General features: G+C 36.3%; 1 protein-coding gene across 6 annotated transcripts; it reads left to right on the top strand.

The window, feature by feature from the left end:
* The first annotated feature begins 33,006 nt into the window (after window positions 1–33,006).
* SENP6 (SUMO specific peptidase 6) lies at window positions 33,007–104,914 on the top strand. Of its 6 annotated transcripts, XM_030235442.2 has the most exons (24): window positions 33,007–33,265; window positions 51,507–51,600; window positions 57,946–58,009; window positions 58,465–58,607; window positions 64,069–64,170; window positions 69,429–69,449; window positions 74,458–74,528; window positions 75,779–75,918; window positions 78,270–78,672; window positions 79,653–79,885; window positions 82,360–82,530; window positions 83,415–83,457; window positions 84,902–85,081; window positions 86,967–87,193; window positions 87,789–87,895; window positions 87,978–88,094; window positions 88,873–88,995; window positions 89,234–89,326; window positions 92,326–92,759; window positions 95,819–95,922; window positions 98,024–98,112; window positions 100,281–100,349; window positions 100,532–100,682; window positions 102,916–104,914. In XM_030235442.2, exons 1-24 carry the CDS (start codon window positions 33,217–33,219, stop codon window positions 103,114–103,116), a joined length of 3,429 nt encoding a protein of 1,142 aa, XP_030091302.2. In that variant the 5' UTR covers window positions 33,007–33,216; the 3' UTR covers window positions 103,117–104,914. The 6 variants fall into 6 exon arrangements, with proteins under 6 accessions (XP_030091302.2, XP_030091303.2, XP_030091305.2 ...); XM_030235443.2 differs by lacking the exon at window positions 69,429–69,449; XM_050972896.1 differs by lacking the exon at window positions 51,507–51,600 and having other exon boundaries at window positions 33,126–33,265.
* Window positions 104,915–105,866: the final 952 nt, after the last annotated feature.

The raw sequence follows: 105,866 nt of genomic DNA, 5'->3' as shown, positions 1-105,866 counted from the left end.
GCAGTAACATTGGACAGCTTTCAGCCCACATACTGTCATATCAAGACTCAAAGATGTTGCAGATCTCAGATTCTAGAGCAAGGTTCTACCATCTCATGGCAGAACAGCCACTGAAAATGTCTCTGGCAAGGAAAATTCCCTACCTCAACAACTCTGTTCTCATCTGAGCAGTACTTCAGAATTAAATGCAGAAAGAGCCTCCTTTGGAAGGATTTTCTCTAGTGATCATCTGAGGTATTGATCTATCGATCTTCATCTTCTAGATGAAGAGGCAGGGAAGAAAGAAGACAGGGAAAAAAGTTAAATGATGCAAAAAAATTCTCATGTGGATATTTATACATGAGGACACACCCACCTTGCAGAGCAAAAAAATATTCAAGCAGGTCATACTAACACCCTGCAGTGATGCTGGGTCTCTGTGCAAGGAGTAGGATGGGGAGTGAAAAGGTATCACACTGTGGCAATTTCAACATGCAGGAACATGATTGGCCACAAGGATTTGGGATACCAGAGGGTGAGTAAAAGCCCTTACGGGAAGCAGCTGCGGGATGAGCTGTAGCCTGGTGCTCTAACCCTGTCTCTGGAATGACTTCTGCTTGATCTGTGTCATTATCTAAACAAGCAAGGAACAATGAAAAAATGCTTTCATTCCCAAGTTGCTCATAAAGAGAAAATGAAGTAAATATTAGGTATTATGTCAAGTAACTGATATTAAGACATTGATGACACATTTATGAAAGCCCAAAACACTTCCATCATATCGAATATATTTTGTTTTGGAGACCAAGTAATAATCACTAATTTCCATTTGCATTTCAATATTTGACTTGGACAGAATAGTTAGAATGTAATAAAAATGTGGGAACATTTCTGTTTTTCAAAAACAGTTATTTGGAAGATTATTTTAGAGACAAATAATATATTGGCATAAAGTTTGCTGGTATAAGCTTCCACTTTGAACTGAATTGAGATACAGATACACACATTCTAAAATGAATCTCTAACTTAGTTCCCTCATAAAACTGAGGTGCTCTAAGAAGATGAGTAACTTTTTGACTATTCTGGCTTTAAATTCTTGCTCAAAGTGCAGTACTAACAGCACTTTATTCATTCAAGTATAATAAATCAGGAAAACAAAACAATTAACTTGGCTTATAGGTCTCAGAAAAAACCAAGCGATTCTCAACATTTCTCTCCCATTAGTTCCTGGCACATTCACTGAGTGGAAAACAATACAACTTCTTAGGAGGCATTCTCTGCTGCCAGCCCTTGTGGGTGAGTTTCAATAGTGACCTGCTGGTGTGAGTCTGCTTATTCTTGTACACTTGCAAACTCACTCCCCAGCTGTGCACCACGGATTTAATCCTCTAACACCAGGGGAATTTCAGAAAAAAAATGTAGGTAAAATAGTATAGATTAGGTTTTGCAAGTGAGTCAGAGAATATATAAAGATTGTATGGGAAAGGGTGTAATTAATCAGAAATACTGGAAGTGTAAAGTTTTTAACTTTGTACAGTATGAAAATGGTGCTCATCTAAGTTTTTCCCCTCCTGAATGATGGAAAAGATAATTATGAATAGACAGGTTGTGGAGGTGAGAAATAAAAGGAAAAACAAAACCATGAAAGAGACTTTTTAGTTTGACATCCTATGTTAGGTCCTAATGTCAATAAAGAGCATCATCCAAAGTCTTAGTGACATCCTCAACTAACTCTAAAGAGCAACTTTGTTATAATTTCTGATAATTATGTTCTCTCTTAGTCAAGCAACCAAGATAATGGAGTCCAAAGTAAATAATTCTAAGAAAATATGTAATGGAAGCCAAATATTTCAGTATTATTTCAATCAAATCACCAAAGGCCAGAGCAATGCAAAAAAAGGGAATAAAATGTGGCACTAGAGAGAAGAGTAGCAACATGACTTGTTGCCATTTTCAAAGATAATGCTAATCAAAAATATAGATGAGGGCCTGTCACTGTTCACACAATCATATTTCTTTGTACTTGCATTGCTAGAAAATGAAAGAAAAATTTTTATGATATGAGCTGTTCTAGAGAAATTCCAGGCTTGAGGCAGAAATTACTGGCAGAAAACCCATGGTTTTTATAGAGAAGATCAAAGCAGATGTCTTCTTCTGACCTTACTGGTTTCTCTTGACCTTAAAATGTATGCCTGCAAAATATTCTTCTGGAACACATACAATAGTATTACTATGTATTTTTTTTCTCAGCCATCCATCACTTTGATGTACAAATATATCTCATTCTCTTAGTCACGGAGGCATTCAGAGACACAGCCCAGTACCTTTGTCCTTTTAAAATATTTTACATCAGCCTTAACTGACCAATATACTGGGAAAAAATCAATGTGAATAGACTTAGAGGTTCTTAACTGTATGTCCTGAAGAGCTCTAGTATGTGTATAATTCTGTGAGTTCTTATTAATCTGCTTCTTAAAATGCATTGAAGTAGTCAATATTTTAGTTTCTAACAAATCATTTTTTCATTTGCTTGAGAGGTAGTGCACCACAGTTTTGTGATAACCTGCTTTCATACTTATTGCTCACTTCCATAGATCTCTGTTATTTTAGACTATGCTACTGCTTTTAGCTTTGTTTTGGCTTTACAGTATAACTCGTGCTTCCTTACAGTCTTTTGGAAAGGAGGGTGTTGAAGCATGTTTTGATTAATAAGATCTTGCTACACCCCTTCAAATCTGTATTTTGGGAGGGATAGGTATTGATTGTTTTAGTTTTCCAGATATTATTGTCACCTTATAAAAGCCAACACTGCCTTTTAGATGTTAGGTCTGATATATTTTCATCTCAGCACCTGCTTTTTTATAACTAAAGAAAGAAACATATTTCTGCATTTAGTTCATAGATTCATTTTAGTTGTCTATTTTATAATCCTGCCAAAAAGATCCCCACCACAGTCACAAACCTCCAGGAACACTTGGAATGTTATAGTATTTTCTGTAATAGTTCTGCATGCTTTATCAGTGAAATAAAACCAGGGTGTCTTTCATTTCAATTCTTCATATGCTGTCTCAATCTATATATTGTCTTCAAGAAACATTTTTTGCTTTTTTTAAAGTTGTAATCTTAATGAAAGAAATATATTAAAAGACACGTGCATTTCAATTACTTTACTTTATTTTTCCATTGTACAAAAAAAATACTGGCATCCCATAAGGTGTCTTCAAATGAAGTGAGGTGCAGATCAAATAGGGGGCAGTTAGACACACAGCCACATCAAGAACATCAGATGGCCCATTGATGTTTAGGCACAACCCTGTCTCCAAAAAGGACAGAAAAAAACAGTGATAACTTTAGAAACACATTTGAACATTTCTGAATCCAAAGCCCCAGAATCTGGCTCTCACTCCAGTTGGGTCAAATTGAGACAGTAGGAAGCACCAATCTGTAGGAAAGTGTCAAACCAGACCTCTGGAAATGGAGTAAATCATCTTACTAGCTTCACTGCCACACCCCAGGAGTGGTATGCAACTTGCCCAAAAACTAAGATAAAAATGAGCTGAAAATGGACTTTTTGCTTTTAAGGCCAGAACAAACTATTTTCATAAGCTAATAGAGCCTCCTACACTGGAAAGACTGTGGAATTTTCTTCATGCAAAACAGCAAGTTGCAGTGAATAAAAGCACATCTTTGAGGAAAATTGCGTAAATCAAACACGGATAATTTGCCACAGCGATATATAAGTGCAAGAGTAAATTAAACCTCCTGTTACAAGCAATCCCAACCTTTGCAATCTATTTCCAGTTTGATGTTGGCTGATGAGCTCCTAGACCGTGATGATTAGTCAGTGGCCTTCAACCTCTCTCAATTCGTTCAATTCTAAATAAATTCCTGTGGTTATTAACAACTTTGAAGAGGAAATCTCTTTTCTAGCTCCCCCCCAATACAAATTAATAATTTTCAAGTGAAATGAAGAATTTTGAGGTGAAACACAGCAGTGTGTGTAAACTTACTTATACAGTAAACATGTAAAATAGGAGCAAAGAGTATTTTCTCCAAACAAAACAGATCATCTGAATTTATTATTAAAGCTGTGAGACCTAAGGGCCAGCTCCCCAAGTGGGGTGGCTCTGACCTTGACAGCAGCGCCAAGCACAGTTGGATGAGGAGCTCTGGTCTGCCATCCCCAAGAGCACAGTGCCACCTATCAGCGTCAGGGTTAACTCATCGTGGGACAGGACAGTGAGAGGGAGTTCTGCTCTCTCACCCAATTCTGCACCATCCCTTGCTTCCTTGCTTGTTTTTCTCTGTGCTTGGGGGCGTCTTCCATTGCACATTCCCAGATTGCAGCTGTGTTTCCTATAAAACACTGGCTTCTGTCATCCTCTCTGTGCCATGTACATGGTTCACTACATGCTCAGACTGGTTACATCCTACTGCAATTAAGACATTATAAGCCAACATTCATTTCTCTAGCACTTCTCCAGATTTTACTGACAGGAGCCTAAAGTTATTATGACCTTATCTGTGGATCTGTAGGGCTTGAACTGCTGTGGAGAAAGAAGCACCTAAAACATATATAAGCATCCCAACAGTTTAAAAATAGGTATTGGAGTCGTCTATCTAGGAACAGCTAGGCAGGAAGAAGTGGTCTTTCCCAGTTTTGTGTCCCTGGAAGCCCCAGGACAAGATGTCCCAGAGATAAACCATAGATGTTTTCCAGTTGTAAATAACAGTCCAGCTAACTTTTTCCCATTGAGATGTTTCCAGTCCCATAACCAAACTGTACACAAACACCTCTCAAAGACAGTCACAGCATTGGTACAAATAAATTGTGTGCAACTGAGCAGGAGAAGAGGGAAGGGATGAGGTGTTTAGATTCAGGCACAAATCTGTGCTTGAGGACTATTTCTGCAAGGGGTCAGAGGCAGAGTTTTGAGATTCAAGATTTTAATCTCCATGAAGTATCAAACACATTCCATTTTTAATGTAAAGAGGATATATGCAAAATAACCTTATTGGACATCATTTACATTTTCTGGTTTTACTTTCACAGATGTGAGGAAGAGGTATCTGCTTTCTTCTTTCCTTTATTTAAAATGTGGTGAACAGTAATGAAGAGGGCTCAGTTAAATTGGTGTTCCAGTAACTTGCTTATGAAAAGACATTGCTTGCCAGTGATAGACAAAAGTACTTTAAAAGGACTTGTTTTTAAGCAGTGCTGTTTAGAACAGCGCCCTAAGCACAGCATTTACTGGGAGTGTTAGGAGAGATTAATTCTGCTTTTGTATTGACTGTTGAAAGGGCAGGATAATATAGATAACAAAATATTAATAGTAACAAGTGCAGGTGGAAATAGGAAATCTGGGAGGAAAGAAGGTTCTGTTGCTTTAGAGGCTGTTTTGCCCATACTAGCATACAAACTTTCTGTATATTTTGGCACGAAAACTATAAAAATACTTTTGTTTTCGTTTGATTTTGGAAACAGCAGAAGGATTTCTATTTTTAAATCATATCTATTGGGAAACATCCTCTGTGAAAAAATCCTCAAATGCTACTCTTGTTATTACCAGCAAGTCATCAGTTGGGATTACAGAAAAGGTTTGAACTATAACATGTTTGGGCTGATAATAAAATCTGCCACCTTCATTCGGACTACAAAGCACTATGCTGCAGCACTCATCATTTGACATTTACTTAAACCACATGTTCATCATGCCAAAGAGCAAACTAACAAATCTAAAGCCCTTTCTTTTGGATGTAGAGTGTATGCAACTGCTTAGGAAATCTATCTGAACCAAAATCTGCAATGAATGTCTGATAATCTTAGTACAGACTGGTGTCCAATGCCTTTCTACTAACACAAGTTACTTAGATGAAAATCCCTCTAAGTTGGAAGAAACTACCTGAGACTCCTTAGTTCTCATAATTATAATTCAATTATTTAGAGAAACAGTGATAGGAAATGAGATGAGGAATCCACAGGCAACAGGGAAATGTTTCAGTGCCCAATGCAGAAATCAAGAGAAGGGATACAGAGGAAACTGAACCTACAAGTTCTACAATCAAGAACACTACAGGAGACTTCCTCATAAAGCATCTCTTCCTAAAAAAGGAAAGGGAAATAAAGCAAGTACCTTAAACTCTCCTCATTCTCTAAACTACTGCCTTTCAGAGTATGAAAAATCTCTGCAGAACAAGGTACTTACTGAGTCAAGGGTAAGCATCAATCACCACTGACAACCATGTAAGTTTCCTTCTTTCTCATTACCTGACAAATTTAAGCAGACCTATATTCAGTCAGTTCCTGAGGATCCCCACTTGTAGTAATCAAAAGCATAACAGCACAAAGACTGCTTAGCAGAGAAGCCATAGACAGTACTGCCCAAAGAAATTAGTAAAAAACCTATATCATACTATTCATTCTATTAGGTCACCTTTCTGTTTAAAATTTAACATATTACTACTTTCTACTTACAATGTCTTGGTTTGGCTTGTGGGGTTTTTGTTTGTTTGTTTTTGTTTTTAACATATGTCACAGAATCAGACAACAATTCAGATTCAGAAGAACCTCTGGGGGTCATCTCATCCAATTCTTCTGCTCAAACAAGGTGACCTAGAGCAGGCTGCCTAGCACCATGTCCAGATATCTTCTGAGTATCTCCAAGGATGGAGTGAGCACAGCAAATGAACAGTACCTCAGAGCAGATCTGTCTCCCCTAAATCAGCCATTAATTAGGTACCCAGTCTGAGCTGCTCAGTTTTGCTTCCTCTGTAATAAATCAACATCAGTCCTTGAGAGGAGATGATTGATCACTCATTTTAGGACAGTAAAAGAAATCTGATAAGAATCTAGTCTGCAGCACAATTCCACATCTTCTGTTTTTCTCAGAGAAATTATTTGGGTTTTTTCATTAATGTGTTTAATAGTATTTCTCATGTGTTATTTTATGTAATGCATCATTAAGAAGTAAATAAAGTTTAGGCTTCACAAGAAAGTGAAATAACCAGATAATTCTTTGTGGTTTTTTTCCCAGAAATTTCAGAAGTTTAACTTCAGAAGCCAGACTTTAACTTCCTAAGAAAAGTCCAAAGAATCTCTTGAACTACACATTTCAGTAATACTGAGAAAATTTACAATTCAATTCATATTCAGAGCTGATGCACTTTATGTTACTTCTTTTGTATTATCCCTAGAATCCATATTAAGTCTAAGATTTCCTTAAACAAAACCAGATCTCTTTTTGGCAAATATTACCCCTACATTCCTCCTTTACAGAATGTGGGAGGTCAAGATTTTTTAGTATTTTGTGCTTCCCTCCCACATATATAACTCTAAAAATTGAGGCTTGCTTTATTTTGTCATGTTTTTTCCCCCAATTCTTTCATATTAAGCAGATTTTCTTTCTCCCTAAGGTCTAAGTAAATCCTTCTAGAAACTCAAGAATACACTCAGGCATCTCAAACTACTCTTCTGTGCATCTGTCAGAAGGATGGCCTCCTGCTCATCCACTAAGTGCTTCTGCACTGCTTGTGTTTTATTAGTGCTGCAGCTATGATAGGTTGGGGTATAAAAAAATTTGCAGCCAATAACAAATCTCCAAGGCATAATAACTAAGGCACTTTTAGGGACAGTTTACCCTTCAGAAAACAACTAATAAAAAAAAAAAAAAAAAAGAAAGTCTCCAGACCATAGTGACATAGTTGGGAACTAAGCAAAATAGAACAACATGACTATTTTAAGCCAAAGCCAAAACAAATCAGTAAAATATTGCAAAACAAGTAAAATAATTCATTCTCAACAGAGAGTAACAGAAAGTACTGAAGCAAAACCTGAGCACCTGAAGAAAATATTAATTTTGCTGTAGCTGAAAGATATGGCTAGTTTGTCACATATTGCTGTAGTGCTCAATAAGACAAAAAAAAAGGCCCAAAATTGCTTACTAGTTAAAGAAGGAGCAAAATTTGATGCAGAAGGGCTCTGTATCACTGTTAATATTAGAAGGAATTGTAACTTCTCTAGTCTACAATAGGCTGACAAATAAGAGGGAAAAAAGCTCTTCAGATACAGACAAATAATCTAACCAGGAGAGGGAAGAAAACAGAAAAATGTCTTGATGCAAACAAGAAAAGAAAGCAGTGAAAAGGTGGGAAGGGCAGTTTAGTGCACCCCATATATTTTAGCAGGAGTGCAGAAGTTTCAGTGGTGATGGCAGTCTAAGAACCTAACTATACAGAAACAACTGTTTTGTGCAATCAGTTTGGCTTGCACTGCCAGCTGACACACACTGGGAAACCCAGGTCTTTTCAAATCCATGATTAACAAACACATTTTATAGGAGTGTGAGTTTCAGACCTTTACCTGCATTGAGGTTTACTTCTACCATTCATAACAAAAACAAGAGGTGTCACATAGAGCAAGAGGTGGCCACCAAGATAGAATCTGAACTGCAAACAAGGGGATTTGTTATTTTTTCATACCTACATACGAAGACACACAACAAAGCAATTTGCCTTCAAACATTGAAATAAACTTCAACATTCATGGACTATTGTAATGTCAGAAGAGAAGTATTTTGAGAAATAATGAAATAAATTAGTAAGGGATTTTAACTAGCTTCCTGTACTGATAATAGAAGCCAGTTAACCATTACATTTTAGGAAGTAGCTGCCTGTGAACACTGACTAGTATAAAGACCTTAGGTTTCCTCAGGCCTGAGGGAAAGACTAACTCAAGAAGCTGAAATGCATCTGAAGGCACCATGCATCTCTAACAGGCCAAAATACTGTACAAATATTTGGTTTTGGAAGCAAGCAACAGAAAGGGATGGGCAGTCCATCCCCATGTGCAGTAAAGGTGAAGGGCAGCCAGCGTGCTGGCTTTCCATCTGATTCCACACACAGAACCATTGGATATCCTGCCACTCACAGGATCAGCCTAATCACTGTGCTCAAGCCACAAAGGAAATATTCTCTACATTCCTTCAGGAAGTACATTCAAAATAGAGAAAAAATACAGAAAATTACCAGATTGCATCTGCTCATCAGCATGTTTGGGGGTAGATCTTAGTGGAGCAGCACAGAGTCAGAGTAGAGGTGGGTCCAGCAGCACATTACAGGCCTTTCACACCCTGGGAAGACCTAAAACTGATGGGACAAAGCAAACCTGGACAACACTGCACTTGAATGTAGTTGGCAATCTATGCAGCATTCCTGGGCAATCAGATTACTGATCTCAAATCATCAGGATGAGGCCAGGTGGAATTGAGATGGATGTAGAATGAGATTTACATGTGAGAAGTTTTATTAGGATGGTAGGAAAGGATGCAGCTCCTCACCAGCTCCTCACTACACATTTTTCCTCCTGAATATAAGGGAGTTGCCAGTAGTTGATTGTAATAAACTAGAAAGGCAAGTCAAAGGATAGCCAGAGTTTGAAGTTATGCAGAGACAGCCTTCACTGTGCTGGCAAGGACACAGGCAAGACTAGTCATCCCTAGGAAAGCACTGCATCCTAAAGAAAAAGGGATTCACTTCCCAGTAATGAGCAGTATCCTCTTACTTTGAAATCTCTCTCCATCAAAATATTTATTTACAGAGGCACTGTGGGAAGAAGTTCTTCCACTACTGTCTTCAGGTCATGGACAGAAGGTGGAAGGACTTTAGAGACTATTTGACTGTTTAGCCACTCTTTTTTTTGTTATCACTGATTACCTGTGCTTTTTTATTTAATCCCAGCTAGTGCATGTCCTTTTATTTTATCCTGGATTTTTTTCCTGGATACATTACAAGAATGTATGGAAAAATAGGTTACTCCACAAATACTGTGACCTGTACTTTTGAAAGGTTTCACAAATGACAAAATCTAGTAAAAAAAATGTGGTTCATAGAAACTCCAAACCCATTTATATAACTAAATATCAATATCTCTCTATTTTATGTAAATCTTCTGAGGTCCCACATCTCACTTCAGGTTACTCAATGAACAAATAAGTTCATTGAATAAGAAGGCAGCAGAATAAGTTTGACATATTTTTATTAATTCTTCAACATCTTTGTCTTCACAAATTAGAATTTTATAAATATTACAAAATTTCCTTGTAACAACAACATAAGAAAAGTATAGCAAACGATATTTATGAAGGACAACTTTAGAAACAAAGACAAATTTCTGTCTTCTCTACTGTTTGAATAAAATAAAAATAGATGAGATGAAGCACATGGAAGGAAAGAAGGAGCACTGAAATGTTGCCCAGAAAGATCGCTGATGAACAAACCTCCCAAATTCCTCATCTTCACCACAATCATGACATTAATTCCTGTGGAACGTAAACAGGTTTCTCTTCTGTTACCAGCTACCAACAAAATGAGGTCAGTCTTTGCCTGACCTTTGCAAAAATAGAATCACAAAGATACACATTCCCCTGGACTGCCCACAGCTTCTAAAGCTTCTGATTTTTTCTGTGGTACATCTCCTGTTGAAGCAGCAATGTGCTATTTGCTAAAAAAACAGCATGAGACTTCCTTGGTTAACTTGTGTTGCTTGTCTAGTTCCATCAATTTAACAAACTTCATATTGCAACTTTTCAGTGTATTGTAATATGAAAATGTTGCTTAAACTTTATCCCACAGCTCCGAGACTACTTTATGAGGCTCACAGTGGTTACACAAAAATACATAATTTTAATACTGTTCAGAAAAAGAAACCCTGCAATTATACTTCATACAATGAGTGCATCTGTGAGAAATCTGATTAGATACTCCTATCTAACATAATTTCATGGGATTGTTTGTGGCTTTGGGCTTCAACCAATGAACTTTACATTCAGTGGGAGGAAAACAACCATAATGAGCTCAAGATAACCATATATTATATGGTATGCAGAGAGATGTCAATAGAGCAGCTAAAACCTCCCTAATTTTTTTATTTGGTACCAAACACCTACCAGTTTTAAAAAGTTTTGCAAGCAAAGCTTGAGGAATTTCTACAGGAAGGAGGGCTAAGGAGGCTCTTTCCCCCACACTTTGATTGGAGCTGTAAGTGATAGCCCCCATCATTCTATTATGACACCCATAACACAGGTCATGCACATTACAGTCACCTTAGGATTGAGTTAACTCATATACTCTTGAGTTATCTACCCAGTCTCCCTGTGCTATTGAGAGAAACAAGCACTTCTAAAGCAGATCTCCTCTTCTGCTAAAACAGTTGGTGAGACCACTCCCTAGAAGTGTTTTGTTCTGTCCACTGATCATAAGATGCTGGGTTTCAATCAGGTGCCCATGACGTCTGAAAAGAGGTTCCATGACTCTCACCCTTCCCATCTCAACTTATTGTACTGGGATCCCAGGTATTTGTCTCCTCTCCAGGTATCTGCAGCTCCTTCAAAGATCCAAAGCTTTCATTCAAACAGCTATTTTAGACTGCTAATTTTCTGTTCTCAGTTTTTATTACATTAGGCAGCCTTACGTTTTCCATTTTTTCTTCAGCTTTTCCGTCTAGCCAGAAGATCATACTACAGACAGTGAAGACTACTGAGACCTACTGACTAGATCAACAGAGATATGGACTTAACTAAGCTGATAAATGTTTTTCTCCAAGTTTCAACCTATCTTTGCTATTTGAACTTGAGCGTGATGTAAACTATCTCTGTGGTCATGCTTATATCAGTTGAATGCAGTATAAACAAGTAATGGCATAGCACAAAATACCAAACCTTCTTGGAAGTATCCTCATTATCTCAGGAAAGTTTAATGACTCTGATTCAGGCCTTATTTATAAAAAATAATTATAAAGAATGCTACATCATACTCAGTGTATGCAAAAAAAAAAAAAAATCCCAAATAAACCAACCAACCCACACAGCAAGAAAGAAAGAAAGAGAGAAAAAGAGCGAGAGAAAGAAGAAAGAAGAAAGAAAGAAGAAAGAAAGAAAGAAAGAAAAAGAAAGAAGAAAGAAGAAAGAAAGAAAGAAAGAAAGAAAGAAAGAAAGAAAGAAAGAAAAAAAGAAAGAAAGACTACTTCAGACAGACCTAAGTCAGTAGCAGACAGACTTACCTATGAAGGCTAAATTAAATACACTTGTATATTTTATATATATATATGTCCCAGTACATTATATATTAAGCTTATTCTATTATACTATGCAGTGTAGAGGGAATGAGTGTGACTGGTGAAATAACAAACTACATTTATTATACCTTAATTTGAATAAAAATTTGTTACATTAATCCTGAAAATAATTACATATCTTTTTATATCTTCTGCTACCATGTTCTAAAGACAAATATTAGAAGCATACAGGATAGGAAGTTTTTTCCAGTAGTGAGCCACTTACAGGTTTCACTACTTAGGCATACACTAAAAAAGCTGCCTGCAAACTTTGACAGCCTCCTGGATCTAAAAGACACTGGTGCCACAAATTTAGGTTTTCCACCATGACCAGATCTGAAGACCCTTCACTCCCTGCTGGCACCATTACCAACAGGAAATTTAATGAGGTTAAGAAATAAGATTTTTTTAAATGAACTTTAACTAAAAACATGCCTAAACAAGATTCACAGATGAGTGAGATTTGAATTTTTATCTAAATTTATGAGAGAAATGAAAAAACTAATTTTGCTTTAATTTACAAAGGTGAATCAGCAAAAGCTCTACGCCTGTAGAGAAGTGGTCAGAACTGGGGCCATTACTAACAAGATGAGCCTTTGGGCTACAGGCACTGTCTGCAGAACTGAAGCACTGGAAAAGTAGCTTCTCTTGGGTATTTTCTCTCATTACAAAGCCATCACAGCAAAGAGCCAACTGAATAGGCTTTGTCAAAAAAAGTCCCAGCGGCTGCAGTACTCTTGGTAGAGATACACTGAGGCATCAAATTTTGCTTCTGAGACTGGATTTCAAGCACAGTAAAAGTTATGAATAATTGGTCCCAGTCTCATTCTAAACACTGGGAACATTTGCAAAATTCCTAACTGGAAATGAGTGTTGAACATCATCAGACTTTGGAGTTATTCATCTCCAGGGTTTTCAGTGAAACCCATCTGCAGCAGTAAATCAAGATTGAATACAAATGGTGACACTGCAGAAAAAACCTTAGATTGTATGACTGCACTGCATTCACAATGCCTTTATCATCTGTCCCCATTTTTAATATTATTAAATACCCCAGAGATCATTTTAAGTGTGTATGAACTGCTAGTCTGAGTTAATAAACCAGCAATTACTGGTATGCAAGAACAATATGCAAACGTATCTGAGTTCCTGGACTTACACTGATACCCTTTAAAGTTGTATGAGATGTTTTTATTACTATTTGCAACCAAATATACTTGTTGTGGTGCACCCATTTTCAATTTTCTAATGATTTTCAGGTAACTTCTATGGGTTATTAGGAGTCTGCTCTTTCTTATACATCCTCAATGACCACAGGATGACATCTAGTGGTACTAGAGGACTTCGGTCTTTGTTTTACTTTAAACTGCTAAATTTTAATTAAACACACATTACAGTTTCCAGTATAGGAACGTCCTTCACATATAGGAACCATAATTCAAAATATGAAAATAGTTCTTGAGAAAGAAAAAAAAAAAAAACAAAAACCAAAACCAATTCAATTCAATTCAAATCCCATTCAGTTTCATGCTCTCTGCCTTCTTGTAGAAATGCATAATCTTCTGCCATAAAATCTGTGAAACTGTGATAAAAAGACCTTCCCAAATCTCAGAAATGAAATTATTTTTCTAACTGCAATAAATTTACTAAATATCTCACTATCATGCACCTTACATATATGCATATATATATATACACATATATTTTATATATATATATGTAAAAAAGCATATATTTTTAAAAATCCTATTCAAACAACATAGCCTTTAACAACATCATAAATTATATCATTTTCTTTCATACTGTATTTGACATGACGTCAATATTTGAAAGGGTATTAATAAGTAAATTATACTTTTTCTACTGAATTAAGATCCAAAATTAATTTTCCATTTTAATTCTATACATACTATAATATAAAACTCAATTTAAAAAAAACCCACTTCCTTACCATCACCTTTGTCACGGTTTCCAAAAGTTTCTGGTCATTCTACTTTGTCACTAAAAGCAAAATCAAAGAGAAAAGATCAGATACACATCCTAAATGATGTTTTAAAGTCCATAAGAAGTAAAAAGTCCATTCATATCCAGAAAGATTTTAAAGGGCACACTGAAATTTGTAAACACAGCGTGCTGAATGTCTGCCATCTGGTCTGTATCTCTGGTTAGATTCTAGAAAATGTCTTAAAGAGGACTTTGATTCTGTTTAAGTGTGGGATGTACTGTCCACAACAACATTATGCATATTTTCCCCTTACATAATGTCCTAGACACAATGGATAAGGTCAGTACACACCAGATATACAAGTAGGAGTAATGGTAGCATGGAATAAATATTTGGCATAATAAATACATTGCTGTTTCTCTCATTAACTACTACCATAGGGCTCTTAAAAATACAAGAGGTATACATAACAATTATGGAAATGTAAAGAAGGCTGTTCTTAAGAAAAAAAAGTCAAAGGCAAGTTGACATCTTACTCTTTTAAAAATAAAGCATAAATTTCAACAACAAGGCTTTGTAATGCCTTTCACTTGCTCTTAGAACAATCACCACTCTGTACTTCATCCCACGTACATATGACCTGAAGACTGTGGCATTCTCTCATTTGTACCAAATCCAGACATCTGAGGATGTGTATTTATACATATGAAGATATATAATCCCATTTAAATAATATGCATTTGTATTTGTCATCAGAATTTAATGTCACATATTTTAATCAAATGTCATTTCTTTTGACAGTTTTTATTACTATATCTATATATTTTACACAAACACACACACACACACACATATATATATACACATATATATATAAATAATGTGAAATTACCAGCTAGATTCTATTTCCTATTCTTTCTCATAACTGAAACATCTGAGCTGACATTTTCTACTGGTGACCTCAGTTTCAGGCTCAGGTTGTTTTTATTTGGTTTGAGAAGTTTTATTTCAGAAAAAAAAACTAAGTCTTGCCATCCTCTTGTAAAGACTAATTGCCACTCTGCTAAAAATAAGGTTTTTTAAATCTTGTCTTACATAGAAGACCTGATACTTCTGAAGATGGGTTGCTCTTACAGTGTAAAGCCGCTATATGTTATCAAACTATAACCTTCTGAATTACCTCATTTTGCACATGCTTAAGAGGCAAGTGTTTAAAATTTTTCCTGCTTGTTAAGAGTTCTGCAGATAGAAGATTCTGTGTAGACCAAACTCCATGCTGAGGGAAGACAGAGTATTTTGGTGAAATTCTTCCCTGAAGTGCATTTAGATGTACTTTGATTCATCATCTCTTGTCTATTTTCTTTTCAGCAGTTGTCACTGGTAGTGATTCTGTTACATGTGGTTAGAGGTGGAATTCCATGGAATTATTACTGGTTTTCTCTGGTACACAACGTGATTTTTTGTTGTTTATTTTCTAGGTAAAAATTTGGGAGATTCTTCAATAGCTGGTTTGACTTAGACACCAGCATGTACTAAGTGTTCAAGATTTTGAGCACAGACTGATCTTGACAAATTTATAAGCTGAAGCACTATTCCTTTTTCAGTAATATGTAAGCTAGAGAAGCCTAATTGTAACATAAATAATTTTGGATGCTGTTACTTTGAATTCCATAACAAGGTTAAAAGAGAAAATAAAGATTTTTTTAATGTTTTATGGGGTTTTTTGTGTTTATTTTTTTTTTAAGAAAGAGGTTTATTTATGGAATTATATTTCTACTGGTTTAATTTATCTTTATAAATGAATTTTATTTTTAAAGGGCACTACATAGTGTTAACACACGATTACCAGAAACTGTGGTTTGTGAATTTGAAGTATTGAAAACAAGCTTTAATTAATCAAATATTTCTCACTTGCCTTTTTAAGTTATAAAAGTTATGAAAGTGGTATTAGCTAATAATTTGCAGTGGTCGACTGAACACTCTGTGGGTAGCGAGTAGAATGGAAAATCCATGACAATATATTGTTTAATTTCATTTCTTGCATTAAAAAGTTACAAATACAATCCCCCAGAACAAGCATTCATTTTGTGACAGAAATATTTAAATAAACCCGTTACCAGGCAATATTGATAAGGAAATCAAACTGCAGACAGCAATGTATTTTAAGAACTCCCAAGTGATGAGTCTGCTGCTCCTGCTGACTGCGGAGGGAAGTCACAGAGTTCAACAGCACTGATCTGCCCCCTTGTGGCACACTAGCAGAAATTGATAGATTAATAAAATCTGGAGTCCGCCCACCAAAAAAAATTAACTAAGCCTTCAGTGGGTGAAACTGGAATCAAAGTTATCTGGCTAGCTCAAAGGTTCTCCACGCTATGGTTGAAATATAGCATGACAAAATACAGACTGCTAAAAGTCACCAGCGTTATACCTCCTGATGCATTATACCACTTTGGCTACTTTTGTCCTAATACTGTGGTCCCTTGTGCCACAAAGTTTACTGATATGAGAGAGTATTTTACAAGATTTGTAAATTCTTCTGAAGAGTGAAGTGTTCATACATACCTTCATGGTTAATTTCACCTATTTTTAAGATAAAGACTGTCAAGACGGGAGGTTTTTTTCTTCTATATTAATGGCACAATCTGGACAAAGCTAGCTTCATAAAAAAGAAATATTTTCAGCTGGAATTCATCTGCCTAAAACTATAGTCCTAAAAGCATGATTTGAAAAGGTGACAAAGTAATTTTTAAGGAGCTTTGCTCTTTTATTATTGTGCATATGTAGTTTAGAAAGCCAAGACTGTCTAACTATTGACATATTTAGGAGCTGTTCCTCAGCTCACTAATCAGAACACTCCCTCAAAAACTTGAAGGGTCTTTCTTCAAGTTTCAACTTTACAAGGGAATGAAAAATCGAATTAACATAATCCTTTAATTTACTTTGTAAACATCTTGTGGAAGGACAGTCTTCTACTTTACTCTGAAGCACAGACAAGTGGACTATAATTTTTTATATTTGCCTACAATTTTGTATTCATATTCTTCAAATGCATAGGTCAGCACTGTAAAACATTGCCATAACAACACATTTTCATGAGCTGAAAAATTTTTATTCCAGAGATATCAAAAGAGAGAAGTCTTAACAAAAATTGATTAAAGGTTCTGCTTCCACAAGTAAAATGATATCTATATAAGGCAAGGTAAGAAAGAATTTGGTCTAAGTTCTCTGTTCTCAGGAGATAACAGTTAAGGGAAAATGTCATATAGCTGTTTCTGCAGTAAGTGATGAAGCTAATAAAAAAGGAGAATGATATTGTGGATGCCATGATTATAGATGCAGACTGCATGAGGTGTAGCTGTCACTTGAAATTCCCGAGGAGATTAACACATCATTTTAGTAAAAGCCAACTCAGCGGAGAATTTCAGTCTCACTGTACTCCAATGACTGTACATAATATCCTTTGCCCACTATAGAACATTTTGTAATCTTAATTAGTCTGATTGCAAGTTTAAAAATAGCTTGTTAGTTCCTTGTTACTCACACCAGTGTAGGATCAAATTTTGATTCTTCCTGTCTAGAAAATTGGACACTGTAGTATATAGTAGAGATAATTCATGCTGTGTATGTATATAAAATATTGTGAGATCCAACTTATGTCTTTGACCACCCTGGCTGGGAGTAGAGTCTTATTTCTATTCAACTAGTTCCCAGCCATCGTTCACATCATATCAAGTTTGTTAAGGTAAGAATGAAACCTTCCCGGGCCATGAGTGCCGATTTCCCAGGAAGTCTGAGAGTTCACGAGAACCTGCACCTGGGGAGGTTGCATCTACCAGCTCAAGCACCAGCACTACTCCGTTACATGTGAAAGAAGGCTATTCTGAAGAAGTCCAGACAGCCATCCGGACCTCTGGTCCGGCTTTTGTACACTTCTGCATCTGTATGGTCCCAGTTCTACATGTGAAGGGACACCAAAGAACCTTCTGTCATTTCTGCCTCAGGCAGAATAAACGGGATATAAGCCAGCTGCATGAAGCATTCGGGGTGAACCACTGAGGAGACGCTGGCACTCTGTCAGTCGGATCCAGGTTCACCCAGCGCCGACACCCGGCGTTGGCGCTGCCTTGGCTGTGGTGCTTTTCAAAATTCTATTTTCGTAACGATCTAATAAATCTTTGTTAAATTTTATTATACATTTGGCTGCCAATTTGATCATTTATAACAATTACTCTTTAGAGTTGTGGATTCAGTCAGCTCACATGGAAGAAAGAATGAATAGCTTTAAGAATTCACCAACTTCAAGGCATCATTCTGCCTTTTCTATTTTATTTACCTGCAATGATCTACCCTGTTACACAGATAGAATCCTAATCAGGTGAGCAGAAGACTGCAGCTGCTCTGAAAAAAACAGATGGAAATGTCCTGCAGTTCTGCCTACATGATTTCTTTGGATGGGCCTCCTCTGCCTATGTTCTGTGCTAATCAAGACACGGGTGAGTGCAGTAACAGCCATGCCAGGGCTAAGCAGGCTGCTCAGTGGCATGGTTATTTGGCCAAGCCAGGCCCTGGACTCAGGCACTCAGCTGGCTCAGAACCTTTGTGGACTGAGGTTGAATCAGCTTTCAGCACTGGCACAGAAAGACTCTGTCTAATCACAGCCTGACATTCAGGCATATTCTGAACATTAATCAGGGTCCAGAAGCCTTAGGGGACAACTTGTTGTTGCATTAAGAGTACAGAAATATGGCAGAAAATAAACCCCCTTGCTTTCCAGCTAGTCCTTGAAGATTAAAGGTGTTTGGGTTAATTTATTATTATAACCAAGATTTCTGGTGACAGATTGACTAGATTTACAAAATATAAGCGTATTGTGCTCTGTACCAGGGCTCAAGAGTATACTCCCACACAGTCAGAGGTGCAAATTTTAACAAAGAGGCATCACTGCTTTGGGCAAGACAGAGGAGCAAGCCCATCAATTTGTCTGCAAGATGATCCTATTTTCTGTCCCCTGACACGAGGATTTCAAATGCCAATTCACACTTTTGGCAGAAGTGGAGGTGAGACTGTAGTCAAATATCCTGTCACTGCCATTATACATGGGAAGGGAGGGGAAAACTATTTATATGTAAAATAGTTACAAAAAGAGATTACAAATGACAGTGGGTCTTGCCCAAGAGTGTATCTGTGACAAGTTAGTATCAGTGTCACTTCCATAGCAGTGATAAGGGTCATTAGGCCTCAGCCTGATTACCTGTCAACCCATCAGAATGCCATCATGCCCACGGTAATCCCTTCATATATCTCATGGCACATTTCATGGCAGTATGCCTCATTCCTACAGCTGCCCAGAAAAATCAGTGAGGAAAGGAATAAATATTTAAATTATTCTGGAGACAATTGCAGAGGACACAGAATTCTAACATTATCCACTATTTCCTTCTTTAAGAGTGGGGATTTATGTGTGATCCAGGAAGTCACATAGCCAGCCTGTATTTTCTGCTAAGTCTGTCAGGATACAATTCATCTATTTAAATAGGGACTCCTACACTATAGAAATCTACATCTGAACTAGACATCTAGATACCCTTTATAGTAAATGAAAAGAAACAGGAGATTTAAGGAAGCTATTCATCTCATTCTAAAGTAGATAGCTAAATATATCCTAAATGAGTCATACCTCAGAAATGCTTATTTCTCTCCATTAAACATAAAAGAATGACAGAGCTCCTGCTTAGATGTAGACTACAGCTCTGCATTCATCTAAAAACATGAAAGACAAATCCTGTCAGTGCTTATGTTTCTTTAAGTGAGGGTAACTGTATTTCTTAATTGTTAGGAGAATTTTAAGGCATTAGAAGCTATGAATCGTTCAAAGACTGATTTCTCAGGGACCAGCCATCTGCAAGAGACACTTATTTCTATAATGGAATTAATAGGAGAATTCTTCCTTCTAAGGACAAATATTTTGATATTACATATATGTGAGATATTTTGTTCTTAATAATACCTGGCTTCATCCACACATTTTACAAACATCAGTCAGTATTATCTGTATTATGCAGCTGTCTCCTAAAAACATTAAAACCAAGCACTAATTTTCTGACTTCATCTTTAATTGCCCAAATAAATGGTTCAGTTCTCCAAAACATTTACTAACTGGTCCTGATAAAGGACTTAAGAGCTTTATTTGGATCTCTTGGTCCTCTGTCATTGTTGTTATCTTTCCCCTTTCAATTTAAGATCCACTGACTCCTTGCTCCTGCTATTGAAAGAGTTCAATCACTTCTGTCTGAAACTTGAACGAATTACCTCTACCAACTTCTTTCAAGATTTGGTACTAGTGATCAATTTAAAATTAGGTAAGAGTTAAACTACTAAGAACTGCTGGTTCTTAGTAACAGTATTCTATATCAGTTTATCTCATGATGCCAGTTTAATTTATCTTACAGCACTGATACCTCATTGCTGATCTTTAGTATTTCAATCTAAGAGAAAACAACTAATTTAACAGTTACATCATTGTTACAAACAGAATAGTAATTATTGTACCAGCTGATCCAGTTAAGAAGTAGGCATGCCTCAGACAGTCACTGGTGGTAGATCTCTAGCAAATTAATCCTAACCTCTGCTGAAGAAAATCATCCACAAACCTTTACCTCTGAAATATAAGTTGCTAGTTTCTGACTTCATCTAAGGAGAAGTGGGGGTTATTGCTTAAACCAAAGAGATCTGTATCAGAAAGCCATTGCATGATGGCTTGCTAATGTCCTGCAGATGGTACACCCAAAGTGTAAAGGCATCATGAACATCATCAGGGCCTAAGACAGGCAAATGATGACAATAAAGTTAACTCTCTCTTTGCACTTACCTTTGGCAGTACATCTTACAAGTACACATAAATGATGGGTAATTTAAAATACTCTTCAGTACACTTTTTGTTTATAGGTTACTGTTTTATAAAAATTGAAAAACTGCATTTGTCATTTGCAATACCAGTTTCATATACATATCTCAACCTAAGTGTTGGAAGGCAAACATATTTATTTATAGCAATCTAAGTGCTGTGACCAATATACTTCCAAATAACCTACATGATGAATGATGGTAGGGAAATGTTGATGCTTATGAAGTTCATAACAAATAGCTTGAGCAAAATAAGAATGGTTTGACCAGCTGCCTAAAAAAAAGGAAAAGGCTTGTGAGTTTTCAACTGAAAATAATGCTTATGTTCACTAGATTTGCAAACTGCTCTCTTCAAGTAACATGGCAACCAGTAACACAGTGTCTATATTTAACCATAGCAGTAAACCCAGGTTTCATTAGACAGTTGCAAACACATTTTTGCAGTCAGCGAAACATCTTTCCATCTTTCCTCTCCCTTTACCACCAATGAGGAGCAGCCAGAGCACAGAAATGCCAAAGCCTTTCTTTGAGGCGTGGTTCCACTTTCCAGCATTTACAGGAGGGGAGGGAGGCAGTTCTGTGCCCACTCAGTGCCCCTCGAGCTGGCCAGCACTGAGGCACATTTGAGGTGATGTTGGGCAGCTGCCAGGAGTGGACATTACCTGGAGCTGCTCCAGAAAATCCCACCAGAAGGCTCTCCAAACAAGTGTTTTTTCTAAGATAATTCCTTGTCCTGTTTCAAAATTCACGTTCTCCAGGCAGTTGCTATGAGCCTGTAAGCAGTCACACACTTGTACACTTCAAACTTTCATGCTTTCTCCCCCATTACGTTTCGACTTATTTGTTTTCAACTGAGCTATTTCCTCCCTTTGCCTTACCAAACAGTGTCTAGATGAAAGCTGTTTATTCTGGCCATTCAGATCCCTAGGATCTCAGGCATTTTCTTTTTTGTTTGGGTGAAAAAAACAATCTTAACTTTCTCCCAATACTATCTTCAATGAAGATTTTACAATTAAATGTACCAGTTCCAACCAAATTTAATCCAGCAGAGCACAATAGGATTACTGCTTTGTAACATTCCTGTAGGAAAGAGGATATTATTTAAATAGTTTCTCATTACAATATCTATGGGGAACTGTTCAATATTTCAGACTGCTACCCACCTTTATTTGGACACATTGTCTCATTGCTGTCTATTTATTATTACAGGAAACCAGATACTTCGGGGATTTGCCAGTCATCTAATCTTTGAGTGTCAGATTTCTTCAGAGCTAACTGTGGGTAAGCGCTAGCAGTATCCATCCACTTCACTTCTTACAACCTTCAAAACATTAACCAGGTCTTTCTAGGTATTTTTTAATGGAAAGGTGTATTTTGCAGCCCAGCTGAGGAAATGGATGACATTTCTCTCTTTTGTGTTAGTAGTTTTTCTTCTTTGTATTATCCTTGTTTTAAAATCCTCTCCAAATGACCAGATTGCCATCTGGTTTGCCACAGTTTTATATCAGTGCCACACAGAACACTTCCAATTCCAAACATATAATTCGAGGCTGCAGAAAATTTACCAGGGATCTAAACTTTTCACCTTCATCCAGAACCAACAAAAATTTAACATAATTTGATTACCTTTGAGCAGCAGTGCCTGGACCCAGCATCCTGAGTAGAAATCAAAACTCATGAGCTGAGTGCTGAAGAACCTTATTCAATGCCTGTAAAAATATATTTCCATGTTCTCTGAGACAGTCTTGTATCAGAAATCTCACAGCTGAAGAATGTAGAGAGTGGAATCAATGTTAACTGTCTGTGCTAGTTCAAATACATACAAAAACAAAGTTGAGTTCTTCCAATGGCTTTTATACATAAATCAGGTGTTATTATCTGCATACTTCAATACTAGGGCAAATAAGGTATAATGTGTCTTTCTGCAGACAATATAAACTCCGAATAATCAAAGAACTGTTTTGTATCTGCTCAAAAGAGGTGGTCTGTGTTGTCTTATTTAATCCAGAACATATCTGTATAGTCAAGTGAATGTGAAATCACTGATTAGACATTGGTATCAGTGCAGTCTGGGGAGAGTCCTGGATCTAACCCATAAGACACAGTAGATACTCAGAATTATCTGAAAATCTCACTTCTTTTTGTTGGACAACATAGCATGAATTTATCTGACTTGAAGCAACAAATTAGGCAAGGAAGGAATCTCGACTGATAACTCTGGGCCTACTGTATAGTCAGTGGAGTAAGACAGGCAGAGGGCAGATCACACCTCAGGAAGACTGGATCATTGTTTGGACACACTCTTCCACCTCCCTAAGTTGTAGAGAAATTGTGAGGTGTACATATAACTTTGGCCCCATTTTTTAAGTGCTTACAGTCAAATGCAATGATTTTGGGCCCTAAAGTCTGCCCCTTTTGAATTCCCACATGCCTCTATGTAGCTGCCTACCCTGAAATATAATTACTGGTCAGTCTCCTTGTATTATTTTTTAAGAAATACCAACAATTTTCTTCCCATAATTATTTGCAGGCAAATAGATAAGTGGGAAACTAAAAACATGCCAAAAATTCACTTGCAGGCAGGATTTATGTTAATGATGTTGTAACAACATGTTGCAGCTTACACAATTTTTTTTCTAGTATTTATATATGTACAGTAGCTCTACAAGCCACAATGATATAACTTCCTTTGAAGATACAGAATTTGACAAAACCTTGTGCAGTTAACTCACCTATTAAATTGATGTTCTATTTATGGAATAATACAGCCCATTCTCTAGCAATATGTGGTCATGTAAAAAAAAGACCCTATCACACAGACACAGGAGGAGACAGAATAAGGTTGCTATGGGAACCTTAGCTCTAAATGGTCTGGCTTTTGTTGGCTTAAAATCTCAAACATTGTGTTGCATTAATTATGTTTTGGTTGAGCTTCTTTGCACTGAGTATGAAATTTGTTTTGCATGCTGTTTCAGTGTTACATGTGCATATGTGACATTCTAATAAACAGAATTACGTGTGTTAGCTAATATATAAGAGAAGAATTTATTACCAAACTGAGTCATGGCACTGAGAAAAAAATTCTCAAGAAATAAGGGCAAGATTTTCTTTTTACTCATCTAGCTAAATCTCAGATAACACTATCCTCCATTATTGAATATGGACCATGGATCCTAACAAACTAATATAGCAGAAGCAGCAGTGGGAGGGAACCACAACAAAAGGCAAGAATGAGGTGGCAGTTGTGGGACAAAAAGGATTGGAGAAGTCTCTTTGGAAGCATGGGAGGGATTTTGGTATGGAGAGATTAGATGGAAAGAAGCTGAAAACAGAAACTGAATGAAAGGAAAGAGCCAGAGGAAAGGATTTTCGGGGAGACTGAGGGAAGGAAGAACAAGCAATGACAGAAGTTGAAGGACTGCATTTAGTGCAGGAGCCACAGGGAGGAAAGTGAATAAAGAGGTTCTGAAAACAAGGTTGAGTCTGTCTCTTGGGGAGGAGAAAATGGTAGCTGACAGGTTGCTCTAAAATAAACTAATTAGGATAGTGATATAACTCAAAATACTCCAAATTATGAAAATATTGTTAATTAGCCCTACAAATGAGAATAGATAGCATATATATTGTTCCAAGGCATCTTGAAATCTTCTGCTGTACAAAACCAACAAAATTTCATGCATTCTACAAACTATAAACATTTTACAACACTGAATTTCTTCACACATTTCAAGTGTCATGATGATGATTTTCCTCTTGCAAAACAAGTTGTGGGTCATGAATAAGATTTAGTTTTCTTTTCTTCAAATTACATTATCTATTCTTAGCAAGGTTATATTTAACTTGCTGAATTTTCCCTAGAATGATTACAATCTATTAATCTTTATGGGTGGTACAGAATCTGGAATTTTTATGATGAAAACTGATACAGCACTTTAAGACTTTTCTGTGATGAAAACCAATACATTTAATTTCTATACTACCAGCCAACAAACAAGACAGACATTAATAATAGGTCAGCTCCACTTTAATGTTCTCATATGGTAACCATAATTTAAACAGTCTGTTAAAAGTTTCACATTGTTTTAGCAACCATAGACCCTAGGTCAAAATACATATATCTTCAAACTGATTGAAACTGTTTAGTTTTTCTATCTTTATTTTGTTGGAAAATAAAGAAAACAGTGCTTGTGATCTAGATTATTTACATACAAATTTACAGAGTTCCATGTATTAAAGTAAGCAAATTTAATCACAAGTTACAAGGTTTTCTCAAAAAAAAATGGAGAGTAATGTCTTCATAATATTAAAAGGAGCATTATCTTTCTTCTGAGCACTAAACAGTCTGAGTAATATGCTTACATATGTTCACAATATGCTTGCAAGCTGATGTGGACCTCAGGCTCCCAGAAAAGACAACTACTCAAGTGACTCTCAAGCATTTTTACATAAAATGGTCAATAACACCAAACACAGCATGAACCACTCCTGTAAAAGTCTGCAGGCCAGTCACATAACAGTTATGCTCGCAGTAGTTAGGCTCCCCTTAGCTTTTGATGAAACCAACAGCAGTACTACTGATATTTTAATGTGAAAGACTGTGTTACTATAGGGGGCTCCAACGATTTGTGACAGGACTCACAGTGGTAGCAGCCACTCCCTGGCCCCAGCTACCTCTTAGCTTCTTGGCCTCTGACTTTTAACAGCTACATCTCCTTGAAGAAGAACATGACCTAATGGTATCCATTAGGAATAACACACCAAGAGTAACCAGATTCATCTTGTTTTCATACAGGCAGCTAATGATGAGGATTATACACGCCTGGAATGAATCAAAGACAGACACTTAATGACTGACATCGTCATTTATCAAAGAGCATAAAGACTTGGCGAATCTTTAAAGTTAAAACAAATGCTTGTGATAGGCCACTTTACAAATTGGTACAGCTTGCTAACAAATACCATAGATCTCACAAGTCACTGTGAGTTAGAACATCCCCTCCCACTAAGATGTCCTTATACAGTATAACTTTGGGCACATAAAGGTAACTCTTAATTTCTTTAACCTCCTCTGTCTGAGGGCTCATACTGCTTAACATCAATCAAGCTTCTCTACAGACTGCATCAGGGCTACACTCTACACCACGAATACTTCTTGTATCTTATTTCATAGGGGCTAATTGAGTTTTAATTCTGGAGAAAACTTCATCTTGTCTGAGACTTCTAAGCACACCTTCTGGCATTTGACAATGCATGTATAAGAGCATTTCATATGGGCTGGTGCTGTTAGGATATAACTTCATTAAAAAAATGTAAATGACATCTTCAAAAATAGCTGTGGACATCCACATCCTTCTAACAGAGGGAAATAATGTCTCAGAAGGCCATTCTCATCTTGAGGTGAAACACTGAGAAGATCAAAGCACTCTGGACTTCTACACAGATGTGAATTTCTTCTTACAGATCTCTGGGACTTGTATTCCAGTCTCCTGAGAATCACTGAAAAGCTCTGATGTCATGCTACAGCTCTGTCTACCTTCTTTGGAGTAGCTGGCATGTAGGATCAATAGGGAAAGGAGAAAGTAGGTGATATTGACTCCAGTAAGATATTAACGGTTGTGTACGACTTCTTAAAACTGAACCAGGAAAAAAGCTGGAAAAATGCACTTTCAGTGTGCTTCCCTGACAGTCTGAGAGAAGCACTTGATCCTACCCAGGCTTATCCTACACAGGTTTATCCTAGCTGTAATTCTATTTTCACTGTCAGACCACAAGTACTGCAAGCACCTAACAAGGGGTTAAGGACAGGATTAGAATTAAAAGAAATTACTTAAACCAACAAGATGATATGCAGCAAAGAAATGTAGAAAATCAGACACTTTAGATAGAGAAATCAAATGAAGTAATACAAACTGAGATACAGCTGCTAGGGAACAACAGTACAAAAAAGGACAGAGGCTTTATGCTAGACTACAGATTGACCATGATCTATGGTTTTTTTGAAAAATATTTTAGGATATAGTGAAAGAATTGCAGTATGTCCAAAGTAGGAGACAGTCATTCCACTCTTATTCAGTTTTGGAGAGAGCTACATTAGTACCGCATTCTGATTTGAATGCCCCACCTTTAAATACAGACAAGTTAAAGAGACTCCAGTGAGATTGAAAATATTAAATAAAAGAAGACTGAAGGACCTGTAGAAAAGGATGAGATACACTACAGCAATCTCACAGTATAGAGAGGTTACTAAAAAGTGCACAGTGAATTGAATTCTAACTGAAGAAGAAGAAAGCTATTTCTAGAAAAGATTGTTTAGGTTAATATGGACATTCCCAACTCCCCCTGTTCTAGTTTACAATCTGTGGAGACTGAAGATCAATCTTAAACTAAGACTTTTAAGGGCATATACTAGTAACATTTTAAGTCATAAATCTAGGCAGAAGGACACATGAAATTATCCCTTTATCTCTTTCAAATCCTGTATTATGTGGATTCCATTACTTGCAGTATGGTTATTGTTATGTAAGCTTTAACTGGCTCCACTTCCCAGATGAGACAGAGCCAGCACAGAACTTAAGCAATACAGTGCACTGACAGGAGCACATCCATCTTCCCAGCCCAGACCTCTGAACTCCTGTATACATTAAGAAAGAGGTTTCAGAAGTTCTTCTGATTAGAAGGGGAATTTGCAAGGAACAAAATTGGTGTCTTCACCAACAGCATGAGCAGTAAGGGAGTAAGTCATGCAAATTGAACAGGGAGGATGCTGGGATTTTTTCACCTGTGCTTTGATTATGATTGCTACAACCCCATGGGTCATGTTCATAGGTACAGAAATGTCATCTTTTTCTTGGCTTTAGAATGTATTTTTGCATGTATGTGTACAGGTAAATATGTGCCCTTTTACGAGTTCTTGGAGTAGTTTATTTTTAGAAACATTATTCTGATATATACAGAAGTATTCCATACAAAACATGTATCAACTTTTCCTAAAAGATTGCCTTAATTGCTTTGAGGCACAAGTATTCTTAAAGCTCCAGACACATAGGCATCTAATGAAACAGACAGGCAGGGAAAAGGCAATCCTCCTCTAAGAGGTGTGAGCCTGCTGAAATATATCAATATATCAATTAGACATATTCTATTTATTACATGCATTTGTTTAAATAAGCCATCTCTACTAACAAAGTTCTTAAAGCAAATGGTCATTGACAAAGGCTCTCCAAGGATATCAGCTACAAAACAGTTTCTCTTTCTAATGGTGAAACCGTTTTAAAGGAAGGCCATCTGCAAGTTGTGCTAGCTGGCAATTAAGAATCTGTATTTCTCTCCACAAGTGATCATGAGAATGACTTCTGTATAACTTCATACAAAAGAGGTTTCAGTATTTATTAAACATGTTTAAACATACTTTGGAAGTTGATTTAAGAAATATTTCCCATTGATTTGAAAAGCAAGAGATTAAAGAGACAAGATCTGATCCCGTGCATAAATGTATGTCTTGTAGGCTGGATGTTTTTGGATGCCTGATATGCCTTAAGTAACAGTCTAAGCCTTGCTACGCTTTTATTATTTATGCTTAACTTTTATTGTAGAAAAATGTCTATTATTTTATTTTTCTCAATGCATACTCTTTGATTTTAACATTGGTGCTGTAGATACTTTTTGTTTGTTTGTTAGTAGATGAAAGACTACATGGTGGTTATGCCATGCTATTTAGGATGAAAAAAGAAACATTTCCTATTTATCCTTCTTTGAATCAGTTAGAACTCCTGCTCTTATCAGTAAAGATAAGAGTTACACCAAAAGACAAAGAAAAAATTTATGCTGTTGCCTAATCTCAAGTTGAAACCCAATCAATAAATATATTTCATCAGTGTGTTGGCAAAAACATATTTCCATTAGACCATCACCATAGAAATACCAGAAAGAAATAAAAGTTAATTCAGATTAACAACACTGTTGCTACAGGAAACTTAGAGAAAATATGATAAAGCAAGTTAGACATTTTGAATATACACTGGAAAGTATATTTTATGTATCTTAAATCTAATGTCTTTTTCCCAAGCCTTTCATATGCTCCCCTTTTAACGCTTAGAAAACTTTCAACATTTTAGTGTTTTGTTAGTTAAAGATAAATCTTTGCCTCAAAGATTTAATGTACGTTTACCTTATGTACATCACTAGGAATTAATTAAAAGATGAAAGATTATCCCCTATTTTCCAATAGAATATTTTATATTTGATTTATAACTGGCTATTTCTTCTATAGCATCATTTCATGCATATATTTGAATTCATTCTCCTTTATAACACTTTATTTTTCCTCATTGATCATAACTATTTTTCTATTTAGAGATGTAAATGATGTAATGGTTCTGGACTGTGCAACAAATTCTTTAAGTTTTTTTCCTCTACAAAAAATGACCTCCTAAATGTAGCCCAACCCTGCAAAATGAAATTTTTATTTCCAAAAGTAATATCTAATGTTATGTTGTAGATAACAATGTTGGCATATGACTCAATCACTCTTTTATACCTACAAAACTCACTTTGATGCTTAATTAGTCATTATGTTTTTACCCTACCACAGTTGCTTTATCTCACTGTCCAGTAAGAGAACTTGCAGATTTAAAGCAAAACTGTTTCTCTTTGAATAGTTCTAATGCAATTATGACCAAATGCAAAAGATACTTAAACGAATAATGGCCATCTTAAATTTCAAAATGTTTATAACAATAGCAGAAAATCTAAAAGGTATTTGTTTATTATGGTTACTTTCCAACAGCACCATGTTGAGTTTTGAGGTAAGCTGGTGAGATTCAAAAAACACGTCTCCTTCAAGGAAAGAATTACGAAAATGGTTTAGACAAAATCCCAATGATCTTAAGCAGTTCTTAGTTATTTACTACCTACTTGACAATCTATCTTTGATACCACAGTTAAAAAAGCTTTTCCACATCCTGATGTATCACTGTAAGTCCTAGCACACAGACGAATACTACTCTTCCCTGTGGAAACATTCCTGAAGAACTACCTGTAGTATGCCAGCTATCCTGGAATAGTATGAGACAATCCCTGAAATTAAAGCAATAACTTTAATATCAAGAACAAGATATTGCAATGCAAGAAATAAATCTGATTTTGTTTTGAAAATGCCAAGAAAAAAAAAACTAGGCAGCAGGTCATGAGGACAGCAAGAAGACAGTTATTTTTTTAAAACTGAGAACACAGACTGTGTTTCATTAACATGTTCAAGAAACAGTTCTAAGAACACGGTGAAAATTAACTTTACCCCAGAGCACTTACTTCCTGCAAGATTGGACTGTTAAATAGAAGTTTTAGTCTTTAGAGCAAGTTCATGGATTGTAAATTATAAAAAAATATTCAAGGTGCCTGTAAATTCCCTTAAATGTCTATATTCAATTTTTATACCAATACAGATAACTAAGTAATGTACATTACCACAACAGCAGCTGTAAAACTGCATCCCAATTCCATTTTATTCCTTAAGCAAGGAACTAGTGTTTTTAGGAAATAGCTACCCCCATTTCTTGGCTAACCTTACAAAAATACAGAGGAAAAAAACAGTAACTGGAAAGAATCAGAAATACAAAGAAAAAAAAAACTTTTCAGTGTCTGTAAAGTAATTTTCAGTACTGAATCATCTAAGCCACATTAATTAATAATAACTTTTTCATTGTGGGAAGAAAAGGAAAAAAATAGATTTCTAAGATGAGACAAAAATTCTTCATCACTCCTTAATGCAGTAATCAGCTTTCCACCCAACACAGAGCTGTGCCAACAGAGCTGAGCACAGGCAAGCGTTTGTAAATTGTGGATCTTACACTGGCCTGTGATTGTCAACTACCCACAGTGGGACTGATCAACTTCTAGAGGATGCTAAAGGCCAGGAAGCAATGACCTGATGCATGTCATCCCTGGGCTCTTATTCTGTGGACACAATTGAATTTTTCCTTCAGAGAGAAAGAAAACTCAGTAAATTCTGTAAGATTTCTCTCAGCGTGAAGGAGAACACTAACTCTGTCTTTCTCATTGTCCATTCTGTTACATGAAGAAAATCTTCTGGTTCCAAGCAAAGTTAAGAGGATCTGAAAAAATTTTTAAAGACTTGAGTGCTCTCAGTATGGCATTCCCTCACAAATACTTCTCAAATGAAAAAAGGAACCACTCTAAGACAGAGAATAGACTACTAAAAAAGTTACATTAATAAGAGTTTTGACTTCCTCTTGCATCCTTAAAGAGCTTCAAAATAAAGGAAAAAGAACAATTAGATGTAATTCTGGGCAAGTCTTTTCCATAAAAAAGTATATGTTAACTTATCATTCAGAAAGTCCAAAATAAACCAATCATTCAGAAACTCCAAAATAAACCATGCATCTAGATTAACATTGAGCTTATTCCCTTATCTTTTCTACTTTAAAAGGGTATTTTAATATATACTGCATCTTCGTTCACTAAAATTCTGAAGATGTATTTGATACCTCGGTCAATGAATCCACTACTGTGCATTGAACATTTATTCAAATAATTCATAACTCTAAACCCTTAGTTTTTTTTAAATTGTGTAGAATTGTATAGACCTGGAGCAGTCTAATCTCAACTGTTAAGAAGAACTTTTTTTTGTGGATAAATGCTGTAACCTCAGCAGTAAATCTTTTAACTAGACAATGCCACTCTGCGATACAAGATGGCATTTTTGAAAATTAGACTCTAAATTTTTTTTTTTCCATTATTAGGTTTCTATTGAACAGATGATTTTCTTGGTTTCTCTGTAATTAGCTGGGACCAACTTCTCCTAATTGTTTCCCATTAATCTCATTACTAATGAAACAAGGATAGTTTGTGATCTCTCTTTCAGGAAGCCTTTTTTTTTCTAAAGAGATTTTGAAGAGTGAGATAGATTTGCCAGCAGTGTTACAGCTTTTGGGATTCTTTCTAAGTACTTGCAAGCTCTGGTGCAAGTACTGCCATAGCACCTGGGGAGCAGTCTGACATCTGTTGTCTTCCAAACAGCTTCTTGCCTCTCGATTGCATAAAAACTGAGCACTCCCGAAAGTATTTTAAACACGCTAGGTGCGTTCAGGAACAAAATACCAAATTTAGAAGACTTAAAGGAAAACTACAATTTTCCTCTTTCTATCCTTTAATCTTCATAGGCACTAGGTACTCTAATTTACCTAAATTAGGATTTCAGTCTATGAACAAGTCTTCAGTTCAAGAATTTTTGGAAGCTCACTTTTCAGGGATTAGAAATGTTGGGAACCAGGGACCTTAGACATTAGAATTCCCCAAATCTGCAGTAAAGTTGGGGGGGGAGGGGAAGTCAATAGAATCCCAGATTGAAAAACCTGTCGAAGAAAGGATTATCTGGTTTTCCCTAGCTATAGACTGCCATAAACTATCTTTTAGTCTTTGAAGAATGCAATTTTTTTTTTTGTATTTCGGCTTCACGGGAAAGCTTTTTAAAATGTAAAATCATACATGCTAAAAGTCAAATGTACCTGAGGCCATGACTTGCAATTTCACTTTAGTTGGCGTGGCAACGCTGTACGTTTTGCGAAATTCAACTTTTGGATTTGAATATGAGCAGGCCACAGAAGATTTTAAGACTAAAAGGGATCTCTGAATCTTGCGAAAACAATTTCCCCGAGCTTGAGGGAGGTGACAGGCCGGCGGGCCCCAGCGCTCCGCCATGGACTCCGGCACTCCCCTAACTTCATTCATTTTACCCGAGCGGCCTCCTCGTCTCCCAAAAGCCGCTGCCTCCAGGCTGATGGAGGAGGGAGCGGGAGAGCCGCTGAGAGAGAGGTACGGCGGGGCGCAGCACTGCTGCGGCCATTTTATCGTCCCGGGGCCGGGAAAGCCGGCGGCTCCAGCGCCGTTCCCGGAGCAGAGCGGCGGCGGCGGCGCGTTCCGAGCCCTCGCCCTCCCGCGCTCTCGGGGGCGCGTGCGGCGGAGTCGCGGCCAGGCCCGCCTGCCCCGACGGGCGCCAACGGGCCCGGCTGCGGCCGCTCGCGAGTGCCGGCGGCGGGCGCGCTGAGGGAGGAGCGGGCGTGCTGCCGCCGCTTCCTCCTGCGCGGGGGCCGGAAGGCAGCGCGGCCCGGCAGCGGGAGAGGGCCGGACCTCGGCGGTAGTGCCGCTGTTGCGGGTCAGCCACCCAGCCTTCCGCAGTGGGGGCGGGCAGGCCGGGGGAAGGGCCGGGCCCCGCCGCCGCGCTGGGCGATGGAGTGAGGGAGCCCTGCGCGGCAGCGGGAAGATGGCCGGTGGCGGCGGCGGCGGCTGCAGAGACAGCTTGTTTCTGGAAGGTGCGTGCAGGGCTGCGAGGAGGGAAACGTGGCCCGCGACCCGCGTTTCCCTTCTGGCGACCAGTAAAGGGGCACGGCACAAACTGGGGAATGGGGGAGGCGGGCGTGTGAGTTCATATGGGGTGGGGGGTGGGGGTTATGGGTCCCCTCTGGGTGCGACGACAATGAGAGGTGGCTTCGAGGTGGGGGAAGGGTAGCTGCCGTTGCTTGAAAAGAGACCTGCTTTTGAGGGAGGGCTTAGCGAGGGCGATTTGGTTCGTTTTTCTTTTTTCCTTCTTTCTTTCTTTCTTTTACTGTTCCGAGACGTTGGGAGTGCGGTGTTTCTTTCCTTTGTCAGGGCAGCGCGGAGAGCAGTCCGGGCTTGGTGCAGCGGCGGGACTCCGCCGTGGCTCGGCGGGCACCGGGCTGGGGGCGGCGGGCAGGGTTAGCGCTGGGTGAGAGGGGAGGCCGGGGCTGCGTTGCCCTGCCCTCAGTCCGCTCCCAGGCCCCGGCCTAGCACGTATTCTTTGGCCCCACCATAAAATAAGTCTTCGCCTGCTCCTAAAAGGCTCCCTTAAAGGTTTGGGACTGAGTTTAATTTTGTAAGGGGGGTAATGCTTATAAATCTGATAGGAAGGGGAGGATGAACCTTATTACCTGCATTTGAAAGAAACCTTTTGCATTTGTAAAGACCTGAGTCCTTTTTTTTTTTTTTTTTTTTTTTTTTTTTGTCATACGGTTTTGGTATCTTGAGGGGTTTTTGTTTATCACTGTAAAGCTTTTCATTACAATGCAAAAAGCCTCCTGAAATTGGGGTATTTTTAAACTGTTGAGTCTTTACAGTTTCATCGATACATCAAAAAATTAACGGCTGTAGTCTTACAAAATTGCTATAAGCACATTCCTGATGGCATAGACCAGTAGTCTGGTAAATTCTGCCAAATTGCCACGATGATGACAAAGAAGAATTAATGAAATTAAGTACTCCTCATGAGCAGAGTTTTTCAAGTCAGGAATAAGTTTAGCATGGGAGATATGCAGTACCTGTATTTTACAGAACATAACCTCTTGGAGATTTTCTCTTGCTGCAGGATGCTGAATATTGGCTTTTTATTACAAGATATTCTGGAATAGATGTACTGTGTGAACAAAATACTGCTTGTTGTTTTGAGTAATTAATCTGGAATTTTGATGTTCAGAAACTCTGGTTAATAACAGCTTAAGGTATAAGGAAAAAAATGGGGTGTCTGCATTTCACCACCAAATCCATTATACCTTTAATGGATTTGGTGGTGAAATGCAGACACCCCATTTTTTTCCTGAAGTCTCCACCGACTATGGTGAGGTTTGTGCAGACAGCTAAAAGTGTCAAGGTGATGATTAGCCACTGTCTTCTATGTGCACCTTGAGTACTTGCTGGCTGCCAGGTGGCTAAGAGAATATGCATTTCATATGCAGTATTCACACTTCTTTTGCTTACAAATTCTCATTCCAACAGCAGGAGCAATACAATACTGGATTGCATCTCCATTTGAAGTTTCAGTGTTCCATGATGAGTGAACTGAGTTATCAGTTGATTTTGTGTTTCCCCGTTGTGTAGGGACATGCTCGTTTTAGGACTGAGGAGGTGATAGAAACCCTAAGAATTCAGCCACATGTGAAGAAAATCTAGTGTAGATGGTGGTGACAAAAAAATTTATGGGGGTGGCCCAAGTCCAAATGGGACAGTCACACTTGGGCAGATTTAGTAAGAGCTGGTAAAATCTGTACTGATTTGAAGCAAAGGGAAAAGGCTTTCAGATGTTATTTGATAGGTACTTATTAGAGATATTTATAGAAAAAGTGCAGGCATAGAAAATCTATAAATACGTATACGTACATGAAATTTTTGGCAATCTGCTGTCTGGAAAGGTAGCATATTAGATCAACCTAATGATGTTACCTAGAAGCACCCTAAGTTACCCTAAGGCTAGACAAGGAAGAAAGTGCCAGATTTGTGAAATAACTATAGTGGGGACAAAAAAAGGGAATTGAAGTGTGCAGAGTAGGAAATATGGCAACTTCTGTTGCTGGATAATGGTTATTAATATGTGAGCCTAGAGCTGTATCTGTAACTTGTCTGAGTGTATGTTTCATGGAGTCCTTTGAAGGCAAAAAATTGTTTGCTTAATGTTTTCAGAGGTGTTTTCTCAAAGACTGGCAAAGGGGAGGGGCAGGACTCCTCTGTCCACCCCTGCCTTAAATGTGCACAATAGAAGAAGTTTGGGCAAAATGGATGTCAGCTCTATCACTGGATCAGCTCTGACTAAGGGACACTGTGCTGGTTAAATGCGTACCTTCTTGTGTGTGTGTTTGTTTGTACATACGTGTACACAGACACTTCTGGTGCTGTCCTGCTCATGTTGACTATCAGTCAGACTTAAGATAAATGTACATTTAAGTAAAATAAATTACTTTTCAGTATGATAGTGGTTCAGATTTTTGATTTTGATTCCACTTGTCCGGTGAGATACTGCTTTTCTTTCATTTAGTGTAACAGATGTTACTGTGAAGAAATATGTCTGTTATTCTACTGCAAAAGGGCTTTCTCTTAACATTTTTATTATTCTATTCTCCAGTAAAAACAAAATGGTCTTTCTGGAAGGGTGTTCCTTGAATGATTGATTTGTTTCCTTTCTGGTAATACCATTCTTGAACGTAGTGATTCATAGTGATTCATGTTTTTTGTCCAGTTCTGTGTATCTAATGTGCATAATTTTTTACACTGTATTATATAATAGACAGTTTAATGGAAATGTGAAAAAGATCCCTAGGACTATCATGAACTCTTTTAAAAGCTGTGGTTGTTATCATTCTTAGGCAGAGATGATAGTTGATCACATGTATGTGGATATACATGGCCTGCATGATTACTTCACTTGAAGTGCCAGGACTGTTACAAGTGTGGAAAGTACTCTATTTTTGTGATTTCATCTAGATGCAAGTGAAATTAGTAAAACTGTTCCGAGTTTGCTTTTTTAAAGTGATGTTTCAAAGTTACAGGCCTAACATGCAGAAATTGCTCTAAATATTTCTCTTACATGGGAATTCTTCCCTGATGTGGAGGAGGAGAAGTTTAGTGATTAGAAATTTGTGTCTGCAGCAGTTCCTGTGTTTTTTCATTGATAGTCACATCTAAAATATAAAGAATGGAAGGCAAACTCATTTGGACTTAAGGTCGGAGGCATGTTAAACATGTGGGAATGGAGAGTACTGTTGATCATTACCTTGGAGAAAAATTGCAGCGACTCTTGTTTTCTGACTCCTTCACTATTACTGAATTGCAAGGAAATTGTAATTTCCCTTTTCCAGCATGACATATAAAGTTTACCTATGTTTATGCAGTAGCTAATAGATAAACTTCAGAACATTTTCCAGAATAAGGGAGAAATGTATTATTCTTTCCTATAATTTATTTCAGTCTCCTGGTGATTACAGTAGTGATGCTGAGAACGAGTATTGAATTTTCTTTTTGAGGATCTCCTTTCTAAGGAATGTTGCCAGTCCCTAGCATTAGAGCTGTTGAGATATTTTAGTGCAGTCGTGGCAGGAATTTGCTCAATTTTCATTCCTATTTCTTGGCTGCAGGTTTCGTAATAACAGTAAACAAAACTATGTGGTCTACCTGTTAGCAGCAGTAGTATAAACTTCACAGTTGACTGCCAGAGGACTCCAGAAGACTGCTTTATTCTTCTTTCAGTTCACATGTAAAGATTTGTCTTCACCAAAGCAAGAGTTGTAGACTTATGTATTTTCTTAAAGGTAGCTGAGATTCTGGGGTGGTGCAGAAACATGCAGCTTTTGTGTATTAGTGTAGACTTACAGACCTACCTTTTGAAGTGGTGGTAAACCCCTCCTCTCTTTTCTTGTTTCTGTTTTTAATCATACTGAAAAATCTCTGACTGGAATAATACAAATTAAGAAGGTAGAGTGTATACTACCTGAGTTTATATTCAGGTAGAACACTTGAAGCATTTCTACCTGCAAGACTCTTCTCTTTATTTTTTTCTTTACAGTGAAATTTAATAATTAATAGTTGTAATTGTCTCTAACAAGTCTCTGGTGCTTTGTTTGTGATCTAATGGAGATTGTGATTAGCCTGAAAATGTAGGGAAGAGTTGTTTCAAATATCATTGATCTTCTGTGTCTATATGAACTCCTGCTTTATGCTGTTGAATTTTTGTCTGGATTACATCTGTCCCATCAATGTCCAGACATTTCTGTTTTGTTTCTTCTGTTCTCCTTGAGAGTGGTTTTTTTAAATGAGAAGGTGTGAAGTTTGTGACTTAAATTGTTTGTTTATATATCCCAGTCCTTTGACCCATTCAGATTTTTTTCCAGTGCTGCACATATATCTTCTTAGACTTAAAGAATGTTCAGATGTCCTGTCTAGTGGTTTTGAGAATAGGAAACCTTCTGAATGGAATAACAGGTTATTTTCTATGAATGAAGCTCACTTGTTGAGAACTATTTCTCAACAAAGTCAAATTGAAAACATTTCTTACTGTCTTATTTTTTTATACATGCCAGACTAACTTGGGTGATAGGTGGCATGAAATATTAGGAAAGACAGGGTGCTTCTTAAAGTATGTAGAAAGATACTAAAAACAAACCTAATTTATCTATTACTGCTCTATAACATATGTTGCAGTATGCTTGAGAGCACGTTCTGAGGTAAAAGCCTGTGTCCCAGTCCTCTTCCACATCATCACCCTCTTAATTTTCAAACAGGATTCTAGGAGGAGCCCAGGCTTGTCCTGAGCTTTCTGAAGTGTAAAGGATCTGTGCACAATTTTCTGGTTTTCATTGTGGAGACATTTAGTATTTGCTAGTTTTTCCTAAGTAACTGCTACTCTATAAGTTTTCTCAAAGTGGGATATAGAAGCTTCTGGTGTAACTTGTCTTGTTTGGGATGCCTCATCCACTATTTTCTGGCTCCTGGATTTGGTAGTAAAGCACTACTGTTTCCTCAGAAAACTAGTGGGTTTTAGTGGCAAAAAAAAAAAAATTAAATAAGAATGTTCCTAAAAGAGATCCTTACACTCTTCTTTATGTAAGTATAAATAAAAAAGTAATAGTAGTAACAAAAGTATTAACAAGATTAATACGTGGTGGGATAGCAAACATCAAACCAACAGTTAGCAGATGTCATGCTTGCACAGATATGAGCCTATTTAGATATTTCAGTCTTTCCCTTCTTGTTTTAAACCAAAATAAATTATTTATTTTAATGGTTTCAACAGCAGCTTTGGCTCTTATTACTGTTGTTTCTGGAAGACTGTACATGGATTTTGGTGCAGTATCAGACTTCACCTAGTCTATAGTTTTAGCTTTGTCTCATAATTGAGGAGTATCAAAGTGTTTTGTTGTAGCAGATCCTATAATACGAGAATAGTCACTGAACTTGCCACTTTTAAATATTGCTTTGTAAGAATATCAAGGTTTTTTGAGTCATCTCATAATTTTGCCTCCTTCCTTCCCAGTAACAGGATCACCTGTTTCCAACCCCCTGCCATAGGAAGGGACACCTTCCACTTGACCAAACTGCTCAAGGCCCCATCTAACCTGGCCTTGAACACTTCCAGAGTTGGTGCATCCACAACCCCCTTGGGCAACCTCTGCAAGTGCCTTGCCACCCTCAGTGTCCTTGGCTAGTGCTTTCTTACAAGTAACAAACATGGTAGCATAGCTTGTATTTTTTCAAAACTTAAAACCCTCTTCTTTACAGAGGTGTAAAGGTAAATTTTTTTACTTCTTTACTTTACAGGTAAAAATACTTAAGTTCTGTGAAATCTGCTTGCTCCATTAAGCAGGGAAGTCAAAATTAGTGTGCCTGAAGCAAAGGTTTCAGTGTTGCCTGAGCGTGCTTCAGTTTGCTGCTCACTGGTGTTTGTTCCTTCAGTGGCCGAGCAGTCTGGGGTCAGGGCAGCGAGAGGACTTGGGGCACAGGACACCGTATACCTTCATGTGTGTGTGTTGCAAAGAAAGGAGTGGAAGAGTGTGCAGGATAGCTTAAGATTCTGCTGGAGGCTGAGAAATGGAACAAAAATGGAGCTGTTGTGGTGGAGGATATTGTAGAGATACCAGGAACAAATCTGGGTTTGGGGAAAAAGGAGAAATGTAATTCTCTTATCTTGGCAGTTCTAAAAGGCAGTTACATTGAGGGTGAGGGGAGCGCATATTTTCCTTTCTTTTGGCCCATGTTTTGACACTCACTTGGTTTCAGTTTGGAGGTTTTTTAAGGTAGTGATAGTTTTACATAGTACAGAGCATTAGACAGATTTCAGTCTTACTTTCTATGAAGAAAATTAAAGCAGTAGTAGAATATTTTTTTTATTATATAAAATTAAATTCATTGGCAGCTTTATCTTACACATTTAATTTTTAAAAGCATGTGTTCCTAACTTCTGTTTCTGTGTTCAGCAGCATAGGATGCCTAATATTTTCAGGTTAAGATGACCTTAAGCTGTAATTAAGTCAGAATTGGTGTCTGAATGTCGCGTTAGTGGGTGCAACTCCAATTTGGAAGCAGAGCTGCATGTACTCTCCACCACTCTGGAGACTTAACTACTTTCTTGCCAGAGAGATTGATCTTGCTCTATTCTGTCTTGCCAGGTTGGGACTTTGCCAAATTTCTGTTGAATTTGCTCATTGAAGGGTATCTGGTAGATGCAGGACAATGGCTTGGATGGTGGAGAGCATACAGCCTCTCTTTACTTGTGAAAAGAATAGGACGTTTCCTGTTCCATCTCTGCCTGGTGTTCTGTTAAGTCAGGCTAAGGTGTATTACGTAGCTTAAACTTGGTAATAGGTATTTTAGTGTGAGAGAAGCTTTATTCTGCCCAAGGAGACACAATTATTTTAAATAACAGGTTATCTTCTGTGAAGAACAAGGTTATGGTGAAGGCTGAAGACTGGAGGAAGTAAATTAACAGGCTGTGGTTATTTCTTCCCATGTTGGTCAGCAGGCCTTTAAAAAGTTTTTGTTGACAGACAAGGGATCTAAGCACTGCATGAGGCAAGGAAACATTTCTGCATGTATGTCCCAGTAATTCCTATGAAAGAAGAATTTGGAGTGAAAGACTTTGGGGTATCTTTGAGTTAATCTTGAGTGATTATAGATAAAGAGCAGTGATGATTCAAAACTCTGTGTTAAGCTCTCCTGACTTTTTGTTTGTTTTCAGACCATATGAGCTGGAGCAAAGTCTCCCTGCTCATATCTCTGTGAGATTTTGTTTATTTATTTTTATTAGAAGACTTACCACAACAATGTTTTAGGAATTAAAAATACCACAAATACTCTGCTGGTGTGGTTAAACATATTACTCTATGACATGATTAATAATATGTAATCTTAGAAATTTATGTCTGTAAGAAACAGCTGCAAAATATTTATTTTATGAGTATGTTTTTATTCAATGTCATACAGTTGTTTCATTTGTACTAAAATTCATTCTCCTGATGTATTTTTATTAATGTCATAGGATATAATGTTGTATTTGTTTGACATGTACAATTTTTATGGTTCATTTAGCAAAATATGAGTATCCTGCTGGTGACAGAATTTAATAGGGCAGTCTAACAGAAAGATTATTCAAGAGCCCATTAGATGAGAATTTGAACTATGCTGTAGATGTTAGGTTTCTTATTTACAATTGCCTTTGTAATTTCTGAGGCTTGCTTGTAGAAACATTTACTAGAGTTTGTTGTAATTTTATTTCTACCAAGCCTTACTGCTTAAGAAACAATTTAAGGATCCTTTACAATTGGGAGTAAACTTTGGGACTACGCTGACCCAGGTCATTGTGATTGCATATACCTGGCTCTGGGACAGTAAAACTTCAGTGGAGATTTTATAGCTCTGCCATAAGGCAAGTATGTTGTAGCTGAATCTTTTCTTGATAAACACCACAAAATCTTATTTGTCATTGATAAAGTAAAAAGTTCTTTGTCATGTAGCAAAGCCTGTGTTAGATGAAAAAGACGCTGCTCATTAGATGGAAGAAGGACTCTGAAGACTCTGTGCCCTGTGATAGAAAGAACTTATAGATTAAGGTAAGCAGGAGTTTCTTTGGATAGAAGTGGCTGAAACTCTGGCTGCAGGATGGTCACTTAACAAGTTTGTGTTTTGCTATAGCTGTCTTTGGAGTGCTGTTTCTTGAAAAGTAGTTTTATGACTAGGTTCAATTAGCAAGCTGGCATGTCTTATTTTATTAAAAATGAGTTGATCGCCCATCTTCATTTTTGTTGCTTTTATGAATAGTTACTGAGAAAATGTTTTTCATGGGATGTTAAAGTAATTTTTTAGCTTTTTAAAAAATAAAGCTTGCTAAGTGGATTTTAGTATACTGCGACATAGTTACCAGTTGTCAGTGCTCCTTAAACTCATTGATGTTAGGTCTGGAGAAGTTTGGTACTTCCATTATAATGGGATTTCCTTGATCTTAATGCAGTACTCTAGTTGCATTATTTCACACCTTGCTGCATTGATGATTGCTAATTGAAAGGGAGCTGAAGTAAATATTGTATCTAGTCTGAGCAGAAGCCTGTTGCCTATATTTGTGTTACATTTCTCTGATTTTTTTTTTTTAAGAGACATAATGTACATAGATTTTAACTGTATGTGGATTTGCAGTCATAGCAAGACCCTGTGTGTGGGGCCATACTGTATGGCCACTCAAGGAATTGTGCCTGCAGTTGACAACACAGCTAGGCCCACTTCTAGGTGCTGCTCAGAGGGACAGAGCTGCTGCCCCTCCCAGTGACAGTGAGCTCCAGTTGTGCTGCAGTCAACACTGACACTTCCCTGGCTTCATGGCAGGTTGGCTGGAGCAACTGAATTGGCAGAAAACTAATCTTTGGGGTGGGGAGAAGTGTTGGTGGAGCTAGTCTGTTCCTTTTCAACCATATTAGAAAGCCACCTCAGCTGACTGCTGCCTTGTATGGATATGAAAGCTTGCCAGGGTCTCTAAGAATTGGAGAAAACTCCAGGTATTTAGCCTTTACAGAAGGGCAAATGCAAATATTTTTCTTGCCACATAGTTTAACTAACTCGTTCATCATCCTTTCCCTACTCAATTATTTTCTGAAATGTGCTTTTTTCATGTGACCAAATATTGGAGGTTTTTTAATTGAGATTGTTGAGCATTTTCTTTGTATGCTTTCTTTGCTGTCTATTTCGTCTGAATTTTGAGCAATTGACATCATCAAAGAGGTGTCTTGCTCTTTTTTTTCTACTTTATTACATTTAGAGTTTCTTCTTATGGAAGAAACATTTCTTGGGGAAGTGTTCAAGGGCAGGCTGGACAGGGCTCTGAGCGACTTGGTCTAGTTGAATGTCTCCCCCCTGCTCATGGCAGCAGGGCTGGCAATAGATGATTTTTAAGGTCCCTTCCAATCAATACCATTCCGTGATTCTTCTGTCCTGCGTATGCAAGTTAAGTTCTTGCAGAGATTGTGGAACCTTTCTGGACTTCAAATTTCTGTATGTTTTTATAAAGGGGATAGTATCTATCTGACATAATCTATGAAAATTTACAGGATAAAACCAGAAGAATTAAATAGTACAATTTATTTTTTTTCCTCTTGGTATGTAAGATACAGTGCTTTATTTCAACCTGATGTTCCAATTTCTGCAGCAAACATGGAAACCTTCTCAAAGTGTCAGTTGCCTAATTTCCAGGTAGTTTGGCTAGGTTATTAATCTTACTCTGTATGTAACTGCCTTTCAGCACTTTCTAAAAATAGATTGCCATTTGTTTAGTGCTGCTGTATTCTCAGTTGTACAAGCTTAGGTTATATGTGAAGATGGATCGCATGGTGCATAACAAAGTGTGCAAATTACATGCATAATATACTATAAGGTTTCATGCTGTGTTTTGCTCATCTTCTAAAACTATTCCAGTGTTCAGAATTTGACATCATCTGTGATTAATGTAATATACTGATTTCTCACAGAAATTGTATTCTTGAGTTCTTGTTCAACTGCCATCTTCCTCGAAATGGCTTGTTGCTTTACGTAATTTTTTCATATTTTGAGAGTGAATTGGCAGTTCAGAAATTGTTCTTAGGCTAACCTCACCTTTTATCCTCTATTTTTATCTATGAAATAGGGATTAACCTCTCTTTGACTTAGTTTTGTTGTTTTTAAGGAAAGTTTTCTTCCTAATTTCTGAATTTTTGGTATATCTCCAAGTCTAGCAATAGAGGTTTTAGTTAAGTAAAGAATTTATAATGCTAGAGATTAAAAAATACTTTGTTTGTTTCTTCTTTTTTCCCCCTCTTTATTGTTGGGTCCTGCTTTTTATGTTACTCAAATTATTTTACTTGTGTGGAAGGTTTGAGTGGGAGTCAGACTTACTCCGATAGGGAAAAGAAGAAAAGTGACTGTCATACTCTTTTTTGGAAGTTTTTGTGATGAGGGTTCAGTTGCTTCAGGGGATAATTTGTACCTATGAATAGTCACTGGTTTTACTTGACGGCTGGCTGGATTCAGATGGGTTGGAACATCCTGTTCAAGCCAGACCCCATCAGAGCAGGTTACTCGGGGATTTGTCCAGTCTCTATTGCCTCTCAGGTCAGTGTGGTCCTCTTTTGAGCACTCACGTGGTAAAGAAAAGTTCTGTCTTTTGCAGACTAGCCTGTAGTTCACCAGGTCATCGTAGTTGCCCTTCTTGAAGGGCAATGATGTTTTTCCACTCTTTGGGTACAACTGGCTGAAGTGTTCCTTAACCACATCTTCCTTGACAATGGGTAATACTGCATTCTCACACATTCTGCTGATAGAGGTGAGGAACTGTGAAGTCGGAAGACAGAACTTAGCAGTGAAATCTGGGATGACAAAAAAATGGATCATACTCTTAATATTTTTTTTCATGTCTTTTGTCATTAGGCTTTTGTGTCATTGAGCACAAAATGCCCACATTTTTCTGTAGCATTGCTTTTGTTGCTGGTGTAGATAAAGAAGGCCTCTTGAAGTAGTTCAGCATTGTTTTCTGATGCTGTCATAAGGGTAACATCCTTGGGTGGGGTAAATACCTCTACACCTCTGTTGAGAGAATCAGTAGAAAAGGTGAAGCAGCATTAGTTGTCCATTGTGTGGTTATCACTGCTGTCTAACCAGATAAACTTTCAAAATCACAGAGAAAATGTTTAACATACTTCAAAGCTATATCCTTTCATTCTCCTCTGTTACTCCTTGTTAATACTTAAGAAATGTTAAACAGTTCAGCAAATACTCAAACTTAGGCAGTTCTGTGTTCTTCCGCCCTGTTATCAGTGCAGTAACCTGCAAAGTAAGCAGCCCAATGTGCTTACAAACAAGCCTTGAAAAAAACTCAGTCATTTACCAGAACATGCAGATGATTTCCATCTTTAAAGTACAGAACTTTCAAAAATGCTTTTGCTTTTCAGGGTCATGAACACTTTTGTCCAGGAATGAAAGCTCTGTATTTATCATTGTTTTCTGTGGACATCAAGTTCTTGGAAGGGTGTGGGTGTTTTTGTTAGCCAGCTAAGAGATTGAATTCCCTTCACGTGCAAAGGAATGTCTCTGCTTGATATCCATTACACCGGTATCATAGAACTTCATTATTAAACTCTCTGCTTCATGTAATATCTCAGCTACTGTGAGGTTATCATTACTGCCTGTTACTGGAGGTGCTTTTGACTGATTGGGGTTTTTTTGCCTCTGCAGCTAATTTAGGGAGTGGAAAGTTAAAGCACCTTTGAAGCACTAGATATTTAAATCTCTGCCTATAAATGTAGATTAGGCTACAATTCCTAGTAATTCCATGGAAATTTTCTTGGTATCCATAGTACTTATCATAGTTTCAGTTCCTGGATGGACCTTACCACTGCTGTGCTGTCACAGCTGCACTGTGTTAGTGTGGTTGAACTGGAGGAGGGACCTGATATGGTTAAAAAATAACTTTTCCCCTCCAGTGCTGCTCAAGGGGTTCTTGCCTGAATTAGTTTCCTTCCCCAGCTTTTCTGTCAGTGCTGACATGTGCAGGGTGCAGGACAGGAGCGAGAACTGGCAACTCTTAGGAAGAGTGAGGGGCCTGTAATACTCTTCATGTGGTGCTGCTTCAGACTGTGAAAATGCAACCTCACTGTGGTTACACAGTTGATATAGTAGAGCTGATGGTATCAAAGCTGGAAGATAAAAAGCTGTTTTGCATAGAAGCCTGTCTGGAAGAATAATGAAGCAATGGGGAAAGTAAACCAAAAAATATTTCTGTGTCAGAGTTTTATGAGTACTTGTATCCTCTTAACAATATATCTGATGACTCTAAATGAGCAACAGATTAGAAAGCTTAGAAGCATTCTTTTTCATTTATTTAAATATGAGTCTGGATGAAGGCAATGATTCTGAGTACATTTAAATTAATTTACATTTTCTGTGCGAGCACTGCAGTATGTGATAAGTTGGTTGCAGTTGTGATGGTGTAAGCATTTGTAAGATGAGGCTTGCAGTGTTTCTTTACCAGCAACTGGGGAAAAAGAATGTAAACTTCAGGTCTTCCTGAAAAAGCATCTGGGTCCTGAACCTAACCTTTGTTTGACCTAGATTGTGTGTTTAGAATAGTTCTTGTACACACAGAAATAGATGAGATTTCAGCAGATGAAACACTTACAAAGGTTTCTATGTGTGCAAAAGAAACCTTGAAGTCTCTGCTGTTGTGTTCTGAGGGGTGGTAGGGAGTTATTCTGGCAAACCAGTGATATATATGAAAAGGTTACTTTCCTAGAAAAGTTGATTTTTGTGTGGACAGTAGATGCATCTGGCTTCTTTGTTGAGTTGATCTGAGAGAATCATACAACTGTTAGGTGTGAAAGTGATCTTAAAGAGCATCTAGTGCCCTTTCTATGGACAGGGATAGCATTCACTAGATCAGGTTGCTCAGGGCCCCATCCAGCCTGGCCTTAAACACTTCCAGGGTGGGTATCCACAGTCTCTCTGGGCAACCTGTTCCAGTGTCTCACCACCCTCCCAGCAAAGTATGTCTTAGTAATACATCTAATCCAAACCTGCCCTCTTTCAGTTTAAAACCACTGCCCCTTGCCCCATCACTGTCTGTCCATATAAAAATCCCTCTCCCTCCTTTTTATAAGACACTTAAGGTACTGCAAGACTGCAGTAAGGTCCTTTTGAAGTCTTCTCCATGCTGAACAAACAGCTCTCTCAGCCTGTCTTTGTAGGAGAGGTGCTCTCACCCTCTGATCATCTTTGTGGTCTTCCTCTGACCCACTCCCAACAGATGCATGTGTTTCTTGCACTGAGGATCTCAGAGCAGGATGTGGTACTCCAGGTGGGGTCTCACAGGGCAGAGTTATCTCCCTCAACTTGCTGGCCACTCAGCTTTTTATGTAGCCCAGGATACAACTGGCCTTCTGGGCTATCAGTGAGCACTGTTGGCTCATAGCCATCTTTTCATCCATGAGAACACCCAAGTGTTCTTCAAAGGGCTTCTCTCAGTGATTTCTTCTCCCAGTCTGTACTCATGTCTGGGATTTCCCCAGCTCGGGTGTAGTGCCTTGCTCTTGGGCTTGTTGAATTTCAAGGGAAATCCCACCTCTCAAGTTTGTCCAGGTCCCCCCTGGATGGCATCAGGTCCTTCTTCTGTGTCAGCTGCACCGCTCAGCTTGGTGTCATCTATCAACTTGCTGAGGCTGCACTTGATCTCACCATGTCATTGATGAAGATGTGGAAGAGCACCAGTCCCAGGAGTCAGGAGAGACCTGAGGGATGCCACTCGTCACCAGCTGCCACCTGGACATTGGCTGTAGTTTGCTGGCTGCATCCATCCAGCCAATTCCTTACCCACTAAATAGTCCATCCATGTCTTTCCAATTAGGACATAAGGACATCATGTGGAACCATATTAAAGGCTTTACAGAAGTGTAGGTAGATGGCATCTGTCAGTCTTTCCTTGTCGACCATTGCTGTCATTCATTCCATCATAGAAGGCCACCAGATTGGTCAGGCATGATTTGCCCTTAGTTAAGCTGTGCTGACTGCCTTGGGTCACCTTCTTGTCTTGTATGTGCCTTAGCCTGTCTTCTAGGAGGATCTGCTCCATGGTTTTCCCAGGCACAGAGGTGAGGCTCTCTTAATACCCCGCAGCTCCCCACTGCTACCAAAATCTTGCCACACAAACCCAATCCAGCATCACATACAAAACAATAAAGCAATATAGATGTTTTTCTAGTGAGTTGTAGTATAGATTGGTACAGAATGATTTGCCTTAGAGGCACAAGGTACGAGACATGAGGAAAACACATCTTCCAAGGTGATGTCTTTTGCTGGACACTAACACTTTGCTAAATACTGTGTTTGTCACTTCTCATTTAGTGCTTAGGCAGAATTTTAACAGATTTTTTTTTTTTTTTTGCAACTGCAACATTTTGCTCTTATTTCATGGATATTTGCTATGAGGTTTTTTCCTTCTATTTAGGAATTGCTTGAACTGTTGAATGACAGTAACTCCTTCTGAAGGAGTTTACAAAACAGTGTCCACACACAGTAATTTAAAGGTGTTGGTCTGCTTGCTGACATTTTCTTACAGGCATATTTTGCTTTCTAATCCAAAATAAGATAATTGTATTTTACACAAAAAGACTGTATGGGGATTTTTAACAGTCTGGCTTCAGGATGTGTTTAATAATGACATAAATGTCCTAATGAAACACACTATTTTTTCAGGAATTTTTTTAATTGGCTTGTTAGAAATTGCATGTAACTGTTGTTCAAAAAAGCAGTGAAATGTGTCAGCTACACCTGTGTAACTTCTCTAGTTAAATTCCATGTACTTTCTTGGGCTCAGAGCTGATACCTCCCTTGGTGTAACAGCACTAAAGGGAGTTAGTAGTGCGAGGAAAAATGAGAGTGAAATCTGCCTCCAGCATGCTGCCTGTCTTAGGCAGAGGTAGAGGGATTTCCTTCTTTTGACATAATGTCTTAGGGTTACCTCTGATTTTTTGAATATTTTCACCTCTGGATATGACTGTGCCTTGTTGATTGAAAAGACCTTGAACAGTGCTCATAGTGAAAATCGCATCATTGGGGTTCCAAATTTAAGTCTTAGTACAAAATAGTCAGCAGCTTAGCCTTAGTAACATTACTTGTTATCCCCTTAAAAAAATTTAAAATCCTATATGGAATCAGATACCAAGTGGCTGTTCAGATCAAGTAACTCAGGTGAACACTCTGGCTAACATGATGGTATACTTCTACATTTTTGTTAGGACCAAGAGTGCTAGAGAGTGAAAATTGATCCAGAGTTGAATGAGCAGAACTAGGATACTGAAACATTTTCCATGGATGGCTGCACTGATCAGTAAATTCAGTGGATGAACTGTCCAATACAAAAATTCTTAATTAAAATAAGAATTAAAGAAAATACTAAGAGAAACCTTTTGAAAAAGAAAGAAAATATGCAGCTGGAGTGTAAAATACTTCTAGCCAGCTTAGGAGAAATTTAAAGATATAGGAGGCTTACAGCATGCATGCTACTTGTTTAAGTAGATGTCAAAAGGCTCCCCAAATGCTTAATGCCTGGCTAAACAGCAGAGTAAGATATGGTATCTGAAATAAAACTTCATAGTTCTTGAATCAGATCTTTTATCTGTGTAATGAAAATAGAGAATAATAAAAAAGCTGGTGGATTTAACCTGTAATTATAATGAAGTCAGGAAAAAAATTGATTAATAACTACAAACAGACATAAAAACTATTGTTAAGCATTTCTTCAAACTCAGCAGGAAAGTTTGAGGAGTGTCTGGAGGATCGGTAGACAACCCAATTCAAAAAGGTGGCTTTGGAGTATATAAGGTCATAGCTGAATAATGGAATTGCTTGCACTCACTTTGGCAACACTTAGAGAGCTCTTCATGCCAGAATGTTTCTTAATAAGGAATGTGACAGAGTGTACGACTCAAAATGAAGCATCAGTGGAAGGAATTGCAGTACATTGAGCAAACTGTGAACGAGGCAGCATGATCAAATGGCATTCATCCAAGTGTTGTAAGAGGAACTGGGGGATAAAGGAGCTAATGACTGCAGTGTGTTGCTTGTGGTTAGCATCATATTTCTGCTACAGGTAAGGAGGGTAGCTAGCGTGATATCAGCATTTTAAAAAGGCAGTGGTGGTATTTGAGGAACTTTACATCAGTGAGCTTTATAATTTCATGGAAACTTCCCTCTGTAAAGTCATTTATCAAAGGCTTTGGGAGAGGCTGAATTACCTCTGAATAAAATGGAAAATATTATAAGAAACAATTGGGAAGAGTTGGAAAAAGAGGGCAAAAAAAAGTTTGTTTTGTTAATAGGAGTAACCAGTTGAATTGCACAAGGATCTCTAACATTGGTGGACAGTTATAAGGAAAAGGGTATGATAGCCAGGTGACCAAGTTAGTAGATGTTTAAACTATACTTGGGTTAGTAGAATGTCTAGCTATTTTAAAAAAAGTTGTAGATGCTCAGGTTTTGAGTTATGTGGGTTGAAATTGTACATGAAATTCTGTGTAGGTAAATGTCAAGTAATGTAAGCCACTGAGAAGTAAAAGAGGGGCATTTTTGTAAGTAACAATTGGCTCTGAAGTGCTTCTTAACCAATCATGAGTGAAACATGGAATTATCTGGTACCTAAAGATAGATGAATGCAGTTCTCCTTAGCAGTAAAAACAGCAAATCCACTGTAAAGATTTTCTAGGAAAGGAACAAAGAACAAAACAGAAACAACATTCTGCATCTGTAGAAATTCATGAGATGTATGCATTTTGAGTATTCCTTGTAGTGTGTGTGTCCTCATCTCAACAGGGTACAGTAGACCCTGTTGAGATGAGGAGGTTCAAAGAGAATCATCAGTAGGGATTTAAAGGCTTGAAACAGCTTTCAGTGTGAGGAAAAATTAAGCTGACTAATTTTTTTTCTTGTTCTGCCTGGGAAAGGAAGACCGTGGAAGAACACAACAGCAATCTATCTATGCAGTCATGAGGGAATAGGGAAGGGTTAATTATTACTGTCTTCCCGAGTACATGGACTGGAGAAGTAGAGTACTAAGAGCAAAAGGTGCCAGATTGAATCAGAGTCAACAAAAGGAGATACCCCTGTAATTAAGCTGAGGTATTTTCTGCTGCAAGATGTTGTCAATTCTGTGTAGCAGTCTTGATTAAAAAGGAAGCAGGGAGAAATAAAAGGTAGAAAAAGCTGTTAAACACAAAAATATGTGTTTAACTTATTCACCCATGGCTCAGGAAGCCTGCAGTAGGTGCAAGTAGTTGGAAGCAGAAGTACAATATGCAATAAATCTGTGTGCATTGTTTATACTTTATCCTAGACATACATTGTTGGTTGTGATTTTCTTACTCTTTTCTATCCAAGTATATCAGTATCATTCATTATTTCTAAACGCATTTTCAACTATGTAAAGGCAAATGTAGTAAGAAAAAACACACTTAAACCATAATCAAAGCAGCTGTATAGTTTGTCTCACACAGAATTTGTGTGAGACAGCTCTTAATTGCAGTATTTAGGGCCCAGGGGAAACAGCCTTGCTTTAATGAGTGGTGTCTCCGTGCTCTGGAACACCTTCACTTAAGAATATCCCATACCATGATATTATATGAAAATCTCCATAAGGGTGGATATTGGAGTAGAGAGATCTGAAATTTTATGTAATATAGACAGAAAGTTTTTACTTAGTTGATTGTAACAATGAAATTTTAATTTGCATTGTACGTTAATTCAAGTCAGTGTCAGATGTTGAATTAAAAATCCAGCATATTAGGCTGGAATTGTTCAGACAGTTCAGAACTGCTGCTTTTATATGGAAAAATTCTGTATACTTTTGGTTATTAGCCATGTAAATAATATACTTTAGGACTCTTTCTGTGTGTGGCATACAGTTCATATAAGAGAAACTACCCTTAAATTTATGGGTGTCATTAAAACAGTTGAAAATAGTTACTACACGACCTCTGGTCATAATTTTTAATAGCTTGCTAACTCACTGCTAAGAAGATGTTGACAGATACTTTTATTTATTTAGGGAAATAATAATCACCTTTGGTGGACTTACTGATCAAATGATAGTTAAATACTGATGTCAATAAAATAAATACTGGGAGAAAATACATGCATTTGGTTTACTCCTCTAGTTTGTGTTGATTAATAACTCAGCTTGAAATCAAGACTTATCTTAACTTGTTCTCATTTCAGCTTTGGATAGATCACAGTCCAAGAGAGATGGAGGTTTTAAAAGTAATTGGAGCTTTGATCATGCAGAAGAAAGTGAAGGAGATGCAGAGAAAGAGTAAGGATGCTTTTATCTAGGCTATTAAAAGTATAAATGTCTATTTATAATTAAATACTTATTTTTGTAATTTATGAATAAGAAACAATATTTAATATTTTAAACTCTCAGTGATTAAGAAAAATATTTCAAATAAGTTATTAATTTAAATAGTATTGCCAAATAGGAGTTCATTATAATGTAAGCTTTATTGGGAAAATGGGGCTTACAACACAGGGGACAGTAGGTTTCACAAGCGTTGCAGTTGTCTTGGGAGCTTCTTTGTAAGTCTAAGGAATACAGACAAGCAATATGTGAACATGCAGAATAATGAAGTTGATAGGGTATCCAAGCAGCTTCAGCTTTTCCTTCCTTTAATGATGATGCTACTCAGAGCTTGACAGTTATGGTTCAAGTACTGCAGTAGCTTTAGGCCTTCATCAAGTTAAACTGTGCTTAAAGATTCTAGATTTTTCTTCCTCTGAGTTTATTTCACTGAATGTAAGAGTTAAGGCTGGGGTTTTTATTTCTTATAACTTAATCCTTGACTTGGTATGTTTGGATTTTGGCTAAAACTTTAATCCTGTGTGTATAGTTTGAATGCATACTTTGTCCTTGTGACATTTTATTGTTACTATTATGTTTTCTCAATATGAATGTATTTCCAAAATGACTGATGAATTGTTAAAAGAACAAGTGTCATGCACAAAGAATTCATGTCGGTTTATTTCTTGTGCTTAGATATTTGGAGAGTAGAATCTGCAAATTTAAGAGGTATGCTGTGGTTCTCTCTTAAGAGAAGAACCAGAGAGAATTTTTGTACTTAGTACTGTGACTAAGTACAAAAATAATCTATATATGAATTTGTATAATCTAACATTCTGCCAAACACTATGGATTGGAAGGGAGGTAGGAAAATAGGCATAACCACAGAGGCTATGCTGTAATCTTAATAAAACATTTAGAAATGTGGTATTTTAGTAATTAAAAAATGAATGCAGGAGTTCATTAAAGTGTGAGGTAAGCATTAAGAACTCTTGTCAAAACAGAACTATATTGGAGGTTAAAAGCACTTTTTAAAGGCTTCACAAACTAAGGGCATTTTAGTTTTATAAAATTAAGGTCGTGTTGTTCCCTAGCAACTTTACATCCATTTGTAGTGCACACAAATATGTTCTAAGGGCAGTACATACCATACAGTTACTATTTCCATTTTACTTGCCTTCAGAAATAAGTCACATTTGAAAACATAGCAGCATTTTTTTTCCTACTAGTAATTTACTGCTGTTTTCCATCAGTCTCTAGCTGACGTTGATTTAAGAACATAGAATGAAAAATGTATAGGGTAATGATGCTAAAAATAAAAGTTAGAAAAATTATTATGAAACATAATCTTTATGTAATTGTATCAGATTTTAAGATTGTATGTCTGGGTGATTTTTCATTTCTTTCAAATGCTCTCTACAATAAGCAGTTTTCCCATAGCTAGAATTGAATTTTTATTGCCTACTTAGATCATTTTTGATTTGCTTTTATATCTGTGAATTATGCAGAATCTTATTCTGAAGTATAAATGGAAGAGTAGTTGAAAATTGATTTAAACTGGAGATCTTGTCTTCTTTACTTACCCATTCTCTGATACCATTTGAGGCAATTTCTTACTCCCTCCAAACTGCCACATGTTTTAAGCTACCCACATATTTACTTTTGGTAACACCTGGGTTTGTTAATCTGAAAGACATAGTGAGCTTTTAGCATTTTGAAATAATTTGGATTTTTTTCTTTTTTGATGCTTTTTTATTTCATGCAGCGAAACATTGACAGAGGGGAATCTTTAGAAAACAAATAGCAGTGAATTTTCCTTCTTTTTTTATTTCTAAATTTCCTTTACCCTTAGTAGAACATTTCAAAGATTAGCAGCTTTAATTCATGTAATTGTTCCAGAATAAAGCTTTGTGTCCCTCCCAGTATTTTGAGTATATTGTGCAGTAAGTAGGTATTTGCTATGGTGTGCTGATACTAACTACAATGTTTGACTCTTACATGATTTCTTTGTGGAGAGAGCTGTGAGTCTGAAGCAAGCAGCTGGATGCATCTCCTGCTTGTTGTGGAGGCACTGGGGTTACAGTGCCTGACTTTATCAGAGTTTTTAATGGCAGACACACAATAGGTTTGTTTTGAACTAGCCTAAGAATAACATCTCAGCGCTTAAAGGAGTGGCTGTAGTCTTGTATTAGCCCATGAGACCTGTGCTTATGATGTTGGTCAGCACTGGATGCCTGCTTGGATGATCTTTTCTTCAGTGAGATGAACACAAAGGTTAATGACCTCCTACCACAGCAATTTTTAGAACAGGTAGATTATTTTAAAAGAAGGGTGTCATTTAACTTCAGATGTAGGTGAGATGAGTCATAATGGTTAAGGTATCAAATAATGCACACAAAAAGACTGAAGAATATTTGTAAACTGGAGAAGGTTTGGAAAAATAATAATCACCCAACACTATATAAATTTAAACTGATGCCAGAGTTGATAATCAGTGTGGAACAAGAGTTACAGAAATTGAGAAAGGTAGTAAACAAGTATCTTATCCCAAAGTAAACACCTGCAGATAATAACTCCATCCATTTGAAAGAGTAAAAGTCACATTTTTGGTGTTTTAAAAGATTTGATCTACTCAGGATGGTAGCAAGTAGCTAGAGACTTTCCTTGCTTTATAATTGGAAATCCCATAGGACATCTACGTTTATGGAGAACCACAGAAGAAAAGACCAGTTGGTCAGCTGAGCACACTGAAACCTGTGTAGTCCACCACAGAATAAATGGTGGAAATGAAGCTGATCTTGTGTAGCAGAAGATATGAAAGGATGGCAGACTTAAGCAAACCTGGCCAGAGTAATATATTTGTGTGATTCATGAAATTACCATGTTATAAGATGATTTCTGGTGTTACAGATGATTCTCTTGAAGAGTTTTGGATAATTTATATTTACTGCCTTTGTAATATCTGTGTAAATGTTTTTGAAATATATCAGTATGCTCCACAGTGGTTTTGTAAATGTATGGGGCCAGATTTCTTTTGGCTGTCATACTGTTTTCTTTATAGTCTAGACTTCTGCCTTCCACTGAGATAACAGTAGCCTTAGCAAAAACAAGGAATACAGATAAGTGGGCTTAATATATTTGCACCACAGTGTCTTTACTTAACTACAGTTTTCTTTCAAAAAACTTTATTTTTTGCCCCTTCCATTTAGAGGAATAAATCTTTTTTCCATTTGTTGACAAATGGAAAAGCATTGTACTGTGTAATATATTTACATTGGGCATTGTACTGTGTTATATATTTACATTGAGTTTTTTTCCACTGCTTATAAAATTTGTATTACTTTGTCCAAAAACCCTCCCATAGTTATATAGATGTTTTATACTTCTTTTTTGAGCCTGTTAGTAGGGCACTGTAGCATTTAAATTGATGAAAACTTTTTAAATTACAGCTAATTTTAATAGAATGGCACCGTAAACGAGTTAATAATAATACTGCTGCTTCTCTTGTGCCTCTGGTAGTGCAGCTTTTTTAGTGTGCTGCCTACCACTATGTAATTTAAAACAAAGTGCCCTCACAGGGTGCCGTGAGGGCAAATACGTCAGCCTACTGTTTGATATGTAATAGTTTTCAGAAAGAAATTCCAATTATGTTGGAAATGTGACTGGATCAGTTGATAGAAATGTGCTTTCAGCTTATTAGAGTGTAACCTCAATGGTCAGCAGAGGTTTAAAGTTTGGGTTGTCTGTAGATAATAGTGAAAACATAGCCTGTTAATCTCAGCTGTCTAACTAACTATTGCATAGTTCTTAATGTTTTAAAACATCAAACAAATAGCAAGTGATTAGAGGTAAGTAAACAGAAATTTTTGTTTTCTTGTTCAGTGCCTAAATATGAATGTGTAATTATGAACTTCCCTTAAGAACTCTGTGTAGGTAAATTACTTCTATTTTTCCCCCCAAATATTAGTAGACAGTTAGCATTCATTTGTTACAAAATTGTAAGGAACGTATTGAAAAATTAGAAATTATGTTCCAATGCGAAAAGAACCGGGAAACCCATGGTTCACTGGTTAAAAGTGACAGAATGAGGAGGCATCCTCCCAGCAAGACAACTGAGGTTTCATTTCAGGGATGTTAAAAATATTACTGACTGGTATGTTGGGGGAGTGGTATAGTGTTTGTTTTGGGTTGCTTTTGGTTTTTTCCTGCCTGTATAAATTGCATCATTGAAGCAGGCAGCAGGAAGCATGTGATACATGAGTAAATAGACAGAGCTTGGTTGCTATGTATTCTGCTCTCTGAAAAAACAGCCTTTCTGGTTCTGATGCATATGCTTCACATTCCTTAAGATCTAAAGGTATTGGTTCATATAAAACTTCCAATTTGCTAATACTGCTCTAGTCATGTTGCGTGGTAAGAGTTGCTCTTGTTCATTTTGATTTGAGCCTTGGCTCAGTGTTTTGGTCATTTGCAATGTGTTAACCTTCTCTTACCTCCCCCCTCAATTGCCCTTGGTTAAAATGGTTGCAGTATTGAAGCATGATGAAATCCTAACTGTATCGACACAGTACAAAGGTGTTTTGAAAATAGCCATCATTTTTGTATGAACTGAAGTTAAAGAACAAAAACATTTAGAGGTGAAATGATCTGACTAGGGCAGCACTGTAGGCAAATGCCAGAGCTGCGGATACTGTAGGTTGCTGCTCATGTCTATGCTGCAGTTTTGTTTATTTTTTAGGATGTGGAAAATTTCTGAAATGGTTAAACTCTGTGTCTACTGATGAATGTTTGAGAAGGCTCTATGAGCCTCCCTTGAAAGGATGATTTGTTCTGAAAGAGAATTTTAAAAAAATGTTGCAGGATGTAAAAATTTTAATATCCATGGATAGTCTGTACAGAAGTACAACTGTATTCTTTTGCCTTTGTTTGAAATTAGTGATGAATCTACTCTGCTGTTTGTTTTATCAGTGAGCATCTAGAATTGTGGTGCTCTGCAAGTGAAAGGAAAATACAACAGTGCCACTGACTATATGTTCACATTTACATCATTCTTCCCTTTTCAAAATCAACTGTATGCACTGTCTTATCTCCTGAAGTTTCAGAGTCTGTAGATCCCACCCAGCATTTTTATTTTATTTTTGTTTGCTCTAGAGATATTCGTATTGCATAAGATGGAAGAATAAATTGTAACATGAAGGGAAGTATTGTGCATGGAAAAAGTTGTTAGGAACTTGAGGGATGGGGCACTAAGTAATTAGTTCATTTATATATGAAGAGCTAAAGTCACTGTATGTATTGCAAGCATGTCAAGCAGATACAGCTAAGAAAGCTTTTTTTCTCTTGTGTAGTTCTTCCCTTTTAACACCTGGCATAGCTGCTTTGATTTTAAGGAATTTCTGCCTGAGTCATCTTGATTAAAACTTTTCAAACCACGCAATTACAAGTTGGCTAAAAGTTGTAATTTTTTTTGTCACAAACATAGGAGTAACTTTACCAGGATTGATGAGATGGGATTGTCTGCAGGTTGCTCCTCCTGGAAGCAAGAATATGTTAGACTAATCTAGCTGCTGTCAGTATGAAGTGTGTGGTTGGGGTTTAAATTTAAATACATAAGATTACTTGAGGATAACTGCCTGTTACTGAAAATAATGGTTTTAGAGTGTCATGGAGTGATGGAGTGGCTTTCTTTATTTTTTTCCTTTTTTTTTTTTTTTCTTTTTTTTTTTTTTTTCTTTTTCCCCGTTCTGATGGTTGGGGATTACAGATATTGGAAGTACTAAAAATCCACATTTTAGTAAGCAGTAGAACCAAACTAAATATGTTCTTTTTAGGAACACATGCTTTGGTAGTAAATGCTGTTGGGTAAAATGTAGTTACATTAAGTTCTTCTCCTAAAGCACTATGAAGTCTGCAGTTTTAAACTACGTACTTGAACATTGATAAGCATAAGCAAAGTAAGATCATGTTTTATCAGTTAATGAAGTTTTGGACTCAATTTATGCAGAGAGTGTAGAATTTTTTGTAGTGTCAGTAATATTGATGTAACCATATTGAAGATTCAGTAGCATTGTCTGTTTTGAATTAATCCTTTTAGTTTTGCTTTTTGCAAAATAATTTGATGTACACTTTAAGTTCAGGGTCACATTATGCATCTGATCACTCTGTTGCTCATTTCATGTTCTTGTTTTATGCATATTTATACAATGTGTATATAATGCATTTAAATGTAGAGGGAAGGGGATAAAAAAGCCTTTTGCATTTAAAATGTTTGTCTGTGCTCTGTTGGATTACAGTGTATGTGCTTTTCTCTCCCACACCTAGCGAGGCAAATCTGCTCAGTTTAGATGACAGTGATGGGTCTTTCAGTCCCAATGAAGAAAAAAAGGTAAATAATTGGTTTATCTCATGGTGAAAATGTATCTTTAAAGTTTTTTAGGTTCTTAAACAGCGTTGCATAGCCATGTGTCCAGTGTAAAGAAATGAAAGTTCTTGTTGTGTTTTAGGAACATATGCTCAAGCTGTTTATGTGTCTACCCTTGAAGTTTTTTTTCCCGTTTTGATCTCTATAGTATTCTGAAAAATATGAGCAAGAGTAACTAATTCTAAGTTTAGACAATTATCATAAATACTGTACTAAATATAAAATATATATTGTATTTTGTTTCGTAAGATGTTGTAGTGTAGGTGTAGACAGTGTATATTTTCCATGAAATTTGGTATAAAAGCAGTTTCAAAATAAAGCCAAAGTAATATTTATATTAATATTTTTGCACTAATTTTTCTCCTAACTTCTACACAATTATGCAATTATTTTAATGTATGTGAATTCTGCTGTGACAGTCAGTTCGTTGTCGACCTGGAACTATCAGCGGCAGCAGCGATGCCATAAAAGCATATGCAAGGCGAGGCAAAGCTGGAGGTTTCAAACTTTTAAAAGGGAATGCAATCGGCCTCAACATGATGGGAAATAGCAAGAAACTGAGGTAATACATGTAATTTATGTGTCCTTGCTTTGATCATTGATACAAATCAATACACGATAAACAGAACTTCTAGTCCATTTACATTGTGTGCTGTGCATTTTTAGAAGCTGTACTGTACTGTGCTTCTGAGTAAAGAGGGAAACCTAGATTGTTAGGGTTTTTTCTCTTACAGAATATTTAATACCACATTGGTAAAGTACAAGAAGACTGTTAAAATGGATTTACAGCATTCAGTGGCATATTTGTTAGTACCTCAGCCATGTTACCTGCATGTGTTATTTTTCCCTCTATAAAGTGATAGCAGGTAGGAAAATAGTTTTTACATCCCCATTCAGATTCACTTCTTTCTGTGATGCTGAATTGCCAAGGTTGACTCAGGATGTGTTTTCTGATTTTCTTACTGCAAGATAGAGTTTGATATTGGATTCACAGACGTTCTTTTAAAGGATTCAGCAAATAGCCATACTTGCATAGGATAGCTTGAGACTGTCACTTGCGTTTAGAGCGGGCAGGAACAGTTTTTAAGCGTTCACTGTTGCGCTTGCTTGTTACTATTGTCCCTAGCTTGTAAGAGACTGCTGTCTTTATTTAGTTTATAATAAAAAGTGATATATTCACATAACTTTCTCAGGGAGTTTCATGTTGCTAAACTTTAAAAGTTGGTAACCTTTGCAGGAAGGAAAAATTCGTAAGATACCCAGCTACAGATGGGCCGGTCATCAAATATCCAATGTATATGTAGCTACATGAGGGATGTCCTTGTCTTCATTTGTGTGGTTTATCATCATCTGGAAACTAAACTCTGAATAATCTGCTTCCCTTCTTGCCCCCTCCAGTAAGAGAGGGACAGAGGCAGAGACTGTGGGTTGAGATAAGCAAACAGCAGTGGAGTAAGAAATGCACAGTGACAGCAGCAATATTGATAACAAAAGCATACAAAAATAAAGGAAGGCACTTTATGCACTTAGTTCCATGTGGCTGGTGGGAGAAAGACAAGATGGTGGGCCCTCCTCACAGCTGACTCTCCCTGTCCCTGAGGCTGAGACAATTGAAAACAGTGAGAGACAAAACCATGAAAGTGAGATCATCTATGCTGTGCTGCACTGCTGGTCCACTGCACCAGGCTTGGGTTCAGGCTCAGCTCAGGCTCACTTCTGCTGCTGTTTTGGACCATTCTGCTGGGCTCGTTCCATACAGCCCTGCTGCTTTTTAGAACCACATCTTGGGGTCACATCTCACAGGAGTGGGAAGGTGGCGAGTGGCAGCAGCAGAAGATGAAATCTGCAGAGCTGATTACAGCAACTCACCCCTGATGAGGTAGCGGTGCCCACATGCCCACAATGTACCTCCAAGCTCTGGCCCCTCTCTGCAGTCACGACTCTTGTGTACTGTAAGCACTATAAGTTTGTGGGACCATCTTACCATAGACACTTGAAAAAAAAAAAAAGAGATCAATCCTTTAAGCTCTGTGTGATATATATTCTTTCCTGCTGTTTTCTTCGAGCTTGGTTTCTTAAGATAAACTACTGAATTTTAAAAAGTTTTCGTAAAAATAAAATTTATTCATTAATGAAAAGGGATTTTTGTTATAGGTTATTTTTACGTTTACAAAAATTAGCATGGTACTTCATTGTCCTTGATTTATCTGTGCAAATAATGTTTTGTCTTTAGATTAAAATTTTTTTTTTTTTTTGGTATACATAAAAGATTTGTGAGATGAAATCCAGATTTCTGCCTTGCACATCTTCAAATTCACCGGTTCCTATAGAATCATCCTGGTCATTTCCATTCTTTAGTATTCTGTTTTTGAACATAGATTTGTAATTATTACTTTTACCATTATGTGTGTCAGGACTCCTATGCTCTGTCTTACTGTTGAAGAAACTTGTGCATCTACATTATACTTGTTCTTTGTTTTGAGTACACATTTAAAATAAGATTCCTCTAATTCACTGGTAGCTAGAGTTTTCCTTTGTCTGGCTATGGAATTTGTAGTGAAATTCAACCTTACCATGTAATGTTTTTTGTTAAGGCAGTCAGACTTGACTGTACATGTATGTTTATACATATTGTACACATATGGTTTTTTAACTTTTTGTTTTAAGGTAAATAGTTCCTGAGATTTTTTTAGATGGTCTACACATGTAGTTCAGACATTCTGTTGCCTGGTTTGGAATTACCTTCTATTCACTAATAATACAATATAAACCTAACACCTAGTAAGATTTATAAAATTCACATAAAAGGTAAAATCTATTGCCTGTAAATAGGCAGCCACCTTTTGTGTAGTACTGAGATGCATACTTAAATGAAAAATATAAGTGCTCATCCTTGTCTTAATAAACTGTCATTAATGAAGGACTTTCTTATGAATAATGGATGTGTTTAGGCCACTGTGACTGCTTCTCACATTTTGGTCGCTGCATTTTGTGGTTATGCTCCAAGTGAATATCTCAATTTAATGACATGAGGATATTTGTTGTACCTTTCATAAAAGTGTATCAGTAAAGGTTTGGGCTCTAGTCACTTTAGTGATGATTGCTGGTTTGTTCACTTTGATATGCAGAATGGAAGGTGCTTAATAGTTACACTCTTTCATTATTTAGACTCTTCAGCTAGAGAAGATTCTGAAAGTTGATCATGCAGATAAGCTGCTAGATTAAATACAGGAAGATCAGATACTTGATATTCTTTATCTGTTTGTTGTGATTTTTATCACAATGTTGAAGTCTTTTTTTCCATCTAATCTGCAGAATAAGTACTAAAAATTTCAGATCAGTGGGGCTTGACTCAAATGAGTGTTATTCTTGAAGAATAGTCCCTAAAATTCAGAGAATAAGAGATAAGAAGAAGGGATATGCAAGGACAGTGAGAAGAAATATTTGCTGTACTTGTCAAAGAAATTTAAACCAAGGAAAAGGTCATGATCTGTTACCTGGCTGAGCAAATCCAGTATCAAACTCTTAACTCAATTAGTTTTGGTTGTATTTTTTTAGTCATGAGGACATACTTTAAATAGCTTTATTTTTGCTAGCTCTCAATAACTTGTATTAAGGCCCTTTTAGATTTTCTTTGATAATGTTTTGTTTAAAACCTTATTTGATGAACAGCAGAATTAATGTAGTCTGTAGTGTGAGTTTTTGAAATGTTGTTCTTCCTTTACTTCTAGCTCCATCCATTTCCCCAGTGCAAGATTTTTTTTGTTTTGTCTCTTGAATATGTGGTGTTAAGAATTTCCTAGGTATCAGCTGATAGCACGTGATAGTAAAACCTTGTTTTTGTCCAAGCCTAGGCTTCAAATCATTCTGTGGTTTCTGAACTCACATTAATGATACATTTATTGTTAAAATGCTCTTTAGTTCTTTTTAGAACATTTGTTCTTTCAAGGAACTTCCTGGCCCTTACATCACTGCTGCTTTTAGTGTGTTACACTAATTTGCAAGAAACTGTGCTGAAACTTGCAAACTCAGATTTCAGTTCTGATGTGCCTGTTTTGCAACTTGCTAAGACTTTGATTGTATTTTCTGGTGTGACTTCTGTGTTGGGTATGTTCCATTCAGAGAAAAAGATTATAGAACAGATTGTGTTTTAGAGCTGTCCTAGCTGGAAACATGTCTGACACCATATGAGCCATTTAAGTGCCATCTAGAACAGTCTGCTTTGACTCAAATCTGATCCCTGAGCAGTCTGTGATACTCTATTCCAGCACCTACTGGAGTTTTCACTATGTGAGGGAGGCAAAAAGCAGAAGTGCTGCTTACCAAGCTTTTTTCTGCTGTGGGGGCACACGACAGAGTTTCACAATCGTGATAGTTTGGCAAAGGTCAGATCCAACAAACACAGTGGTAAAACAGGAGAGATATATATACTTGCTTGCTTGCTTGTTTGGAGTCCTTAGGTCTTAAGTATTTGAGAGGGCATTCCTGCACTCTGCTTCTGGTTTTTTTTTTTTTTTTCCTAGTATCTTTTCAAAGACATGAAATGGGAAGCCAAAGAGGATTTGAGACATTCTAAAGTATTTAGGGCAAGTAGCTGTCAGCTTTTTATTTCTGAGGTGGCAGATTAGACAGGTTGACTGTCGATTGATCTGGATGATGACTGACCAGCTGGAGTTGCATAGCCTTGACTTCTGAGATGAGTGTGTTTACTTTGAGGAGGTTAGTGTTTGCATGGCTGCAGTTAGTTTTCAGGATGTTGGACTGTTAACTCAAATGGTTTATGATGTTTTTAAATTTCATATTTTAGAAAAGAGGATTTAACCCTTTGGCTTTAAAGTTAAGTCTTGTTCTGTTTGTTGTTGTGTTAGGTGTGGTCAGAAATGCTCTGAAAGCTTCTCATCTTGACTTATGTAAGGCTACCAAAAGGGTTTGTAATGCTAAACTGAAAATTAAAAAGCACAGTAACAGTTTACTCATTTTCTTCTTTTGGAGGGAGTATAAAGGAGGGATTAGGAATTGGTTACCAGCTTTTTTTTAATTGTGGTACTTCATGTTTCTTTTCATTGTTTGTTACAGGACAGATGGCAAGATAATATTTCTGAGAAATATTAGTAAGAATGATTTCCCACATAATTTTCTCTAGTGCAATTAATATTTCCAAGCAATTTGAAAAGCACAATTAAAGCACTGTATTTCCATAGTTTGAAATAATTTGCATCATCAACATGCTGTCTTTTAAAAGTTGTGTGATTTTTTGAACATTTCAAGCATAGTATTGTGTGTCCTGTCACAGCAGTGTGCAGAATAATACTTTAGGTTTAATGATTTCTGAAGGAGCACTGTATTATTTATCTACTGTATCTTAATGTCAGCTTTACTAGAGAGAATAATGGTAAGAAATCTTCTCTCCATAATTACTGTTTTTATGTAGTAATGAGCTAAAAGTCAAAAGGTAGCAAATGAAGAAACCCAAGAAATGCTAAGATACATTGATGAATAAGAGTCCTGTTAAGATAGTACCTGAGAATCCTTAGTTTTTTCTTTTTGAAATGTGTTGATTTTTTTCACTTACAAGTCATCTTGCATCCATAAATTTGCCATGTTCAATTTTTTATGAGGGACATTCCTGAATTCAGTCTCTTCACATTTTGCCCCTTAAGTCATATTAAAGAAGTTTAATAATATGCCTTAATAAAATGAGAGATGAAAGTATAGATTAGTTATAAATGGTTACAAGTCATTAAAAAGGTGGTGTCTTTTTGCAGTACAGAGTTCAGTGAAAAATCTTTACCTTTCTTTCCAGGAAAAAAAATTGTGTGTATTCTTATATGCCCATTTGATTATAAGGCTGAATGTTTATATGCCTGTAAAATGATCCTAACAATATGTATTATTGGTTCAGAAATACTTTAATACTTGGTGTTGTGTGGCTGGTCTTGTAAAATTAGGACACCACTTGTTTTACCTAAGACTGTACAAACACACCCAGAGTCTTTTCTTAAACATTTTCTATATGTTTGCAGTGAAAATGCTCAGAATATATCTGGTCCTGTAACTGTGGTACATGGCAGACGTTTTCACCACACACACGCACAAACAACCGTAGTAAAAACAGCAGCCCAAAGGTAAGACTAATTACATTTGTTTCTGCAGGTGTGGTTTTGTATGTAATGATTTTCCTTATGCTATGAAGTGTTTTAAGAAAATCGCATGGGTGCATTTTTGATTATGAGCTTTGATCTTAATTACTATAGTTTCATAAGACCATTTAAGAATTACTATGATATAATACTAGAATTTAGTAATTTTAAAGAACATTGGCTTTAGGAGAATACCTGCTGATATAAATATAAATAAGAAAATACTTTGAAATATACAAACATAGTTTGCAGTAGAAATTCACATAACTGACAACATGATCAGCAACTACTAAGTCACAGCAACTTCAGCTTGTATAAGATTCATGTAAACATTAAATCAAAGATCTGAAGATTGTGTATAGTGTAAAACATAAATTGTAACATCTAACAGAAGCAAGGTTTTGCATCTATGTAAATGATTTTTAGAAGGGATGACTGGAAATGAGGGAATCTTACTGAACTATGCTGAATTGAACTTCATTGATTTGAAACTTAAAATCCTGTCAGACTTCTGTAGATTGTAGGGTGGTTCTGGGTGTTTTGTACACTTAATATGTTTCACAAACATGTGAGATGGCAACTGGTTTAAGGAATTTTCTTTCAAAGTTTGTCCATTCAGAGCTCTTTTTGTTTATTAATTCTGTGGATTTCTACCATCCTTCACGAGTGCTTTATGTGTCTGCACTTTGTAGCTTTCTTCTTCTGCTACCTTTTCTCTGCTTTTAAATATAGATTTTTAGGATGATGGGATCATATACAGGCATTATCTTTTTTTTTTTTTTCCATTCTACTTCCCTCAGTTTGATTTGCTGACTTCAGAAGAAGAGAGCCCATATTCTAATGTGAATGAATGGTGTGATCCAAACTTGTATTAGAGTAATCTGGCATTGAATAAAAAGACTGAAAAAGGAATTTTTTAGTCACAAAATAATAGACTCATAGAACAGTTTGGGGTGAAAGGGACTTTAAAGGCTTTCTAGTCCAATACTCCTGCCATAAGCAGGGATATCTTCAACTAGATCAGGTTGCTTAGAACCCCATCCTACCTGACCTGAATGTTTGCAGTGGTGGGGCAACTAACACTTCTCCAGTCAGCCTGTTTCAGTGTTTCACCACCTCATTGTAAAACACTTCTTTCTTCTATCTAGTTTGGATCTACCCTCTTTTAGTTTTAAACCATTACCCCTTGTCCTATTCAACAGGCCCTGCTAACCTGTTTGTCCCCATGTATCTTTTAGGCCCCCTTCAAGTACTGAAGGCCACAATAAGGACTCCTTGGAGCCTTCATTTCTCCAGGCTAACAATCCCAACTCTTGCAGCCTTTCCTAACAGGGCAGTTGCTGTCTTCTCCTGTCCTTGAGGACTTAGGCTGTTGCCTCTTTCTGTTTCTAACAGTACTATAGTCTGTAAATGCTATACAGATGTGTATATATATATGGTATATAGGGTGGACATTTCCTTACCCTTTAGTAATAGCAGATGCAGTAGTAGGTATCTCTTTTCAATTCTTTACATTTCTTGCCATCAGTGTGAGGCTGATGACTAAAAAGGATTTGCAGTTTTTACCATGAGTTAAGCTGAAAGATGGGGTTGATGTTATCACTGTGGTTTAGGCTGAATAAGCTGTGCTTTTGCTTGCATGAAGTAGTTTTTAGAATATTTTTGTTCAGTGTCCCACTGAGGAAGATATGGGCCATCTCTAAGCATTCATGCTCTTTCGTTTCTGGTGGGTTTTGTTTGTGTGTGTTTGTGCTTGCTTTTCTTTATTTTTGGGGGAGGAGTTGTTTGTTTGTTGGGTTTTTTGTAATTCTGAAGGATAAAATTTGGATTTGCAGTGCTAATGAAAATTATTTGAAGTAAGCAAAATCATGCAAGACTGCTGATTGTTGACTTGATAATTCTCGTGCACTTGATTAAGCTTTGTTGTGAAATGGTTCTTCAAACTGCCATTCAAAATGGCTTTGTCTTAGCAAGTTCAGTGCCATAGGTTTCTTCAACCTGCTCCAGAGATTCTTAATCTTCAGTGGATGTTAGATTTGCCTGCTTGCCTTTTTTGCCTGTGGGATTTACTTCTTTATAAGCCTGCAATGTAATGTGAAGAAAAAAAGGTGATTTGGCATGTGAGACACACAGAAAGAAAACTAATGCATAACATAGGCAAGCTGAATATTGTGTGAAGTAATTGGATAGTAGTCATCTTGTGTATTCTAAATATGTTTTCTCTTAGGATTGTTATTGTAGTTCATTTACATTAGCAACAGACAATTAACTCTTATGCTAGGAATATTTTTGGAGTTTTAAAGGCAGGAAACAGTCGTAACAGTCCCAGCAGTGCTTTGTTACTGGAGGATATCAGAACCAGCATGATCTAATTGACTGTGGGTGAGCTTTACATAGGAACTTGGCAATGATGTTTAATTCCAGTAGCTTCTGATTCAACTGACTGCTTTCTAAAAGCTTCAAAATCTGTTTCTGACTTAGAGGATTGAAAATTAATAAAATGTGGCTTCCTGACAGAATTTTTTTTTTCAGGGCTACTTGATGTTGAAAACATAGGTTTCTAAATGAGCAGGCAATAGTCAGAAAAAAGTCAACTAAAATAGGACTATTTAAAATGGAAAATAATATAAAATTCCAGACCAGAGAAACTGGGTAATATATTTTGGTTATGTATTTTCACTTGTGTAGGAATTTTTTTATATCCTTTTTTGGCTAGTCTTTACTGACATTAGGCAGTAGTTGAGTTTACAAGTAAATGCTGATGATGATTTCTCAAAAAGGACTATTTGCAGAAAATGTCAGTAGCAAACCAAGAATAAAATTCTAGGTATATATCAAGACAGAAGAGCTGATAGCATGGAAATTGAGCTCTAAATTTTTTGGGTTTTGTTTTCCTGTGCTAATTTGCAGGTGACTCAAAGTTGTGTTCGGTTAATTTTTTGCATTTCTAGATTGTTTTATGGTGTGGTGATCAGAAACAACATAGGGAAAATAATTTTATCTAATATATTGTACATAAATCAATGGTAGGTTCTTGAAAGGATAACCAAAAATAAAAATATTATTAAATGAGTTGAGCAACTTTAGACTCTGTTACTGATGTGACAGATTCTATGACTTAGCCTGGGTTCTTTGGGTGGGGATGGTGTCACATGGAGCAGGCTGAATATGAACTCAGCTATAATCCTATCGAGTTGAATTTGTGTATTATTTGTACTGCATTTCTTATCTCCTGCAGTTATTTTGCACATGCGTGTTAATTTAAAGTCTCTCTGAGTATCTGTTGCACTCATATGTAAAATGCAAGTTTCTAGCACAACAAAATTTGGTATTTCAAAATAATATTATGATAAATATTCATGTTTTTTTTCTAGTGGAATCTGGGGATTAAATTAAAATTTGTTAATGTCTGATACAACAGATTTTCAGATATAGTTTGCCCTAGTATTGTATTTGGTTCACACTATTTTGCTTCATTTAAAGCATAGTTCTGTCTTATGCTATTGACTGGCTGTTCTTCCAGACTTAGCATTGAAATAGCGTGTATGTACTGCATGTTTAACAAATCTTATGCATGAGTTGCATGAAGCAGTTGGTAGGGACAGTGATCAATCCAGAATTCTCATCTCTTAATCTTCCTGAGGTATAAAAATGAGAATTCCTTTAAATGCATTATATTGGTGAAGAATTTTAAAACAAACATATAAGGCATCTGATGTAATGACAGTGCATAGTATCAGGCATTCTGGAAATTTTTTTCCTGCTGTTAAGTTACCTTAGCATTAGGTTTGTGTTCCTTAACAGAATGCCTTTACTGTTTAACCTGTAAACAGTTAATCCAAGTTACATACTAACTGTGCAAAGGATACAAAGATACAGGGTATGGCTCCATCCAGACATGGTTTGGATCTGACTGCATTGATAAACTGGGGTGTGATCTGCACAAAAGCAGTGTTTATTGTTAGTAAAGGCTAGCTCCAGCTAGGAGCAGTTCTCCACGTTCACATAGCACTGGTTCATTACCTACCCCCCCAGTTTTAAGTTGCTACAGTCACAGTCAGTTTTGAAGTCCTTTTACCCCTCCCCAGAGCACTATGGAGATGGAATGTACTTTCATACTGCACTCAGTAGGATTATCAGAACTACATTCTTACCTGCTTTGCTTCCACTCCTGCTGTTTTCTGAGTAACAAGAGAATTAATTTTTTCTATTCTTGCGAGTGTACTGTTTGTGAAAAGGAAAAGGAGGATGAGTTTTTATTACTGTGTAATATCATTATTCTGTTTAGTTTGGCTGAAGTAAAACAGGAAACAATTTGAATTTGTTCTGTTTTAGTTAATGTAATGCATGTATGTCAGAGGTTTGTTAGGCTTTTGATGTTTGGGAGGAACAGTCACACAGATTAAAAGCTTACAGTATTCCATATTGCAGATTTTGAAAAGACAGAAGATATGTAGATGCTATTTTCAAATTGTCTGTGTGCTAAGCTTAATTAGATTTATTTTTATATCAGTCTTGGTGTACAAAGGACCAGAACTGTAGCTGATGTGAGCATCAGCTACATTCATTTCTATGTTAACTCCTGTTAAATGAGGTGTTTGTAAGCTAGTGGCTCTAGTTCCTAGGTTCTTTTGGGAGATTTTTTTGGCCTAAACCTCAGAAGAAGGTTTCCATTTATCCTTCTCTAGCCTTTCCATGTGGTTTCTTAAATATTTAAGGACTATTGCTGAAATTTGTTTCTCAATTTAAACACTTACATATTTTTTATTAATTGGAAACAAGTTCTTACATAATTTTTTTTTGCTTTTGCATGGCAATTAGGGATTGTTTTAGTGGTTGACCTCTGTCTTAGAAGTCTTTTCCAGCCTTAATGGTTTTGTGATTGGAAATGAGGCTTGATTATAATTAGTGTGTTCTAATTCTATCTTAATGGCTTATGCATTGTAAGTGAATTGAGATGACCAGGTTAAGTTCAGAGTTAATCAAATTCTTCTCATTGAAAAAGAGTCAATGTAGTATTTAGACCACTGACTGTTGCTGTCTGTGAAGTAGTGTTTGTGCATTTCTAATTACTTTGACAGAAATGTGGTGAAAAAATTGTAATGCTTGTTTGAAAATTAGACTAGCGGGTGAAAGACAATGAAACAGTTACAATTTATATTTAATAACTTTTGCATTTAGTGATGTGCAACACCTGTGGGGCTTTACATCTTATGTGTTTTTTTCTTTTTTCATATTTTAAGCAATCTGGACCGAAAGGAAAGGTAAGCTTACTGTTGATCAAATGAGCATGGCAATAGGCATTAAGAAAATTAACTGATTGAGTGCTGTATTAATGCTAGTTAAAGAATATTTGATCCAGTCAATTATATCTACTTATATGTGATAGGGGTTGATTGTTGTTAGTTCTGTTTTTATGATTCACTTACTTGCTTTTATTGAAAAAGAACCTCTACATCTGTCTCTAAGAAATGCTGTGTTACTGTGAATTTTGGGTAATTCTCAACTGGAAATTTACTTATATATCCAGTGCAAAATTACTACAACATTCTCTGGATTTTAAAAATTCAGTGCTAATTCTTTTTGTAGAGCAGGGAACTTTGTGTAATAGAATGGTTCTGAAGCACCTTAGTAAAATGATTCTGAAGCTGTTAGTGGGCTGTTTAACAGCTCTCACTCTGTCATCTCAGCTTGGTTTGAATTGCGTTAAAGGTTTTTATTGCTTTACTGTGTATATTTTGTTCATGAAGTGCATATATTAAAGCAGTTAACAGAAAATGTGTAGCAAAACCTGACACATTTGGCTAATTTTGGGCTAATTAATCACTTGTTTTGCATCTGGGTTACTGCTGTTAATATTTTGTTGGCAGTATGAAATACCATACATTTATTTTTCTTCATATATAGCTTAAATTTATATGTTAGTGGAAATGTTTTCTTGATAGTAATGAAGTCATTGAGTTTTTGTAAATATCCTGTCTGCCAGGTGGCTTTTGGCAGTATGAGCTTGATACCAGGTTGAATTTTTTAAAAGTATATGTAATGTTTAACTGATAATGATGTAAATAGCACAGCTTTTTCTGAATTCAGAATTTTCCTTATTTATTTCAAATTCAGAAAATCAAGCCTTTCTTTTTTACTGCCTTTTGTTACTTCTTAAAAGAACTATCAAATAGATACTCATCAGGCAGTTAGTGTCACTGTATGGCATAGAAGAAAAGATTTGAGTTCCATGCTGATGAGATCTTCATTTTCTCATGGGGACACCTGCTGCTTCTTCATCCAGTACTACTGGATCTGTTCCTTTTTCTTTGCCTGCTTTTTGTTGTTGTCCTAGCAGGGGAAGATGATGTAGGCAGGAGCTGCTAAATTTAGCTTTAATCATTACTGTCATAAGTGCAGCAGCAGCTCCTGACTTTCTGGGCCAAATGGGGTGGCTGACCTGTGTTCTGAAAACCCTGTTCCCTGTGCTGCTGCTTCTCTTTTCAGCCTTTGGCTTTTGTACTCTGCTCTTCCTCTAACACATGCTGAAGGTAAATCTCACCTTAGCAGCTTTGTGCTTCAGTCTTATTGTGCTTTCCTCTCTTATTGTGTAGTGATGTAGAATTCAACAGTCTGTCTGCAGTGATACATCTCCAAATAATGCATACAGAAGTAGAGGAATGGCTGAATAAAGCAGCCTCTCAAAGAGCCATGCTGTGCATTAAACACAGCTCTTGTGTAAGGCTTGCACCTCAACAAAATTAGGAGCTGGTACAGCCTTTTTGATGTGGCTTGCACCAAATCATAGGTAGCACTCGCTCCCTGATTCCCAGATCCAGATGTTTCTTCATGTTTATTTACTTTCTGGCATAGACAGAAATTGTGGACCTGCCCCTTCCCCTCATCTCCCCCACCACATTTCTGTTTTTTGTTTTCCTGGAGAAGAAATTTTAAGTGAAAATGTCACTTTGTCTGGACAGTTTGATGAAGGTCTGTCTACCAGGCTGGTATGAGGACACTAAGGTCCAATTCCATCAGCAAGAGAACATAGCAGTAATAATGAATGTTTGCTGAAAATATGAAATCAGTGACACCATTCTATCTGGGCAAAACATGCTTACTAAAGAATATTGTGGCATTTAGCAGTTAAAATATGTCAAAAGTTCATGATGCTGCACAGTCCAGACTGCCTGAGTATTTCAGTCTGGTGTGTTGCAGAAAAAGCTTGATCTTTCTTGCTCCTGTAATCAGTGTTTTGCTGTCTGGTGCTTTACTACTTCCTGAGATTGCTTTTTATCAAATACTTGTCTACTTCCCATGTACTTAAAGGTATTAAAAGTTCTTATAATCTGGGACATAAACAAGATGCCTAAAATTGCTTCACCTCTGAGCATTGTTTTTTTTTTAACTGTTAGACACAGTATATATGTAATCTTGCATCATGATCAGCTCAGCTGTTTTCATTCCTCAGTTATTCCCATTTAAATGGAGGACTTTGTTTTGGTCAGGGTTTAACAGCAAGAAGGCGTTTGTTTAGAAGTGCTGTATGTTTTTAAATCTAAGATTTATTTTTTTTCTTTTCCAGATAGTCCTTTTAAAGGTAGATATAATGTTTTATTTACAAAGCAGCCAATTTCCCCTTATGTTTCTGCACTCACACACAAATAAATGGGTCAGTGTACTAAGTATTTTACTGGAGAAGGTATTAATGGATCTGCAGCTGTTCAGGCAGCAGCAAACACTGTGCTCAGAAGGGCAACTTTGTTTTCTAGTCTGTAAAAACTTCATGGTGGTATGCTCTTCCTTTCTCTTAGTAGCAAAAGGTGCCTAAAGTTGCTGCCCTCTTGTGGAAGGGCTGTCACTGTCTCCAAGAAGACATCATTTTGAATTTTTTTTTAGCTGAAATCTCAAATTAAATAGTCTTTAAAGATGTCTTCACTTTTCTTTCTTATTCAAAGCAACTTCAATCCTGACCTTGAATTGCTAACCACACTAAAGTGTGTTGGGAAGCCTCAGTTGTTTTGGAACTGATTTTTTGTAACTTGGGTTTGGATGTTAATGGTTCACTGTGAGTGTATGAGTTCTATATTGTGGGAGAGGAAAGGTACACTTTATTTTTTACTACCACTTCTGTGTTCTTGCAATTGTTTGGCTGTTTAATAGCTATAACTCTGAGTCTACGCTGCTAAAACAAAATTCAGTTGGGGGTAGATAATGCTAGTGTATTCTGATTTATTGTAAAAGAATTATTTAGCCTTATATGATAAATAATGAATTTATCATCTTAATAAGATAAATATTTTTTTAATATTAAAAATGCTATACAAATGTACGGTTCTTAGACGAAAATTGTTAGTTAGGAATGTCCAGAGACCTTGAATTGTGAGCTACATTTTAAAATAAATTTTAGTATTCTAAATCTGCCATATGATTTGCTTTATTGTTTGCTTTCAGTTAAATGACAGATAGTTTCAATATTCTTTCTCTTTAATATAATTTAAGTTTTAAATATTTTAGACATCTTATAGAAAATAATTTTTCTAGACAAAATTATGTTCAAAACAAGACTTACTGTTGTGAAATACTAGTGAAAGTATTGTTTAAGTTATGACACGTGACACAACAGCTTGCACACCCTTACTGCATTGTTTATATTTTTCAAATCTAAAATGATGTTACAGCTTTTTTTTTACTTTTTAGAATGTCATGAACATTGGTTTTGATAGTACAGCTTCTCATAATGATGAGTTTGAGCTCTGCCTTTTATTTCCACTAATTCTGCCTTAGAGTAATTCCACGTGTTTAAATTTGTAAGGAAAATTATCTAAAAAAATAATGCATTGAATTCATTAATAAATATTCATACTGAGTTTCCAGTTTTAATTTAAAAAATTCTGTGGGAGAATGATTGTTCCAGAAACACATTTGACAAAATCAGTAACAAATAAATTACCTAATCTGTCATCTGTGATATGCTTGCCAGCAGTCATGATAAAGTACAATGGCATCTCTATATTCTGAGTAGCCATGCTTGTTCCTCAATCCATTTTTCTGCCAGAATTTTCCTTAAAACTGCAGCCTATCCACACAGTCACATGTGTTTGTTATTAGGTAAGAAGTGTCTCAAAGGACATTGTCGATTAATCTTGTTCCAAAGATATTAATTAATAATGTTACCTAGAGATGCAGAAAATTCAAAGGTTTTATAATTTGGTGTATTCTGTGCTGAAAGAAATAAAATCTTATAACTGAAGCTAAAGTCTACTTCAGCCATAGCCAAATTTTTGTCAGATAGGTCCTCAAAATTTAGCTGTTAGTGGTGATGTTACTGCCTGCAGCTGTTTGCTTTGCCCTCTTGCTGTTGATTAATGTCCTTGTAATCAGAGGTAGCAGTAAGGGACATGTGTGACCCATTTGCAGCCCAGTGCTTCACTTTCCAATAAAACCAGTTTCTGGTGAGTTTGTTGACAAGGCCTCCTATGTTTCAGATGTGTGCTGTCCTCTGTTATGACAAGAATAGTAATCTGAGCTGCAGTGCTCAGAGCACTGAGAAAGACAAGTGCTACAAACAGTAACCCACATGCACTGAGCTTCAGGAATCTTAATTTGCTATCAGCATGGTTTGACACACATGTGTGTAAACTGAAAACATCTTTCAGAAGACTCAAATCTTGCTATAATGCCATATATTACATTAATTTGCACAAAAAATGTGCTGTCTATATTATGCAAGTTATACCAACAAAATATATACTATCCAGTAATTTTTCTATATTACAGTATTTTAAAAACAAATACATAGGAACCATGTCTGCTGTGTTGTTCTTTCTGGCTTTTGGACACAACAGTTTTTGACATTGGATCTCCTTCCTCTGTTTTGCATCTTCTCTTCCTGTTTTTTAAGTTGTGGAACTTGTGGAATCTACTTTAATATTAAAATAATACTTGGGTTTTTTCTTGGCTTTTAAAAGTATCTGTCTTGTATTTCATGATTGTAGAGGAGGAGAAGATGCAGGCTTCAGTATTTGTGAACTTGTGTGTAAAAGTGACAGACTCCAGAACTATTGATTATTACAGAGGAGAGTTAGATCAGAAACACTTCCAAGACATTTATTGTGGCTGTTTGTATCATTCTGGTAATACTTTTTTATGTGTACAAATGGCATGTAATAGGAGAAGTTACTATTTGTAGCTTTCAGACACATTTCAGGTTTGTTTTTCATATATAATTGTGACTAAATTATAATGGTGTCTGTTAAAAGAACAACCATACGTCTAATTCATTTTCAGAAAGGAGTACCCACCTCAGCTTCAGAAAGTGGAGGCAGATCACATTAGATTACCACGGTCTCAAGGAGTGGGTAAGTTATCTTTAAAGTTCTCATTTCTTCTAAGCAGAATAATGTTTTTAATACCTGATTTGGGTGGATGTGTTGCCAAATCTTATACAACCTTTAGTAGATCTACTTACAGCCTTAGATCATGTTATTCTAGTTTTATACAAGTTTGTGCATGAAGGGGTGATTTTTCCCTTCTTGACAGATTTCTGCAACTAGTTCAGTCATGTAATAATTTTAAATTAGGCTTCAGTTATTTTAAAAGCAACAGAAATGGGGAACATTTGGGATAATAAAACTGGAGATGGAACAGATCTCTGGAGTTAAGTAGTCTGAGCCCAAACCCCCAGCTTGTTTGTGAATTATTGTTGAGGAACTTCTGTAGCAGTGTTAGAACAAGAAAAATGCTATGTAGTAACCAGCACTTGGTATGAAGTGTATTCATACACGGAGTTAATAAAAGAACCAGCATCAGCTCAGTACCTCTGTTGAAACGTGCTCTTACATTGTTGTTAGATGCAACAACCTAGCTGTTGGAAGTGCAGTAGAAAAAATATAGCTTGCTTTCAGGTGTGGAAATTGTGAAACTGGAAAAGAAAATACCTTGTGTTTTGTTAAGCCTTGTTAGCATAGATACAGTCTGTAAACTTGCTGTTCATCTGCATAGTCACCTGCACTGGCAAGTTGTTCTGCTGTGCCATTTTAGGTTAACGTTAAGTAGATCTTCAGCAGTACTACTTTAAAGAAAGCTAGGGAAAAACCTCACCTATTATTAATTCTTTTTCAAAAATGATCCATTCTTTAGTTTTGAGATGTCCTATAGTGGGATGTTTGTGAGACCATTAGTATGTATATTGAAAAAGTGTTCATATATATTAAAAAAAAACAGTCTTAAAAAAAGTTCTGTGGTATAATAGCATAATCTAGCATCCTCTCCTATTTTTGGCAATAGACCCTCCATGTGATTTGCAATGAAGCTAGCACAGATTTACAAATCCAAAGCTTCTTGCAAAGATATAAGATAAAAATTGTCAGTGAGTGACCCTGCAATAGTATTACTAAAACTACATTTTGAAGTTACTTTGGGGAATGTTATTTTTTAGTCATACAACAAATCATGAAACATTTGAAATGGTGTAGATTTTTGAGGTGTAAAAATGTGTTTATGTTTATGTTTAGTTCAAGTTAGTGTATGTAAAAGTAAGATGATCATAATTCTAACAGTACAGGAGTGGACATTTCTTGTTAATGTTTTTGCATCTTTTCTCTTCTAGACAGTGTAATGGAGAATACAGATGACTCTGAATCAGAATCTGACATTAAAAGAAAGGTGCGACAGAAAGGTCATTGCAATTCATATCAACCTGACTTGAATCTATCTTCTGCTACAAAAAAATGCTTAACTCAGTCAAAGGTGGGTTATATCTTAAAAATATGTAAACTCTTGTTGAATTTTAAAAGTTGTTGCATATTTTAAACAAACATTCAGGAGTAAAACAGTCTGAGATTTTAAAAATCCATAGAGTTGGGAGGAAGATTTACATAATTTTAAAAAAATTACAGTGATAGAGATATTTAAGTGCCAATGTTGCTAATAGTTGTGAAATATTTCTTTTCTGATTTGAACAGGCAGAAGCTGTACTGAAAAAAAAAAAGGAATCTCAGTTTTTTTGAATAGCTGACTGATATAACAGAGATTGATAATTTTAATTTGCCAAAACAGAGGAACAATTTTTTGCTCTTTGATGGATTTTTTTTTTTCTGTGTCATGATTTTCTGTACTCAGAAGAGTAAAGATTAAAGTACTTAAAAGATGCAAGTATTTTTTATAAGTTGCTCACTTTTTCAGTGAGAGTAGTTCCTTAGGTACCCAAATGGCATTCCCTGGTCTACATGCAGCCAACCAGGATGTTTCTGTAAGGAACTTGTTTGAATATCAGATGTAAGATGCTTTGGAAACTGCTTTAAGGCTCTCTGTATTTTTTATCAGCTTCCCAGGCTACTTTGGAATTTCATAATGCACACATACAGGTCACATTGTTTGAGTATCAAAGCAAAATGTCCTGTAAGGAGATCTTGTTTAAAAAAAAAATTTAAAAAATATAGATCTATGATTTTTTTATATGCTTAGCTTTTGTTTGAAACACCTGGTACCGTTCTTTGGCATTTCCATTGCTTATTTAGTTAATTAATGTGATGTTAATAAAAAAGCTGGTTTAAAATTTTTGGCATGTGGTTGAAGTAGAGGACTGTAATTACTCTATACTTAAGATCCTCCAGGTACTCTTGTTGCCTTCTCCTGAATATTTTTAATGTCTCATTGAAATTCTTCAATGTCATAAGCAGTATCTAAGAACTACATCCTGTAACAGCGCTGAGGCACAATGCTCTTTTACATTGTAACCTTCTATCATCCCACAGTTCAGATTTTAAGAGTCTGATACATTTTATACACTTGGCGGTTTTTGCTTCTGTTTCTCTACAGTATGTGTAGCTTTGTTAAATTGCAGAAACTGTGTAAAAATATGTTCTCATCGTATGATTTTTGTCTTTAAACTTGGGGTTTGAAATTACTTCCCATGCCTGTGGAAGTCCTCTTTTGGAGGTGTGTTCTTGGCTGGCAGTGGGGAGAGGTGTAAATTGTGAAAGCTGTGTTTCAGAGTAGATACTGAAAGTTTTTGGTGGGATGTAGGTATTTGTTGCCTTCAGTAGTTCACAGTACAGTGGTTATGCTGTTTGAATTCAGTGCTCCAGGACACAATAACATGCACTAAATTTTCATCTCTAGAGATGTCCTGTATTCACTTCAGTACTCGTTCTGTAGTTTATATGTTACAGAAATCCAAGTTCTACACTTACAATACAAAACTAAATGGGACCTAGTAAGTGTGAGAAAAACAAAAGACAGCTGTCTTTGTAGTGATAGGATACATTTTTCCTTTTAGCCCCTGCTTGCTTCTTGAAAGTTTGGGGAACTCCTATTCCTCAAGTCCTGTTTTCTTCTCTGTGACACACGACTCTCGAGCAATAATATGTACTTTACCTTTTCTTCATCTCCCTTGAGGAGTGAATTTTCCTGCATGCCTTGCCAGGTTGTTAAAAGATACCTTGAAAGGACAGATGAGTTGGACCTACAAGGTTTCTTCAAATCCTCTCCAGTATTGCTTTGAGGATCTGTAGGTTACTTTATTTTTTCCCATGGAACTGCTTTTACAGAAACAGTGTAATTGGATCATCTTACTGATGGATATATGTATCTGAACAGTGTGCAAGGTTTTGTTTATGGAAGAAAGAACAAGAAGAAAAATCTGAATTGTCCAACATGAATAGCTTTAAGAAATTGTTGCAAATGACATTTGTTCCTTTTAGAACATTATTCATTTTCTTAAATTAAATAAGAAATTAAGCTGTGTTTTATTTGTTTACTTTGTCTACTTACTGTAATGGCTAATGTAGTGATGTCAGTTTCCACTGGCTATTATGAAAAATTTTTTCACCAGAAGGGTTTTTAAACCTTGGAAGAGGATGGCTAGGCATGTGGTTGAGTCACCATCCCCAGAGATATTTAAAAGACATGTAGGTGGGGCACCTGGGGATATGGTTTTGTGATGAGAGTTCTGTGTTAATAATTGGACTTGATGATATTAAAGGTCTTTTCCAACGTAAGTGATTGTATGATTAATTCTGTACAGAAATCAAATTCAATATTTGGAAATTGTGTCTTTCTGCTTTCAATTACTGATTGTGTGTTTGTTTCTCCTTTAGCTTTTGGAACAGATTGATTATTCTACTGAATGCCCGAATTGTGGGAGGGCAAATGAAAATCAGACCAAATGCCGACATTGTGAAAGTGCTTCTCTAAAGGATTTGCAAAGAGTCTCCAGGCAAACTGTAACGTTAAGTGAATCTGTGGGACCTTTATCACGTTCTTCAATACATCAGAATTCACCAGGGCAAAAATCTTCAGGTACAGGGCTCAGCACAAAGAAGTTTTATAGTTCTGCTGTTGGAAAAGGTCCAGCGGATATTCTACTGAGTAATGAGGTTGTAGGACATTCCATGTTACGACAGAATGGAAAAATTGGTCTTATAACTGGGACAAAAAATCCTAAACTTACAGGGAGCTTGAAACAGAGGAGTACAAGACCATCTGAATTAAATGATCCAAGTAAGTACCTTTTTATGAATACAGCCATTAGCTGCAAACACAGAATATTGTATAGTGAAGGAACTGTTTGTGCAAGTTTACATAACTGATGTTGCATGGAATATTTTTGTGTGTGTTCTTGGAAAAGAGGGACAGGACTTTTAATAATTTCATATGCAGAGGTACTCTTTGAGAAAGGTGAACATTGGGAAAAACAAAAATTATTTTGTGACTTTTTCTTTGGTTTGTTTTTACAAAAATATTTACTTTTGGGGTATTGGAAAAACCAGTATTCTTAGCAAAATTCCATCATTCATTCTTCCAAGTATTTGATTTTTAATTTGTGTTTTCTTTCCTCTTTTCTTCTAAACTATTTATCTATTTAAATTTTATAGTGTGTAAAATGTTAATTTCTGGCTTTCTCTTTGTAAACTCAGTAAGCAGAAAAGATGGAGTAAAGGAAATTAAGTTTCTGGTTCTGTGCTTAGTTTATTAGACCATGTTGTCCTACTGATTTGAATTATTTCAGTCATAATTTCTCTTGTCATTTTTTAGGTTGTATTACTTACTGTCAGTTCTTGACTGAACCTAGTTCACTTCTGTCTAGAGGTGGAATAATGTTGCTCAATTTTTGTATAGTTATAAGAAGTCAAAAACAAGGCAGAGAGTGCTTGCAACTGTAGTGGTTGAGAATGTAATATTTTCTGTTTAGTTGTTTTGTCTAGTGATGAGGAGGAGGAGGAGGAAGAGAATAGTGGCAGCACTAGGAGCATGGAAAGCATTTCACCTGGTCTTGCAGATTCAGCCCACTCCTCCCTATCTCCTTCTACAGGAAAGGTGGAAGCAGCATTAAAGAAAAACAGTTGTGGAATAGAACAGAGAATAGGTAGTATAACAACAGTACAGAAATTGTCATCACACTAGCAACAAAAGCCAAAAATGAAAAAAGAAATTTGTTACAGAAAAATGTAGTGGTTGAGAATGTAATATTTTCTGTTTAGTTGTTTTGTCTAGTGATGATGATGAGGACGAGAATAGTGGCAGCACTAGGAGCATGGAAAGCATTTCACCTCGTCCTGCAGATTCAGCCCGCTCCTCCCCAGCTCCTTCTACAGGAAAGGTGGAAGCAGCATTAAAGGAGAACAGTTGTGGAATAGAACAGAGAATAGGTAGTATAACAACAGATACAGAAATTGCAGTCACACTACCAAGAAAAGCAAGAATGAAAGATCAGGTACTATTTAATGCTTTGTTTAAAGAAAACAGAATCAAATAATAAATGGGATATGTAAAGGCTTGTTTTGTTTTGTCAGAAGTTGACTGTATTTGATTGTTTTTCTTACTCAGCAGCTCATCAAGTTGTCTCTCTGCATACTTATTACTGGAACCATAAGAAAATGTGTTCATTACATTTTTACAAGCATTTGTAATGATTTTAATTATGCCATTAAAATAAATCTTTTGTGTTGAATGTTTACTCTTTGAGACTGGACAGGAGTTCTCAGTGGAGCTCAAGGTCTCAGTTTGCAACAGAATGTCACTACCAGCTGTTGCCTGTTGAGACTTTCTGAAGTTAAACATGAAGAGAGACGCTGGGATCAGTAATGGTCCTTTAAAATTAAAATGCTTTGACAACTGTCCCAGTTAATAGTACTTATTTTAGGGCTTTCATGGTGAGGCTTGTGTTTTTTGAGTACTGCTGTAAGAATTGGATAAGCAAAGACAAAAAAGTGCTCCATGAGCACACCTTAAGTGTGGCCAAAGGTGGGGGGGGGAAGAGTTTTCATTCTGTGTTAAAAGCCATCTCAGTAGTGAGCCATTAAGAGGAATAAATTCCATGTGTCAATTGGTAGTGGAATAATAGTGCTGATTAAATCAATCCTGGACTTGCGTGTCCAGTTTCACTATTAAGAGTTTGATTCAACAAGAGAATCCAATCAGATTTCCAATTCTTTGAGTTAGAACACTAAAATACTGATGCCAAAACCTTCTTGCTATGTTGAGATTCAGAAGCCAACATTCTAGTGCTGCAGTTGGTGAAATTATGGGTATTTATAATATGTTGTATAATTAGTCACCACTATCAGTATCAAGCTGTGAACCTCCAGCCTGTAACAAAGCTGCGAGGTTGAAAGCCTGGATTATAAATAGTTCTTGAATTAAGTTATTTTTGCAGTATGTGCTGAATTAATTGAAAGCATTGCATTGTGAAGGCACTGGTGTCTGACTTCTGAAACTCTCCCAAACTTTTTTTTTGTATATCCATATGTTCCTGTTCACTAGTCTTTACAAACCAGTTGTAATTCTGTATGTTAGATTATTTTATTTTAGAGTCTGAGCTTACTTTTGAAAATGGGGAAAATTAAAAAAAAAATTGTGAAATATAATACAAATTTTACATTGATTAAATTAACATATCAAGATTTGGAGATATCATAACTTTTTTCTTAAATATAATATAAAAAGCTTTATTCAGCTATCTTTCTCTCAAAATATTCATTAATTCTTTAGTAGTTGAGTAGAGACTAGTTCAGACTTTGATGTTTTATTGTCTCTGATTTGTTTTGAGCTTTTAATAACATTTAGGCAGTCCGGCAGACAAAAAGGAAAAGCTCTTTTCAACAAGAGGCCTAGGAAGACATTTTAATTACAGGGATTTAGAATGCTTACCTTTTCCAGTGTATAAAATGAAGGAATCATCCAAAAGTAGATTTTGAATTATTGCTAAGATAGTTTAGTGATTTGGGTCTTTGAAATAATTTTTGAGATTTAGCCTTAACAGAAACACTGAATCTCTTAGAATATTTTTCTGTGGGAGTTTAATTGCATTTTGTAACAAAAAAGAATGTTTATTTATGGGCAGCTTTATGAAACAATATAAATACCAGAGAAAAGACTAGTGTACAGAAAATCCTTCAGCAAAATAAAGCAATATAAGCAATACAATCAATAAATATATTTACAGGCTGGCTGTCAGCAGGCTTTATTTCATTGTGATAGGTTTTTCGGTAAGATTATTCTGTTGGTTAACAGGATACTTCATTGAGATTACAGCTTCAGTTAGCATCTAGAGACTTTTCTTGAACTGCGGCCAAACACCACATGACCTTCTTTCAATGTTTAGTCTTCTGACCTTGGAATCTATCCTAAAACCATCTTAGTTCTGCAGAGATTCCTTAAGGGAAGGTTGATTTGGCTAATTTATTTATGTTTCTTGAAGACTGCACTCTGCTAATGTGGTGGTGCAATGTACTTCAAGAATTAGTCACCAAAAGCTTGGATTAACAAAAACTGACAGAAAAAATCAACCACCAGCGTTGTGGTGGTTTTACAGCATTAGTGCTTTTTTATCTAAATAAAATGTATTAAAAATAACTTTGCTTTGCTAGACTGCATAGTGTTTCCAAAAGATAAAACTTAATTGGCTTTGGCAATTTAGGAGTGCTATTTGTGATTTGGAAATGTCAGTAAAGTGTCTACAAGTTTCAGGTTACCTTTTATTTTCTTCTTGAATATAGCAATCTCCAGGTGTTATAAATAGTCTTTTAGGAATTAGCTCCCTTCTCTATATGTTTGAGATGGGTGCTCTAGTAAGTAATCCAGTTGACCAACAGAAAAGTAGCTAAAAATTTAGTCATTAGTTTCAACAAGCTTGGTTTAGCAATAAACCTTGGTGAGACATTCTGAAACCTGAAAATTACTTTTCAGTTTGGGAACATTGTGTCTAACACTCCAATAAAACGGCGCAAAGTTATTTCTCAAGAGATGGTAACGGAGGCCGTACCTCTAAATTACCAAAACTCCTGTGAAAGCGTCATTTTGAACTGCCGAAGCATACGAATAGGAATGCTGCGCAGAATGGTCGTGGAGCCTGTGATTGTAAGTACCCTTGCTCTTTCACAGCTTTCTTTTCAGGTTTTGATGGATATTGTATTTTTGTATTTGAACAATGTAATATTTTGCCTTTGTCTGGGGAACTGTAAGTTTGTCTCTAATTTCAGAGGCTGTGATTTCCAGAGAACCTCGAATTACTGCTACGCTCTAACACATGCAGTATAGCTCTGGTTCTTAATAAAAGTGTTGTGCTGCAGCACTCTAAAAGAACTTGTTTGCATGCTGGGGGGAGGTAATGGGCTAGCATGCATTTGTTAAAAAAATTGATAAACAACAGCTACAAGAAGTTGATAGGTGCAAGAAAGAAGCATTGTCCTAGAGGTGAATAATTTTGCTTCTACAGATTTTTTTTTTTTTTTTATTGGGTCGGCCTTGTAAATTACATGGAGTTTTCAAGGAGTCCTTGAAGGTTAGTTGTATGCAGTCAGCCAGAATAGAATGGATACTTACTGCTGGAGTAACCACAGAAGCAGCAGAGTGTTGTTACTTGTTCTTTCCACCTCTCTACAAAACACTATTGTTTTATTTATCTAAATGCTGATAGATGACATTTTCTTTTGAAAAAATAGAATTTGTGTATTTTTCAGAATATTGTAGAAGTTTTTGAAAACTGAGTACTTCAGAAAGATCTGAAGTTTAAACAGTCAGTATGACTGAAAGAGATTAGAGTAGCAAAGAATGTGCTTGCCTAAATTGTGCTAAATTGTACATTTTGTTTTTTCTTAAAACTTGCATTTTAAATATTAATTTTTTCATGTTTATTACTTAAATACTAAGTCCATTTAAATGTGTTTGCTAACAGTTTAAAGGCTTTCAGTCAATTAAAATTTGCAGAAGATGTGAGCTCTTAAAATTGTGTTGTCTTTCAGTTTTGCCTGGATTATATCAAAATACGCCTAGAGAGTCAAGAAGGTGAGTAAATTTTTCATTTTTTGTTAGTACTCAATAGATTTATTTTGAATTAAGTCTGTCAAAGGTAAACAAGTGAGTCCGAATTTAATATTTATTCTCATTTTGTCATTTATGTAATAAATTATACTGGGTGTCTGTAGTCAGATATAAGAAAAGAAAATGGAGAGTACAAATATGACCTGCCCTTTAACAAAAGTGATATAACAAAAAGTAAGATCAACCCTCCTGTAAAATGTTAGTTTTTTAAAACTTTATTAGTTATTTTATTTCAGTTGTTTTAAGTAGACAGTAAAAACCACACTGGTTCCTAGACTTTTCCTGTCTAGATCTCTCTTGATAGTTTTGTTTCTAGTGTGAAAGTTGTGTATTTCATTTCACTGAAAGAAGTAGCGACATAATTTGGAAAGGGTGAGTTAGAACTCCTGCTCTGTTTTCCTACTTTTCTTTTGTAGGGTTTTGCTCTGGGCCTGAAAAGCTTTGTTACCTTTTGTTAATCTTAAATTGCTTTCTTAAGATCCAGTCCTGTTGAATATTGCTGTTCTTATTTGTAAAAGAGAACTATTATATTTTCTAATTATTACGTGCGGAAAAGTGTCTCACAACCTGTAAAGATGAGTGTAGCTTTTGCTCAGTCAAGTATTTAAGATTATGTTGCATCTAAAATACAGATGCATAGAAACTGAGTTTTTATGCTTTAAATGTATTTTAAAAAATAAAACACTGTAGAGCTTATTATAATTTGTAGAAAATAGCTATCAGGTTTTAGTTAAAACAGCTGTGTGGTGCAGTTATTTCCACGGCACCTAATTCGTCAATAGCATAAAAATGGTGACTCATTAAATGCTGTGTCTGTTGGGGCATTTAGCACTTTAGTATTTCCTTTTTTTTTAATCAAATTTTATAATAAAGGTTTTACAGGTAGAAAACTTAACACTGGCATTAGCAGCATCAGATGCAGTGTTAAAATTCTATTGTGTTATTGACATTTCTTTTGGGGAATAAAGTAGGAGTCATCCTTTATTTCCTCAGGCAATTTCTCTGCATGGTTTATGCTCTTCTTTTTAAAGTTATTTTTCATATGGGAACTTGGTCAAAGATAAATGTACAAAGAAAATTTTACAAACTTACTGTAAAATGTGTCATAGCAATAGTTGCAAATTTAAATAACTGGAAATTGTGGGGATTTTTTCCTGTGGAATAAAAAGAATTGGTAGGAAGAAAACACTTTGTTTTTGATGCCTTTCTTGACAGTTGGCATTGAAATTTAGCCTGTCTTTAAAGATATGAAAAACCATCACTTCTTGCATGTCTGTTAATTTTAAAGTTTTAAGTACTTAAGAAATTTAGTGAGCACATAGCTATTACTTGTTAAAATCAAGGGGGAAATTGTAAAGGAAACTTACAGGCATTTATTATATTTTGATATGTCATTATTTTCTCATAGACTCAGAAAGTGATATCAGAGAGATTAACCTGAAAACTTCAGAGCTTACTAAATGTGAATGGTGTAGTGTCCGAAAACTGCCAGTAGTTTTTCTACAAACAGTACCTTCAACCTGTAGCAGTCTGAGAGATCAACTGAAAATGAGTAAAGATAATGTCTGGTATGAATACAAAGGAGACAGTAAGTAAAACAATTTTAGTCTGCTATTCACTTCAAATTGTATTTTAATTTTTTGGTTAATGAATGAGTGCATTAAGACTAAAAGGGTCATCACTGGCTGGGGTAGGTGCAGTGTTTTTTCAGACAGTATTACCTTTCCAGGCTGAGAAAGAGTACAGTTCAGAACAGCTGGGCATCCTCTTTGTCCAGAAACATACTAGTTACAACACTCAGTCAGTTTAGTACACCTTTTTTCACTAATATTTGTACTGAATGAATGGAAGTTGATTTGATTAGTTTTTGTATAGGAGCCTTTACATTTATATGGCAGCTTTTGTAATACTTCTGCCATCTGTGCTTTTCTGCTGACAGGTTTTAGCTTTAGTAGAAACTGTTGTATAGGTTGCCTTGGATTTTTTTTCTCCTGGCATACCTGTCATGATGATGTGAGATAGGCAAATATCTGCTTGGAGAATATATGGATTATCTTAACATATATTAAAATTTCATTTAATTTCTACATAATTTTCAAGGTCCTAGCATCTTAATATGCACACCTGGTAAATATAACATTGAATCCTCTTTCTCTTCAATAGGCTTTTCTTCAGGTTAAATTTTGTGGTTCTTTATACTTACACACAGTTTTGTACATATATGAATGCATTCAAACAGAGGAAAAATACTTTCAGCAATTGCAGAATTGAGTGCTCCCATACTAGTGTGTAATACTCTTATCTATGTCCTGTAAGAAGTATGAGCTGTAAGGAGTCTTATAATTACAGAAGTAATTGGAGAGCATGCAGGAGACCTGGACACAATTCTGGGAGCAGGAATTAGACCCCTGGTGGACACAGGTGTTCACAAAAAAGAAAAAAGCTTCCCAAATGTCTGCGTGAGAATTGCTCTCAGCAGTGTCCCCACCTAGCTCTTCTCCGTGAGGCTGTGGCACAGAATTTTACATCCAGCTGCTTTATTGCATTTGATATGCAGGAGCACTTTGTGATAACACAGTTGCTCTCTGCTTTGTAAGCAATGAAATTAATTTAAGCCTGTATCCAGAGCTGTGTAAGCAATTGCATGTAGATGCCTAGCTCCCAAAGCAGAACACGCAAAAGCCCATTAGAAATCTAAATTCTGTGTGCATTGAATTGGAATTATGCTGCTGAAGAATTATTTTTCACAAGAGTTAGCATGCTGGGTTAAGAATGACCAAAGGGAAATGGTTATGCTTGTGTCTGAAACGCCTCTTTACAGAGCAACAGGTCCGGGCAGCTGTGTGTTGGGCAGCAATGTGAGACTGGGATTTGCAGCCTGAATTCTGTTCCTTTTTCTGACTGTGTAGAATAATTCCTTTTAGTGCAATTTACTGCTTTTTGATTTTTCAGATCATATAAGTGGATGATATTTATATAATAGTTGATCTGAGTAATTCTCTCCAACTTCTTTAACAACAGTGATATTTTATAGCACAGTCTTCTAGGATCAGAGAGGAAATTATGCTGAATATACAATTTTTGAAATTGTAGTGAAACAATAGGGTAGGAACTGCAGTAAGGAAAAGAGAAAATATTGGTTACAGTCCTACTCTCTGTAAACAAAGATGTTATTTCAAAATATGTTTTGGCTCTGCATTAGTTTCATTTAAAAATTTATCAGATGTAACATTTAACATTTCTTGATTAAGGTAGAATTTGAATGCACTCTTTGCAAATGCATATAAGAAAGGTTTGGCAGTTAATCCTTCTCTCTTGTCTGCTCACATCTGTATTACTTCTTACATACATTATCAGCAGTTGTGTACTCGTATTAACCTAAAATTCCATGAAATTTGTTTATAACTGTAACATGCTTTATTTTATTTTATTTTATTCCTAAATGAATAATTTCCTCTCTGCTTTTTTTGCAGGTCAGGAAGAACAGTATATAATTTTGATTTTTGAAACTGGTCTTGATCCTCATGCAAATTCAATATTTGAAAAAATAATTATGGACATTGGTATTAGAAATAACATTTCTGACTTCTTTGTGAAAATTTCCTTTGAAGAAGCCAATGCCAGGCTTGTTGCATTTACTAAGTGCTTGGAGGACAATTCCAAAGGAAGCCCATCTCATAGAGAAAGCAAAATAAAAAATGTAATTATGTTTTTATTTTAGAACTAAGTCATTGTATTGTATGGGTTACAAATACGCTAAGGATAGTGTGTTAGTCAGCCAAAAAAAATTCCATCAACTTTTGATGGCTTTTATATGAAAATTCCCAGACTAGTCCATGGTGGATTATGAAAGTATGGGAAATATTCTTTGTATTCACAGTACTTTTTAGGGTGTTTAGTTCAATTGTAAAATTCTACGATGGTCCACAATTAATGTTGTTATTTACAAATTATTAAGGGGTGAGAAATCTTTACTATCGTCAGACAACATAACTTTCTCCAACTGGTAAAATTATGGTTTTTCAAACAAGAAATTAAGTTGCACTTTTGTAGTTACAGTTAATTAATGCTTTCATTAAACAAACTGCTTTTTAAAGAATTAGGAAGTTTTGTGATTCTGCAAGAAATGAGCAAAGACCTAAGTGTAATAGATGAGGTAGGAAAGGAAAAAAACCCACAGACTTGAAGTTCTCCAAAAAACCAGATATTACACTGCTGGACTTCACAAAGTTTTATTACCATTTCAATAAAATTGAGCAGAGTATGCAATTTAATATTGACTCTATTTTCTTAAGGTTGCTTCTGAGTCCAAAATGCAGCAAAGAAATAAACAGTTACCATTTTTTGATGATGATGAAGAAATTGGCGAGCCGCATACAGTATTTATTGGTCCTATAGAAAAGTAAGATACTCATTTTTGCCTGTAATTCTCTGAGGGATTTTTGGCATTTCATAATTCTTATTGAATGTATTTTTCTTCTCAGGTTGATAGTTTATCCACCTTCTCCAGCTAAAGGTGGTATTTCTGTGACCAACGAAGACCTCCATTGTCTAAATGAAGGAGAATTTTTAAATGATGTTATTATTGATTTTTATTTAAAGTAAGTTTTATTTCACATCAGTTTTTAGTTGTCTTTTACTTTGAAACTTGAAGAGTTCTGCCATTAAAAATTCATAGGTCAGTTGGTAACAGCTATGCAAGGCTGTAATTTTAAAGGTTGTTTTTTGATCTTGCAAGGAAGTTGGGTTCTTCTCTTGTCCTGCTTGACAGTGACATTGTTCCTACCTGGATAAAGGTTCTTTGAACTTTTTTACATCTCAAGTGCAAATTTGACAGGAAAAAATAAAAAAGAAGGCTTTTTTAAAGTTCAGTTGCCCTTTCCAGAGTATCTGTGTTTCCAGGAATTTAATTTGTTTTGATTAATGTAATACATAAGTTAATTTTGTGCTGTCACTGAGGCTGCAGATGTTAGAAGTATATTAAATTGTTACGTGCTGCTTGTTTTATGCTACACATAAGGTGTATATGTGTATTTTTCAGTCTATTAACATATTTTAGAAGTAAAAATCAAATGAGTGTGTCACTCTTGGGACTGTCTGCAGATCTGGTGGCTCAAATACAAAATATAGGTCTCTTAGATAAGTTTTTATGTAACAAACTCCTTGAAAATTTGTTTTCCTACTATGAAACAAAAATAAATACAAGAGCAGCAGAACAACTTGTTGATTGAGCAGAGCAATAACACCTCAAAATATTAATACCTTTAAATATTTACATATGTTTTGCATTAATTAGTTCCTGTGGGTAGTCAGCTCCAAATAATTAAATTCCATTAAAATTCCACTATTTTTTATTTTCTTTTTTTTTGAACTAATTAGGTATTTGGTACTTGAAAAGCTGAAAAAAGAAGATGCTGATAGAATACATGTGTTCAGTTCATTCTTCTATAAACGCCTTAATCAAAGAGAAAGAAGAAATATTCATGAAACTTCAAACCTTTCGTAAGTCTGTTGATAAGTCATTTAACATAGAGCTAACTGCAATGAAGACTCTTAAAAACAGATGCTATACAGAGAGACAGAAGTCTAAGAAACATCCAGATTTGTAGCAGACAAAGAATATCCTGTGAAAATTTTAACAACCTAAGAGTAATAACCTCTTAAGGTAAAAATATCTGGAAAATGCTCCCTCAAGTAAAATAAGCCACCCTACAAATTGTATGTTGGTTTCTTCTTTTAGAATACAACAGAAGCGACATGGGCGAGTAAAAACGTGGACACGGCATGTTGATATTTTTGAGAAAGATTTCATTTTTGTTCCCCTTAATGAAGCGTAAGTGCACATACCTTTCTATCACATTTGGTAAATGCTTAAGCTTCATAATTCTGAAATGAAAAGTTACATTACAGTAAGACTTGAAGTTAAAAAATAAGTAGTTATATAAGACCTTTAAATGTTGTAGTATAAGAATTATCAGACAATATAAAGACAGCAAAAATTTACTTCTGTATGTACTTTTTCTAGGTTTTACCTCAGTCTCTTCCATTCTTTCTTCTAAGCTTCTGACATTTGATAACTTTTGGATTTATCTTTTTTAGTCCTTTCTAATGAGATATAGATGGGATCATCTTTAGTTACAATAAATGGATATTGAAAGAAAACGTAATTGAAAATCACTACTGCCTTGAGAACTTTATTCTTTTTCTTTATATCCCTTTGTCCTGCTATTTGTTAAGGGTCAGGAAGCTGACCATTAGCATTTTAATGGTTGCTAAGAACTTTGATGATTGCTTTCCTTAGGATCAGAGCAAGTTGTCACAAACATATTTCTGTATTTCACAGAAATAATCTAAACAGTTCTTAAGCCAAAATATTTATGAAAGTTGAAGTACTGTATTTTAAATGTATGCAATAAGAACAAAATAAGGACAGACAGGAATTTTCTAACTAATGTCTCATAGGCATACCTAGCTGATATTTCAAAAATTAAAAAAGATTTTTTTTAATAAAACATTATTTTTCTCAGTACTTTGTCATTGTGCAGTGGGAAGCAATATTCTAAACCTTCTCATTTTCCTGCCTCCTCTCCAGCTGAGTTCTGAGGCTATCAGTATAGAGGCAGTTATGAGATAACTGAGATAGATCTTTCCTTTTTATAAAGTTGTATTTCCCCAACAAAGGTGTTCATCAGCACTAACTTTAGTTTTTGATGTACCATGACCTCTAGCAAGACATCCAGATCTGGGAGATTTTAATGACTCAGGTGTAAGGTCCACTGCAGGTCCCTGTCCACTGCAGACTTCATTCTTTCCATTTCTCTCCCACGAAACTTCAAGTACCAAAACTTTGAATTGTGTCATTTAAATTTTAAGCTGCCTTTGCTCTTGTTATATAGTTCACTTCCCACCATCCTCTCATGTGTCATTCACTTATGCACATGGGTTATGCATAGGAGAAATGAGTATGAATTAGAAGTCACCTGAAAAGGAAAACAAATAGTTCTGTGGTTTTATAAGAATTATTTATGTTGCTAGTAACATAAAACACAGTAGTTTTCAGAGTCCCGTTGGTTTACTGACAAGGAACTGAAGCAATGTCTTTCTCAGCAAGTAGAACATAACAGTTCGTACTGAAGGCATATGATTCACACCATGTGTGAGGGGATGATTTCGGGTTAAAGTAGCTTGGTCTCATGGACTCATGCTGTTGTGATTAGAGCATGAGAAGTGTACTCCTGGTGTGCATCGGTCACCTGGATATAATCCTGCTTACACTTCTCAGACCTGTCCCTTCACCTTAAGCTGAAGTTTGTCAAGTGGTAAAGGTGGTAGGACATTAATTTGCAACAGTGGTTTCCTGGTAGGTACAGTAAGAATGTTGCAGAGCAGAAAAATAACCAAGTAGCCAGGGAGATGAGAAAGTGGTGGTTTGATGGGGAGTTGCTGGGTTTTGGTGTCTAGCTCCAACGAGTTTTTCCAGACTTGCTCATAACCACTAGATTAGAGAATGTAGACTCATCATCTAACTCATCATCTAACCAGCTGTCAAACTGCAGTAAGTGGAGGTGGGCAGGTTGACTCCAGGGCAGAATAATTTTCAGAACAGTGTGTTTTGATTTAACCATGACTACATCCGTGTCCTTTGGCTGTACAGTCCTTCTTGTTCAGGTCTCCAGTGAGACCGGATTGTTCTCTTAACAGTAACAAGCTGTTCTCTTTTTACATCCAGGTTAATATGCTAGTCTGCTGACATAATTGGTACATTAAGTCTCTGTTAATAAAATACACATACTTTCCAGGCTTGGGAAGTACTTAATAAGTTCATTTATTAGATGAGATGAATCATTTAAGACAAACCATACCACACATGCTGCTTTCAATGGCCACTTACTTTAATTGCCATTAAGTTTTGATGCAGTTTAGGCTTTATAACCATCTAATTATTTTTTTAGCACGGCAGTTAGACATGCATTTTTAGCTACTGCTTTTTCTTTTGTCTCCTAAAACACATTGAAATGTGACTTCACCTGTATAATACATTGCTAGCTTCTGTTATTAGCTGTAGACAATCAAAGATCCCTTGGAAAATTTCTTAATTGGACAATCAAAATCCACTTGTAATGCCTCAGTCCCTGAATTTGCTGCTCTATTTCTGACTTAAGTGGTAAGTCAGTGAAGCCTAAAGAAGCAAGGAAATAGGAGGAAACTGTTGCAAAACTTACACTTTGTGTTGGGATATATAACTGGTTTTGATTTGGAAAACTTAGAATGTAAGTTCTGTGAAGGGTGAGGAAGACAGCAGAGCCATTGTGATTGCATTAGAAGCACTCTTTTTTTTCTCCTTCTTTAACTCACTGTTGACAAGATTTCTTTAAAAATATGAAGGCTTAAATACAGTTGGAAGATCACATAGGTGGAAGTGGGCAGTTCAGCCATACTGTTAGATCTGACTACTTGTGTTGCTGGTGCTGAACTACTAGAAAACTTCAAACAGCTATAAAACAGGAACTCTACAACCTTTAATTAATGCATTAATGAAGAAAATGTTAAATAAGAAATAAGCTTCAATTCAGAGAAATAAAAAAAAATAAATTATAAAGTGTGAGCAAATTGAAATAAATATTTAAGACAGCACCTGTTTTTTTACTAACTGCATCATATTAATTAATTTGTTGGTGATCATTTGCATGGAGAAATTGTACTTTTACAGAAACCTGTGAAGGCTTGAGTAAAACCTGGTCAGAAAAGTGAACAGCTAGTATAGTTTATCTTTGAATAATTATGGGGGCATTAATGTAATTACAACTTTTTAATGTATTTTTTCCTTTGCAGTGCCCACTGGTTTTTGGCTGTTATCTGTTTCCCTGGTTTGGAAAAACCCAAATATGAACCAAATCCCCATTTCCATGAAAATGCTGCAATGCCGATGAAATGTTCCTCTTCAGATGGAGAGAGCAGCACACCATCTCCTTTGCCAAATGAATTAGATGCACAAAACTCACCTTCCAAGTCTACAGCAAAGAAGACATTTACCAAAAAATACAGTACAGCTTTAATCGACCCAAACACTGAAATAGAGGACAATGAATCTTTGTGTTGTAGAAGAAGTCCTTGTAGGGGGAAAAGTGCTTTCAAAAAACTGAATCAAATAGACAGTGATGTGGAAGAACCTAACACTGTGGAATCAGCATGCCATAAACTAGACCATAGAACTCTGGATGAAAACGGTATACAGGGTGAATTCACAGCTGCTAGCCAATCTATGGGTATGTAATTGTAAAAATATGCACATTTGAATTAAATATTTGGAGATTTCAGATCTATTACTACTTCTGCAATGGTGTAAACTTCATACTTCAAAAGTTGATTATATGGCTTAACTTCAAGTGCTTGCAGTATAAGTACTTCATAGGTATTGCATTTTAAAAGTTTTTGTGGCTATTGATATAACTCTCATGGCAAAGGGCTGGAGATAAAGCACTGTTTTCCTAAATCAGATTAATTTTTCAGTTCTATGACCTTTTTCAAACAAAGTAATTTTGTAGATGCCACTTTGCATCCCTCAAGATTGCGGTTTTTAAGGAAAGAATAGTAGTTGACCTTGTATCCTTGTAATGTATGTGCAGGAGAAAGCTGTCCTAAAATTATGTGAACAGCCTTAATAACATCTTTTATCATTTGATGTTTTGCTTCAACACTGTTCATTTCTTTAATGTCTTGATAAGAAGGTATGTAAAAAGATTAAGAAGAAAATAATTCTAAAAACAAAAAAAAAAAAAAAAATTCCTCCACTGTGTTACGTGTAGAGAGGCCTTCTCAATTCATTGCTGCTGTGGAGACTGAGCTCATCAATCTGCAGCAGTGTTTGTACCCCCATGAGCAAAGGAGCTGGCATACTTTTAAAGGCAGGTGAAGGAATTAGAAAAGAGTTGTTTTCTCTGTTCACTGCAACATTTGGATCTCCTTAAGGCATAGAGCAGGAAAATGACTATGCAAAAGCTTTTACTTTAGTCAGCAGTAGTATTCCTACTGACTTAGTTTATACAGTAAGGAACTGTGTACCTTATAGTACAAGTTCTGAAAATATTACCAATGGTGTAGTTTAATCTGTATACTGCAGGCTATTACACCTCCAATATCTTTGAGGGTATAAACAGTACTAATTTCTATTCTAAACTTATTAATTTGTGATAACATTGTCACTGTTCCTGGAAGGTCTTGGAGGGGTGCTGGTGGTGCTTGTAGATGTGTGCTTTTTTGAGTCGATTTTTCACTCCCATGTGTGATTGTTACCATTTACAATATTGCAGCTATATGATGTGGTCTCATGTCTTGGATGCTGCTACTGTTGCTTGTAGCAACAGTATTAGTTGGAATGTGCATTATGACAGGTTTTTCCTAGCATTACATTTCTTGTGGGTTTTTTCTGGCTGCATTGTATTAGCAGCTGATGGTCATTCTCTTTCTAACTTGAATGCTCAGATTCTCTTGCTCAGCTATTGAAGGTGATGCACCCTTTCATTAAAGTGGATGTTCTCAGGGGGCACAGTCCTGATTTAAGGGTGAGATTGACCCTAAGGATGTGTTTAGGCAGCTAAATTTAGATGCACTGTATTTAAACTTCAATTTCAACCAAATGGAAGATAGGCATTCTGCCTTGGGTTATTTGAGCAGCCTTCATCTGTTGCTCCAGAAGGGTGTGGATCGCGACTGTGCCAAATCCATCCACGAGTCCTGGATATCCAAGGATATCTCAAAATACTGCATGTGCCTCTGATAATGTAGTCAGTGAACCCAAGAGACTTTCTCTTCTTATCCTACAGCACTTACAGAGTAGCTCAGTTAAGTAGTAGTAGTTCAATTAAGTAGTTCTGTGCTCTGATGCTGGTTTCCTGCCATGGAGACCCTAGGTGCTAACTCTACATCGGAGCCTAAACTCAGATGGCTTGATCTCAGACTAAATCCTGGTGTTTAACTTGTGAATCTGTAGAAGTTCATACCTAAATAACTTTGAAGTAATCAAAAATCCATCTATTTTTATTACTTATTGTAACTTATCTAATAATTTTTTGCTCAGTTTTTGAACAAGATGTATTTTGTCTCAATATTAATACTTATTTTTTTTTAAATCTGTCAACTATAAGTCACATTAGTATATGACCTACTTCTTATTCTAAGGTCTTTTCAAAGGTACTGAGTAAGACTAATTCCCAAGTTTTTCCCTGTGGAACTTCACTGGTGACCTCTTTCCAAAGTGTTACCTTAACATCTCTTTTGAAATATTCTCAAATATGCATGTTCTCCTTTTTTTTTTCCCACTAGCTACTTCACTGCCCTATTTACTGTTACAGAAATTCTAGTTTCCTTTATTAGGTAAAATGTCCTCCAGTGACACCATAATCAATACTCTTTTTGTCATTGTTTAGACATATTACAGTAGCCCATTTCTAGGAAGATTTTGAGTTTTGCTGGCATGAATTACTTATTTTTCATTTATTTCCACAATTTACTATTTTTTCCATCAAAATCTGTTCTGAAGTCTTGTATGGTAGTAGTAAGTATGGTAGTAGTAAGACTAGTGAGCCTGTAGCTGTCTGTATTTGTTTCTTGTACAGGTGTAGCTACAATATTCATTTTTTTTTTCTTTTGTTGCTTCCCACTAAATATGTGACTAAATATATAGAGGTCGTTGGGAGTGAATTTACGGATAATCTTTTATGTAATAAACTGAAATGTTGCTAAGCTGCTGCTCCCAGGAGAGTTGATCCTTCATTCTGCCCTCCCCTCTAGTGTGTTCCCAAGCTGCCTTTCCCCTTTTACCAACACAAGTCTTCATATAACTGCACAGTGAACTGATGGAAAAAATTATTCCAGTTAAAAAGTAATAAGCTGGTGACTACCTTTTTCAGTGTCATCCACTGTGAGTATGGGTGTATTTGGTGTTAGGGAAGGAACCAGCTACAGATAGGAGTAGATGGTCATTTTAGAGAGTTTATCAGGGTGCCCATTTTGGTAGCAGTATCAATTTATAAGACAGACTCTTATAAAGGCTCCATGGAGCTATGGGCAAATTTCATAGTGGGTTTTAGTGCAGGTGTTTAAAATTTTTTTAGATGTTTCACACAATACAAACCAGTTTCTGTTGTGCTACTTAGAAGAAGCTTTTCATTCTTGTTCATATGCATGAGTAAATTATTATATGTCAGCTGTATCATAGTTACTGTGAGCAATCCCGAGGAAATCTGAGGTATTTAAAATGACTTTGGTCTTCAGTGATGACATGGTATTTGATATTTAAATATCCTGCTGTCTGTGATTGATACAGATGGATTGCACAAAATCAGAGTAAACTATAGTGAAGACTCAGCTGATGGCAGTAAACTAAATGAAGATGAGCTTATAGATTTTTCTGAAGACCAAGATAACCAGGTAAAGAATTTAGCAATTTTATTTAGGAAATGTGAACTGTTGTGTTGTATTTTGAATGGACAGCTTAAAACTGATGTACAGATTGTGAGTGTGCATTATCTAAAGCTACCTATCTTTACAAGTGTCAAGTCCAAAGCACTGGTTACTTACAAAAATCTGCAGGTTAGCTGACAGAGAGGATTATATATTTCTTTATTTACCTGTTTATTAGAAAACTGCTGTACTGATCCTGCATTTAATTTTGTGAGTGTTTTTTGTAATGACAATATTACACAGTGATTTTAGTGGGAACCCTGAAAATCACTACACTCCTATCTCTTGTTTCCCCCACTCCATGTTCATCTACTAAACACAAGAACAAGTTACTCTTCTTTCAGCTGCATTTCCTGGATGTAACCAGACACATTTATAAGTGTTTGCTACTCTGTTGTTTTGTTCCATTCTCCTAATCAGATTTACGCAGCATGGATTTATAATCAAGTACCATTCTTGTTCATATTGGAAAACATTTAGATTTTAAAGCTGTGGGAAGACTGAATATTCAAATGTCCCTAACTCACTCAGTGCTGGGTATGAGGGCATTATTCCATAGCTCTGCTGCTTGTGTAAGTGTAACTTCAATGTGAGCAGGCCAGAAGTTACACATTTGCTTTTCCTAATTGGCCTGCTCATGTTCCAGGTGTATGACCTTTTCTGGACCTCTGAGTCCAGAACAAACTATTATTTTTCAATTTGCAGCTCTCTGTAATGACTTCCAAAGGTAGTGTGCTTTTAGATGTTCCAAGTAGCTATGTATATGTGTACACATATATACATATAAAGCTCCAGTTGATGTTGAAACCTATATATGTTTTAAGCTGGACTTAGCCCATATCTCCTGTCATGCCACCTGTGCAAACATTCTGAGTTTTGCCTGATGGAACTGCCTGTCTGTTTTGTAGCAGATAGAGTTTCCAGAAGATGGAGAATAAGTAGTACAGTATTTCCAGTCTGGAATACATGGCATGAAGACAGGGAAGCAAGCACATGGCCAACTGTGTTCCTTGAGGAAAGGAACAAATTCCAAGCTCATTAGTTGCTATGTAGCCTAGAACTTAATTCAGGAAGATGCTGACACTGATATTTTCTAGAATGCACAAAGCAATTGTAGAAATGACCATGGTACGAGCTGAGTGGACCAACCTTTTCATCTGCCAAAAAAGGAGTTGAGGCTGCAACAAAAACAAGTGTATGAGGAGCTAGGCAGTAGTTTCTAATATGATAACATATTCATGGCATAGCTTGAGGATTTCAGCACCAAGATCCTGTGTGTTAGTGAAATGTACACAATGCACACAAAAATGTTAATAAATCATGCTGGTACAGGGATTCCCATTTTTGGAAAAGACCTCCTTCCCCATAATGCAGTAATCTGTGAAGTAATGTTGAACTCAGTGGAAAGGTGAGAAACTGTGGATCTCTGGGATTCTTCTAGATACAGCAATGTAGTGCTTTTGTTTATAAAACTTCCATATCGTTCATAGCAATCAGTATCTAAATCAAAAGGCTAGAGGATATTTCCAGGCTTGTGATGTGACTGTTTTTGCAATCCATAGTCCTGTGTATCATGGTTTAATTTTCCTTGCCCTAAGAATCAACTTACTGTATTTTGGAGCAAAAATAGAGATTTATTTCTCAGCTTGTTGCAGATCTTGTCTCATTTCACCTAGAAGAAAACATGTATGAAACTGCCAAGCAAGTTTCTAGTATTGACTGACAAGGAAGAGTACTGATAATTTGGGTTAGAACCAAATAATGGAGATTCACCTTTTCTAAGCCAGAGGTGTTTTGAAAATGTTGGCTGCATTTTATAGTTTTACAGTCCTTAAATAAATAGCAGCATTCAATCCATGTCATTCTAGCATGAATTTCAGAAACCACGTGACTAAAAGTTGGTCAACTTAACAAACAGTGAATAATTTCAGATTAAAGCTATAACTTCTTTATTAAACTCAGTTATTGGTGTTGAATGAAATTGTAAAATGTAACAATAAATTCCTTTGCATCTGTTTGAAAAAAATGTATTAGCTTTTAAACACCTCTAACAACATTGCTTCTGTAGGAAGACAGTAGTGATGATGGTGGCCTTGTAGATGATAACTGTAATTCAGAAATGGGACAATGGTACCTGAAGCCAACTATCTGCAAACAGTAAGTATTATAACAGTTAAAATGGAGATTTAATACAAGTTTATGAAATATAAAAGATAATAATTTTGAGAAATAGTCATACATTAACCTTAGTCAGCATGCTGTTGGGGTTTGAGAGAGAACTTTATATTAAAATCTTCAGTGAGCAGAAAGTTTATTGAATGAAACTACTAGTGAAATAATAGCTTTTTTGGTTTCTGTTAAGCCTGTGTGCTGCATCAGGCAAATGAAGATCATTTCTTCCAATAAGGCTGTTCTTTGGTATTTTGCACTTGGATTCCTACAAAAACAAGGTGCAGAACCATGTTCAAATGTATCCTATATTAAAAAGCAGAGTAATGTTTTTAAATTAAATAACTAAATTATTGGAGAAAAAACCCTTTATCACTACTCAAATTAGTAAAGGAAAATTGGAGTAATTTTTGACTGCCCCTTTTTCTTATCTAAATAAGATAGCTGTTCTTCTTTGTCTCTGTCTGTTTTTTTTTCTCTTATAAAGTGTTCCACACTTCTTAAAATTTCTTTATCTGTTCTGGATTTGAAAACTTTTCTTTTTTAATATTTGATACCCAGGAATAATTTCTTAATAAATGTTTACTGCAGTTCTTTGCATTATGGTGTGACAGATGCATGATTTGAAATCCAGAAATATTGCTACTAATATTGCTGTCTTGAAAGTTTTCTTTCTAATTTTTTCATAATTTATCTATTTTTGTATTTGCTTTCTTGTGACTACAAGGTTTACAGAAAGGTGTTAAGACTTTCACAGTACACTCATAGTACATTCTTAGGAGGCAGAATAGAATTACAGATTTATATATGTTATGGAACATATGACTTAATGCGTTTTCAAGAAAAAGTCCGTCTGTGTTGTGTTTTAAGAATATTTATGAGCTTCTGATTATAGCTTGGCTAAATTTGTCCCATTTTGATGAGAGATTATCTATACATAATACTTTCATACTTTCCAGCAGACAGTATTTTTATCCAATGTGAAATTTCATAACATCTTTGATGCTTAAGTATCCAAAGTCATTAAGGGCACTTAAATACTTTACTATTAGCATATTTTAAAATTACTTCTACATAAAATAGAAAACTACCTTGAAAAGGTTGTTACTTCTTCCCCCTGCAAAATACTACTTTTTTTAGAAGAGCATTTTACAGAGCATTTAATGCTTTTTAAAGAGCAGTACCTATATAAATACTTTTATCAGAAATTAAAACAAGAACAAGCAAACACCATTTAAGTGATTATCTGCTTATGCCTAAAAAATGGCATACATGTAAATTACTTTGTAAATGCAAACCTGTGCATAAATATATGCAGATATTTTGTCTGAATTTGCTAGTTTGATGTTTCTTTGAATTATACTTTGAATGTATTTGTGTTATTGTTAGATAAGAAAAAACAGAGATTTATTTCTCCCTCAAAATGCATACTACATATAATGCTGAAATTCTGAACTCTGATATGAGTTAGCTTTGATGTATAAATCCAAATTGCAGATAAGGTGGTTGATAAGATTGCTGTGCTTTTGGCTTCTGAAAAGGGAATGTGCTGTAATTGAGTGGTAGGATACTGGCATCTGTAGTGTGCAGGAGAGGACTTGAGCAGACGTGATTCTCTAGAAAATACTTGGTTATAGATACCTTTTTTAAAGTCTTCTAAATAGCATTGGTGGGTGTTTTGTGTATAACTACCAGCTGGATTTTAGATCCAGACTAGGATCACTTCTTGAATGTGCTTTTTTTTTTTTTTTTTCCCTAATGCTTTTCTTTTAGTGTGCTGTGGAGTGTCAAGTCAGTCCTCAAGCTGCTAGTTCAGCAGGACATTTGTGGGCTCTGTGCCTTACTTTCTCTTGCCAGTGTCCCAGATACCTTGTGCACCTAAAAGAGCATTAGACATCTGAAGGTGTTTTAAGCAACTGTAACAAATTGCCTGACAGTACTGTATTTTCTAAGTACATTTCTAAGTGTACTTAGTGTGTGGTTAAAGATAACTTGCCATTTAGTTATCCCTATTTGGAGGTTACAGCAGTGCTGGCAGAACTTTGCAGTATTGACCTAGTTTTGTTAAGGCCACCCCACAAATTATTTCTGTGTAACTTTGTGTTTTTCAAGCTGCTGTAAAATACTGTGTCCTTAAAACTTGTGTTCTCTGTTAGGCCCTGCATTTTGCTTATGGACTCACTGAGAGGCCCTTCCCGGTCAAATGTTGTGAAAACACTAAGGGAGTAAGTTTCCTGTCTGGTGCTTGGGAGGGACTTTATTAGTTTGGTTTGGTTGGGAATTTTTTTTCTTTTGAGTTTGGTTTGGGGTTTTGGTGGTGGGTTTTTTTGTTTGTTTTTTGTTGTTTTTTCTTTTAATTCTTCAAGGTATAGAAAAATATTTTAATTTGCATGGTCTTTTATTGTAGATATTTAGAGGTGGAATGGGAAGTCAGGAAAGGCAGCAAAAGAAGCTTTTCCAAAGACGTCATGAAAGGTTCCAACCCAAAAGTGCCACAGCAGAACAACTTCAGCGATTGTGGAGTGTACATCCTCCAGTATGTGGAGAGCTTTTTTGAGGTATGTATGTCTTGAAGCTATTTTTGATTCCTGCAACAATCAAATATAAGCTGTGAAAATGATTACAGCTATAAAAGGCTCCTAGTGTAGCTCAATGCATATCAATGAGATTATGCATTATAAACTAATTTATGCATAAACACACAGAGTAACTTTTTTGAAAATAAACTAATTAATATTTTTAGTTGCACGTACATAAAAGAATTGTAAGCCACGAAATCTTCTGAGAGAATCTAAAGAAAACACATTAAGAGTCTTTTTTTCTGTTCTTCTGCTGTGTATCCTCTAAAATCATCCAGTTAGAACTTGAGTTCAAAATCTAAACTAAAAATGCACTACAAACAGCTTAATAATTTTCCCCTGAGAACTGTACTGAATAAATTCAGAAATGTTACGTGGGTAGGGGATTTATGTTTCTTTTGGGGGTGTTTTTAACTTGTAAGAAAACACGTAAGTGGAATCCTTACAGCTGAATGCCAAATCTTGTTTCATTGAAGGAATTGTTTGAATGCTTGCTTACTTGTAAGATGACTTGGTCTTCAAGTTACAGCTCTTTTCACAAGAGGAGGCATTAGCACCTTCTAGTCTAGATTGGGAGGAGAAATGATCGTCAAGTGAGATGCTGCCTGCATGGGACAGTAACTCTTTAGAATCCCTGGTGCTTTAGAGGGTTGTTCTAAACTATCCTGTTGCTAACCCTTTCCTAGAAAAGCTGGCAGTTTATCCATTCCTCAGCCCTCCCTCCCTCCATTCATGCATTACTCAAGAGCAGTAAGGCTTTAGCAGAATGCATTCATGCAAATGGAAGCCAAAAGCTTTGCTTTACTGACAAGTTCCTGAGAGCTTAGAACCATAACCAAGTGCCTCCTGTTTTGTTCACTGGGGGTACGAGGAGCAACCAAGTTTTATTAACCTGTTTCTTTTTGGAATGGTTTAATAAAACTTCCTCCAAGTTTTATTAGCCCATTCCCTTTTGCAAATTGATTGCTGGATTATGCCAGGCTGAATCCCTTGTTCTGCCTAATCCAGCAGTGTGCAGCAGCTTTGTCTGCCAGAGAATAGCACGACACATATGTGTCAGAGGGCAAATCACTGGATATTCTCAGAAGTAACTCCACTGGGGAAGGAAAATCTGAGCTGGCTGCACAGTACTAGACTGTCTTGAAGTTATTCAGTGAACAATTTCCGCTTCTTTGTATTTGGAAAATTGCCCACAGTCTCATTTTGCGCCAGCTCTACAAACTTGAAGGAGAGTATGTGGGAGCAGGTGCTTAATCTGATGTTTGTGAACAGCAGAGGCCGCCAGGGGCCGCTGCGGGAGGGGCAGCGCGGCCTTCCCCGAGCGCCTGCGGGGCGGCGGAGGGCAGCACAGCGCTGTTGGCCTCTCACCGTGGCACCGCTTGTCTTCCCTCACTGAACAGACACAAAAAGTGTTGCCAGTGCGACATTAAGCAACTGACATGTTCCTGTGAAAAATGTCGCTAGTTTTTTTCACAAGCAGCTTTGCTAAGCTTCCCTCAGTGGTGAATGTAATTCACTCTTTAAGAGCCCTGATGATGTAAACTGGAGTATAGAAAGGGAGGAATTTCTTTGAGAGACAGCACTGTTCCCCAGATTGTCATTTGGTTAGGGTGGAATTATTGTACAGTGTCACTGAAGAAGAGTAGAGAATGCTTCATAATTATTGTAATTATTTGGATGAATGTTACCTAGCAAGAAAATAGAATGTAAGTACAATAAGCATTGGTGTTAGGCAAGAGCTTTGCTTTCTAGGGTGAAATCTAAATCTGTCTTGTCTAGTTGGTCATGATTATAAAGGCTGTTTATAAGAAGAGAAATGTTTTGGACTCCTGATCAGATCTAGATTTTGATGCTTTAAAAATGTCCTATATCTTTGCAGTAGTTTACTCACTCACTCACTTTTTTTTTTATTAGAAGTGTTTTATACATTTATGCAGACAAATGCTTAGTCTAAAAGTTGTAGCAAACACAGTAGATTGTTCAGGCATTTTTATAATCAGGAGTGTCATCTGGATGGATTTTAGTCTGTAACATACTGAAGCTTGATTGATTTTACCGTAATTATACATGTACAAAACACGGAAATTGTAGAAATCTCTTTTCATGCTCATGGAATGAAGTGAGGAAGAATGAACTTTTCCTCACTATAGGTTTCTTCAGTCATTTAGGTTATAACTCTTTACTGTAATATCCAAATGACCTTCTTTTTCAGAATCCCATTTTGAGTTTTGAGCTACCAATGAACTTAACAGACTGGTTTCCACGCCCAAGAATGAAAACCAAAAGAGAAGAAATACGAAAAATAATCTTGACGCTCCAGGAACAGCAGAACAAGGACAAGAAGGGACAGAAAGACCCAAATTCAATGTTGCAGGAAAAGACAGAACAACTTACCAACAACAGCTCAGACTGAATGTTGTATCTGTTGCATGTTAGCTCCACAATCAGAACTGAAACCTACATTTCTGTCTGTCCAGACTAAAGATTTGGCATTTTCTCTGCTCAAAGTTACTTGGGAATGTTTAATGCCTGTATAAATGTGTGTCATAAAATGGTTTAATTCCCACAAAGATGTGTATTAAGTGAGTCTGTACATATGTTAATGAGGCCAACTTTTTCAGCATTTGTAATTACTTTTTTTCCACTTGATAGGGAGCTTTTGTTATGTATTTCTGTTAATAGAACTTAAATAGCAACTTCTAAACATAAAGGAAATAAAGAAAATATAGGATAAAATGGTTACTTTTTTCTTTTCCAGTTAAGTTTTAATGTTACATGCTTAAGTAACACATAGGGAATGATTTGGTAGTGAGATAATTAATTCATATTTTGACCCTATTTAGTTGCCCTTTACAAGATTATTCTGCTTGCGCTACAGACAATAATATGGGTAAGTGTCTCAATGTACCATGGCCTCCGAGAGGGTGATTCCCATCCTCCCAGTATCTAAGTGTAGGCAGTGTCATAGTTCATAGGACTGCTTCAGATTTGGGAGTTTAGAAGATATGCATTGCAGTTACAATTCCACCCTTGCTTTAGTGGGACAGGCTAGGGAAAGGGGGAGAGTGCTCTTTGATCAGAGGTAAACTCTTCAAACAGTATTATAAAAGTGGTTTCAATGAAGTGATCTTGAGTGACTCTATTAAATCATATTTTGTGGATCCCAGTTGTTGTACAGGTGTATTTTGAGACTTTCTTCATTATAAAATTGTATTTTGGTAAGTGTACTTGGAATAGCAGATTGCCCACATTACATTTTCTATGTTACAATTCTGAATGTTACATTCATATGTGCTTTATCTAAGTAATGAACATTTAAAAAGAAAAAAGTGTATGATTACTATTTTTTCTAATATCCATGCAAAAAACCAAAATACCAGTGTTCATTGCTTGCTTGTTTGTTCTTGGCTTTACGTAGCATCAGACTAATGTAGGGACTTGCTTGGATATTTCCAGTGTATTTTGATTTTACAACAGTCTGAAATGTCATAGTTGCTTAAACTGCAAATGTAGCCTTTTATCCCTGTTCTAGAAAGGCTTTGTCATTGAAGTGAGGAAAGTAAGAAAATATTTGTGCAAGGATATATATATCTCCAGTTTTCTACTTATACAGATATCTTTGAAGGGAACCAGAAAGTGTCACTTCCCAGGAAGGAATTTGTGGGAGTAGAGAGGGATCTTCTATCTCTCCTTGCAGATAATATTTTCACTCCTGATTTTTCTACTGGAAGTGTCATTTACCGTTCCCTTCTCCCAAAGAGAAGCAGCAGAGAGTTCATTAGCTGAACTCTGGGCCCCTTGAGATTTTATTTTTGTACACAACATCCAAGTCTAACCCAGTAGTGCTTCGTGGCCTCCATGAGTTTTCATTCTCACTAAACCCTGAAAGTGCAGCTGCTAATGATGTTACTTCCAGGGCATTCCTGCACAGAGGACTCTCTGTGACACCCTCTGTTTACAGGGGCTTCTCTCACCAAGGCAGAGGGGTTGCACATAGAGCAATACAACTGTGGGCTGCTAATCTTTTGTACAGATAACTGGGATTTAGGGGAGTTGTTCATTCCCTGGTTTCTCTCGCATAAACCCTGGGCCCCATGGAGATTATGTAAGTACCACGTATATGTGTTCTGTTAGAAATGACTCCTGCAGTTTTCTTGTTGAAAGAATGTGGGGGCAATTTCCTGGACTACAAATTAAATATGTAATGTGCACACCTCTGAGTTGTTTCCTCCTTCAAGTTTTTATCCAGTATTCTTGCCACTGGTGGGGGAAAAATAGGGATAAAATAGTTCCAGATTGTGGAAATACAGGGTCTTGTGTATCTGGCTTTAGTGCAACTGACATATTGGAATAGTAGTTTATACAAGAGAGGGAAGGAAAACTAATTTATCTGAGAGACAGTTGCAGGTAGAATGTATTCCTTCCTAGTCTAGGCTTTCCCAATGGTATGTTTTAATTATATGGAATATATCCACATTTCATCGATACAGTAGTTTTCCTTTTTCTGATATTTGTGATGCAAGTTCATATTTTGATGCTGTAGAACTACTTGGTTCTCTTACTGGGAATGGCCTGGTGCTTCTTCCTTTTCCTTTCTCTTACCTGTCCTCTCCTTCATTCTCCCTCCCTTTTTACCCTCTTTCAAAGCTGTGAAGAAAGTGTTGGATTTACTATCATTCAATGTTAAAGGTCTCAAGATCTCCAGTCACATACAGCAAGCTAATATACATGTTAAATATAGGAAACTTATTTTTTTAATAAAATGTGATGTTAATAGAAAAAAACCTACAGAATTAAGAATGAGTTATTTAAGACCTTCCTGACTTGCTTTAACAAGCTCACTGCTGCATGTGCTTGGTAAGTGTTTTTTATTAACGTGATGGTGGGCAATGCTGCAATGTTTTGCAATCTTAACAAGTTTTACCAGTGCTTTTCCTGAATCAGATTTATTCAGTGGAAGCTGGTAGGGTGGGGACTTGATAAGTGTATTTAATAATTACATGACAACACATGCACTCTATGGAAAGTATATGTTACATATTTCTTAAGAGCATTCAGGCTTAGTAGTGCTTTAGGGAGTAGCCTGACTGCATTCTGCAGTGTAAGGGATCAGGTGGCCACCTAATTAAATGTATCTGTTTGTATTGTTTTTCAGGTTGGGTA

Source organism: Serinus canaria, chromosome 3 (genome assembly GCF_022539315.1).
Source record: "Serinus canaria isolate serCan28SL12 chromosome 3, serCan2020, whole genome shotgun sequence".
Lineage (NCBI taxonomy): Eukaryota > Metazoa > Chordata > Aves > Passeriformes > Fringillidae > Serinus > Serinus canaria.
The sequence above is the reverse complement of the archived record's forward strand: the minus strand, read 5'-3'. Positions and strand labels throughout refer to the sequence as shown.

What these genes read in the sequence shown, in the direction of transcription:
- SENP6 (XM_030235442.2), top strand. Translation starts at nt 33,217, where the DNA reads ATGGCCGGTGGCGGCGGCGGCGGCTGCAGAGACAGCTTGTTTCTGGAA. An exon ending in AGACAGCTTGTTTCTGGAAG is followed by an intron (nt 33,266 to 51,506) that starts GTGCGTGCAGGG and finishes TTCTCATTTCAG; the next exon opens with CTTTGGATAGATCACAGTCC. An exon ending in AATGCTTAACTCAGTCAAAG is followed by an intron (nt 75,919 to 78,269) that starts GTGGGTTATATC and finishes TTTCTCCTTTAG; the next exon opens with CTTTTGGAACAGATTGATTA.